Raw genomic sequence first — 110,678 nt, forward strand, 5'->3', positions numbered from 1 at the left:
TTATGTTTGTTACTGCTGCATTTTTTCACTGGAGGGAACTTCATTCTTTTTGCACTGTAAGTTCATGCAAAAGCTGTGCTGAAGCTTGTTTATGTCAGTAGCAAAGAAACACTGCTTGTAAGAACATTCACAGACCACCGTGTTGAGAGTTAACAAGCATTGCATAACAAGAAGAATCTTCTATATGAGAAAAGGCTTAATCAGGCTGTCATTCAGTTCTGAAGTGGTTAGGGCTCTGGGTTTGTAACAGGAAGGTTGTGGGTTCAGATTCTAGGTGGGGTTATGCTACTGTTGTGCCCTTGAACTTCACTCAGATTACAGATTACATTTTACAGCTGTATACATACCCACAAAGATAACTTGCTTTGCATAAAACAAATCAACAATGTTTTCAAAAAATCGAATCAGGATTCAATCAATATTCCTTCCATCCATTACAGGATTGTGGGGGAGCTGAAGCCTCACCCGACAAGCACAAAGCAGGATACACCTGAATGGGATGCCAGTCAACTGCAGGACAAAATCCATCAATATTATTCAGATAATAATAACATATTCCACTGGCTTCTGGCAAAATTGGCCCCGGTGTCAGTTTGTGGTAAAAAAAACCCCAACATTTTACAAAAATGTATCTGTCTGCCTAAAGATCACTAATGACAAGATCATCTAGTGAGAAATATCCATCTATCTTCTAACTGCTACATCCAATTCAGGGTTGCAGGAGAGCTGGAGCCTAGTTTCAAGCAATGGGTGCGAGGCAGGATACTGTACATCCTGGATGGGATGCCAGTCCATCATAGCGCACACACAGAAACAGACACACACACTCTCTCACCTGGGGCCAGTTTTCATAGAAGCCTATTAACCCACCAGTATACTGTATCTTTGGACAATGTGAGGAAAGCAGAGCACCTGGAGGAAACCCACGTTTTCTAGGGAGGAGAACATGCAAACTCCAAGCAGACAGCATTCCAGGGCCCCAGCGCTGTGAGGCAGTAATGCCAACCACTGTGCTGTCCTTATGACAGAGACTAATTAACTCATATTGGATTTTATACTGTATATATTTTATATAATGGATTTTTATATCAAGAATATCTGGGTTCATTTTTCATCCTGCACTCTTTCAAAGCACACGAGCACAGCACAGGACATTCAGCCAGGCATGACAAGTTTGTTCTGCAGTGCATTGCAGTGATTCCCTTGCTTAACGTGAACTGGGGCTGCAGGAGTACATGGCAAAGCTGGACGAGTGAGAGAGGTGCCTCGCAGATCAGTTTCTGAGCTGCAATTCACCTAGACAAGCCTGGCTCCAGCCTTGGATAGTAAATTGACTTTCACGTAATTTTTGTCTGCAGGGCTAATGCAAGACTACAACGGGAAATGGAAAAGCCCAGGTCACACAGGTAGGCACAGATCAATCAATAAAAACCCTGGGTCCTTCCTTTAAAAGTGAACAATGCTGTATTAGCACTAAAGCAATGCTGTGTAGATAAAAGGTTTTGTTACTGGTCTTAAAAGCCCTGCATTAGAACAATTAGATTTGAAATAACAATGAAAGGCTACAGTAGCCTGTGTGTAGGAGGTGAGGAGTAGTGAGAACAACAGTTAGGTTGGATTTATGAACTGAGAAAAAGATCACAGCTGCAAACACTTATTAAAGCAAAGGAAAAGCTGCAAACAACAGGAGACCATCCGGAATGCCATGCACATCCCACTGTTATAAACCTGTTGGCTCCTAGAACTTATCAAACTGTGTCTCAAAAGACGCAAGTGAGTCATCTCAAGACTGTGGCTCAAAAGATAGTTTGATTCACAAGGGGCCAAGATTAACGGTAAACTTCAAAAGGCCAGCAGAGCTCAGTCCACTGAATTTGCCTTGACCGGAAATGCAGTGGTTCTGAAAAGACTTGGGCTTAGAGTTATGTGAACCAATCTTAGTAGGAGCAGTACACATGACTGATGAAGGAATTTATCTGAATCTTCCTGCATAGTGCAAGTAAAGTTTTATTTTTTTCCATTCAATCAAGAGAGAATGATCTCTTCCTTTAAATTGACAAACAAAACACATGTTTAGAAACACCGTCCATCCATCCATTTTCTAACCAGTTATTCCAATTCAGGGTTGCAGGGTAGCTAGAGCCTATTCTGAGAAGCAGCAGGTTCAAGACAAGGTACACTCTGGACTGGACACCAGTTCATCACAAGGTAGGCACACTCACACCAGGGCCGAATTTCCCAGAAGCCGATTAAACCCAAAAGCATGTCTCAGGACTATGGAAGGAAACTAAAGCACCCAGAAGAAACCAACATGAACACAGGGAGAACATACAAACTCCAAGCAGACAGCATCTCAGGTCTGGAACTGAACCCAGGGCCCGAGCTCTGCAACGCAGCAATGTGAAGTACTGTACTACACCACTGTGTTGCCCAAAACAAGAACCACACATTTGAAAATGCGGGTATAATGAAACCATTACCTCTCTTGCAGAGTCAATCAGAACCTTTCATTTCTTCCTGCAAGGAGCTCAAATACAAAAATTCTGTCAGAATCTGGATATGTTCCATTTCCATTTCTACGTGCACTAGGATCTCTGGTCCAATTATTCTTAGTATAGAAACTAGTGTCTGTCTAAGGCATTTCCTTTCTAGAGAGCTAGTTTGCTTTTCATTGCCTAATGTTTTACTGTTTAAATGAAAGAAATATTCATGTCTTGCCAGAAAACAATAATTTAATTATCTCCAGAAATGATTACGGTTCCTACAACACAAATTTTCTGAACATCCCATTAAGAATGGAAGCAGTGTGGTAATGTTTTTAAGACAGACACAAAGAAAAGTAATAACTTAGAGCCTATTTCACTTTAAGTCATTCTAAAGCTTTTTATACGCCTTTGCTATGTCTCACAGTGATTTCTGTAATCAACTGTTTGATAGCCTGCCAATATCTTCAATCTCAAAATTGTAATTTAGGCTTGCACACTGAGTACATGTACAACAATTCTATGCTTAAACATCTGCAATCGTCTTGAAATTTCATAGTGAGTTTAAGGTTCTTTTTTAGTATATAAAGCACTGACCACCCACTCCAATCCCAATCCCAATCCTGGGCCTGGTGACGAACACACCTGTTAGTTTTCATTCCATCCCACCTTAATTAGATAACTGAAGCCTTAATTGATCTAAGAAGTTAAAGCTCCATCAGGTTTAAAAGCTGAGAACGAATAGTTCAAGCTACTCTTCATAATATTTAGTCAATTATATTATAATCAACTCGACTGGAACGAAAAACAGAAAACACCCAGGACTGGGACTGGGCACCACTGACCTAGCTCAAAAACATTGTGGTAACTTCATAAAAATCTGCAGCTTTGTACAGAAACGCCGTGACAATGCAAGTACCTCACTCAAGGGTCCAACAGCAGGGTCTGAAGCTTTGAACCCGCAACCGGGCAGCTGTGTCACTTAACCTGTAAGGTGTCCCCCATCCTGGTCCTGCAGAGCCATTGTGTCTGCAAGTTTCCAGTGATTTTCTAAAGCTGCAGCACCTGAAGAGCTGGAAGCAGCTGTTCACTGGTCCAGCTGGATTCAGGATGTTACAAACACAGCTGAACACACTGCTGGCTCTCCAGGACTAGGAATGGGGACCCCTTGGACTACATGGAAAACAGAACACATGAATAAACCCTAAATTCTTCTGGGTAATAACGGCATTAAGAAACAGCTGCTGCAGTCATTTACAATAAGACCAAAGGTTTACCACAAAAGCCCAAATTACTAGAGCCAGGAGACCTGTGGATGAAGAGGTTTTCAATGAACGCTTTTTTAACTCTAACCTCAGGTGTTCCAGCACATTTAATTTAAGATGGCAGGGAATCCCAGCTGAATGCGTTTGTAGGACAACATATTTCAGGCGCATGTTGACATAGTCTTTAAAACCCTTTATCAAGGTGCACTTTTCATATGTCAGCAACTCCTCGAAACGGAAATACACGGTAGCCAAAACCCCAGTCCACAGGAACTGACCCTCGGCGGCTGTGAATGTTGGCTGTCCGGAGGAGCAAAAGGCTGACTTCCTTCACCTTCCCCGGTTGGAGCAATCCTGGTGATCTTAGTTCTGCAGGGAAGTGGTTGAAGCCCTAGAAAGGGAAGAGCCACTGGCCTAATCACAGCATCTCCTGAAGGTGATGAGACTGGGTCACAGGAACTTCAAGATGTGGATTGTGAACTACATGCTTTTTCGGCTGTTCTTCACTTCCTACTCACAGAGGCCCTGGCACCTCTGTAATAAAGTAGGTGGGGGTCCTAACTATTTTGGTCGATGATTGTGTAACTAATGGTTGTGCAAAGATTGTGTGCACACAAAAATGTGGTTAAAAAGAATGGCGAGCCCATACTGTATATTTAATTTTGAATTAGATAGGAACAGCAGTCTTCATGGGGAATTACGGGAAAACAAAACACAGCTGCTGTATGATGCTTGGTACATATGAATGCTTCTTTCTGAGTAGGAGCACTTATTAAAATACTTCTGCTCCCGACGCCCTGGAGTTCAAGCGAACGAGAGAAGGAAACAAAGACAGGAGAAGATGGACAATGTAAAGCGAGAGAGATGAGACAGGAGCTACAGAGACAAAGGAAGAGAGCTGGCTAGCTGCAGGGAGACTGGGGCACTGACTGACAAGGACAGAGAGAGAGAGAAAAAGAGATAGAGGGTGAGCTAGCGTTTTTCCAGGAATTCACATTAGTTTCATCTTCAGAACACACACACACAAATAAAATACTAACAAGCTGGGGTTTCGTGACACCCGGGAGATGGTGCATCACTCGTCTTTAGAAGCACAGGCACTGCTGCAAGCCAGAACCGTTCACAGTTACATAACAATTACCCCAGCCAGGCAGCCAGTGACAAATTTAACTTATCATTATCAACAGGACAGTGAGCTTGACAGCTGCAATCAGGAAATTAAGTCTGGGATCAACATATATACTGAAATGTATTAAAAATATAAATGCCTTCAGTACACACTGTTCTAGTGCCTATGGCCTGAGATTGAAAGTGCAGTGAATTTAAAGTTACTTAGTCAACTCTGTATACTGTTGCAAACACTGCACTGTATGTACTCTATGCCTCTAGCTACTTGGTTTAGGTTGACGTTGCTGTACTTGTATGCAGTACACTGTTTCTAAAGGAAAAAACTGCCTGTAAGCTGACTGCTTCGAGCAAGATGTGGGAGGACACCTATAAATACGTGACAGTCTTTACTGCAGCCGGTGCGATATTGTGCAAGGGTGGAGATGAGCCCTCATTATTGATCTGCTTAAAAATCTCCCTTTTTAATCTCGTTATGTCCTTTAGCCCTCCGGCAATGGCCACTGGTTTTGTGAAGGCCAAAGCAAATTAACGTTAACTTTTCAATGTGGTCTTTTCTTTCAGGGCTTCAAACAAAGCGCCTTCAATTGATCCTGGATGGGCACATTGTTACACTCTCATGCACTGAACTGCAGACCAGAAAAAAAAGAAAAGGGTTACAATCTCTTCCATCTTAAAATGTCACACACTTTCCAATGTCTCCTTCTTAAAAAGACAGAACCTCCCCCCAAGGTTAACTGAAGGTCTTGGAGTGGAGACCCAAAACACTGAGACCAGCTTAAAGAAATAATCATGTGTGGTCATTGCATTTGATCCAACCTGTCTGGGGAATTAAAAAGATCAAAGTGTGAAATTAATGAAATAAAATTAGTCATTACTTGCGCATGTTCTGGGTGGCACAATTTTGCATGGGTTATCTTTGCCGCCTTGCAGTGCTGAGGTCCTGGGTTCAATTCCTGGAGTGCTATCTATGTGGAGTTTGTATGGTCTCCCCAGGTTTGCATGGGGTTCCTCCCACTGCCCAAGGACATGCTGGTAGGTTACCGGGCCCTGGTGTGAGTGTGTGCCCTGCAATGGACTGGTATCCTGCTCAGAATACCCTGCCTTGTGCCTGTTGTTGCTGGGATAGGCTCCAGCTCCTCTGTGACCATGCCCTGGATAAAGTGGCAAGTAAATGGTTGCAGATACATGTTTTCCTGGTTTATTTGCATTGATCGGCTGAGCCCTGTATTCGTGTTGCACAGCAAACTTGTTTGTTGTTTCAATGCTTTGTAAACTGTAGCAGTGGTGGTAACATAGAGAGAGGTGCTACAATGTGTGACAATGACACAAACATCACTAGTCCCTCTGCTTTACCAAATTATCGCCCATGAGGGTGAGTGCACTGCACAGATATGAACCTGTAAATGAAGATCACATCAGGGGGAAAAATCAGGTGCACTATACAATTTTAACTATACACCCCTTGATTTCCACACTTTTGAAATGACATCCTAAATTTGTTTGCCTTTTTAATTCTACCCTATACTGTCTCGTATCAATATAGTGAATGTATCAATTTAAACAAAGTGTCTCATAAGTAGCCTCTGCTAGCTCAGTATTTCCCATTTTGTAGTTACAGTTTATGTTTTCATGACCTACATACGAAATCCTGCACTTATCTACATTAGGCTGCCACGCATTTGTCCAGTCTTGAATTTTATTTCAGTATTTTATTATTTAATATGCTTATTCATCAATGTTTGATATTATCTACAAGCTTAACTACAGTATATCAGAATCTAGACCATTGATATAAATTAAGAAAAGCTGTGCTCCTAGTACAGATTCCTGAGGTACTCCACTAACTACATCATCCCAAATCTCTTATCTCTACTGTTTTATGAGGACCTTTCTGAAAACCTTAATATATTTGCTGTGTGTGTCCACTACCGTCGTAGCTTGTTCAAAGAACTGGTTCCTTAGACAAGACGGACTTTTCTGAACTCATATTGACTATTGCCTAGATTATTTTGACTTTGATGATCCTCTGTTTCAAATATCTTTTTCGATAACTTTCCCCGTGTTAGATGTTAGGATGTATTAGTCATAGAATTTCTCGAGTCTGTTTTACCACCATGCTTGTGGATACTACTCCAGAGAAACCACTCAAGACAGTGTCGCAGGCTGCTCGAACTCTAATCTATCATACCCGTCGTGAGATACAGCTTCTACATTTAAAGAGAAATGGCCTTTGGATATATTATACACTTCAGATTTGTAAGGATGCAACAGCTCTCTTGATACTTTTTCTTATAAACATCTTTTAACCTTTAAACTGGAGATTCAGACATAATCATTATGGAACATGTTTTAAATAGTAGTACTGTGTTAGCTGGATTACAGTGAGAAACAGCATGATATAAAGCCAAAGTTCAAGGACGAGAGTGCCCAGAGGGTGTCCAAGGATGGGGAAAAAGTTTTCACTCCATATTTGTGAAATTTGTGAAAAAGAAGTGCACAGAGTTCACACTTTGTGCTGCTCAAAACAAGTAAATAAGGCCAGCTAGTTTGGAAATGAAAAACAAGATTAATGCCTCACTTCTATTACCAATATGCCGATTTAAAGAGAGAGAAGGGGAAAAGTTACAAAATTATTTCAAATAAAAAAAGTACACAACATAAATGAATCAGTAACAAGTAATTGTTGATGTAAATGAAGAAAAAGCTTTAAATGATCATGTGGTAACCAACATTGAAACATGCGTTAGTTAGTAACATTCTATAGCACTGTACAACACCTGACTTGACAATTAATAGAATATCTAATTAATTAGAATATCTGGACACTCCACTCAAAGCGCTTTATATGTAATGGGGACTCCCCTCCATCCCCAGTGTGCAGCCCCACCTGGATGATGCGACGGCAGCCATAGTGCGCCAGAACGCTCACCACACATCAGCTATCAGTGAGGAGGAGAGCAGAGAGTAATTAAGCCAATTCATAGATGGGGATTATTAGGAGGCAATGATTGGTAAGGGCCAATGGGAAATTTGGCCAGGATGCCGGGGTTACACCCCTACTCTTTTCGAGAAACGCCCTGGGATTTTTAATGACCACAGAGAGTCAGGACCTCGGTCTTACGTCTCATCTGAAGGACGGCGCCTGTTTACAGTATAGTCCCTGTCACTATACTGGGGCATTAGGACCCACATACACCGCAGGGTGAGCGCCCCCTGCTGGCCCCACTGCTGGCCCCACTAACACCTCTTTCAGCAGCAACCTTAGCTTTTCTCAGGAGGTCTCCCATCCAGGTACTGACCAGGCTCACACCTGCTTAGCTTCAGTGGGTTGCCAGTTGTGAGTTGCAGGGTGATATGGCAGGGGCAGTTATAAAAATGAAACATTTTTATAACTTAATCTAAATCATTATCAAAGCCTCTGTGTAAAAGACCTCTTTTAATGGCAAAGCCAACTGCATTCTAACCTATATTTTAATTTTTTCTCTTTCGAGTCATGCCTATCTTTAATGTCTCTGAAATACACAATCCTATAGCATATCCTTAAAACGACATGGAAGACTTCTGATCTACATTCAGGATCTGTGAATTTAGATGGGCATAAAATCTCCTTCTCCCCTTCAAGTGTTCAGTTTTCCGAGTGTTTCAAAGGCTTAGGTTTGAGGCACCATTCATAAATCGGCATGAGAACAATAGTTGGAGGGAGCAAACATAAAGGTAGTACAGCATCGATCTCAGTGAACTGAAGCTGTTTTTTGGAAGCTTTTCTCCAAACTGAATTAGGAGATCAATAAACATTTACTTTAACCTACATTAGGAGGAAGGCGGAGTGGCATTAAAAGAAATGGGTGATTCTATATATTGACTGGTGTTAGCAAGACAAGGACCAGATAGCGTAGCAGTTAAAGTACAGTGAAAGAAGAAAATGTTTGTATATGAAGAATAAAATTGTGTGTTGGGTTTACATAGAATTGCATTTTTTTATAATGGACTGGTTAGTCATGCATAAGGTTGGGAACAAGCAGATGTGCAAAATCACAGGCATTCAGGTTTACAAGCCACAGCTGCTCTGGTAGTTAAGCAAAGAATTCACGTAACATCAGCAGCATTTAAACAATTTATGATGTATCATTCTTGCATAACAATTGTACAAAGATTACGCTTGTCTTGCAATTAATGCATAACCTGCTCCTATTGTGAATATAGATGGATCCATTCCAACAAACACAGTATACTGAGAAACCCTTAAATTACAGTCCCACTTCATAGAATGGAAATAATTTAAGGCTTAATTATCTGAAAGCTCTATTATAAATTGCACAGACTGAACAAATAAAAAAGTATTTAGTATGACATTGACTTCAAATGCCCCACAATGAACATTTACTAAAATAAAGGTAATGAAACAAATATAGCCAGCACTATTCTGGCTCAGGCTGTACCTGCAGTGGAGGTCTTATCTTCCTTCTACACATTTTGTTAGAAACGTGCAGCTTCATGACGTCGATGTTTCATTTTGTTGAACCATGCACACATACATACCATGTGCGCATACCAGACACACAACGCGTCAATAACAAAAAACAACCAAACAATTCAAAGACAAATTAAACCCTTCTAAAACCTCACCTATTTAGAAGGGGCTGCACTACAAGCTCATTTCTTTAGTTTTTATACCAAAACCTACGGGAGAAGATTATAACTCTGTTAATAGAAGTCTTTCTGCAAGATCAACAGGCACAGTTGATTAAAATTTTTATTACATTAACAAAAATAAAATAAGGAACTAGCAATCATCTTAATCCACAAAAGAAGGGTTCCACTTAAACAAAAGGACTGAACAGGAGGCATTAGGAGCTAATGCAAGGGTAATGATGTGAGCAGCACAGCTCTGCAATCCAATCCATGCACTCTTGTGGACAAAATAAGTATTGCAGGTATAGCCTTCAACTTCTTTCACCTGAAGATAAACTAGAACAAGTCTGGCCTCACTGGCAAACTCCACCACCTCGTCCATCGCCAGACTAGAAGTCCCTTTTCCTCCTTCGTGTTATTTTACTTCTTCAAGTTGCATCTCCGAGCTCCAGCACAATGCGAACCCTTGGAAACACTCAAAAGTCCAAACGGGATTTCTCACAGATGTTCAAACCGCTATGTTCAGACAAACCTGGACTTCAGTGTTTCTGTTGCACAATCTAAACAAAAGAAAAAAAGAAAAGAAATCTTCATTACACTGAAATCGTGCTTTGTTAAGCACTTGTGACTCCACAAGGGTATGGCATGGAAAAAGAACGATCCCGGTTCAACTGCCTTAAAAAAAAACACACAGTCCCTCGTACAAAGGTTGGCTGGTGAGAAGTACCTTGATTTTCCCTTCAATAATTAAATCCCAAAGAACCTTCCAAGGACTTGGAAAAGAGGGCTGAGACCTCACTCAAGCCCAAGACCAAAAAAAAACCAAGGTAAAACCTCACATCAAAAGCTGTCTCAAACCCTTCCGGTGGTAGTGTGGAACAGCGGTCTGGGCTCTTGACGCCCATCTGGAGGGTTGCAGGTTAAAATCCCAGGCACGGACACTACTGAGTGACCCGCTGAGGATATGGTGCTTCAGCCAGGTTGTCCCAGCTGCATAAACTGGTGCTTCAATTGACATGTGGCCAGTAAAAAGGATAATTGTCATTTATTTATATTACAATTTGGATAAACGCATCGAGCAAATAAAATAAGACAAACAACAGTGAGGAGGTTTGAAGGCTTAGGCATTCCAAATAAAATCAAATTAAACTGCTCATTGTTTTAAATGAGTTTAGAATGAAAAAAAAGTGTTTGAACTTCAGTGTTCCCTCCATTGATGATGACAAAGTGCACCTCTCCACCATGGTCAAGGTCAAGATTCCTCTCACAGCCTTGCAGAGTTCCAATACATTCTGTGCTCGCAGTGCTAGCTGAACTACAGCATGCAACACCTCCTTCTAGCAAAGTACGTTTCCACTCATAGAGATGGTTTTAGCTGCTTCAGATCGGGCCTTTATTGATAATAATGTTTCTTTATTAGCCCTATACAATTTCTTGCATTAGGAATTCATCTTTTCGCATACCCCAGCTTTTTTCTCCAAGGAGACACAGACACACAGACAGGGAGAAAAGCTTGGGGTCAGAGCACAGGGTCTGCCATTGTACGGCGCCCCTGGAGCAGTTGGGGTTAAGGGCCTTGCTCAGGGGTCCAACGAAGTTGGATTCCTCTGCTGGCTGCGGGATTTGAACCTGCAACCTTCCAGTCACAGGCGCAGATCCTTAGCCACAGAGCCACCGCTCCGCCAATTTATTTATTTAATAAAATATGAGATTTATTAAAGTGGAAATTAAAACCGATTGATTGGGTAATCACAGTGGTTAGCACTGTTGCCTCGCAGCCCTTGGTTCAATTCTTCATGGAGTTTGTATGTTCTCCTCCTGTTAGCGTGGGTTTCCTCCCACAATCCAAAGACATGCTGGTTAATTAGGCTAACTGGCTTCTGGGAAAACTGAACCAGGTGGGAGAGTATGCATGTCCATGTCTGAGTCTGTTCTGCGATGGACTGGCCACCAGGGTGTACCCTGCCTTGTGCCCATTGCTTGCTGGGATAGGCTCCAGCTGCCCCCAGACCATGAACTGGAAAAATCGGACAGAAAAAAGATGGATGGATGACAGGATGGGGCAACAGCACTTCAGTGTAACTCAGAGGTTCCAGAAAGCTCTCCACTATCATCCCCTCACCAGCAGGCCCTCAGCCCGGCACAAACACAAACGCCTCTCATCTCTCTCTTTTTTTTTTACAGTTTTATAGAACAATGAAGAAAGGAGATTGTAAAAATACATAATGTTGTCCTAGATAACGCTCGAGTCGCGTGGAAACTCTGGGGAGTTATTCCATTCCCTCGACCGTCCGTGACTGCAACTCCAAAAAAGAAAAAAAAAAAGTAGGCCAGCGAGTTTGGGAGTTGATTAATGTCGTTCCGTTGTTCAGTCCCTCCCAAAAAGGGGAGGAAAGCACAGTGAAGACACCAAACCGTTCACAAAGCTGTGCTGCCAGGTGAAAGACTTGGGCATGTGGTTGAAGGAGAAAGGCTCAGAACCAGGAGGGTCCCAGGTCAAACCCTGCATTACCCTGAGAACGTTACTTAACCACCTTCTGCTCCCTTAGATGGGCCATTAAGTAGGGGGAGGGATATCTGTGACAGCACACAGTGGACAATTCCTGCCACAGGCAAGGTCAGAGTGTTAAGAAGATGACTCCCACTTCACACAGGTGTGCAATACAAGCAGCAATGGCTAACTAACTGGTCTAGAACCCAGAAGCCTTGCAAGTTCAGATCTTTACTTGCAAACTGCACAACATCCTCAATTTCTTCTTGAACAAAGCCCTTCATCAGGGGAAACCCCACAGTGGCTCCAAGCCGAAGCAAACGCTTACATTAGGAGGAAAGTGTAAATTAAAGGGATAATGTGTTTGTTTTTTTTTTTTTATCTTTAGCACTGCCGTCACCATGTTTGATAATGGAACGTCACCACCCTTGTGTTACTTGGTGCTCTGAACCATGATGCCATGATGTAATGGTGTACAAAACGTCCACATTCTGTACACTGATGGAAGTATTAGGATTTTTTTCTTTAATTCCATACAGCAACCAACCAGCACTGACTTGCTTACCTAGCGTTACAATACATATACCGGCTGCACTGGAGAGGAAAACATATTACTAACCTGTGTATGTGTCTGCCTTGGGATGGACTGTCGCCCCACCTCGTGCCCTACACATTAAAACTAGTCGGTGGATTGCCACTATACAGCTTTTGTATAATAGATCGATAATTGGAAAATGTGCATTTAATTTTAATTTTGGAATTCTTATTTTATAGAGCACTTGTGAAATGTAGGTTATCTCACATGTTTGCAAGCTGACACCATCTAATAAAAATCTTGAAGGCATGTGCATTTTCACTGCTTATAAACATGCAACTACAATCGAATACCAAAAAAATATCTTATTTTATGTGTGTTTTTATCAGAAAACTAGAGCATTTCGTGAATGAGCAAGAGAAGTTCGGGTGGTGTCTTACCTATGAATGCAGGCAGGGTCCAGTTTTATTGTCATGTCACTGTTCAGTCTCTCTCAGGTACATTTGGCTTCCAAGTCATAAAGTTGCAAAAGTTCACTGATAATGTCGTCAATGATGGGTTTCGTAATATCATCGCTTAAGACCTGGACAAGACAAAACAATTTTGGATTGGAAACCGTAACATGGGGGGAAAAGCATAACAAGGACAACACACAGTTCATAGCACAATGTAAGTATATAGAAGAGAATCACAAATAACTTCTTTTTATCAGTAATTGGTAGAATTGTCTATTTTTTGTGACCTGGGTAATGGTTAAGGTTCTGGACTCTATATAGTCCAGGTATATAGCTCTTCACTTCAGGAAAATTAAATAAAAAGAGTCAGTAAAAGAGAAGCTGCAAGCTGAGACATGACAAACACACTATCGGCTATTCCAAATCAAGTGGCGGGAGATACAAAAAATCTGTATTTAAAAAATAAAGTATCATCTAATGCATCAATCTTCAGTTTTTATTAACAATTCCAATTAAACAGCTCATATCAATAATAATACTTGCACATAGCTAGATTAATTAGAATGATTAACTTTCAGTGTTGAAGTGAGGATGTCCACATGCAGGTATCAGACAATCCAGAAAAGAAAAAAAAAAGAACTAGAACCCATTATGAACTGGATTAGAGAATCACAATATCACTGGATCAGAAGGAAAAGGACCCATCCAGTCCAGGTAGAAAAACTATGCAAACTATGCACAGCTTTCTGAAGAGGAGAAGAGGTGTTCAACTGTTCTACAAGGGTGTAAAAACATTAGGAACAAAGCACACTCTGTCAAAATCAAGGAGGCATGTGTCATGAAAAGCTCCTGCAGTCCATTTTATTTTTAGCATTTACTTGCAGAATCACAGACTTTTTTCCTGTTTATATCCCATTCTCCTTCCAATCACCTCCAGGCACTATTAATATAGTATAGGTCTAGTAGGTCCACAAACGTTGTTTATCATTAGTCAGCACACAAAGGCTGCATTGGGAAAGCTGCTTTCTTAAAGCAAACGGCATGACTGCCATTAAAAACAGTATTGCCAGCTCAGAGACTTAGGTGTAAAACAAAATCAAGAAATCTTCCAATCAGATCTTCTGAAGTGTTTTTTTTTCCTATTAAATCCTAAAATGGAGAGCTGTATGTAGGTCCCACGCAAGTCCTGGAGAACAGGCAGGACTGCAGCTCTCTCTTAACCACTGGTCACTGAAGATCTGGGTGAAGCTGCTTATTTGGTCAAGTCAAGTCACTAAGCAATGGTTTAGCTTATTATGAACTGAAGTGGAATTAAAATCTGTAGACACACTCTCCTATTCTCCTTCCAGGACCAGGACTGTACACCCTGCCCTAAAAACAGACGTAAGTATGGATAACGGAAGCAAAATTAGGATTCACAGTAAACCTGAGCGGTAGAATGAGACAACGCAGTGCAACACAAGCTCGGTATCTGCATATATATCCCACTTTAAAACTGTTTTGTCAGATACCGCTTACAAAAGGGAACAATCTGCCAAGACATGTTAATTGCGAAATTATGTATCCTGTCTGTACCTTCATTTTCAATCAGTGGGGAAATATTTCAGCTTCCAGTGATGACTGGGATTACTTGCTCATTCATACCTCATGGAAAAACACAAACTGCTTTCTAGCAGCTGGACTTTACTTATCATAAACAGGAGTTTCAGTATTTCTGACACAAACTAGAGCCTAACGCTGGGCTTGTGCCTGAAAACGTGAAGTCTAGTGAAAGAATGTTTGAAATTTTCTATCTAACATTATGTGAATCGTCGTAAAAATCTCCACTCCATTAAAATAAACAATCAGGCATAAAGATAAGCTTTAACTTATGAACAGTTTCAAATGAGAGGATGCCTTTTAGCCTATTTAGCAGTCAGTAGCTAATAGTAGCAAACAGTGGCTATAGTAGCCAACCTACTATAGGTTCTTATCTAGCTGTTTACTGAAAAAACCCAGGATATCAGCTTCAACAGCATGGTTGGGAAGTGTGTTCCCCACTCCCACAGCTCTCTGTGTAAAGTGACCTATTCCCATTAAACAAATAAAATTCACTGGTTTCTCTAGCTTTAGTTTTCCTCAAGGCTCATTCACTTCCACGCCGCCCAGCAGGCTGCCAGCTAGCGCACCCGGGCTCAGGGCAGCAGGGACAGGGCCACTGACCTGCCACCAGTGTTTCTCGGCCTCCGCGTCCCCCGGCACCTCCATGCCGTAGGTCTCCAGGGCCAGGCAGAGCACGGCCACAGCGATGTGCTGGGGGTGGTGGCGCAGACACAGCGTGCCGTGGTAGCTGTCCCGCAGCAGGGCCCACGCCGTCGCGCTGATCGGCGTGCGGCTCCAGGCGTGCCTGTTCACCAGGTTCTTCAGAGACACCAGGTAGTGCAGGAGGTACTGCAGGGAGTGCAAGGATAAAGAAAGCGTGCTTTTAGACTGCGACAGGAAGGTGCAGGGGTCTGCGCGCCCACAGGTTTCTGATGAAGCTGAAATGTCACCTCCGGTCTCAATGTGGAAAAACAAGGCACCCACCAAGTTTGCGAGAGGCCTTCGAGGCATCCTGGAAGATCAGAATGCGAACTTTCAAATTCCAGCATTTAGAAAACAACAATGTGTTAAAATTGTGACTTATTTCCTATTTAGTTCCAATAGGAAACACTCCCCAGCTTGCCAAAAATGTTTAAACAGCTACGCAAATGTTTTTCACTGCAAAAGCATCACGGCTGCAGGCAGGGTGGTAAGCAGTAAAGGGTGTAATTTTACCATGCATCTTAGTGCACGCACAAAACATTCCACTGCTTGCAAACAGGAGATCACAGTTACACACCCATTGACGCCACCTTCCACCTTGTTTATTAACAACAGCATTTCTGCACTGATGTAACAGTACTTGCTCGGGGTGAGCCTGTTGAAATGACTGCACCCTCTGGAGCTTGAAAACCATAGGAAATCCACTGGGATACATGACCACCTTTGGGGGTCAGTGGATCTGCTTGCCCATCTGCACACTGTGCTGTGTTTTGCTGCTGGGAGATTGAACATCATTCTGGCAAGTGACGCCACTGTGGTAGCTCTAGACTGTGAAGAAGGAATTTGGAGGGGAGAACCCAACAGGGCTCATTCAGCAAAAGCTTACAGTAGTGTGACCCTTTGGTTCTTGCAAAACTGCAGAGTCACTAGACTGGGCTTTTGGGTCACTGGATTGGTCTGCTTGTTAAATAATAGTACGACAGTGTGTTGGGGAACAGATCTAACAAGTAAACTGAAACATTAACTACATATGCAACAAATATATGGTGTGGATTCTCTTTCAATGAACATGCCAATGGTTAAAAAATGGCCTAAAGCAAAATGATAAGAATCTGTTCCACGATGATGCAGGAATCAATATAATGTCAAACGTCATCACTGAAAAGTAGGCAAGTCCTTTTAAGTTTTTAAAGTCAGTGAATTTTTTGCATTTGTTTTTATATATATTCAATTTATCACAAACAGAATTCCTCCGTCTGCATTCACAAAACTGCCTCCCGGAGGCATTTGCAGTGAGTCTCACTCAACTGCAAAATACATCACTTGGCAAAATAAATATTGGCTCACGTATATAAACCAGAAAAGTACAGCATGTAATGATTATAGTTCAGGTGGGTAGCTGCGTCAGCATGCGTAAGCTGCAAAGGAACAAGTAATAGGTTTATTCCATGCTGAAAAAAAGAAGAAAGAGAACACAACATTTCGGCCGTGGAGCCTTCTTCAGGTGTGAGGAAGACCTGAAGACCTCACACCTGAAGAAGGCTCCACGGCCGAAACTTTGTGTTCTCTTTCTTCTTTTTTTCTGCATGGAATAAACCTATTACTTGTTCCTATGTAATGATTATACCGGTTAACACCTTGCCATTTTACCACTGCAGTCCCAACCCCTTAGGTACCCAGTCTCACACTGTGAAGGTCTGTAGTAAGTTAGGTTAATCTTTTATTCTTTCAGAAAGAAGAAGGACTTACTGCCCCCATAATATATATAAATATTTGTATGGGCTTATTTTTTTATTTTAAGTATATACTACTTGAATTAAATCTTGCAGAAATCACTACTCATCCCGGGCTCCTGACCTTGTGGGGATGCTGGAATGACACCTGGAAGCCGAGGACCCTGAGCACGAGCAGTTCACACTGGACCACGCTGTCCCTCAAGTCCCAGAACCGGCTGTCCAGCTCCAGGGGCTCACTCCGGGGGTTCAGGTACCTCCAAGACAACAGCACAGCACAAGGCGGCGCTCAGCACCGGCGAAGGACCAGAAATCACATGAGCAATGACCCTCCCCACTGTGGAGACCAAAATATCTGACCAATCGGATGGCACCATGGTCAAGGAAGAAAACAGGAGCTGTGAGGAGGGACGCAGTCTGCAAGTACTGTATAGCCATACTTTCTCCTGGACACATTAAGGAGGCACTAGCCATTTATAGATGTAAAAAGGAGGAATCCCTATTGCTGGAAGGAGAGGAGTCTCTGAGTGATTCACAAGTGTAATAGTAGTACTACTGGACACACTGCAACATGGCTCCCAGATCAGAATGTCAAATAGTATGAAAAGGATAAGACTGCATTGAACTTTAGGGTTTTGAAGGCCACCAAATGGTGGGCAAGTGCGTTTGTGGTTGATGCAAACTCACGGGATATATTCCCACTCTGGTGCTTTCATGACGTCTTTGCCCAGCAGACATCCTAACACAGCCCTGAACTCAACTCTCCAATGGGTTGTGCAAGCAGTTTTAAACACAAGGGAAGAGTTCCTCCTTGTATGGTATCATGCTTTTACACCAGCTTCGTCAGCTCTCTATGGAGCCTGAGGGTTCAAAATCTCTTGTGAGCATCCCTATTCTCACCCAGCAACTCAGACTCATCACAGCTCTTACCTATGCGATTTAAAATTCACTAGTCTGCTAACTAATTAACTAGCACTAGCTGTAAATAAGTAACTAGTTTGCAGTGTGCTTATCAAAGTTTAGGGTGGGGTGGGCAACCCTAACACTGGAAGGCTGGTATCTGTCAAGGTTTTCATTCGAGTTCAGTTCTTAAGTTAAACTAGCTAGTTACTGGCTTAACCTGACAATTTAACAGTTTCCTCCAGTTCGGGCAGGTACAGCTGACGACACAATAACCCTCGCTTGGTTCATAGTGGCGAACACAGGTGGAAATCAGGCATTTGTCAACTCCAAATTGGGTGGATACATGATATTTTAAATGACAAGTTTTCACATTTCTTCTTTAATTACTTGTAAAACAGTAATCAGATTGAGTAGCTCTCAATTGCACGACCTTACTCAAGTGAACATCGGTAAATAACGCCAGTTACCAATGAAGGCGTGAAGTTTCACTGGGAAACAGGTCCCACACCTTAAACCCTAAACTGAATCTGTTTTATTATAAGATCACTTTATTAGCCAAATACAATTTCTTGCATTAGGAATTCATCTTTTCGCATATCCCAGCTTGCTCTCCATGAGACACACAGACAGGGAGAGAAGCTTGGGGTCAGAGCACAGGGGCAGCTATTGTACAGCGCCCCTGGAGCAGTTGGAGTTAAGGGCCTTGCTCAGGGGCCCAATGAAGTAGGATTCCTCTGCCGGCCGTGGAATTTTTACCAGCAACCTTCCAGCCACAGGCGCAGATCCTGAGCCACAGAGCCACCACTCCGCTCCGGCTGCTGAAAAAGTGTGCTCACCAGCCGAGACAGGCATGCACTGGTGGGAAAGGTGTGCACCTGCTAGGGCCCAGTACCTGTGGCACACGTTGATGATGTCCCTGGTCCGCAGGTGCTGCTCCTCCACTTTGCCCGCAAGGTAGATGGCAGACATGGCCACGAGATGAGGCTCATATACCTGCAGGCTGGCAGTCTGGAAGAAGCGGTGGTACACCGTGCACGCCGTGGCAATGGGCACCGAGTGCATGCCGAGCTTCACCCCTGCCGATACACAAAGAGGGAGATACAGCAATGAAGGAAACAGCAGTCCGCTACGGTTGAGAATAGAACTGCACGTCTGGGGCTGCGCTCCTCAAAGTGGCTGTGGGTCACCCTCCACAGTCCAGCTTAAGAACACAGCAGGTCTGTAACCTTTTTTTTTACACGCAAGAGGCCATTCAGCCCATCTAACCAGTTTGGTAGCTAGTAGTCAACTGAGCTGAGGATCTCATCGAGCTTTTTCTCGAAAGAAGCCATCAGCTACCACCTTTACTGCAGCCTGCATCCCTTTGGTTCTGAAAAGATGTTCTCACGCCCCTGATCAAAATCACTGAAGCAGTTTGTCTTTTCCATTTCTGTTTGATTTACCTTTAAAAAAAAAAATCTGGCACACCTCAGAAAGGTCATCTTGCACCCCAGGGTAGGAATCACTGAGCTACAACACCATGGCAAGGCAGCCTGCTCCACACTCCCACAACCCTTTGGGTAAAGCTGTGGCTCCTGTTCTCAGTTTGAAATGCACTTCCATGTAATAACTATAATAATTGCTTACACTTATATAGCACTTTTCAGGACACTCCACTCAAAGCGCTTTACAGGTAATGGGGACTCCCCTCCACCACCACCAATGTGCAGCATCCACCTGGATGATGCGACGGCAGCCATAGTGCGCCAGAACGCTCACCACACATCAGCTCTCAGTGGGGAGGAGAGAAGAGTAATGTAGCCGATTCATGGAGGGGGATTATTGGGAGGCCATGATTGGCAAGGGCCAATGGGAAGTTTGGCCAGGACGCCGGGGTTACACCCCTACTCTTTTTGAGAAACACCCTCGGATTTTTAATGATCACAGAGAGTCAGGACGGCGCCTGTTTACAGTATAGTGTCCCTGTCACTATACTGGGGCATTAGGACCCACATGGACCTCAGGGTGAGCGCCCCCTGCTGGCCCCACTAACACCTCTTCCAGCAGCAACCTTAGTTTTTCCCAGGAGGTCTCCCATCCAGGTACTGACCCGGCTCACACCCGCTTTCACTGTTCATCCCAGCAGATTTCTTTATAATGACTGTGTTAGTGGTTTCAGATCTAGCAGACACCTTGACATACAGGTGCTACAGCAAAATACTTGATCGCTGGTGAGGCCAAAATAACTAGAATGGTAATGGGACTCAAGGCTCAGGTCGCAGAATAAGAGTGTTTTAGAGAATATTTAAATTTTTACTTATAATAATAATAAAAATAATAATAATAAACTTTATATTATATAGCACCTTTAAAGGTGGCTTCTCAAAGTGCCTAACAGAATGAGAGCAACAATAAATAAAAATAATACACAAGATAAAACACAATTACAATACACAGAGGAGACAGTGGATGGTGGTACTTAGTATAGTATAGTATAGTAGGAGCAGAGGGATAAAGAATGGAACCAGTTAAGTAAAGACTCTTCTGAAGAAGAAAATTAAATTTAAAGAAGAATATTAAATTTGCATTATTTCCTTTCTTTTCTGAGAGTGACATTTTGTTTCATGCAAATCTTGCAGCGAGAGTCCCTTGAAGCTATTGTGAAATAAAGAACTTTAGTTAATGTGGCAAACAGAATGGAGGGAAGAGCTATACCGTCATACAGTTTAATTTGGTGCTTGATTGGAGATTGAGATGTGCCTTACCAGTCTCCATAATGAAGCGACACACTTTGAAGTGGGTTTTTATGTCCGAGTTGGCATCCATCTCACTGGGACACCGGCCACTGTCTGCCTCTTCACAAACCTCCATTGGGGAACTGTTCGGGTCTGCACTGAAATATAAATTCAGCAATGGAAACCAGCGCAGCGCACAGTGCAAAAAAACGCTAAGCTAACACAGACAGCTCTAGCTAAAGTTAAATCATTGTAACCATTGTGGCCAAATGCTTCCCACAACCCAATGCAGCAGGCCACCGACCGGATTCTCAATAATGCAAAGGCTATACTGACATCGCCCACAAAAGTTTAGAAAAACAACCCCAAGTCCGTTGAAGTGTGGTTCAACAGTTCCCGAAACATTTTTCATCATTTAAAACTCGAAAATGTAAAATCTCCGCTTTCTTTTTTGTACCTATGTATCGCAGGTCGACATGCTCTGAAAACTATATTTGTATATGCACTACGTTCAGTCCATACGTTAAGGTATAATAAACCACGATAAATTAACCACGACACTTGCAATCTCTTTTTTTATTTATGTTTTATGGGGCCTTTTATTTTCTACTAATAGAAATACACAGAACAATTCCGTACATAAGCATCAATTAAAATTTCAATTACCAGACATGCAAAATCTTGCAAATACACTTAACCATCAAAGAAAGTGTGGAAAAGGTTTTATCAACTGAAGTATAAACACACACCCCGAATTAAATATCTGAATCCAAGAAAGAAAAATAAGTAAGAAGAGGCAATGTGCTTTTAACTGCTAATGTCTTAGACTTAAAAGATTAACTTACGTTACTCAAGAAACGAATGGCCGAGACTTCCGAATAAATCAAATATTTTAAGACATCCACAGAAATTTTAAATGCGAAACTCTCCAATATTATATATCAACAAAAAATACGTTTTCTTAGACAACATACAACTACTCCAACGCATACTTCCATCATGCACTGTAATACCATAGAGTACACATATAAACAACGCTCTAACCACATCGGGAAGTGCGAATAAAATAGTACGCCACCTGTTGAACGGGAGTCGCCAAAATAAATAATATTGACATCACCACAGGCTCTCGAGAACAGGTCAGCGTAGGCAAAAACAGAACAGTACATAGGTTTTGTTATATTTTCCTGGTTGAAAAACGCGTCTGCTTATTTTAATCAGTGATTCGGTCAACCAGTGTTTATAATTTAAATCCAGTAAGGCCTTTACTGCTCAGGTATACAATCAACGTGCATGATAGCGAAGCAATTATATTTACTTGGATAAGATATATATATATAGGTATAGACTTAGCATTTACATCTTTACTGCGTAACACAATTCATAATGAAATAAAAAAGTTTAATTATTTTAATAACATTTTGTAAAGTAATATGAACTTCTAATACACATCACACCACCACAATTAAGGCATATATCCATAAAAAGACACGAGGAATTGTGAAAGAACTAAAAATTGAACCTTTAAAAATGAACTGTTTCGCTTTGGGTTAGCTTCCACTGAACGTTAGGAAGTTCCTTTAACTCTCCAGTGTCCTCTCCGGTTCTATTCTTGGCCGGGGACGGTTCTGAATGTCGGCTGTTTGTGGTCGCCTTTGAAGCGGGATCATCAAAGGGAGTTTCAAAGCACCTGGTCAGTGCACACAGGTTAGCCTGCGCGGTGAGGTACACGGTCTAAGGCTTTTGCTTCTAAATGCCGCTAACGATTTTCTGATAAATCAAAGATTTATGTGTGTGTATATATATATACCAGAGCTAATTTTGCTAAACTGAGAGTTGCTGTCTTTTGCCAAACCAATACCATTTACCAATATTTGGGGTATAGTTCAGCATCAAACGGATACTCTCAGAAATGTTACAAATGTCGATAAGACGCTGCTATATTAAGATACTCACACAAAACGGCTTTCTAAGCAATAGAACATGAGCTTCTCTAGACAGCTAATAGAATTCAATAGTTCTTTCTTTCATCTGTAGAAGAACGCAGACCTTGCATTATGTAGTGGTAACAGGTTTCATAAAATCGGTTCCTGTTGGGTGTATTTTGTTTGTGTCTTAGATGCTTTTCTTTTGGTCGATAAAAAAAGCTCGTTGTGGATAAAAGTAGTGCTTTCACAGCTTTTATTACCAAATTAAATAAGAACTGTGCCGCCCCCTTCACTGGAATTTTCCTAAGAAAAAATAGCGGCCCTTTCTATCCTGGCTCACTGTTGGTGGAATGCGTTTGAGGCTGCCGGACTACAGATCTCGCAGTCGGCTGTTAGCAAACACGAGCCAGCCCACACTGCCAGATGCCTTCTCCGTGCTTCAAGCTCAAGGTTCAAGTTCAGAACGAACTGTGCAGAATATCGTGTACCTGCTGGAGGTGTTAATAAGGTTGGGGAGGGAGAGCGGGGTGCTGGAGAGATTATATAAACACCAGTAGTTTGGCGCAAAGATGATTCGATGTGTTACTTGTCCCGTGTGCTTCTGCCATTTCCCTCGCTGACTAACTAACCACCTACGTGTTGAATCAGAAATTAGCTGCAGAAAAATCTTTCTGGCAATCAGGTTGTGTAAGTTTTCATTTTTAGTCTATTTTGTTCGTTAGCTGTTGAAAAAATGAAACGAGAAACTCACGCAGAGTGCAAACAACAAAACCATTTTTGTTTGCTATACCGACTGTCCCAGTCCAGACGGCTATTGAGAAGAGTTCTCAAGGATTCTATTGTTCAGGGCAGACAAATAAATGTGTTGGCTCTCTTAGATAAAAGTCTAACTGAAATGCACGTCTAAATAGGTCAGTATATACAGTATGATATTATTCATCACATTTAATTTTTTCTTGCAGACGTGTGAATATTTCTGTATTTAACTGGATGTATTTTTCTATTTCATGTCATTTCGGGGGAAAAAAAACTATCTAATGTGGTCATTAGCTTTTCACATGGAACGCACTGTCACATAGACATATGTTAACCAATGTGTCCCCACCACTCTAATGAAAGTATTCTTCCCAGCATCACACAATAAATGAATGGCTGACTTGAGGTTTCAGGAGAGAGCAGAGAAAGACATCTGGGGCCATATACTCTGTATCTTCATTCCATCATAGTTTGGCTTTGTTTCTCATACACCCTGTACATACAGTACTACACACTGCAGTGACCACATTGTGTGAGGAATACTCAGTGCACACTTAATGATGAGCACTGTACACTGACCAACCTGACTTTGAAGTGCCATCACCAGATTGGCTTGTGTAACACTATTCTGATTCGCCTGCACTATCCCAGGCAAACTGGGTTGAGGAAATTTGTCAGGAGCTGTTTTTGTCCAGAAAGCGCAATGGCAAATAATAACTGAGGAGAAACAATGTCAGAGCATCACAGAATATTACACATCAGAGGATACACCGCCAGCAAGGAATGAAAAAGGAAGATGCAGGTGGGGGCAATCAGCTCCTTAGACAGGGACGTTTTAAAGCTTCAGGGGATGGAAATTATGGGAAGAGCGAAAATGGATCGCCTGTTCTCTCCCCCCGAAGGAAGGAAAGAAATCAGAGGCTCGTTCCTCGAATAATGTCAGGAAGCCAGCCGGCTCTGGCAGCAACAAAACAAGAATGTGAAATGACGTCAACATCTTTTTTGCACAAAAGAGGTGCAGACAGATTGTTTCCCCAAGCGCTGCTCTGGGATCGGTTTGTCTCAAACTACCTCCCTGACCTGTTGCTATCTATGGAAGACTGCAGCCCGTAGCTACAACTGGCAGGGGGAGGCTAACGTGACACACACGCTGGCAAAAAATCCAGAACATATTCAAGTCCAATAGAACGGGCTTGTAAATGACCCAAACTTGTTCTGAGCACAGGCATATTCCTGGTTTGAACCTGGTCCGTGTCTTTAGCCAGCTGTGACTAACATTTCCCAAGAAGCAGCATAATTGCAGTCATGGCTTGAGGTGACAAGGGTATCCTCAGCTTACAAAGCAACAGTAGCCCTATTGTCTTGCTAGTTATTTGTTTGCAGTGTTATCAATGAATGTTAGTGTACTTGCAGTATTGTCAATGAGAGTAAGTGTGCTTGGAATATTGTCAATGAGAGTTATTTTGCTTGCAGTGTTGTCAGTGAATGTTAGTTGGCTTTCAGTGTTGTCAGTGAGTCTATGTTTGCTTGCAGTATTGTTATTAAAAACTTTTCATTGTTAATGAAAGTTAGTTTGGTTGCAGTGTCATCAATGAGAGTTGGCTTGCAGGATTGTCAATAAGAGTTAGTTTACTTGCAGTGTTGTCAGTGAATGCAGCATCATCCAGCTGATGCTATCCTGAATGGCACTGTGGAACTTGGCCTGATTAAGATGAAAGTAATGACTCTCATAGGTGTGAAGTTCACTGGAAATATATTTATCATAATTCAGAGAACAGAATGCTTACAGATTCCTCCAAGCAGCAGAAGCAGAGGAACTCTTCCCTGTCCCTGCAAAAATTGTTCTCTATGAGCTTTTCCGGGGATCTGCAAGAAATCAGCTATTTGCAAGGCTCTCCAACAAGTCCAGGCCCAAAATCATTCAGAATCCTGCCTGTATCTTAGTCCTTTTAGTGTATGCCACCTTCTACAGTACAGCACCGTTTCCAATGTTAACTTAAAGGGATGATGGTTGGGTGGAGAAAGAAGAGACCCAACTCCTGGGCACCTGATCATACTGGCAATCAGGAAGCACATTAGTCTTCCCTTACGACGTCTCTTTCTGAGAGTAGCTGTTTGATCTCCCTGTTTGTGCTTAGTCCTTTGTCTTCCTAAAACAGTTTAACTGGTGTCTCTTAATTGTCAATGTGCTGGTGTGTGTGTGCCCTGCCTTGAAGATTTTACTGGCTATTATTAAATTGTACCTTTGCCCAAGACCTTGTGATAGGGGATGAGCTGTGGTTTGCTCTTGGTCCCGCTTTGCGCACTATGTTTCACGGATAAGCTCCCAAGACGGAGGATCAAGAGGCTTTCTGGTAGTGGACTCAAGAAAGGATGTGTGCTACTCAAGAATTAACCAGGCCCAGGTTGGCTTAGTTTCTGAGGAGATCAGGTTTCAGGGTTGTATCGCTGTTAGATATGAACTAAGGTGACAATAAAGACCTACACTTCACAGCCATTTTAGAAACGGGGCCGCAGGTGTAAAGCAAAAGGCGATGGGGAATTATCCAGTTCAACGGATAGTAACAATTAATTCTTTTCTAAATGGTGCCATACCATTGTCATTGTTGCTGTACGTCTTCATCCAATCGTCTGAAAAGATAGGCTCACATTCCGTGTGACTAGAACGACAATTCCCAAATGCGGCAAAAAGAAATTAGAAGTCGCGAGAATGCCTTCAATTCGCACCAGTGACAGTCTCTGCTCGGGAAGTGAGCGCTGTGCTTGACTGAGTGACTAACGAAAATGAGCATCGCGGGAGCAGGGATGAGGTCATCTCTGTTACTAAGACTTCCCGTATGAAATATCGATCAGAGAACTGCTGTAACCTTTTAGTTTCTGTGCTTATAGAGTGTTAAAGGATTGCTCTTACAGCGTGCGTTACAAAAAGGAACAGTCATATTTGAGTGTTGAAAATGGAAAGAGAAATAAAGTAATATATGAAGGCATCTAAAAAAATCATAGATACTTTATTGATCGCGTGAGGGAAATTGCAGTGCAACAGCAGCTTAACACAGACAACACAGCCACAGTGTAACGAATGATACAATAATAATAATAATAATAATAATAATAATAATAATACAATACAATCAGTACAGTGAGGAGTGCACTAAAAGAGTTACAGTACTCACAGTCCAGAACACACAAAGAACAAACTGGGACAGAACAGTACGCAGAAAAATTGTATTGCACATATGAATATCCTGTAAATATAGATATAAATATAAATATAAATGTATTGCACGGGTCCCTGGCATATATTGCACACAAAAAAAAAACGGTTGTAAACGGGAAAAGAAAAAGAACAGATGTGTCAGTTTACTGTTCAGTCCAGAAACAGGTCACTGTCAATGTTACCTCTGCCCGGACGCAAGGTGGATGCGTTGTACAGTCTTATAGCAGAAGGCAAGAAGAATTAAAAATTTCCCAGGATTACCGAAAACTGCAGAGGCAGGGAAGGAGCGGTGTCTCCATTCTAACATTACAGTTTTCATTAACAATAACTGGACCGGAAAGTTAAAAATACTTCTACACGCTACAGATAATATCTGACTAGTAACCAAGGGAACATCACCAGATATGTAGACACATTTATCAGCATTATAACCTCATTTACTGTACATCGAAAGCCAATCAGCTTTGTAAGTTCAAGCAAAAGTCACAGAATTCCCCTAAGTTGCATTCGTAAAGGAGACATTGATATTGACTAACCGCAGCCAAACGTAGGCTTTGGAAACAATTAAAAATACGCATAACTTCAGAGTAGGCTTTTATTTCCTCAGACAATTTGCAGACTGGGGAATTAACTGACAGGATTGCCGATAAAGCCTGCTTTCCTACGAGATATAAAATACTCGACATATTGTCTTCCTTGGCATAGACCTGCTGTATCAGTTATGTAATGCACGGTGGCGTGCTTAGCAAGTCTCCTGCAGCACGAAGACTCTTGGTTACATAATTTATTGCCTGCACTTGACCCTATCTTTTCCTGCATTCGAATGCCTTTCGATTCGATTCACATAATGAGTGTGCATTTTGATCTCGGTTATGGCACAAGACAGAAGCTAAACACACATAACCTCGAGTGGACGGGCAAAGTATTTCCAAAATCACGGAACGTTACACCTGCGTTTTAATTGCTGTGCCAGTTCTCGTTTGCCTTAACTCCCCCTACCTCTCAGTGTTACGAAACACGCGAGGCCTGATTTAGGATCCACTTTTATTTTCGTGGCAAGCAGCAAGGGACTGAAGTACAGTACATGATTTGTTTCCCCCTTAATTCTGCCCGTCTGCCTTCTCTCCTGACATTGCATCTTTATACAATTCCTTAGTTCAAAAAGCACTTCACGGATCCGAAACGGTTACAGAATATGGATTTTAAGCGGCTACTGAATTGCATTTTAACTTGGAGGGTACGGCATAAAAAAGTACGCCTAATGTACGCTTTCCTGCATCTTTTGGGCGGCAGGACATCAAGTACTCCACCGCCCACCGTGGTACTATGAAAGCCAAACGATTATGTTTCACCACGAAAACGCATTTGATACGCATCTGTACAAAAGCAGCACCTACATTTGCGCGCTCAAATAACTCGGTTTCCTACTGTATTGTTTTGTTTATTTTGCAAGAGATCCGGACATCCTTAATACTGTGAATCGAAAGGGGAAAAGGATGTGTATGTAGACCACACGCCTTCAGCGGTTTTCATCTGCCGGGCGAAGAGTCTGACAGCATTTTTCTGAGACCATTGATATGAGCTTTAAACTGCCGGAGATACGCGAGAAACCGCCTGTCAAATCCGAGTCGTCCCGTATCGGCGCTACAATACCTGGATTAATTTCGGTGTTTAAAAGCTTGACTCGGTGGCTTTTTGTAGAAGCAGAAGAAGCGTCTTATTTTGTCATTAAAGCGCTTTCTTGTTATACCGCCATGGCCGCTGCACTTAATTTTTAGTCTCTTGAAGATTCTAAAGAATTAGGCAACTGACAGTCGCCTTTTCTGTCTACGCCAGAGAATGACCCGTGTGCGCAGCGGAAAGTTAAAATACAAATATAAATACAAAACCGAATGCGTTGTTTCTCCTTCTGTCTTATGCCTGCAATTTAAAAAGCCGCATTATTACATCCCACATTGAATACTAACGGGCCAACTGGTGTGGGGCAAGACGACTGAAACTCCACAGTGAAAAATAACGCACCTTCGCACTTTCATGCCAGTAAATCGTAGGATTCGAGAGTCGAAATCCCATTTTAAGTATTCTGAAACAAAACCTTCATTTTTCGGTTAGGGGGGTTCCAAGGAAAGCAATCTCTCGCTTTCATTTCGTTTTTCTTTGGTGAATGACTGCAAGTCGGTATACCCCGCCTGCTCTTTTATCAGTCACCACAGCGCTGAATCACTTTTTTTTAAATACATACTGAATATGGTACAGCAGCCTGTCTTCAGTTGCGATCGAAGATGATTATTGCATGATTATCAACGTCTTCCCATTAGTGCAGCTGGACTGCAAAAGAAGGACAACAAAACAAATCATCAGAAAGGGTAAGTTAATATACTTCTTACTGCAGTGCTGGTGTTCTGTTACAGTTATTTTAGTGCGACATTCTGCATGTGCTCTCTATCCAGCTTAGACAACCCTAAGCGAGACATGTGCCATGTCTTCACTACAGAGCAACAAGCCTAGGGGGAGTATCGCTAGTTTCAGTCATTGACCTCAAAAGATTAAAATGAGACAAAAATCTGTTAGCCGCCGACACCTCTATAAGTGTTTTCAAGATCTGAAACCACTATAATGTGTTTTTTTTTCGTCGATAAGAAACACACATGGTTTTAGCCTAGCAAAAACATAACGGCACAAAGCACTTTCTCTGACGATGATAATGTTGTACTGTAAATCAGCACCGTCCTTAATTCTTTAGACCCGTTAACGTCACCTTGTAACTGCAAGTACACATGTAAATACGTGCGAGTCATCGTCATGGAAGTTATTAAGTTATGATATAAAGTTTCTTTGTTTTTAAGGTCAACACAAACAACATTTTATCTGCTCTTGTAACCCACTCAAAGGCAGCGTTTATGATGCAGCAGTTGCATAAAGAGCGTGGTTCATCACGAACTTCCCAATTTAACTTTGCTGCAATTAGAACAACTCAAGTGTGAAACTGCTATTGCTTTTGTTTGTAGTCATATAGTGTATCACTTGTGCAGTTCCCTCATAAATGGCAAATCTCGCTGGTGGCTTTGTTCTACACTTTCTCAATGGTTATTTATACCAAAGTTGATTTGCTCGCCGTATTTTGAAGTGCGCAACAGATCGCTTAATTTCCCAAATGTGCGTGGATCGCTGCAGTCACGCGCGGTCACTAAGTGGTCGTTTTTTTTTGTTGCCAATATCTTTTGGATGGGCTCAGGCGCCGTGAACAAGTTGTCGGGGTTAATTAAAATTGAGCATTTGTGCGCTACGCTTTTGTTGCTGCTCAATGACATTTGTAGAAAAGGGATTGTGTTCTCTGCAATCATTTTTGAGTTTGAACTTGAATCTTGAACAAGAAAAAGGAAAATGACGGAAACCGCTACTACCAACCCAATTATAGCAAATACAATTAATAATAACAAGTTTGAATGGTTATACTTTTGAATAGTAATAATTCTGAGTCATATTCTGGTGGTGGCTTCTTATTTTATGATGTTGTCCTTTTTCATAATTTTCTTCTTAAATCAGTTCTTCATGTTTTATGTTTTTTTTTGCAGCTTTGCAGCTGAGAGGTAAAGGAATCCACTCAGTGCAATCCAGTGCAGTGCAGAAGCAGGGGCACGCAGGTGGTTTTTCTGTGGAGTAAAGACATCTGGGGAAGAGAGCTTTGAGGGAATCCTGATCCACTGAACCACATCCCACAGAAACAAGCAGGGTGCATCTACAATGCCCAGACGGCATTACAGGATGGATCCAGAATGAGCATATGTGAGAATTCCTCGCATTGTCAGAAAACCAATGGTAATGAAAATCCAAAGACTTTTTCTATAATTGAGGACTGACCTGACACATACTTGACGCGTTTTGGATATCTTAAAATACATATTTTCGTAAACAAATTTAGTGTACAAATGAGTTAAATATTTCAGACTGCATAAACTATTCTTTTAAAGACCAACGCGGCATATTTTGTATGAGATTCCCTTGAAGCCAGCAAGTGGCCACCTTAGTAATAAAAGTGCCTGCAAGCTTTGGGCTGAATCTTTTCCAATGTTCAAGTCATTTGGATGTCTTGACTCAGTCTAAGTGGCATGGTGGAGTGAACCATTCCAACCACACTTTAAACTGGTGAGATGTAAATTTTTAGAGAGCTCCCTGCCTCTTCATGAGCAGCTCCTGGTGTGTCCCTCTAGCATCAGGTGAATCAGAGGTCATTCTGCCTGAGTTGGTTTAAGTGGACATCAGAGAGCATGACTGTGATCTCAAGGACAGTTTAGTTCCAGCCAAATACTGGGTAACACTTTGCAGGCCACCTTCTCTCATTTCAACAGGCTCGCCACCCGTGCTGGATGCCAAAACAATAAACACATGCTTGAGAAAGGCCAAAAACACCACCAGTGTCGATCCATTCTTTCCCATTTGCCAGCAGGTTTTTTGAACCCTCTTTCACTTCAGAACAACCTCGTCTGATCTTCTTCACGTGTCTTCAACAGACAGTCCCCTGGGGTGACATTTCCGCGACTCTGTGAGGGCAGGGAAGAGGAACAAGGCTCTGTGTGTGTGATCTAGCCGCTGGGTTGTAGCGGAGCGCAACTGGATGGATTTCTTTGCACGACGCCCCAGCCTTCACTCCCATCAGGCCAGCTGCACTCCCATGATCCTCTGCTGCTGAAACTCTTTTTTATGTTGTGGTGATTTCAGCCTGTGCCTTCAGAGGATTTCAAATTGATGCCCAGCCCCAGAATACGCCCAGGGTCCCCCATCGGCAAAGCTGTGAATGCCCTTCTGGCCCTGCCACGGTAGAGGGGTGAAGGCCGCAGGTATGGAGGCACTGGCCCGTTCGCCGTCCTGGCTGTGCGGCGAGCTGGACCTGAGCCCGGAACCTGGGGTCCTGGTGCTGGACTGCCGCCCGCGGGAGATGTACGAGGCTCTGCGGGTGGTGGGCGCCATCAGCGTGGCCATACCGTCCATCCTGCTGAGGAGGCTGAGGCGTGGGCAGCTCACGGTGCCCTCGCTCATCCGCTGCCCCGAGGAGAGGGAGGGCTTCGCCAGCCGCTGCGCCACTCACGCCGTGCTGCTGTACGACGAGGGCCGCGAGGCGGGTCCCAGCGGGGGCCCCACCGCCCTGGAGGAGGAGGAGGACTCAGTGATGGCGGTCATGCTCCACACTCTCAGGAAAGACGGCTGTCAGGTGTACTACCTGAAAGGTGAGTCCAGTTACTGGCACCCAGTACTGGGCACTCCAACTCCACTGTTTCTGGACCCAAAGTCCTACCATCCTCTCCGTTTCCTGTTTTCTTTCTGTAAGGAAGGTGTTTTGATGAAGGCTGCCTGAGTATTATATGACAATGCTGTGGAGTATGTATAGAAACGCTCCATGATCTGTGGGCCATAGTTTGATTGCATACTGAAGGAAACTAGGGTGGCATGGTGGTACAGTGATTAGCATCGCTAGCTCATAGCACTGCAGTCTTTGGTTCTATTGTGGACCTGGGGTGTTGTCTGTGTGGAGTTTGCATGTTCTCCCTGTGTTCACATGGGTTTCCTTTGGGCGCTCTGGTTTCCTCCCACAATCCAAAGACATCCTGGTGGGTTAATTGGCTTCTGGAAAAATTGGCTACTTGCGTCTTGCCCTGTAATGGACTGGCATCCTATCCAGGGTGTATCCTGCCTTGTGCCCGTGGCTTGTCGGGATAGGCTCTGGCTCCCCTGCGATCCTGTGCTGGATGAAGTGGTTGGAAAGTGGATGGAACACAGCAATATTTTTACCGTTCCAACAACAATATTTTTTGCTTTTTCAATGTGTAAAAAGCAGAAACTAAGGCTAGTAGCACCTACATCTGGGAAATATGGACCCCCTTGAAAAGGAGATGATGCATCTCAAAAGGTTTTATTATATTAAATGTAAATTAAATGAAATGTGTGGGGCTATTGGGATGATTCAGGTTGTATAAGCCCCCTCAGCTCTAATCTGGCCTATACAAAGTGAGCAGGACTTGTAGATCATGTCCTCTTTTTAAAGTAAAAAATACTCACTTGCTGTTATGTGCTTCATTGTTTTAGTGATTGACAGCTCACTTACTGTACTGTACACGTGAGACAGATTCTAGGCCCCTCCTAACAATGCAATTTTTTTTCTGCTTTCTGATGTTCCCTAACAAAGGGAACATTAAAAATAAATTGTTTCACCATTAGGCCTAGAATAGAAAGCCTTCAGCAACAGGGTGGCAATTAAAAGCATTTGGCATGTGTTTTTCGAAAGGTAATCTAATGCACGATTCCTCCTCTGTTAGAACAATCAGAGAGCGTAAGAGGCTTTAAAACGCGAGGCTTTAAAAAAGCACTTGAAATGTAAATAGGAACTGCAGGAGCCAAAAGAATATGACTAACACAATTGCCTGTGCTCTACCGGGAACAGCAGTGCAGATTTAAAAGTTTTGCAATCCTGTTTATATGCTAGAAAGCCCCAACAGCATGCGGTTAATGTCATCTACTTTGTCGTCCCATTTCAGTTCTGTTTTGCGGGACATCCTTTTTTGTTGTTTGTTGGGCCTTCTTTCTCTGTCTTTACTTCCACTTTGGCAACTTTAATATTCTCGCTGGTTATTCCAGGAAATGTGGTGAACCATCTGCAGTGAGCTCTCAAAGTGCCTTTTTTCACAAAACTCATTTCAGACTGTACTGCGCCACACTCACAGCTTCATTGCCTTTGTCTTTATTTCTGTAGTGGTCGGTGATCTGGGATCATTCCTGTCTTTGAGGGTTGCTCTGTGAAAAAAACGATTGTATAGCGTTGCACTGTAAAGACACCTATTACGTTTTAAATTAACTAAGAAAGAGAAATAAAAAGTGTAGTATTCTTCAGTCTGGAATGAAGATGGTACTGTACATACAGTACATAAATATGCTGTAGGCCAGTAATATTCATTCCAGATCCTGCGAGCTGCTGTCCACAAGGTTTTATAGGTAACTCATAATTTTCAGTGAGTAAAGACTTGGAAACATTAATAACAGAGACAGATCTATTAAGTGAACAATTGATTCAAAAATGTAGTTCATGGTCCAGGGAAGAAGGCAAACCAGAAGATACTGCGATTGTTCAGGACTAGGAGTGAATATCAGTGCTATAGGCTATCAATTATAACAGTTCACTGCACAAGAGCATCAGCGATGCATATCATAAAACTGAGAGGAAAAAGAGTTTTCAACTTCCCTCACTTAGAATGGCATAATACATTAGGGAGAAGAGAAGCCATAATAAGATGGGTTTCAATGTTAACAACTGTCATCTGAAAAAAAATAATTGTGGGCACTTCTTATACAGTGTCATTCCCACCTGTGTCTGTTCATCATCACCCAATCAACCAGTAAGAGCAGATAAGTTAGAAATCGTGGCAAACAAGTTGAGGAGAGTCTGTGTACAGTGGAGTATGCTGAAGTTGTTGGACATAGCCCCCCTGAAGTACGTTATGTTACAAGAATACAATGTGCCAAAATAGTGTTAATTTTAAACACTTTGCTCAGTCACCACATGTCAAAAATAGATACTGATGCTGGAAAGAGTTTGAAGTAGAGTGGCCTGAGTAATGACTGGTCTTAAGACCAGTGAAAATTACTGTAAAGGAATTGATCTCCAAGGTCATTTTTAAAACATGAAAACAAAGGGTGTTCAACAACAAGCGAGGAGCATGGCATCTCAGCTGGAAATGAAGAGGTGATTCTTTTGCGGCTGAAAACAGGATTTCTTTGCACAGAGTGTTTGCGGGTCTTTTAATTGAACTGCCCACGGAAGTTCTTAAAGCTGGTCCTTCCATGAATAAACCAGATTAGATTTTGGGTGCAATTAGGAATTGAATGAGCAAGACGAGTCGTGCCATTTGAAACCTTTTATGTGTTTTTAAGCAGACCCAGAAGGTGTTTATAGGGTTTTCTTATAATTATTTACAAGGTTTAGAATAACTACAAAGCAATGCATGTAGCATGATATAAATTACTGATTATCAGTGACAAAGTGTTTCCAGTGTTAATTATACTGTAATACTTTAGTCACTGTAGAAATGACTAAGGGACAGGTCAGCTTTAGGTTGTCTGAAATAAGGGAGAGCTTTTCAGAATGTTGATTACGTTCTGGACAAAGATGGATGTCAATAGCTTTCGTTACATGCTGAAATATTTTTGCAACATTCTTTTAAGAAAAAATCTTGCTAAAGTACATGTGTAGTTAATTTAATTAACTTGAAGATACTATGCATGTTCAGGGTTAGAAAAATAAGGGCTAGAGTTAGGGGGTTAAAAAAGATAAAAGAAATTTGGATGACTGGTAAAACTTTGGCAACTGTACAAAAGGCACAAATGCCTTTTTGAAACCTAAGGTGCCCTTTTTATATGCATCATCATTAACAATTAACCTCAGTTCTGATGGCAAATTTTCTAAATTTAGTAAAAGATCAACAATGCGTGAAAACTGAAAGTAAAGGCCCTTAGCCACAGTTGTGTTTGGGTGTGGGCTGTGTTTTAGGTGCAGGCACTAAAAGAAAGATTTAAAATGGCTCAGTGGCTCTGTTAGGCTCTGATCTCTCTGCGTTTCCTCTTTCAGGTGGTTTTCAGATGTTCCACAGATTGTACCCACAGCACTGTGAGAGTGGTACCAGTGTATCTGCCCGTTGGCTTGCCCCCCCTGCCTCAGTGCTGGGTCTCGGGGGGCTCCGCTTGGGTTCCCTGGGCTCTGATGGGGACTCAGACCCAGACCGAGACCCGCTGAGTGGGACAGGCCCGGAATCAGACAACCCCAGCCCCAGCTCCCAGCCTCCATTCCCTGTGCAGATCCTGCCTAACCTCTACCTGGGCTGCGCTAAACACTCCGCTGATCGAGACACGCTGTCCAAACTGGGAATCCGTTACATCCTCAACGTCACCCCTAATCTGCCCAACATTTTCGAGAAGAATGGAGATTTCCGATACAAGCAGATCCCCATTTCTGACCACTGGAGTCAGAACCTGTCGCAGTTTTTCCCAGAGGCTATCCAGTTCATCGGTGAGTGAACATGATAGCGCAAGGTATTTCTGCAGAGAATGATCACCCTGTTACACATTAAAAGGGGAGATGTGTTATATAATTTGTTAGCTATTACATTTCTTAATTGCTTACTTGTGCTGCTTTACTATACGTATTAACCTTTTTTGGTCCCTTGATATAGAATTCTGTCCAACACATTAAAGACTTTTAAAATCCCCTCCCCCCCCCAAAAAAAATATCTAAATTATCACAAGTCCAGGTTTCCTTGATTGTTTTATATGTCACACTGTGTGAATCTGTGTGTGTTCAAATGACATTTTGTATGCTTTATATATAGGCAAGGGACTGTCACTCCATATGTCCCTTGGAACATCTTACAAAGCAGTGAGGACTGGCCACTGACAGCACAACCTGTTTGTGATCGTGCTGCACGCAGAGGAGGGGAGTGACGAAACAGCTTGGCTTTTGTCTGCTTTGTGAGATGTGTTGCTAGGAACATTTGGAGGTGGACTCACTTGCTATTTGTTTTTAAATTCATTCAGGATTGTGTCACACATCTCATGGGTGAATAAACAGGGAAACTCAGATATTAAGGGAAAATATTGGACTTTCATTTTTGGTTGAGTAGTTTTATGGCCTTTGACTAAAAAAAGTCACACCCTACACAAATACGGTAACAGGTTCAATCAAGGATTTCAGAGCAGTGTGCAATGGCAGTATTCTTCCCTCTTACTCTCTCTGGTCATCCAGCGTTTTCAGCATTAATACAGGTACTTGGCCTGGCTGATACAATCAATGCAGAATCAACAACAGAAACTCATATTAAAAGTAGCAGGGCTCCATAAAGAAATTATTATTTCTGAACTATTAATGGAGAGTACAGTACCATTTCATTTACTGTTTGGTAAAAATGATTAGTCAGAACATCAAAGCTTACTTTGAGAAGGAGGCTGATCAGGCATTTTACTTCAAGTGCTGTGCACTCTCTTTTTCTGAAGACGTGATGTAATGTGGAAAAGAAAAATCTGATTATAAGTCTTGATTCACTTTTTTCCAGTACCTACTCTGATTCTGCTCATTTGCAGATAAACTGACCTTAATGCATGAAGAACTGGAAATAAATAGAGACAAACAGTGATTTCTGTTTCCTTGACTTTCACAATGACAGAAAGATGTGTTTTCCTGCAGAGAGAAATTGCTGTCTTTTTACAAGTGACGCCAGAGGTTACATCAAGACTCTTTGACCTCCTGCCTTGATTTAATCTGTTGCCTAAGTCTGACTTGGCAGACGACTGGGAGTCTTAGACTCTTTATTCCCTGTGTCCTTCCCAGCTTCCATTAAACAATGGACCAATTTAGAGATCTCTTTAGCCATTCTTACCAGCAAGCTGTGTCTTACTCTGCAAGGGCTTACTGTAAATTAGGTCATGGTCAAAAATAGCAGCAGTCTTCTCGAAAAACTGCAGTGAGACGAGTTCAGATCCTTAACCCTTTCAGACCAGCAGCCTGGGGCAAAAGAGTTGATACAGTACATCAGCTGATTTCTTCACCACTTCTGGTTTATGGTTCTACTGTTCGTATTGACCAGCTTGTGCACCACATAACCCCGTCTGTTTCCCAATAGATGATTACAGCAGCCCCTCTGGGGGGAAGCACGATGCTGTGATAGACTTATCACATGCCTTCACACACACCAGCCTTTTCTGTCCTGCTGAGTTGTTATATATGATGACATTGCTTCATTGGCAGTCTAATCATACGGCGCAGAAGAGAATTACTCAGAAGTCTGAATGTGCATAACAGAGGAGGAAGGAAGTAAGAGCAATAGCAGATAAGGTCTTAAATGCTCCAGTTACTTTTTTTTAGCTGTTCATTTGACCCAGTTGAATTCATTAATGAGAAGCTCCAAAAAGTAGGCAGTGCTATTAAAGAGTTTGGAAGATTAGAATTGCTAAGTAGCTGTTTCCAAATGGATGTTATGCAGGTCCATTAGGATCAGATTGAGAGAATGGCCACTCAGCAGACCTTCAAGTTATTAATCTGATGAAGAGAAAGACGTAGATGTAGATACTGATAAAAACGTGACTGCAAAGAGAGGTTCTTGCCGGAGAAGGACTGATATTGCAATCGAAAACAGTAACAAAGGGGAAGACATTGTGATGGCACGATTTTTGTTAACTTGCTTAACAAATGGCACTATCTGGAACCTACTCCCGGACCTGGTACACTTCCCAGCCAGGTGCTGAGTACCAGACTTTTTAGGCACATATAAGAATAAGCAGGACACAATTTTAGTTTGACTTAGCTAGCATACTACCAAATGAGCAAGATGGGATGAATGGACTCCACTTGTTTGCATCCTTTGTTCTGTTGCTGGGGTTGAAATGACAGCTCTGGTAGTTTTAGGCATATTTTTCTTTTGCGAGCTAGGGTATCGAAAGTGCAAGCTTTTGCTAAAGTTGCCAAGATTCTGCAAAACTCAGTCCTTCTGAAATCTAGTTCACCACAGCTATGCTTTTGTTCCACATACGTAGTATCCAAGCAGTTGTTGCCAAAACTGGTGTATTCATTATTTTTTGGGGTGTCCCTTCCCTCTTTCTTCTCAGACGAAGCCCTGTCCCAGAGGAGCGGGGTGCTGGTGCACTGTCTGGCTGGGGTCAGCCGCTCAGTCACGGTCACCGTGGCGTACCTCATGCAGCGGTTGGGCCTCTCGCTGAACGACGCCTATGACTTTGTGAAGCGCCGCAAGTCCAACATCTCGCCCAACTTCAACTTCATGGGTCAGCTGCTGGATTTCGAAAAGACCCTGCGCAGCCCCTGTGACCAGCTGGCCAATGAGGAGCAGGCCTTCTTCACCCCTCCAGCCAATCAGCATCAAGACCCACCCCCGTCCCCTTGAGGTGGGCATGCCCAAACGGTTAATGCTGAATATAATAAACGCACTTGTTAATCCAAGGCTGAGCCATGGTTGATAAAGGATTGTCCATCTGGCCATGACAAAACTGTCCACTGGTGGCCTGATGATTACTCTGCAATGCATTGGAATGTGAGGATAGTGCAGTCAGAAGCGTTTGATTGTGCAACATAAATCTGATTATATACAGAGCCAAGACAACACACAAGCACAAAGCTTTTCTTCCGCACTCACATAATCCAAATGTAAGCCAAATGACAATCGACTGTTACATCTAAGATTTCAACACAGATTTCAACTGAATGTACATAATCCTGCTACTGTCTTGAGATTAAACAAAAGACAAAATGAAAAGCTTTTAATATTATATAAAGGAATTGCTTTTGTATAGCAATTTGTTGCTGGGCACATCTTGCTACTGTTTTTTTATCTATTTTTTACATTACGTGGTTGGTTTTATATACTTGCTTATATGGTGATTTTATTTCATTTCTCCTTGTTTGTAATTTTGATTTTTGTAATTGCTTTCAACCAACTCGACTGTCAATAAAAGCCAATCTTAAAATTCTGTTCCTTTCAGGTGGTCTCTTTCTGGAGTTTTTAGTTCCTGCAGCACTTTATGATTCAAAGTAATACATTCCGTCTTCTGGTTACAGTCCAGAAGAACTGGTCCCATCATTGTATTTTCATTCACAAGCTGATTTTGCAGTCTCAAACCCCAATCTGCAGCCTTTTAAAATTTCAAAGTTGTCTCAAGTTCAAATGGTTATAGCCCCAGAAGTGAAAGCTCGATGGATCCAACTAACATCTCAGTGGAGTTGCTCGTGCAGCTACAGAATTACTGTTAATCTAGCTGCGCAGGCTTCCTCTTATCTTTTGAAGGTGAAAACGCAGTAACCATAAAGAATCCAGCTATATTTACATCAGAACCCTACACTGAACAGATCAATAAGAATCAGTCTTCCTAGTACGAATGGAACTGTCCTAGGTCCTGAACGGTTAGTTCTTAAAGGTGACAAGAATGGTGAACATATGTTATAACTCTAATGCAGATTACTTCGGAAAATAGCTCATAAGTAGTCTTTTTTCTTGTATCCAGTCATCTCCTAGACATAGGAACCTTAAAAGACATTGACATTATTGCATCCTTGCAGCTAATAAAATATTCAAACACATGCAGACTTGTGCATCGTAAGAAACAAATTCCTGAAAACTCATTCTTCTTGCAGTTTGGAATAGTCACATTCCTTTTTGCACCAGATTTTCTGGACATTTGCTCCTTGAGTCAATGGTTCACTATATTTCAATTACCTGCATGGGCAGAGGAGACAAAAACATTCAAACTTCTGCAACATGTGCCACTGGGCCTTGTGATTCTTCTCTAAGTGCAGATCTCACAACCCGACTGAAGACAGTGCACTCAAGACAAATGGTGATAATGGTGAAATTGCTAATTCCAATCAAAGGTATCTCAATTACTGGGTTAGGTGAAGCATCCCCACTTGACTTCTAATGCACCCATGCCTTCATCAGGTTTGCCAACTGTGCCAATTACCTATTTATATAATGTAGAGCAGGTCTGGATGACAGTTTCCTGTCTTGGCTTTCAATTAGACCTTTGCCAAATGAGCCAATTTGGCCCCACAGCATAGTTTGAAACTGCCCAGACACTCCGGCCTGGTTTCAAAGACCAAGATTAGCAATAGGTTCAGACTTGTCAACCTCAAAAAGCAGTCCATCCAAGGTTAATGCTAATCAAAGTCTGTGAAACCAATAGTACAAGTAGGGTCTGCTCCTTGGCGTGACAGCCACCAAATCTCCACAGGAAATGTATTCATTAGTCACATTTGAATGCAAACAATGTTAAAAGCTTTTCTGAAATGGTTTTGATGTGACTTGCCATTAGCTCGCCCTGCAAAGGAACAGCAAGTTCGGGTTGCTGGTTGGACTTTACAGTCCAGAAAGGAGTGATTCAGACGAGGGCTGCACCTTGCACGCAGTGCCGTGCATGTGCAGGGCTGTTGCTCCTTTTTGCCCATGCAGGAAACGTGTGTCACTTCCCACAGGAAGCAGGCTACAGGATGCGGCCCTTTTCTGCAGGAAGTGGGCGGCTGTGAGAAAGGAAACGGAGGGAACAGAGTGTGGCCTGTTTTGCTGCGCGGGGGAACTGGATAGTTCGTTTCAAACCGGGCGACCTTTTTGTCTTTTGTGAAAGAGAAGGGCAGCTCTAGAATGTCACTTCCATAAGAGATCCATTCAGTGACTACAGTGTTGCTGTTGTTGTTTTTTGCTTATTGTTGCACTTTTCTCCAAAAGCAATATTAATTTGATGACAGGAAGAAAGTAAAACTGAACAGCAGAGGTTATGGTGTCCCACAACCAGTAAATTGTACTTGTTATCTTTATTTTACAAATGGAATTTAACATTACAGAAATAGCAATTTGATTCGTGCATAGATCAAGGCCATTAAATTGTGCTATACCTTAAGCAATAAAATGGACTTACTTTTTGCATTTATATTAAACACATTTAAAAACCTTTTGTAAAATGAACTAGTCATAACTGCATAAATCTCATGCCCCGTGTCATGGCAGCCTATGCTGGTTTCTTGATTAGTGTTCTTGTTGAAAGTCAGTATTTGAAGGAGTGACACAGGACAGCCTCTACAGGAACAGCAGTACCGAGTGCACCCAACCAGGTCAAGGGATGAAAAATAAAATGAAGTAAATATTTGGATGCTGGCATATCAACAATATCTGGTGGCCAAGAAAAACCTTAAAATCCCACTTCATCAGAAATCCCTCTGCCCAATCATAAATATAAAATGAGGAATTTGAACTGCATGGAGGATTCACCCATAATGAAATAACTGCAATCTATTTGTAAAGCTCTGTCGTCCCCCAGATGGGGCCTGTTTAATTCAATGCACTGCACCTTCAGTAAACCAGAAGTGTCTTGCTGGCCTTGACTCACCCTGCTTTCTATAATGGAACAGAGGGCTGACAGGAGGGGATTTCCAAGCTCTGCTTTCAGACAACACTGCCACCCATCAAGGACACCTCTTCCTCTGCCCTGGCCACAGGCTCTTAAAGGCGAAGCAAACTTCATCGACCCTTTCCTGTCTCTCCACCGACCTCACTGCGCCTCTGGCCTTGCAGGTTCTCTGTGTGCAGAACTTGTGTGCAGGGTGCTTTCTCCGTGTCCTTGGGCTGTGCGTGTGTATTTAAACCATTCGAGATGGAGGCGAAGCAAAAACAGCTTTTATAAAAAAAGATATACAGTAAAATACAGTCTTCGCCACTGCTGCCACATGATGAGACTGGCCACTAGGTGGGGTCTTTATCCATTTTTGTCCTTTCAAGGGGTTGTCAATTCATCAACTATGGCAATTATAAGTTATAAAGCATCACATTTTTGTGGAGAAGTGCAATGAGCATTCATCACCAGAAAAATAAATAAATAACAGTTAGAAACAGATGTGCCAAAACACCTCATTTGCAAAAGGACAATTCATAAGTTCAGTTTCCTGTAATGTTGTGATTGGACAAAGAGATAATTAATATTCATTCCCATAAAAGTACAAATTACAAATACTGCTCTTGGGTGGCACCTTAGCCTAGAGTTGTCTTCTTTCTAATGGTGTCGCATACCTTGAGTGGTGCCATAACCGGACCTTTAAATAGGTTGGTCTAGGCAAAACAGATACCAGCTCAGCTACAAAGTAAAATAAAAGCAGTGCTCTTTATTTTACAGTGCAGGGATACATACTTAAACACAAACAAAAACCAAACTCTTCTTCTAAGTTCTAACTGCATGTTTTCACTTCCTTTCTTAAGTAACTGGGCAGCTATGTTGTTTACAAACTCCAAAACTCTTCTCAAACACAATCTTTTTTCAGCTAAAGTGTAGAAAAAATCATTTTTCAAGTCCATAGGCTCATGGCTGGGAGCTTCTTGGTTCCATTCTCCTTTGGTACAGCCTAAAATGAGAGCCTCAGCTTCCTAGTTTTAAATGTCACCTGATCAATTATATTTGTCCAGTTGGTCAGGTGAAGGGGCTTGGCAGGTTATCCCCCTTGTTTTCTGGGAAATGTGGTTTAGATGAGAATCTCCATCTTGTCTGAACTGATGACCCTTTTGCAAAAGATTAAACACACTGAAAGCAGTACAGTCGACATCAATTCACAATCGACGCCCAAAGACAATATTTATATATGGAAAAATATTTTGAAACTGGACTGGTTGGCTTTGTTGGACAGATGTGAATTTGGTGTTGCTGGATATTTGTTGCTGGATTATTAACCAGTAGGTGGTCTGAGGGCATCTCAAAATTGCAGGGCCAGTGTAACTCCAACAAAAAACAGTTCTTCACAATAGCTGCCCCAGTGCACTCAAAACTGCCCAGTCTCCTTTCAGTTTCGATCTGGGCAGTTCCTTTTGCCCTGCAGTTTTTCTCTCTGCAGGTGTGTACGCTGTGTATATGTGTGACTCAGGCAGATCTCTATTGCTGCAGGGCTCTAGATTTCCCACACACTCAAACCGTACAAGCAAAGATTACATCATATTGGGCGGCGCTCTGCCCTCAGACATTTATGACAATTAGGAAAGAACTGAGTGCTTTCTCGTATTCGATTAGAGGGATATCACTGTAATTCCTCGGAGAGCTGGTAATGGGGAGCATTACATTATCAGGAGCGAGTCTGGCGAAAATGGAAGGTGACATCATCAGTGCAAGTGCATTCCATCTCTTTGCACAGTGCATTAGGAGCCGGCCCGCATTGAATAATAAAGACAACAATAGGACTGTTCTGATAGTGGTGGGTGGAAGACATAAGGTCTGGTGCTCTGTGCAGTATTAACAAAGAATAAAAATAAAATGAAAAGCTTTTATGGCATTTATTGCTCCTTCCGAAAATGAGACCTGTCGTGTACACTACCGAGTAAACATTTGTGAACTCCCGCAGTAATTATGGGAATCACACTTTCTTAGCACGATGCCCTCGGTGAATTGAAATGGTTCTTTTCTTAAATAGTCATAAGGGTCAATATTTACTCATTCAATGTTTTTTGAGATGCAAAGGTCTAAGGAGTACAGTAGGAGAAAATTAGTTATTAAGATTCGGTCAGTATACTGTACGTGAAATAGTAAGTGAACCTTTGTTTTCTTATTACAATTAAACAAGTAAACAAAGACTGTTTGAGTTTGAGTTTGGGTTTGGGCAGCCCAGTCCTCTGTTAAAAGTGAGATACTTTGTGAATTAGATATTTACCATACAGGTTAGAGAAAACACATCAAAAGAGATTTCAGAGGACCTCAGAAAAAAATAAGTTGATGCTCATCAGTCTGGAGATGATTGGAAAACTATGTCTAAACATCTGGGGATGCACTGCAAGACAGGCTACAAAGGGATAATAATCAAGACCTCAGCAACTAGACCCAGGACCCATTATCCTACCAAATCTCCCCAAGAGCAACAAAGAACATCATCCAGGTAGTCACAAACATCTCCGGGGCAACACCCAGGCATCTGCCGGCCTCTCTCACCTCCGCTAATGTCAGTATTCAGGACTCTGCCCCCAGGAAGAGACTGACCAGGAGTGGTTTTATGTGGGAGGACGGCCCAGAACACCTACAAAACATCCAGAGAAATCTCCAGACAGGGTAAATTGTCTTTGGTTTTGCTATTCTCTTCTGCAGGAATACTATTGGAATTTCATTGTGTTAACTGGGCAATAAGGAGTTGACAAGGCAGTATCCCATTTTAGAGAGTTCACTATATTATTTGGTGCAATTTGGTTCATTTTATTATATATGGCTAAATAAATACTATTGATAACAAAAAGTGATATTTAACTTTATCTTAGAATTATTAAGTAAATAGCTTTTTAAGGCAAATTAACAACTGATGTTGAAAGAGAAGCACATAGTGAGGTAAGTGTACCCTCTAGAGGTAGACTGCTGTAATAGCAGTAGAGTATTTTGCATCTTAACAAGAACGTTTGACACGGCAACTTTTATAACTAGGCTCATACCACTAATGGAAGTGATAAACCCACAAGTAGTGATAACCTTGCCACATCACTTTAATGATCCATCTGGTTACTCAACTGGTCAAAACGAGTGTTTTATTACTTTTTTTAACTGTTGCTTATTTAAAGATCCTCCTAAAAGCATCAAGACTCCACAGGACTGGGTTAATCGAACTTATTCTGCGTGTCAGTCAGCTGTGCAAAAACTGAAAAAAAAAAATCACTGTAGAAGAGCATATAACTTGCCCTTGTTTTATTCTTATTGTCACTAATCATCATCATCATCCTACTGCACTGCTAACGCGCAAGATTTCCATCATTTAAATTGTAAAATCCAGCATTACACTAAACCACTCTTCAGTGTAAAGCTCCATGTAATTCATTGACAATTACAAATGTACATCCAAGATGCATAAATGATAATTAAAATAAGAGTAACAAGAATTTTACTTAGTAACTTCTGGTTCAGCAGGGGGTCAGAGTTTAATGTCCTTTTTAAGGTTTTTCTGGCGGCGTCCTTCTTGTACACAATTCTCTGCGGCCAGTTCGAAATGAAGGCGCATTTTATAAGCTTGTAACATGACAAGGGGGTGATGTCACAGACAGCAACTGTGTCAGACTGCTGGGCACATGGGTGATATGATGTGGCACCTCACAATGGTTCTGTGACATCACTGACCTAAAGTATAAATAATCTTCTTAACAGCTGCATTGCCACCAGTTTGTAGTCAGATCTCCAAAGGAAAACAGGTTGCTGTAAGTGGTGTTTGTCTACCAGTAGGTGGCAGACTTCCCTCTGTTCCAGAATTTCCAGACCACAGTGTAACTAGACACATTGTGCTGTATGAGGTGCAGTCCTTTGGATGAAGTCAAGGTCCTGAGTATTTGGTCAGTAAATCAATCCCAAAGCACTGCTTGAAATTTCACTCTCGTCTAAGATAGTCTGACCTTCCAAACAATCCCCCTTAATTCAATTTCTTCACCTAATTTGATGTGCACTGATGTTCCTGCTAGATAAGGCCTGCTGTACGCTATAGAAGAGGATGTGTTTATTTTTAGTGGTAGATAAAGTAGATCTCCTTTATATGTAAAGCAGTGTGATCCTTTGAGGTTAAAAGTTTAATATAAACACAACTATCAATTAATGCAGTCTCAGACTCATTCAACCTAGCAAGTGTCAATTTTAGCAGATTATAATAAATTATACACCCGAAGATGAAAGATGAAACATCCATTTTTCCCATTGTTAGGGAAAGTTACTTTTGTAAGAACAGAAATCCGTTAGATTTACTTGTATAAGGAATTAATTTTTAAAGTTAACTAACATATAGTGTTCTGTATAAGCACTTTACTGCTTATAGTGTTCCCAGTGATTTATGCAGTGTATATACTTAATATGTAAAGTAATAAATTACCTCTTAAAAGCAATTTCCTGCAACTTGTTATTAATTTTAAAAAAGTAATTCATTTGCAAGCCACTTCTGTCTGTAATGGAAGGACTTTTAAAAGCACTTTTCCCTATGCTACATATTCCTGGTAAGAGTCACAATGTCATGAACCTGTCCCATGTGCATAGAGCACAAGGATTGTACACAGGATCCGATGGTGGTCCATTGGAGTACAGAGACACATAGGGACACTTTTTGTTAATTGACCTATCCAGCATGTCCTTGTTGCTGTGCCAGGGTATTGTCTTGCTACATTATGATTTTGTTACCGAGATTTAATAACCAGTCCAAGAAATTGGGACTGTAGTTCCCCTTTAAAGATGGCTGACCTTGTGCATGTATGGTCACATACTGAGGCTACTATGCCAGCAACCATATCACCCTGCAACTCACAGCTGGCAGCCCACTGAAGCTAAGCAGGTGTGAGCCTGGTCAGTACCTGGATGGGAGACCTCCTGGGAAAAACTAAGGTTGCTGCTGGAAGAGGTGTTAGTGGGGCCAGGAGGGGGCACTCACCCTGTGGTCTATGTGGTCCTAGTGCCCCAGTATAGTAACGGGGACACTATACTGTAAAAAGGTGCTGTCCTTCTGATGAAACTGAGGTCCTGACTCTCTGTGGTCATTAAAAATCCCAGGGTGTTTCTCAAAAAGAGTAGGGGTGTAACCTTGGTGTCCTGGCCAAATTTCCCATTGACCCTTACCAATCATGGCCTCCTAATAATCCCCACTGAGAGCTGATGTGTGGTGAGCATTGGTGGCACACTATGGCTGCCGTCGCATCATCCAGGTGGGGGCTGCACATTGGTGGTGGAGGGGAGTCCCCATTACCTGTAAAGTGCTTTGAGTGGAGTGTCCAGAAAAGTGCTATATAAGTGTAAGCAATTATTATTATTATTATGATGATGATTATTATTATTATTATTACTAATGCATGCTGGAGTGGTCATGGGAGACCATTTGTTTCAAGTGCCCTGGGTTGCTGGGCCAAGGTATGGTCTTGCTACATAATTGCACCAGACTATATACACTGATATAGCCTCATGATGAAGTGGATCATGATGTTACAGTGCTTAAATAAGTGGGTAATAATATTTACTATGTTTTTCTTTTAACATATTAAAAAATTAGATGAGAGTTCATGACAAACATAAAGTGAATGTTTTCATTGCCTTGACCCATATTTTGGATGAGGACACACTCTGTGCAGCCATCCATTTTCTAGTGCTTCATCCAATTCAGTGTCGTGGGAGAGCCAGAGCCTATCACAACAAGCCACAGGCACAAGGCAGGATACACCCTGGACAGGAGGCCAGTTGATTGCGGGGCACGGACTGTACACAAACTAATTCCTTATCAAACTGCAATAATACATGAGTCACAGGATGCTTTCCGGTTTAATCAAGGCTCACAAGGTTTACCTGCTGTTGAATCCTGCCTTTGAAAACCTTGGCCTTTTATTTTATTGAACTACAGTATATAAAGAAATATAAACCTTACTTTTAATTTAGCACCTCACTATTTCAGCCTGATTGTAGCCAGTTTCCTCATTTCATATATTAAATTCATTAGTTGTATACAGACAGTACTACTAGATTGTCCAATGAAGGAAAAATGTGATTATTTGCCCCACACCCACACACACAAGCACACAGTCCACGCTCCACACACATTCTTAATATGAAACACAAAGATAAGAAAAATAAAAATGTGGATGGTTTTGGAGGGGTGGGCAGAGTAATAAATGAAAAACCTTTTTGGAGTTAGGTGTCCATTCAATATAGTTAAAAATGACCCGTGTTGATATCATTTTGAAACATGACAAAACATTTAGTAACATTTCTGTTGCTTCTGGTAATAGCAGTGCGAATCAAAGAATCCAGAAGTTTTATGTGAAAAAAAAACAAAACAGGCTGGACAGGATTACCCATCTACCTTTGGCTTCTGCCTTTGGAAATCTTGACGTGCTACATTCCAGTATCACTCACTCCCATAAGCCGTTTCAGTTTTGATTCAAGACAATAGAATTATTGTTCTAACACAGAATTTCATTAAGGCACTGTAGTTTACAGCACAACATCGTTATACTTGTTTCGTATAATGATTTTATTTTTTTTGAATGATTTCATGGAACAGTCCTAATGAAGAGCTGTGGCTGTGATCAGCACGTACAGTACCATTCCTCCAGTGAGCCACTTTACAAACATCTGTGCAGAATTTATATAAAGGGTTCGGGGCACACACATAAATACAGTATGTACCCTGCAAAACTTTGCATTTGAGCTGTCCAAATTACATTTTATTATTCATTATATTATATTAGGTGATAAGGGTGTGCAGAATCCCACACAGAGTGCAGAAAGTATATTTGAGCTTTTGAACTTGTTTTCATTGTTAAATATATTTAAGGCACAAACCACTCCCATTTAAAAAGCCAATTACACCACACCTTCATTTTTGGTTTTGTAAGATACCTGTACAAGTTATTCAAGTAATAACTTGTCATGCAAAGAGATGGAAAGAAGAAGAAGTAAAATCTAGATCTAGAGCAGTTTCATTATTACATTTCATTATTATTATTTGATTCTTATTCCTGATGAAGTTGCTCAAATTATCATTAACCTGAGAGAATTGCTTTTCTTTAATAAGGTAAGATATACTACTGGATGCTTACACTGTTTACTGTGTCACTGTTACAGTGAAAAAAAAATATTTTAGGGGAAAAATAAGATTTGATTTCCTATTATTTCTAATTTTTTAAAAGTTAATGGATGTTCTTATTTACATTAAATATATCATTGATAATGGATTAACAATTCTTCAGTAACACTGTATTAATATAGCATTAATTCAAAAGTGGGTGGTGGGAATAAATTCAGACAGTTTTCAGACATATATTAATAAATTCAGACAGATTCATCAAATGTTTCTATGTCTTTTTTAAAAATGAGTCCCTTACAGTTTTGTAGATAGAAGGGAAAATAAAGGCTGTCTTATTTAAAGATCTCCATTATTCTAAATGCTCTGCGAGGACACAAAATACACACAATGATAATGAAAAAGCAATTGTCTCACTTTTATTTTAATAACTCATTTAGCAGATCATCTTATTTATGTTTTAAATAGGGAACAATTATGTTCTTTGAGTGTTACTATTCCTTGCTATAATAAGATACAGAACTCTTGTCATGTGATTTCATGAAAATGCCAGGTACTCAGTGTTTGACATTTTATTCCAAATTGATCAAATTAAATTGAAATTTAAAAAGATCTGTTTAGAATCAACACAAGAAGAACAAACGTTATGACCATGATCATTACCAGGGGGTAATAAAGACTGCTGGATAGTTTCAGGATAACCAATGGCGGTTATCTGTTGTGTTAATCACCTGACTCATCTAGAGAAGCCAGAACACTGGCTCTGTGAGGGACAGCCCATGTGCTGGAATGCTAAAGGTTACCTTATCTGTTAGCTGCATCCGTGTAACCATTTTTTGACGGGAGCAGAAGAAATTCCAGGACTAAGTACCCCCACACAATTAGGAGCATGAAAATGAATACTCCAAAGCCTTGAAACAGTAGTATGTTAATTCATGGGAGGTAAAATCCCTATCTTCTGTGGGACAGAGATCATCTAAGGTGGTGGCGGAGTGTGTAGGAGTGATGAACGACATTATACCCTTTACAAATTAGATAAATGAGTAATGGGTATGGAAAAATCATGGTGAGTCATAGAAGAATTAATGGGAATCGAGCAATTTCCTTTAACTCTAGAACCTTTAACTCTTGGTTTTACAAAAACTTACCACAGTTTAGGTTTAAGCAGTTGAAGGCCCATGGAGACTTTAAAAATACAAGAGCCTGCACAAAGCCTGACCTCTACAACAATGATTTAGGTTGTCAATGGAAAAAGAATGTGAATTGGGTTGGTATATAATAAAGCTTTATTCTACCTTCGATTCTATCAACAGTTTACATCTGATGCTTTCAGAAATTAATGTAATTATTCAGTATTGAGAATTAGTGCAATTAAAAATTAACAGAACTTACACACCTGAATACAAATTGCTACAGGCTGCTTAATATAATTAGCTGTTCATCAAACGCATTTGCATTTTAGACAAATACCTATAAAAGGTCAGCAGACCGCAATGGTGAAAAATCAGGACACCACCAAGGGTATTGCTAAATTCTGGCCTATGGAAACATGTAAAAGAAGGTCATAAACAGTTATTTCTTGAGCATTTAAAAAAAAAGAAAAACAAATATTGTTCTCAGTGTACATTTTTCCTAAATATTGAAATAATTTCCAACAAAATTTGAAATTAATTGATCTGTCTACGGTGTATGAAGAAAAAAAAATGTTGCTCTGAGTTAATGTGATGAAGAAAATCCTCAATGAAATTGCGTCACAGATGGATTGCAGTCCATTGGTGGTTTTGACATGAATGTTACTATGATTTTGAATTCAGAACTGAGGTCGCTTCTCATTAACTATCATCAATTTCTATGCTAATATAAAAATATAAAATATTCTTAAGCAGATGGAAGAGGGTGTATTAAACTGCTTATAAAATGATGAGTAAAGAATCTGCATTTATAAATGCAGTCTGCAAATGACCCACTCTGAGGTAGAGTTTTCCCAATGTTATGGACACACAGAACCACCAACACAGTCAAGTCCAGTAGCTTTTATTACACTTAAAATACAACACATAGCTTGAACCTCAATCATCTGGGCTGTCATTGGGAAAAGATTATGAATTAGGTTGGTGTATCATAAAGCTTTATTTGAGATTTTTCAAAGATTTTTCATTTTTCAGAATGTGCGCAAACACCATTCACTAAAAATAAAATCAATTAACAAATTATCACCCAGTGTATCTTTATCACAAGGATCTGGTCTCCTCTAGTGGCTGATTGGCATTAATTGCAGGTCACGTTTTAGGCTGGCATGTAGATAAAGATACATTTTTCTTAAAGAGATTTGTCATTAAAGATAAAAGAAATGGTTTTCTTAACACAGGATCTCCCAGCTGAGATGAAATGAGCCTTTCAGCTGACTTGCCTGAAAAGATTGAAGACTGGACCAAAGATCATGTTTATAAGTGGCTGATCAGCAGCCTCGGAGTTTCCAAAGTATATGCTGATCAGCTATACCATGAAGATGTCTCAGGATCAGATCTGGTGTTTTTTGAAATAGAAGATTTGACGAAATTGGGCATTAAGTATGGTCCAGCTGTTAAAATTGTAAAAAATGTGAGACAACTCAAAGAGTCACCAGGAAGAATATTGAAATTCCAAACAGAGGAAGATCAAGATGCTTCCAAAACAATTCAAACAAGTATGCAGACTGCATCACCACACATGTTTCAACAATGTTCTATCTCTAATGAAGAGAAAGTGGTTAAAACAAACATATCACTTGCTTCTGAATCTGATAAGAGTCCAGCAGATGCAATGTGTTTGAAAAACGTGGATATCTCTTTAGGCACAGACATAAAAACAGAATTATTACCCAGCAGAGAAAAAACATACCCAGAAAGTACCATTTTTAAAGAACCTGAACTTGAAGAGAAAGCTCGGTCACAAACAGCCGATGACAACCAACTAGAGACAGAAAAATCTTTTAAGATAATCCAAGATATACCCAAAGCTGCCCTTCCAACATCCAAATTCAGAAGTGAGGAGACACAGGCCAACACCACGGAAGTTAGGAGAGATACAAAAGTGGACGATGAGGAGCCAAAACATTCAAGCAATGTTCAGCCAGGAAAAGCTGAGAACACACTGAAGGGAGTCATTGCTCACAATCAAATTGAAACATGTGGGAAACAAGAGTCACCAACAACATTAAAACCCGCAAAGCGCAGGCGTTTACCTTACCCCTTTGACAAAAGTCACGAACCCTACACATACTCTCAACATGACATCCTTCCTGCCGAGAAGGGTCCTAGCAATCTCATTGAGCCAGTCCACGAGTACAAGCTGTTAGGAAACACAGAGCATGCAAGTGAAGCTGAAGTCCTGAAGAAGTTCAGCAATGAGGTTTTCCGGTTTGCAGCAGCCTGTATGAACTCTCGCACAAATGGGACCATTCATTTTGGTGTCGGAGATGAGCCTCACTTTACCCATGGCGAAGTCATTGGAATTTCAGTGCCATCACCCAATAAATTTGTGGATCATTTTAATAAGAGTTTGAAAGATTACTTCACAGAGCACACTAACATTGCCAAAAACTGTATTAGACAGCCACGGTTTGTTCAGGTTTTGAGCCTTGATACCACAATGTCAAACAGATATGTTATAGAGGTTGATGTGGTTCCTAGCTTTTCTTTAACTCAGGGGGAGGTGTTCAACATCACAATGATTACGTGTGACAAACAAGGGAAAAAACATAAAGAGGACTTTCTTTTTGTGCGGGATGGTGCAAGCAGCAAAAATATTCTTGCAAATAAAAATATTCGAGAAGTGCTGAGTCAGCTGAGTGAAATCAAGGAAAACATGAAATCCCTGGTGTCAAGAAGAGAAGCTAGCGAGTTGGAAGGCCCCAAGGAGCCAGGACAAAACAATCAAGGCCAGAGGCTAAAACAATTGATTGGCTTTGGAAAAGACACCCTCGAAAACTCACTTTACAGCACATATGTCGTTGTTACAAACAAATGCCACCCGAGCGAATTGGAATTCCTGCAGTTCTTAAGAGAGATGAAGTTGTTTGCAGTGTTAGAATTTGATCCGGAGTCGGCACTAAATGGAGTCTGCAACTTCTTCCGCAAGGACCGGATAGCAAACCTCCACTACCCCAGGAATTACAACACCGGTGAGGCTGTATCAGTTATCATTGGAAAGCTGAACTTGTTCAGGCAAACCAGTTGGGTATTTTGTAATGGAAGAACAAACGGTGACAGTGAAGCAGATCAGCCGTTTACTCCCAGCGAGTGGCTGAAGAAACGTGCAGGGGAAGTCAAAGATGTGATTCATTTTCTTTGCAATCCTGATGTCTTGCCAACAGGAAAGAGCCTTGTCATGTTTCTGCTACATTCAGATGTTACTGAGATATCAGACCCAGTCCTAGAGACATTCTGTACATTCTACCAGAAGCTCGAAGGGGCAGATAACATGCTCTGCATTTGCAAAAATGCATCGATTTTCTCATACTGGAAAGATTTAGTTGACAACCGATGCAAAATGGATATTACTAGCAAGTGCATTTATGATTTGAACCTAAATGAGATCAATGGCACAATTTTGAAATTAAAACAACCACATACACAGTCTTCTAGTCGATTTTTGCCATCTTCTGGTTCCAGCTCTGTACTTCTGGTAAAAAAGGATGAAGACCTTATGACGGCCCTTGACATTGTGTGTGAAAATGAATGCGAAAACACCGAAATTGAGAAAAATGCTTGTTTTGATGATTTTAAAAACATAAAGGAGGAAGATTTCTATAGAGGGGGGAAAGTCACCTGGTGGAACTTCTACTTTTCTGAAACTCCTGGATCTCTGCCATTTATTAAAAGGGACAAATACGAGGAGCTATACAATCTGATCACACCTGATGGAGGGTTTGCAACTCCATGTGTAATACTAAATTTGTTTCATCATCCAGGCTGTGGAGGAACCACACTGGCAATGCATGTTTTGTGGAACCTGAGGAAAAAATTTAGATGTGCTGTCTTAAAAAATAATACAACTCAGAATACAGAAATAGCTGTGCAAGTGATACACTTACTGACTTGCGGAAAAGGAGAGCAGTCAACCTATACCCCTGTTCTTCTTTTAGTAGATAACTGGGAAGAAATGGAAAGTATTAGAGACTTGCATCGTTGCATTCTTAATGCAGCACCCGTGAAGCAAAAACAAGAAACTTTGATGGTTGTAATTCTGAATTGCATGAGGTCTCAATTCCCAGCTGAAAGTTCCAAAAACAGTCTGATCGATAGTGTGTACATCACTAACAAACTCTCTCAGAAAGAACAAGGTTTCTTTGAAGCCAAACTGAATGAACTTAGAGTCCATCATGAAAAACCAGAAACGTTCTATGCTTTTATGATCATGAAAAGCAATTTCAATGAAACTTACATTAAAAATGTGGTCCATAACACTCTAAAAGACTTGAATGTGTCCACTAAGGAAGCACAATTAGTTTCCTTTTTAGCTTTGTTGAATTCTTACGTGAATGGCTCCTCTATGTCAGTCTCCCTCTGTGAAGAATTTGTAGGGATCAAAAATGCCCTGTGGGGAAGAGAAACACTGGAAGAGAAAATGAATCCTTACTCTACGCTCCTGATTCGCTTTAATGTTGAAGAATACGGCACTTATCAGGGCGTTCGATTTCTTCATCAAATGATTGCTAACCACTGCCTCCAAGTGTTGACAAAAAAACACAATCTAAAATTAAGTGAAATGACAACAAATTTACTTCATTGTGATATGTTGTATAAATCTGGCATGGGCAAAGATATCCTTATTCAAAACATCCAGAGTATGTTGATCACAAGGCAGCGCAGAGAATATGGAGATGACAAAGACACGCTTTTTTCTCCTTTGATCGAACAGATGCAGCAGGAAGAAGGTGCTACCCAGATCAAAGATGTCTTGGTTGAAGCCACAAAGAGGTTTGACAAGAATGCAACTATTCCTCAAGCACTGGCGAGACATTTCTACCTGAGAGAGAAGGACTTTGAGTCTGCGCTAAAATGGGCACAGGATGCAAAACACAAAAAATATAATTCCTACATTGCAGACACTTTAGGACAGGTCTTTAAAAGTAAACTGAAACATGAAATTGAATGTGCCGAGGCTAAATGTAAAATCCTCACACCAGAGGACTTGGAAAAATACTTGCAGTTAGCACAGAAGGCCACAAAAGCTTTTAAGGATTCACAAGAATTGGCAAAGAGTGATGATTCCACTGATACCCCTGAATATCGCAAGAAAAAGCATAGCACTTACAATACTTCTGGGCATATTGGTGAAATGGATGTAGCTATGATAATCTTTGATGTTGTCAGGGAGGTCCCCTTCTTCAAATCTGATGAACTGAACCGCATAAAAATGATGAATTTTCTCAAAAACAAGATGCCAATCAGCAGTCTTCATGAAGACGATAGTGAGGTGAACTCTCAATTCATTTCAGTACTGCAGAATCACGAGAAGTTTCTTGTCACGTTAAAGCCTCAAGTCAAAGAGACATTTGTTTTCTTTGAGAACTACTTCACCTATCTGAAACCAAGGTCTATAGAGAAACAAACGACAGAAGACAGAAACAAAAGAAAGGTTTCAGACCACTTCAAAAAGTACATCAAACTTTTTTGCAGCTCTGAAACCGAAAGGCAATCAGAAAGGGTCAACCAACCAAAACTCAGTTTACAACAAAACATTGAGGACCAAAGGAGGTTTTTAGAAGAAGAAAGAGCAGATACCTTTTCTGGACTGCTCCAATGTCTAAACGAGAAGAAAGGGTTTGACATGCAAAAAATCCTAAATAGCTGGTCGTTCATTTATAAAAATTCAACGAAGAAAAGTTTGAAAGATACAACAAACATTATCTTGGCCAACATTGTTCTGTACTGTATTAATCGGAAGTCAGCCTCACTCATGGATTACACAACGCTGACAGCCCTTCTCAACGAAGCCTTGCAGGAAGGAGGAACCCATTCGAATTGTACAGAACTCTATTACTTGGCCATGTTACTTCTGTGGCCTGGGAGTAATGTTTTGCCGGAAAATGCATTTAAAAACATTTGTACCTACGTGACATCGATTAGGAGATCCTTTCATCGTCGCTTTGCCCATGTTTGTCGTACAAAATCTGCCATAGCACACTTCTACCTCGGCAAATCCACCCAACTGAGAAGAATAGTGCACAAGGCAAAGCTTGATAACAGTTTAGGGCCTGAAAAGAATTCCAAAAACAGTCTCTGGCAAAGTGGAGCCATATGGAAGGAGAAAACAGTGCAAAACCTTTTGCTTCGTGTAAAAGGCACAACCGAGAACGGTGATGTTTATGTCCATTATGATGGAAATCTAAAAATTCCAGTTCGTCCAGTTTATCTTGGTGGTGTAAGGAGCGGATACAGCATTGAAGAGGTTTCTTTTTACCTTGGTTTCTCCATGGAGGGACCAGTGGCTTACAACATAGAATACATCAATGACTCATAAACTAATTGTGTCATTTTCCTCCGTTTTGAAAACAACGAGGGAACATGTTTTAAAAACATGCACAACATTATCCTGATGAAAGAAAAAAATGGTTCTAATTCATATTTCACATATGAGGTCGGGCAAACATTTTTGCTACACCAAAAATGCATGATGCATAAAAACAAACAAAAAAAAAACAACTGTTTCTCCTTGAAACAGTTCCTTCTCCGTACCATTGGCTTACTGACATTCCTGTGGTCAGACAGGTCTGCACATCACAAATATAGGATAAAGAAGGAATCCATCTTAGTCTATTCTAATAATTCTAACACATTATTAGTGTGATAATGTCTCACAGCTGGATTGCACTTGGAAGAAGGTTTACACATTTATCTTCACGGCTGCAGAAATGGTTTAATAGTTTCCAGCCATTGCCTTTTGATGCGAGGTTGCTGAAGCCCATTTAAGGAATACTATATGTATTTGGGATTATAATGGGTAGATTAGACTACAATTGTGCTTTGGTTAGTCCAAAATGTCTAAAAGCAAATATGAAAAATGTAAACCAACTATTTAACATAATGGAAAGGGTTAAGGTTACCATATGCAAATATCTATGCAATCTCAGGTGTCTGAAACTCATTACATGTAAATGTTACTTAACAATCTTGAATAAAATTATCTTTAGCCTGATGAAGACTTTAAATGCATATTAATGCTAGCTACTGTAAATTAACTGTTTCTTGTTCTGTTACTTTGTGTTAATTCTGAAACTTTGATTGTTAATACTAATGAAGTATGTCCTCATTGTAAAATACATATTATAAAAAGAGACCAGCGAAAAATTGCTGAGGTTCATGATCTGAAATAATTTCTATTGCAATTGCTGCAGTTGTTCTGTATTTTAACTGTTTTACTGAACTCTATTGGATTAAAAAAAAAAACTGTAATAACCACATCTAAAGAACATGCAAGTCTCAGGCAAGGACCAGAATCAAAACTCTTATCCTAAACTCTATAATTGTTAATTGTTGAAATTTTTCTTTGTTTTACGAATGTTTGGGATTAACCTGCTTGGTTATCAATGGCCATAGGATAAGGAGGCTTGTCCTTCATTCAGAAAGAGGAGTTTAGCAAGGAGCAGCTGCAAAGAATTTGCAATTTGGGGTGGAGGTGGGATGAATGTGAAAAAGTGAGAGATGTGTGCAAGAGTTATATATAGCAAAAGTCTGTAATGATTTGGATCTAAAACAGCTGGGTGAGTTTAACTTGTCTCTCGCTATCCCTCCTGAAGTTTAGTTAAGAACATCCATTTGTTGATGCCTAAAACTTGGTATTCTACATTGGTGCATGTGGGGCTCACTGTGGCCAATCATCAAATATCACTATCATCCAATCAAAAACTATTCTGCTGCTTTTGCTTCTAAATTTGAGTTTGTCTGTTACTTCTGAATTTATACACTACTTGAAGTGACAGACACTCTGTGTACACTTTGCTATTAATCTATTACTTCTGTTTTATGCCTGTTTATACACTGGTGGAATGTAAAGAGTGGTTAAGTTCACTTTTTGCTCCAGAGTAAGATATGCTTTTAGTTTTCTGAGTGCAACTGTCAATGTCTAGACCTGCAAAGCAAAGATTTGTCAGTTTGGATAACAGAAAAATAAGTGGAAAGTTTTTCTTACTGTACATCAATGTTTTTTTCTGATTTTTTTTTTGGAAGTACAAGTAAAACTACAGCAAAGGTTGTTCTACAGCAAATATCTGTCAAATCTGGTTCTAGCAATGTATTATTCTTAACACGTATCCTTTTGTCTTTGCTATTGTACTATCTATGCAATATTTTCATTTTGTGTAATTAAAAATAATCATATGAATAACCGGTACTGTATGTATACTTCTTTTTTGGATAAAAGGACACTTAAAGTATATAGTGGTTTGCTGTTGGGCAAACAGAATTATCCTTAGTTAAAATGCCATTTTCCTTATATATGGAAGTAGACAAAAATGTGAGCTTCAGAGAGTGTGTGTATTGCATGATGTCAGCATCTTAAGTTAATTATTACAGACTACAGAAAATGTAATCAATCTGGCATATATTACACCTGAGTTTAACATTGAGATCTCTAGAACTAATAACAGAGGATACTGTAACTCTAACATATCAACATGACTCAACAAATGACTCTTTCATTTCTCACTTCTCTTCCCTTGAACAAGGCCTCTCTGACCACTTAGCTATTCTCTTCAATCTGGAATTACCTGTTTCTAACACTTCCCCCTCGCGCTCTGTCAATTTCTGCAACTGCACATCAATCCATTTTCTAACCACTTCATCCACTTCAGGGTCGCAGGGAAGCCAGAACCTGCAACAGGTGCAAGGCAGGGTACACCCTGGATGGGACGCCAGTCCATCACAAGGAACAAACCCCCAGAGCTAATTTTTCCGGGAGCCAATTCCAAACCAGTATGTGTTTTGGACTGTAGGAGGACACTGGCACACCCAGAGAAAACCCAGATGAACACAGGGAGAACTTTCAAACTCCTCACAGACAGCGCACTCTCACGACTATAGTCCCTCCTCCTTAAGGGTGCTCCAGCCCTTTCACTTCAGACTTGATTAAGTGCACCTGACCCCTGTTCCCAGTCCACCTTAAAAGCCAGGCGCTGACGTTCATCCGGGCTCTGCATCTGATTTCCGTATCGTGTGAGTAGGGGACCTGGAAGCGCCTCGTCCCGTTAAGGTTTTAATCTCTGTTCAATCACCTGGCTATGGACTTATTCTTTGTTTTTGGATTACCCTCTGGATTACTTTTGGATTGTTTGCCTTGGCCACACCTCCCCCGTGCACCAGCACACTTTGGACACGCCCCCCTGTTTTTATCCCCATATTCCTGCATGATCTTTTTCCTAATGTTTCCTCACAATTCTGGATTGTGTCATTCGCATAGGGTCCATAAAGAACTGATCGTTACACGCACCAGGAACTGAACCCAGGGTCCCAGTACTGCGAGGCAGCTGTCCTAACCATTGCAAGACCATAAATAAATAAACCTTAAATAAATGACCCCAGCGTACATAAACATTGTTGAAATGTTAAAGATGGCTGTTGAAAGTGTGCATGTTTGTTCTCACCAAAAAGAGATCAATAATTGCAAATGTTCAGTCACTGCACAGATTTGGATAACCTCGTTTTAAAGTTCCTGCACGGCAGAAAGAGGGAAAATGGTCCTGGGGGTGTAGTAGCATATTAACCTGAATATTATTTTACAAGACTTCCATCATTTTGGGTATTACACAGTTGATGCAGACAGACACATGTACAGGTATAATGATAATGTTTTTCTTCTGAGGAATTTCTTTCCAACAATTGAACATACATATTTGAAATGTGAGGATTCCACAAATTCTGCCTGGAGACCTTAAACAGTATGAGCCAGGGCTTTGGGGAATTTCAGAACAGAGAGCTCTTGGTACAGCTAATCCTCTTTGCTGCTGCAGAATAAAGGAAGTGGTAGAAAAAAGGGTGAAAGTTCATTTACAACATTTACTGTGCTCAGCTTAAAGTGCTCCACTCTTTGTCAACTGCTTGATTTAGATTAGAAAATATTCCTCAAATTGGAGCAGGGTGTTCTGTGATGACTGTGTTTCTCAAGAATAAGTCCCTTTTGCACCAAGGAACTACCGAAACCAGGTACAGTGCTGTTTCCGTTATTTTTTCAAACTGCTTTTTAAACTTTTTAAATTGATTATAAGTAGAAAAAAGTATGGTTTTGGTATTTGTATTGTATTTTGGTATTTTGGTATTTTATTGTAACAATAATTAAATATCAATGCTATGTTAATCATAATAATGTCACAATTATATGGAAAACATTTTTTGTGATTTTGTATGCAATGTTAGACTGATTTAGTTAAACATTCAGTAAAGCCTGAAAGCCATGTACAGTATTCTTACAGAACAAAACAAAAATACAACAATTACATTCAGACCAGTTACATTTTAGTGTTTTTTAAGTGTTTTTTTTATTTTATGTATTTCAAGAACAAAACCCATTTAAATAGAATGTGAATGGTTGCAGCTGAAATTGATTTTACACAGATTTGAAAGCATAATACTTCACCAACATGCAATGAAAAACTTTTAATTGTTAACTATGACAGTCAGTTCAAATCTCAAAGTCCACAGACCTCTATGTTTTCCAATTGTTTTTAATGACTTGGTTTTGAAGTATATTGGAAGAAAAACAGAGCATTAATTGAATAGGTAGTTTATAAAATTGGGTACTTGGGTAAAACAAATCTGTGCTATGCCCCACATACGGCTTAGGTCAGACTTATGTTTTCGTAAAAAACATTTGAGTGTTTTTCTTCCGTGACAGTTCAGTGATATGTAATAACTGAATAATATCATTTGAATAGAATGGCAGTTAGCTCCTGTCTGGAAGGGCCACACCATTTTTTTGTTTTAATCTCATTTGCGTTTTTAAATTCCTCTTTATACTACCATATTAATCAGCTGCTTTGATAATCTTTAACAAATGAAGAGTTAAAAATATCCCCGTCTTATTTATTTTAGACTACAATGCTGCTATCTCCAGCTGTCACCTTCACCCTTCTCACTCTGTTTGTGCCAGGCTGTTTAAGTGGTAGGATTCTGGTGTTCCCTGTGGATGGCAGCCATTGGGTTAACATGAATATCCTCCTCTTGGGCCTATATGAACGTGGCCATAACCTGACTGTGATACGGTCCTCCACAAGCTGGTACATTTCAGAGAAGGCACCCCACTACACTTCCATCACTGTCCCACTAAATGAAGTCTTGAACTTGGAAAGTCACGACTACATGTCTTCGTTTCTACGGAGGAACATTGAGATTCGCCGAGGAGAAGGTTCTCCTCTTGCTTTCATTGCCCTGCAAAGAGAAATCATTTCTTTGCTCAACGATGCACACAGGATGACCGCACAAATGGTCCTCACCATGTTTGAAGACAAACACCTTATGAAGCGACTCGAGCAAGCTCAGTTTGACCTAGTCTTGACTGATCCTGGTTTTGGTGGAGGAGTCCTTGTGAGTTACTTTCTACGGTTGCCTTTGGTCCTTAATGTCCGCTGGATCACAAATGGGGACGGTCACTTTGCAATTGCCCCATCCCCTCTGTCCTATGTTCCTACAATTGGCTCCCGAATGTCAGATAAAATGGGCATCATCCAAAGAGCCAAGAACATTCTCCACTATGGCATAGGCCTCTACATTGATCATTTCGTGACCCGGCCTCATTACCAGGTTGTATGTGATCGCTACTTTGGCCAAGATGTTAACATCTACTCACTCATCCAGGGGGCAGACCTATGGCTAATGAGAGTGGACTTTGTCTTTGAGTTCCCGCGTCCCACCATGCCCAATGTCATTTACATGGGAGGCTTCCAATGCCAGCCCTCTAAACCCCTGCCCCCAGATCTGAATGATTTTGTTGAGAACTCAGGAGAACATGGAGTGATTATAATGTCACTGGGAACACTGGTCAATGGCCTTTCAGCTGAGCTGACTGAGAAAATAGCTTCTGCCTTCGCCCAGCTTCCTCAGAAAGTCATCTGGAGACACCTGGGGGAGAGACCTTCTACCCTTGGTAATAACACCTTACTGGTCAAATGGATGCCGCAGAATGACCTCTTAGGGCACCCTAAAACCAGAGTCTTTGTAGCTCATGGGGGCACCAATGGTATATATGAGGCCATCTACCATGGGGTGCCAATAGTTGGCATCCCTCTGATTTTTGACCAGTTTGATAACATGGTTCGTCTGGAGGCCAGAGGGGTGGCAAAGGTTTTGGAAGTCACAACCCTGGAGACTGCTGACATGCTTCAGGCTCTTCAGGAAGTCTTGGAGGACCCTTCCTACCAGCTGAACATGCAGAGGATGTCCAGCCTTCATCGGGACCAGCCCATGAAGCCTTTAGATCAAGCGTTCTTCTGGATTGAATACATCATGAGGAACAAGGGGGCAGGACACCTGCGCACAGAGTCCTATAAGATGCCTTGGTATTCTTACCATTGCCTGGATGTGGCTGTGGTCTCGCTGACTTTTCTGTTTGCCATCCTGGGCACCATGATAGCTTTTTGCAGATGTCTTTGCTGTGGGAAATGCAAGAAACAAAAATTCAAGAGGGACTGACTTTAAACATTAGACAGGAGCTATCTTATCACTACTGTATACAGTACACAGTAGCATGCCTCACAGTGCCCTTATTTGATTTATGTTTGTATTTAACCTTGAGAAACAACTGTAACCGTAGAAGCATAGATTACATTACTTCAGTGCTGTAGACATTGTTTTGCTTCTCACTGAAGCCGATTATGAATATGCCAACAGGTTAATTGTGAAATCCCAAAACCTGAATGAAACATATAATATGTTTTCAAATGGATAAATGTTATGTATATTTTTAAAATTAAATCCTCAATTTGAATTTTGACTACTTTTGTATACTTTTTATGCAGAAAAGTTGTTTTTTTTGTGCAGAAATGCAAAGTATTGTCAGTTTGCAATCAATAGCTTCCAATATGGGTGCTGTACTGTATGTGCAAAGTTCTGGCTAATTGGCAAACATTTTTCTTACCTTGGTGGCAGCATGGCACCTCCATACATTAAGTAAGAGAGCAAAACAAATATGCATGGTTTGTTACATACAAAATATTTTTATTTGCTATTAAGAAGACAGATGAAAGTTAAGTCTTCACTTACCAAAATCAGAGAGTTTATTTTAAATATTTAAGCTTCTTAAAGTTAAAATCTCAAAAAGACTACTTTAAACCTCATTCTGTCCCTAGTAGTGTAAGTATTTGTGGAATCCAGTGTAGTTTCCCGAGTTGCAGCATACAACCAACCACATTTAGCTTGACATGATTTATTATATTTTATACACTGTACAGAGAAAATGTCAATTTCATGCTCTAAAGCAGTTTAAAATACATAAAAATACATACTTGTGCAAATGATTTTTTTTATTTTAATATTTTTGAGTTTTTTAACCTGGATATTGGCATTTAAAAAAAATGGAATACAAAATTCAATATCCATGTACTGTACTTACGCTACACAGGCTGTGAAAAGCGGTTGCCAAGAAACGCTTGTAAACAAAAACGGAGGCATAAAGATGGCGTCGAGCTTCACAGCTAACCAGGTAAGAATACTCAGAATCTATATTTTATGCAAGCTTTAATTCATGATTTAATTACCCTGTCTGTTGCCGTCACATTTGGTGTAACCTTGACAGCCAAACGCATTGTTACGTTTCCAGAAAAAAAGGGGAACTCGAAGGGGAGGCGCGTCTTTTTTAATAGTAAAGTTACACTATGAAATGCATACTGAAGAGTAATCAACGAAGTTATTAATAAGTAACCTTCTCAACACATTGTAAAGTGATAAGATGTAATTTCTTGTAACATTTACAGCAATAGAGACAGTCTTCAGACATTATTAAACGAAAGGATAGATCTATAGGAGTAGGAGCTTATTCTTTTAAAGTTTGAGGTTTAACATTTTTTTAAACTTGAAAATCATATATTACCATTGATAGTAACAATATGAGGTTAGTAATGGAATAATGAAAGAGAGAAAGAAAAAAAACAAAGTTTCTTTCAGTAGTGAAGAAAATATATACTGGCAGTGGCAGATTTACTAGTTTTAAAATGACGACATGCACTATCTTTGATTTTCTAGTACGAAGACGCTTTCAAATCCCAAAAGCTTCAGAGTTGGACCATACCAAAACAGTTCAAAGAGGTATGAGATTATAGTGTGTCGTAATGTATTGTTTAGCCACATGTTTCTTTTGTAGCTACATTGAGCCTTTATGGTTTTAAGATTTTACTGCAGGCTGTTCTACCCAAAATAGGCCAATATCGGCTATATCGTAATAAACCTAAATTGCTTTTAGGTTTTCATGTCTGTTCACTCCTTAAGAAATTTTACAATGGTGAATCTCCCTGGTTATTTTGTACTTTTGCTCTGCATGATGTACTATTCTACCAAGCTTTTGGAGCTATGATGATTCCATGATTTTGTGTACTAAACTTCTAGCACTGGAGCTCTTGGACAACTTTATTGAGGTATACAGGGTCTTAAACACAAACTGTATATCGCTCTCAGGTCTTAAGCAAGTGATTGTTTTAAGTCAGTTGCAATCAATTTTAGGGCTGCGTATCTCAAGGTTTTTTTTATTTTTAACAAGAAAACATGTTATTCAGCACAAGGCTTTTATACTGTACATCATTTTAACATCATTTATGCAATCCTAAAAATGTTACATTAGTCATCTTCAATTTCTGAACCTATACTGTTGGTGCAATCAGGATTCTACCCTCTTTATGGCAGTTTCTGTAAGTTACATTAAAAGTCAATTCCAAAATTTTGTCTTTTGCAAACCCTTCCCAGCAATATTATATACAGTATGTCAATAGGCCCCAGGCTAACGGAACAGTTAGCTTTCCTATCAAATTTAACATCCTTAAATACAGGTTTTGCAACTTTTTTACATCTCTCTTTAGAAGGATGTCAATGCCACTTTAGTCCTATATTCCTGTTTGAACCTATATTGCAGGTTAAGTTAGTATTATACATTTCAATATCTGTGTTTCAGTTTACATTGATAGTACCAATTTCAAATCCAACCTGACTTAACCCTGAAATATTCTGTTTAAACTGTTTAAAGAATCATTAATAACCCCGAACACACAAAATATTTATGTTAATGTTATTATTTAGCCTTGAACAAACCCCAAACTGTAAAAAATATAAGTTGATCTAAAATGTGAATCACAAGCATTGTGGAAAAGTACACCTACATAGTAGTAAAATTTAACATTCTACATTGTAACGTAGGCATAACCAGAGCAGGTCACAATAGAAATCAGATCACAAAGATCAATACCTCCATTGTCATTGTCCATTGTACCTGTGACAAAAAGTGAGTGACTGAAAATAGGGACTAAATCACCTCTTTTAAGACGGAGAGGTAAAGTCAAGATAGGTACTGTAACAAATGTGTGCGCTCTATTTCCCTCTGTGTTATGGCTTCTGCAGAGGCCCTCTAGATTGGATGGACACACTCAATTCATCGTCAATGACCGCGGTCACCTCCTGCCCGGATTAAAATCCAAGGTCGGGTCTTCTTCCTTCACTTCCAACCTGGCCTTTGTTCAAATAAAAGTATTGGACTGTTTTTGGTTTTCTTTGACCCCTTTCCCAGTTTGAGAATAAAATCAAGCAAAGAAAACATTTCTTTGAATATCTTATCTAGTACATACTATCTTTTTTGTTCATTGTGTTCTGGGAAGAAGCTATGATGTATTACATTTTTACACCAACTAAAAGCTATAAATACAGTAACAATGAATATACATTATGGCAAATCACAGTTAAATTATCATTATTCTTCTAGTGCAAACATCTCTGATTTATGACTTATGTTTCTAGTGATTGGTATTAAAAATGTATTGACAGGTATTAAAATGTAAGTTATGAGTATTGGGAAGAGTTATATTTCAGAGTCTCACAGTTCTGCTCCTATACTTCTTTGGTGAAAGCATTTCCACTCATTGTTTAAATGCTGATCTCTATGATACAAATCTGATAAAGATGCTGGAGTTATATTTGTGAAAGCCTCTGATATTTTTTCTGTACAGAAGCAGACAGCATGGGGCTCATATGTGGGAACTTGGGATTTGCCTCGCCGCATCTCTCCAGGTTACATCAATTACACTGCCAGGTCAGAAGAGGGTGTTGCAAAACTTAGAACCTGGGTAGAAAGGAATTCTTTCAGCATCAACAGCCGAGCCGAGAAAGAAAAAATGAACAAAGACCCGGTAAGAGCATTTAATCCCTCTGCACCAATACACAGAGCTACAATAAACAATTGCTTGGATTTCACAAGCATTTAAGGCAACGTTTTCTGAACCTGGTTTGGGGAGTCATCGAGAATCCAAGCGTTTGAAAACTCATGGTGTGTAAAGAAACCCCACAATCAAATTCAGGTCTCAGAACTTTCTTTTGTACACTTCATCCTTCCCCCGTTAGAATCACTAGTTTTTCAGCTGCTGATTAACTTGACTTGAGTGTTTTCACTCTTGTATGGGCATGAAGGGGATAAAGATCTTGTATGGTTAACTCAGAAACCTGCACTATTGCAGCACTAAATGGATGATGTGTAGGCAAGGGAAGTTGAGGATAGCCTGGTTCACTCACTTCAGCCAACAGTGCGTGAGTGCTTTGGGAATCCTATCCATAGCTGATTGTGTCAAAGTACATTTTCTGCAGTGCTGAATGAGTTTCTTAACTACAAGCCAATTCTGACTTTGTTTAAACACATTATAAAGTGGTGTTAATTTCAAATAAAACTTTGATGGTTGGAACAAATGGAGTTAGGAAACAACTAGTTGAAACAATAGTTCCCAGCCATTTTCTTGATGCACTGAACTTGTTTTACTCTGTTTTTCTGCTTGTGTTATATCATTATATTTATATTTGCCTTGCTAACAATTCTACCCAAAGTAGCTTCTAGAAAGACACTTTCAGGCAAGGCATGTCCACTGTAAAGCAGCCTGCAGCAGTAAATTCCGAGAGGTATTAAAAACACAACAAAGGAATATTGGATCCAGTATTGCCTCAAAATATAATTTCAAGTACAAGTCTTTTTCTGATCCACAAAGCCTTTTCAGAATACATTCTTTTCAAGTAATAAGTAGAATGAAGTATAATATAAACCAGAGATAGTTAACTACTGAACCAGATGAGCCACCGTGTCCACTGGTTTTTATGCTACTCTCAATGACTTGCTTTGAATCAATTCCCAGTTGATTCATTGTTGTTTTAAGAACAAGCAACTTCTAGGAGTTATGAGCATAAACAAGTTTTTAACAATACTGAAATCAGAACCATCTGAAAATTCCACTTTGTGAAAAGTCAATAATTCTACAGAAAATATGTACTGTAGCTCATATGCAGCTGATGAGCCAGAAAAATTGCACCTTTTAAAGTGAGCCCAACTGCAGACAGTTCAAATGCTTTGCAGAGAAAATAATTTTTAATTATTTATGTAAACTTCAACACAGAAAAATTGAATTTAAAATAGCTTTACAGCTGATTATGACCAATGTCCGAAGACCCAATCCAGCTTTATTAATTGTAAGTTACTGGGTGTTATCTCCGTTTAGCAAACTCCAATTAACCAAGAAGAAATACAGCAGCCTGAAGCCTCGCCGAGACCTCCGAGTCTCGAAGGAGCACCTGCCACATCCCGACCTGCAACCCAGGAGAAGACGGACTCTCCTCAACAGGAGGCTTCACTTCTGCCACCAACTGCAGAGAAGCCCACATCTGAAGCAAACTGAGCAAGGGGTGGGGGGACTTCTAAGACTTCATCAAGTAATCACTTGTGCATCATAAAGTAATCAACCACGTCTGCTGCATTTTGTGATATTTTGGAGTTCAAAATTCACAAAAACTTAAAAAGGTTAAGTAAAAGTGTACTTCTACTCAAGGTCTGTTGTGCTCATGTTTTATAATATGAAAGTGAGGTAAACCAAATTCTATAGTTTGCTCAAGGAAGAAAATTGTAAAGGTGAGCTACTAAAAACAATAACAATATACTGTACATATTTTTTAGCTTAGCAAAACCTAGTTTCTCTGCATGTAGTATTACTGTATGCTGATGTCTTTCAAAGGTCAATAATTGTATTTTCATTCACTGTTTATATTGTTTTAGATGGACATCCATAATTTACATAATTATTACAGCAATTCCAAGGATTCACATGGTATAAACTGCTTACAGGAACCATATATGCCAGTTCAAATGATCAATTTTTCCTTGTAACACTTTTGAAAGCACTGATTGCTTGCATTCCTGATCTAGTGTCTCTTATTCAGTTTAGCTGCTGTTCCCAATGAATGAAATAATCTACTGTAACTCAAAGTGAAGATAGAGAGCATGTATTATATGGATTATGGATATATGGATGTATAATGACCAATGTTGAGTAATCTGCTCACCTACTGTAAGTGCAAAATTCTCCTGAGCTGAACTCAGTTTTGAGTAGGAAGTGTTTCAGATTCCACAGCAAAATGGCTTTCAGTAGTAATTAATGCCAAAAGGGGAAAGCTCCCTGAAAAGCTGAAATAAAATTAAAATAAAATTCTGATCCATAATCCATACAGTAAAAGTGAAAAATGGAAAAACCACACAACTAGTAATTCAGCAGAGGATGAAAAAACTACCAATGCCAGTTAGTGGCCACAGTTGTGAGTACATACACAAATTTAGCATGTGATTCCATTATGTTTGTTATATTTTCTAGAAGGACTGTTGCAACTTCTTTTAACGCATTTAAGACTTTAAAAAAAAAATACAGATCCCCCTTGAAGAAAAATGTTTTACATGTTCATTTTAATTTGTGTATCCTTCCTCATTTGTAGCTGAACCAAAACAAGCATAGACTTCTGGGCTATTTTTATTTTGCGATTTTATTATATCACAAGCTATACATAAAGGAAAGCAGGGTGCTCTGGCTCACTGGCCAGGGGGTTGACAGTTTGATGAGGTTTTCTCATTGGCGTTTTAACCTAGAGGATATATCAAACATCAAGTCTTTTTTTCTTTACATCTTAGGATAACTGCTGCAACCAGACAGAAGGAGCCTTCACACCATTTTCAGTATAATTTTGTAAAATTCTCAACTCCAATCATACAAAGTCTTTAAAGAGAAGTGTCCCAGGCATACATTACAACAAAATGGATCGCGGTCTGTCCCTGTACGTTCTTTCATGTCACTGCAATGCTTTGCTATTCAATTACAGATCAGACTGAGGACAGTCTTTTGACTTCAGGTTCTTTCAAGGCAGCATTACATGGTAAAAAGATGGTTTAAAGTTAAATGTACCAGGTATCATATTTATATTACTTTTGCAGGTCTTTGAAACTATTAAGCAAAGAGGTTGGACTTTCAATTCATGAAAGCAAGGACTGTAGATAACAGAAGCAGAACATTTTAATGATTTTGTCCAAAAAGAATTTTGCTTTAAAATATCCTATTTCAACAGCTGGCCCAGGTATTCAACTCCACACTCTTAAAGTAAAAATACTATAGGTCCATTTTCCTAGTTCAGGCCATTCAAGGTTCTCCATTAATGTCTACATCAAAATGTGTGACAGGAGCAATCCATCACATTTAAACAAACTTAAAACGCCTTATTCAAGACATATTAATATAACAGTCTGTAAATAAGATTGGCTGGACAACTCCCTCTTGTAATAACAAAAGTTAAGAGAATTCATAAAAATTAAAAAGCTCCCTACTAGCTTTTGAATTTCCTCTGGAGGCTTTACACAATTGTGGATAAAGGTATACACCTCCATACACACGCTTTGTAAATATAGGTGCCCACTGTTAATACATTGTAGTTTTTATTGTCCTTACTGGTTTATTTAGTAGGATTAGAATTTGCCAGTGATACTGGCATTCTGTAGTGTGCAAACATCTGTCCACGGCTACAGTGTCAAGATATTACAGAGTTCTTCATGTGCTGAAACCAGGTTCTACAATATCAATGTACAGTGAGCACCACCATCTCTATCCCACATAGCTGAGTCTTTGAAAAAAGATAAAAAATGCAACTCATAGTGAATCGGCATGAACTGCTCAATACAAGCCTTACCTAACCTAAGGTCTAGGAAATAGAATGCTGTGACGATATACTGTACTGAAAGGTGTTACAAATGCAACAAGAGAATACTGGAACCAATAGCCTTTGTGTTTTTAATGCCTTAGTATACGGTGTATATATACACACACATAAAATGTTAATTCTTTGTGTTGAGAAGACATGTTTCTCAATTTGGTCGTTACACATATCAGATAGTTCCATTTAAAGGAAATGAGTTTTGAAACACGAAGTTAAAAGCATAATGCTCTTCGTAATCATCCAATATGCAAGTTGCGTTACTGGACTCCCACTTTTGCTCTTTGTTCATGCTCTGATCACAGAGATTCTGCACGATGTGTGGCATTCATTTGAAATGAATGACCCATTGATCAAGTTAGAAACCATAGCTCATTTCTAAAGGGGACTTTATGACACTATTCTGCAAAACTACTGAAATAAGGCACAGTCTGACCATAGCTCTGATGTTTAAAAATATCCACAACTAGAATTACATGGGGTGCAGCTGTTCTTTGAAAGGATTTAGCACTAATAAAAAAGCATATTTAACAATTTCAAGATATAACACTATACAGTTCTTTTTACAGGCATTAATACATGCTCTTTCTACCTGATTCACATGTAATAAAAAATAATGTTTACTTATGTTGGAAGTTTCACCTTATTAAAATAAAGTAAGTACCATCTTTAGTAGTGACCTAAACTTTAAAATGGACAAAACAGAGCTGCTGTACACTCATGAACTCTATTTCACAAATTACAACAAAGCTTCTTTTGAAGTCAAACCAAAACATTCTATAATTTAAAACCATACAAAAACGTTTTCAGTGCAGAAATTAAATAAAAATTCCAATGAAGCACAAAGGCCAAAATCTTCATCTGCACCACCGTTAACTACCCCAGTCAAAATGTATGCAAATTATAACAGTGCACATGGGTAGCACAATGCCTAGGGGGTCCATTTAAACAACAACTGCAGAGATGAATGTCACCGACTCAATCACCATAAGCAAGAAGCAGTTTTCTCAAGACTACAAGCTATTGAGAACAAGACAGTGTACAGTTATTCCTCATACACATCGAGCTATGTGCTTTAATACAAACACCTATTCTATTTGAAAAGGGATAAAAGAACATGTGCAAAAGAAACATTGATCTCTGGAGTGCAATGAAGCACACAGGACAGGACTCACCAGAATCTACTAAAGGATGCCTCTGGCCAGCTACATTCAAGCAAATTGGAGAAACCTTCAAGTTCTCCAAGAGGTTGTCAGCCATCATTCAGATTAAGGATGCAAAACCTTACCATCTTCATGTGTATAATGTAATTGATAAAGAAAAAAAGAAAATCTGATTCCTTGTTAACCGACGTAACCAGTTAATGCATGTACTCATGAACAGCATAAAGAGAATATAAAAGGACACCTCTGAATATGATTCTGCTCTATTTCCTTATTTTGACTGACATTCTCTGCTTTACAACCAATCAGCTGTACAAACAGGACTAAACTGAACAATCTTTAATAAAGCTGAGAAAGATTTCAACAAACAGGAGGGGGATTTGCCTTCTTTAGAAGGAACTCACAATGATACTATCATATACAAATTTGCTGTATGATCCGATACTTTCACTACAAGCTCAGATAGTAACAGCTCCATGAAACACCCCAATACTGTCAAACAACTGTACATGGGACACAAACTCATCTTTAAAGGCTTACAAACAAGAGGTAACTTTCCAACAACTTCACTTTTCAAATGACATTTAAAATCTGTCAAAAATAACCCACAAATTAGATTATATAAGGTTAATGCTACAAATAATAAGATTAATTCAAGGAAAGCACTTAGGCTGTAGCAAAGATGACCTTATTTAACTTTTTCTAGAGAACCTCCATATCCCTAGATTATGGAATAGCATAGGAATCTGTGTGTTTTCTGGCTTGTCTTGGAATTTGTTGTTATAAATGAATACTTTCACCACTTCTTACTTATGCTAGAATATCAATACCATGTTTCCTTTATTAAACTATTCATTTACAAAGTATTACCATGTAGCATTGAGTTATGGTGGGTTGGATGACCATACAGAAAAACGTTTACTTGTAACAACGGATTGGCCATACTACAATAGCTTGCCTGAGTTCAAAGGTGTAATTTTCAGGTTCTGCAGACCAATGCATACAATTTAAGATTTTTTGCAATTAATTATTCACAATCCAAAAACAAGAGCAAAAGGCTTACTTTATTCTAAAGCAGTAACATCCATTCCTGCTTCTGAAGGACTTGTGAATTTCTTGGGACCTGAGCTCTACATGACCAGACTGAATCATAGCCCAAGTTGGGTCCAGATATTTTTTCCATCTTGGATTTTACGATGCCTAGCAAACATGCAAGGCTGTGGTTACTCAAGACATGTGCGTATTACTGTTATAAACTTTAAAGGAGGTCAACTGAGTTTGAGGTATGTGGGGAAACAAAAGGTAAGCACAGGTTATATGCCCCACCCTGCATGTATTTCATGCATCAGACTAATGTATAGCTTTACAAGATTTACACAGTTGGAAAAGTGTATTTAGATCCTACTGAAAGGACTTCTAAAGTTCATAGACATGAGAGCTCAGTCTTCATTAATATTCTAGTTCGATTCACACCACTGCAAAATGTATTGTTCCATTTAATTCCTTGTAAATGCCTTACATGTTGTCTGAACACCTTAAATAAAAGTATGTTGAAAGTTACCTCCCGTTACGTCAAAATCCCTCTCAAAGAACTCCAGTCTGTCTTGGTCATCCACCAACTCTCACACACACTCGCGCGCACTCACACACACACAGAGCGGTTCTGTAAATGTTATTTATATATGTACACCCAAGGGAACTCCGGTTGACTGTCTCCTAGGAGGCTTCTCTTGCTCCAGTGCCCCCTATGATCAGGTTGCGTAGTAGTTTCCGTCGGCCTGCTTGGTAGTCCTCCTCGTCTACATTGACAAGCAGTTTGATGGCTTCATGGCCTACAGCCTGCTTCAGGGAGTCGGTGATGAAGACGCCCTTGAGGGCCTCCAGCAGTGAGCCATTGATGTAATCCCTCCAGAAGGCATCCAGGTACGTTAGTTCCGAGAACTTGATGTCGCAGATGATGGAGCCCAAGTCCCGGGACTTGAGGATTGTATTGGCCTGGTTGAACCTCTCAAACTGGCGCTCCAGGGCCTCCTGCTTGTTGGAAAAGACATTGCCCTGGAGGGCTGACTCATGCTGGCAGTACTCGGCACGCACTCGCAGTCTGATGTCTGGAAGAAGTTAGAAGTGAGAGATAATTTACACTTCTTAAACCTTTAAAGAATTCCCATTAAACAGAAAAGTGGAGCTGAACCATCCTCTCTGCTTATAATTCCATTATATTCCATTTTGGAAAGTTACAATTTATCAATTTCCTGAAATTTCTGTTAAAATGAAATGCATGCTTTTGTGGAGGATTAAATCTTACCATGACAAAGATTTTACTGAAAATGACAGTGTGGAAATGGGTTTTCACCCATGCTGATATACCACCACACAAAACCACTCCCAGCTAAGCCCAATAAATGATATACAGGCAGTGCATTTCACATATATGGACATTTAAGTGATGAGATTTGCCATATAAACTTTCTAGGTAGAAAGTTTCCATTGCCCAAAACTTCCAATGCCACATTAAAATAGAATACATTTTGATAGTGCTCTATTTAAATTATTTTAATTTGCTAGGTTCATCTTAGAGTGTTCACAAGTTCACAAGCAAATATAGATCAGCAATATATCCAGCGAAAAAGCATTAGGTAGGACACACATCAAGTGTACAAAACAGGCTTAACATGCCAATAGCTGTCAGAAAATCTGAAACTATGGCATCTAGTTTATTAGCTGTATTGAAGGAATGGTAGAAGTGGTAGCATTGCAATATGATGGTTTAGATTGTGTCTGATGAACAGCACTGCAATAGCAGAAAAGTGAGTAGTTAGCCAAGAATTATGCTGATCAATTTAAAATAAATACAGATAAAAAATGTGTTCCATGCTTCAGTCAAGCACAAAAAAGTTAACATGGCCTGTTGGTATTCTTTGATGCAGGCAGTTGGTCCAATGAATGCATTTAAGATATGTCATTAACCAGATGTTATCAGGACTCACTGAGTAGTGCTAGATAACTGGGTGAGCACGGTCAAAGTTGACTTCAGTATCCAGGGTGTCTGGTTTGCCTTTTTGCTCAGAATTCCCTGCAGTTACTTAGGCACCTGTGACTTAGCATGATATTGGTGATAACTGCATCTGTTATCCCTGTGAATGTCTTGTTCCGCAATTCATGTTCATTGCATGCAATATGACTGACAAAAATAAATGATGTTGTATTAGATTTTATTCCTATCCTGGAAAACAGCAAGATATCCTAGTTTTCCTTATATCTAAATCATCTTACTGATTTAGTTAATCCAATATGTATGCAATTGGTCGAGCTGACTAAAATCACATAAAGACCTTACTAAATGGCAGTACCAGACACATTAGATCATTCCACAATAATCGTATGGAGAACTTTCTGGTGATATGTTTTAAACTTAAAGTTCATGCTAACCTGACGTAATTAGGTCACACTCCTGATTCAATTAAGCCACTGAGAGCAACAGTGAAAAATAATCCAGAGGACGCACTAGCTGTAAAGGACCAGAAACGAGTATCACTAGGTTCTAAGCTCCCGATTCTTACCACAGGTCTGCTTTTCCCTACAATCTGTGGCACTGTGAGCTCTCTTCCTCTTCCTGCTGGGGGCACTAGAGGTGGGTTTCCCTCTGCCTGAGCACACCTGAGGGCCTGTTGGGGAGCAGCAGATGAGTGGTTGCGTGCCTAAAAAACCCAAAAAGGTAACATGGGATTTATTTTACTTTGAGCTGCTGTTCTTTAGGTCTGCAAAGGAACAAGTAAAGGTTTATTCCATCCTGAAAAGAGAAGAAAGGAAATGCAACGTTTCGGCGGTGGAGCCTTCTTCTGGTGTTCTTTAAGTCTGTCTCCCTAAAATGTTGCGTCATTTCATAATGAGGAACTTATGAGCCATTTAAATCCAAGAATCAGTGCTATACATACACCTAAAGAACACCATTCAGAGGCTAATAGATAGATAATACTTTATTAATCCCGTAGGGAAATTAATGTCACTCTTTGTAATATGGATAGTAATATAAAAAAGCACAGACAACATTTGTTAGCATTTTCTTTATAACAAGGCTTTATCATGATGTGAAGTAATATTTATAAGGATAGAAATACCCAATATGGGGATCAAGCAAAGTCTCTTAAGTTATCAATTGAAAAGTTCAGCTTGAAACTGAAATAAAGGTTTATAAGCAACATATAAAGGCTGATCGCTGTGAAAAGCTTCAGTAAGGTCTCACCTGAGATCCACTGCTACACAAGACACACAAAAACACAGATGTTTTTGATTATGAAAAAAAATTCTCAATATGGAATAAGTAATTGTAGAAAGAAGTAACCCTTAGCAGACATGCAAATAAACTAGTAACCAACATTTATTTTCACAACAGACTTTTGATGATATTCACCATGTCTGGAAACTTTTCATTTATGAGAGGAACTGGCCCTTTTATAATACTTGCAGCAACCACAATGGTAAGTATAAAAATGTTGGTTCTTCGGATTTTGTGGTAGGCAAACATTTCCCTTTACAAAATACACAGGATAAACATATCAGATTTTCATTGCATATCAGAAAAATGGCATCCAAGTAAAGAATTCATCTTCGTGGTTTTGGGTGGTCTGATATTTACTCACGGTTTTACTGTGGTGGATCACTCCTAACAAGAATCTCTGGAAGTTTTTAGGTGCTGCTTACCCGTCCTTCGCTGAGATGGAGCCCCCCTGTTCTCTCCAGCACTTCTGGGTGAAACATAGCGTACCGACGTCTCCTCCAGGTACTTATCCACTGGATCGGGACACACTGCAAACATTCAGAAACGCACAGAAAATTCAGGCCAAATAAGAGCTGCAGCATGTGAACAGTGTGCTACTGTATAAGCTAAACAATGGCATCTCATGCAGATTTAAGAAGAAAAGTGCAAATTTATATTTCACAACCACAGGGAATTCTATTAGTTATTAAAACAAAAAACAATTCTTCCTATACATCTCATAAGGGAAAATAATTCTTTGTAAATCATTTTTAAGAGACATACTAAAATGGTTGGGTTTAGAGAGTTAAGGTACACCTAAGTTATCTGAACTCTCTGATACACTCTTTCTGTTTTGTAAAAGATAGATGTAAATCTTGGAACATTAACAATGTTAAAACAACGGAATTTATTTCCCTTTTGCGAATTAACCACAGTAAATCCATTTGCAGAGCTACATTTGATTTGCTGCTTACACAAAATATGGAATACACTTCCATGCCAATAAGATTCTTGGCTTGGGAATCAGCTAACAGGAGAATACACACTGCTGGAAAACATTTAATATTCTTAAAGTCAAAACACAGAACAAAATAAACACCAAAAACAATACAATTACACAAAATTGTAATAGAAGCCATGTAAAGACACCTTCCATCTATATGTACAATCAATTGTACCAGCGTCATTGACGTATAGTGTCCAGTGACATAATGAAAGGTTTGTGTGGAAACCATACCACTGGGCTCTGAACAACAACACATGCCAAAAACACTACTGGCATTAAATAAGTATGTATAAGATGCACCCATCATTTGATTTACAAGCATCCGGTTTAAACATTTTCACCATCACAGTTGTCTGTGAGTCTCATGAAGAGATTTTCACAAAATTAACAAAGGTGTGTCCTTTGTAGCCAAACAAAAGACACCATCCTTATACTGTGTCCTCCTACAACAGTTTCTCACTGCGTCTGCCATCTTAAAACTCTTCAGATATTTTCAACTTGTCTGTTTATATTGATAATTATTGTACCAGCATAAATAGGGTAATTATCACAAGCAATAGTGTTCTTAATTTGATGAGTCTGTGCTCTGTTAGGTTAAAATATGTATTATTGGGGGATTGTCTAGAAAGAAGGAATGAATGGGAAGGTTTTACATGTCAAGTAATGAGAAATGTATTTCACATTTACTGTATGGACTTTCACAAATACAAGCGAATTACAAGAAATAAATTAATTTTGTAAAACAAGAGTTGGGCATATATAAACTAGAACAAGTAAAATAGATGAAAAAAAATAACTTTACCATCATATTCTATGATTTTTGGTGGGGGCTCAGAAATACACATATCAGAACAATGTAAATTTTGTGAAAGTTTATTTTAGAGCACAATTACAAGTGGATCTGTACCACGTATGGCAAGTAGGAATAATCTTACATCATGGAATATTTCAGTTTAAATTTTAACTCTTCAGTGCTTATGCAAATCTTTAAAATTATGCACACTTCATACAAGTATTAAGACTTACTGCTGGGTAACAGGATTCGTAATAAAAACAGCTACAAAAGATCACTATCAAGCAATGCAAAATCTCATCACTGGTTCAAGATGTTTTCCAGAAATGTTTAACTTTCAAAGCTGTATCCCACCCAATGGGGTCGTTCACAAGAGCGTATAGAAAGACACAGACTCACCGGTCTGTCTTTTCCTTAGCGTGACGTAGGGAAGCAGGTCATGCCTGGTAATGATCCTCAGGAGCTGCAGAACATGTCTGAAATTAGTCTCGTCGCACCTCCCCTGCCGCTCCAGAGCTAGGAAGAAGTCTCGACCGTTGCGAATGCCTCCGCGCTCGTATTCGTCAATTACATCCACAAAGAGGAAGGACAGTACTCGGACATCGCGGTGTGTGAGCTGGGCTCCCACAATATCGAACATCCTATGCAGAGAGTACAGACCATAGGCACTGTCCACTGCCTCCTCAGGCCAGGGTTCAAACCTGCCAGTCTGTGCTCTCCGAGATGATGGGCCGCGTCCACTGCCAGGTGTGGAGGTTGACGCCACACCCCCCATGGCAGAAACTCTGGAGCTGGAGCTATAGGACGTGTGAGAGTCTGATGGACCGCGGGTGTGGCTGTGAGATCTGCCTGGGTTGGTGGTGAGGTTCCTGGTGATCAGCAAGTGCGGAGAATGGTTAGTGTTGTGCTGGTTTTGATTGTTGGGCGGTTGAGAGGTCATCACTTTGGGTGGAGCTGGACGCCGTAAGAGCGTGTTTCCTTTAAGCATGCAGAGTGGCCTAATCGATCACTGCTGGCAGCCACTCAGATTTCTTCATTTACTCTCCTTCCTCGTTCTTCTGGTTTCCAATGGGGTCTCTGAAAGACAGGACAAGGGAATTTTTAATGTCTTCCAATTAATGACTATACAGCAATTCTTCTCTCCTAAAGAAAGGTCATTTGAAATCCAGAGAAATGTAAGTGGGTCTGACTGCTTTTTCTTTAAGGGAACAAAGTGTACATTTTCAGGCCTATACGTTAAGATATATGCCTTGTATTTATTTTGGGGAAATTGAGAAAGGAAATCGCATGAAGGAAATGTGACCCGTGTCACTCTTTTTCAACACCATGTTGAAAGCATTCCCAGAAATTATGTGACTAGTAGTCCACAGGAGGATTCATGGCATTTAAGATAGGACAGCCAAGGCTTTCCATAGCCATGCTCTTTACTGCATTTTACAGCCCCTTTCTCACTGGCAATCCAAACCCAGACTGTGGTGACCCGGGTTAAAATGACTGCCGTATGGAAGCATTATCTGGGCCAGAGCAGGGGTGATCCTTGTCCCATGTGCAGGTGTATCTGCCTAATGTGACAGGGTCCAGCAAGACAAGAAGCTGACTGTTTCTTGTGAGCCGAGAAGATGAAAACCCCTAGTACAAATTTTTACATAGCTCAAAATTGTCAACAGGAAAACTGCATTTTCACTTTTGAGGGTAACAATTTTATTCCCAATGTATCCTTTAAAGGATTTGATACCAGGTGTGTGAATTAAAATAGAAAATGCAACATGAAAAAACAATCCATGCCACCTTTAACATTTTAATTTCATGTACTTTTTTCAACATAAAAACATATAAAACAAATCAAAACATTAGACATCAAAATCAAATATAAAACTATTGTTACAGCCTTAGGTGATGGAGAAGTTTCTCTTTGATTTTAGATCACGTTTGTGACACGTGGAAGAGTAAACACTTCTAACTTCAAAGCAGAGAGGATGTTTGCTGAGGTCTGGAGGGTCCCTGGAGCAGAAACAATTGTTAAATTTACTTTAGTATACCTTGGTAAGTTGTAGGTTAATGATTGTCAAGGAGCAGTACAGAAACACACAATATTAGATCACATTAACAGCACATAGAAAAACACAAGCAGAGAAGAGAGAGGAGTTCGGGCTTGGAGTTTGCGCCAGGTGAGAGCCCCTACTTCAGGATCATCCAAACCAAATCTGACTTGAGCTCGGTAATTGAACCTGGTTAGAGAGAGCGTGCTATTCTGTGTTTTTAGGGAACTTGGGTTACCTGGGTAAGACACCTCAGTTAGAAACGTCTTTCCTGTTTAGGGTGCATTTTTGATAGATAGGAATATTGGCTCCCATTTATTCTGTGGCATCAGGGGTGCAGAGAGAGAGATTTAAATGCAGGTTGCATTGTATTTAGTTAGAAGGCAGCTGATCTCTTATGTGGCCTCTGTAGGCATTAAGAGTTCAATGCTTAGTAGCAGTCCGGGGTTTTCTGAATGTTAAGACTTCTGAAACACCTTGTTTGTAAATACTGTACATAGAGTAACTTGTGTGTTGCATGTTTTGTTGTGTGTAGTGTAGTTTGTGTATTGTCATTGTAATAAATATTTGTTTAACCAAGTGTGCCTGAATTATTACTCCTCTCAAATAAACTGTGCCAGAGAACAAAAAATTATGTGCCTCTAATTATACCAACTGCTCAGGTATATTGCTGGAAATCACTTACAAGTTGGGGGTAATTAATAATTATTTTACTTATTGACTAAACCGCTCGGTCAATTCCTGATTTAAACCATTTTTGTAACCCCCCATTTGTAACAATATTTATTCGTTCAGGGCTGAAGTATTAAAATACCTTATATAGCCCAGTATTTCCATTTTGAAATTAAACTGTCACATATTTTTTAAGATAAAACACAATCAGTAATTTTGTTGGAAAGATTTCATACAAGACTGGCTAACCATCTCATACAGCAGAAAGAAATCAAAATCTCTTGCATGCTATCTTAATTTCCAAAGTAAATTAAACATTGTGAAAGAAATGTTTAGAAAATGCATAGCACTTCTGATGTAACTAACATGTACAGAGGCCATTCAGTAGAAAGATCTGGTCATAATCTTTATGACAAACTGTTTTCAAAGGTGTAGAATAAGCACATTGATCATACTTGTATGAAATGTAATGTGAGATTACGCACCACAACCTAGGCAGACTTGTATATAGGTATAGCATGCTAATGTAAACATCTTAAAACAGAGAGCAACTCCCACTAAACAGGAACAGAGCTGCATCACAGCCTCATAACAGTTAAATAAATTGATTCCATGCAAACAGTCAAGAAACAAGACAGACTCATACAAATGTTTCCTTTCCAGTCACAATGCAGCAGGAGACAGTGTGATGTGCCATGTAACAGTGAGAATTTTGTTCTCTTCAAAGATGAATCACAGGTCGACCAGGTATGGAGATCAACTGTGACTGTAATAATTTCCAACTGAAAAAAACACACTGACGAAATAAGGTGGAACTGATCTATCATACAGAAGTGACACTGGCCATCTACTCCTTTACATAAGGAACAGGCAAAGGTTTATTCCGTGCTGAAAGGTTAAAAAAAAGAAATTTCAACTTTAGAGCCTTCTTTTGGTGTGAGGGAGAGAGGGAAAGCAGCAAATAAATAAGGCAAAGGAGAACAAAACACAGTATGCAAGAGGGGGTGGGCATAAAGCAGGCGAGAAAGAGGGTCCAAACTCAGGGAGAACAGGAGAGGTGTGGAAAGCCACAATTTTCAAATGAATTGAGAGAATTAGAAGGAGATTAGTCTGCCTTTGAGAGAAGAGGGAAGCCAAGATTCAAGTTGTAGGATAATTATGGTTTTGGATGTCTTTCTGCAATAGAAGGTCTGAAACCCCTCATTGAGGACTCAAACGGAGAGATTGGCGCGCGTGGTCATTAAAGGTGAAATGGGGAACTATCATTTCGGAGAGATTTTTGATCCTCACAGCTCTCACATGTTTCCTGAACTGGGCTGTCAGTCTTCTTCCAGTCTCACCAATTTAAATGGCTATACACACTTACTTAAACGTATCTATTTACATAAGGTACCACAACTGCTAAACAGGTAACATCCATCCAAGCAATTTCTAACTGCTTTATCCATATTGAATTGCGAGGGAGCAGGAAACTATACTGGCAAGACAACAGGTGCGAGGCAGGAGTGGAGTAGAGGAGTTTATTGCCATAGGTACTAGTACACAGGAATTCTTATTCATTCTGGATATGAATTATGTCTCTCGGTACATACATGGTACAACAGACAACACCACACAATGCAGACAGTACGTTAAAAACATAATAATAATAACAATATGAAAAATGAAGGTTTCGGGACAATAAATATGTAGTAGTGAAAAAAAAACCTGGCAGACCATGCAAAACATGCATAGTGTAGACAATGGAAACACAATGGAAAGTATGCTGGTCCATCACAGGGCAGACACAGACTCGCAATGTCTCTGGACAGAGGGTGGAAACCAGAGAACCTGGCAAGAACCTCAGGTCTGGAATTGAACCCAGGGCCAATCACTGCTTTTTTTGTGTGTCCAAACCCAGCCTGTATTTATCTCATTCTTCGGGACAGAGGAATTGCCATGAGTTATAGGCCTGAATTGTGAAATTAGCATCACACTATCCTAGAAGCATTTCACAGCTGGCTGCTGCCTGGTGACGAGCATGAATCCTACAGATCCTACAGAACGACCCAGCTCCTCTTCTCAGACTAGGAAGATGCATGACATACTGATGCTTCTGGTGGAGTACAAAACAGTGGCAACCAAGACAGGCTCCATTTGTTATTCCCTTTTTAGATTTGATTATAATTAGAAAATTAAAATTCACACCGTGTACGATGACACAGAGTCAAGCACTGTAATTATCTTCCTCTGTCAAGCGGACGATTTATTTCGTTATTCGTGCTTATACTTTGCATCCTACTCGTGTATACAGTAACATTAGCTGCATTACCACGTCTTAATTCTGTGTAAGGCAACAGTATACGCAAAACAGTACAGTATTAACAGTCCAGTTTACGCATAAATGACGGCACTACATGTATGTTTAATATACGCCATGATGTTTAGATTCTTACTGCATGCGTTTCCTATGACGACAAATCCGAACACGGCACTTCGTTAAACGGCATAAACCCCGACCTGCCCAAATGCTCAACCACCTCACTTCCCTGGAGAAGATGTACTAGCTGACTCTTTTAACGTATGACCCGAGGAACAGGTCGGGTCTCCCCCGTTCAGTCGTGATGCAAGAGTCGTGTGCACATTACAGTCCAGGATAATTCTACCCCCATTACCAAATCAAGCTCATGAGAGACCTTACCCCCTGATCTGTCGAAATATCCGACTTCCATTCTCAGCCACTGACAACCAAACAATCGAATGTAAATGATTCTAAGAAAAGTCGCTGTAATGCACATACTGCGAAAGGGGTAGATGCTAAAGCTTTTGAACACCTAACGACATTCCACTGTACACAACACACTGTATGGCTCGTTATAGCCCTTCAATCTATAAAACCTGACACGAAAGCCATGACAACTACAACAGAATAAGAAATACACATTTAAATATAAACTTACCTGTACATTTATTTGACGTGGAGGTATATTTGAACCTAGAATATCTCAAAGACACGAATGTAGAATAATTCTGGGCGTTTGAAACGATACACCTTTCTTCAGTCGTTAATTGAAACTTACATGTCGCAAAAAGCCAAACAAAAACAAAAATATAATCATATTTACTGCCCAGATTGACCTGTATTTGCTGAGCCAAGTCGAAAACAAAACAGCTAAAGAAACGTTCTGTTTACTTTTAAAATATTTCTCCGCGTTGTTTTTATGTTGTGCTGGGTTATTCCGATAGAAAAAAATCACAGTCCTGTCTCAGTTTCACGTATTTCCTTCATTTACAATTATAACTTGCGTTTTCTCCTTACTTATTAAACGATTTGATCCTTTTCTGAAAAGCTTTTTAAATATTTTACAGTTTTTTCAGTGTTATTTTCTTCCTCCTCCAACTAAAACCCAAAAGAGACAGCCATCTTTGCTCCACGGCTAAAATGAAGGAACATCCGGGACATCATCCAATTGAGGGCAACATCCGGGGAACGTTGTCAGCTACAAAACCTCAAGACAGCCCGTCGTCATCTTAGCTGCTGGTGTGTGGAGTATGTGGATGGAAGGTCCGGGAACGTTTTGTTTAATTTGAATTTTAAGATGAGAATTTCGAAGTAATTGTTTTTAAAGCACCTTTAGAAGTATTCCTGAACATCTTAGCGATTGTATTAATAATAATATGAATTCTAGAAATACTTGATTATTAACGTTTTTTTAATTAAAAATATTCTGGAAAATAATGCTTCATAGAATATATGTATGCAATGTTTGCTTTTTTGTCAAAAACATTAAATAATACTCAATATTTTATCAGAAAAACTTAAAATTTAATCTAGTAAAGTAAAAAGCAAAGCTTTTGTGAAACAAAGCCTGCGATAAAATAACATAACGGAACACGATACCACCGGGTATTTTATCGGACCAATTAGGGTGAAGTACACTATTCAAGAATACGGCACCTCGTTTCCTCTGGGATTTTCACCCATGCTTTTCCTTACCAGAGTCCAGAGCCTTGACGGCCGCTCCACATTGCTTCTCTCCTGATGTGTGCTGCATTCACAAATTTATTAGGCCACTCTGCTTATAAAAGCACTGTTTAGCTTGAGTTATTTCTGAATTTAGAATGTTCCATTGTATGTTTTGAATTTGTATTATATATATATATTTCCCGAGTAATATCAATCTGCAAAATAAAAACATTAGCAAACGACACAACTGACATTTACATTCCTCTTCTTAGAAATGTCTCATTGTGGTTGCACTTTCTAGAATACAGGACCTTACCTTTTCCTCTGGTGCTTCTTCTGTTTTAGTTTCCTTACTTATTCTCCTTTCTAGAGGATCTGGTATGGTAAGAAGATGGGAGATTACACCAGGTGTGAAGCCCACTGAAGCCCTGGAAAGTGATATCTGTGCAATGCTGAAATACTTGTCCCCCTAAAATGACATGCGATCTTGGATATTCAGGAACTATTTAGGTCATCTTATGTGAGAGGAAGCACTTCCTACAGCTTAAGGACATGCAAGAGACATTGGTTTTGAAATTCTGCTTCAGGGTCTGTGTGTGTCTTTAACCACCTCCCCCAGCAACAACATAATTTTCCCATGATACCCTTTTCACATCACAGACAACCCCAGTACACCTGAGGTGGCATGAACTTACCTAGAGCCAGAGAGAAAATAAATGCGACTTTGTTTAATGATAATTTACCAATGATTAACATACATAATCATTTACATGCTTTACATACTTACTGTGTTAATTCATTTTAATATACTTAATTCATCCCAGAGGGGCAATTTAATAAGGTAAATAAGAAGGTTTACACGGTTATATGTCTAAGTTATTTTATTAAAATTGTGTATCATTTAATTTCATGTTGAAGATGAGCAATTCAGGTTCTTGAAAGGGATTTCTTAAACTAGTCATACAAAATATAACTTCTATTCAAGTGAGAAACAGGGTAATCTGGGGAAAATACCAGCAGCTGTACATGCTTTTGTCTGCTTTAGATCATTTCACCGGTTGGATTATGGTAGCCACCTTGTTAGCTACTTTTAGTACATTTATCAAAATCAGGACAAAAGAAAACAGGGTTTCAAGATTCTTCTTTATTAATTACCAAACTGTAACAGAATTAACAGATTTTACCTCAAAAAAGTAAAGCAGTCACACGAACCCCCAAGAAGTATTGGATAATGGCACCTGGATGTTGTTTTTCTTATACAGTAGATCTTCAGATTATACTAGATGTTATGGTGTGGTTTCTGCTTATTTGCCATAATAAATAAATATCGTAGTAATGATAGATTTGGAAAAGTCTTAGAGGAAGAGATGAAGAAGCAAATCAGTGCAGACAGCTGATGTAAAAAATAGTTTTCTCACATTGGTTTTGGTGGCCCTTAGAGGTCACATGAAATGCTGCAGGCTCCCAGCCTACACTACCCAGGCTGCACCTGGGCAACTGTGCACGGCCACTACAACTCACACTGTCACAGCAGGCTAATGACATACACCAGTGATTGCCAGCCGTGGTCCTGGAAGAGCCAAAACCAACGTCTTCTGGTTTCTGCTCCAGTTGAATTCTTAATCACAGGCCAATTGGTTTTAGTTTTCTATCTGGGGCATGCTTGTAAATCTGCTTTCAGCTCTCAAGAGTCAAACGGGATTTATAATTGGTATCAGCTCTGTACCAGTTTCTGAGATTCCGCCATCAGTTAGCACTGGAAATTAGAGCTCAGCCAGAATGAAAACTGACCGAGTGTCCCTTCAGGGCCCGCTTGGAAAACTGCAGTGCTGCATGGACTATAGGGTTCAATTTGCGTTTTAAATAAGGAACGTAAATGGTTGATTTATTATATCTAAAGCTTCAGACTGGCTATTTACATTCAACATCTGCTGCACTCTCTAAATTGACCTGGGCCAAATTAAGTAAGACCCACACTTGTAACTTCTAAGGTATAAGTTTGTGAAGCCGACCACTCACTTCACACCACTGTCTGAAAATGGAACTTTAATCAGCAGCACGAAATAGGTTTCTGAAAAAAAAATACACTAAACATCAAAAGAAACATAACTCCATGAAGGTCAAGTAGGTAGCTATGACAGCATGCGTAGGCTGCAAAAAAACAGGTAAAGGTTAATTCCACCCTGAAAGGTAAATAACAATATTTCATCTGTGAAGCCTTTTTTAAGAAGCATGAAACATTGCATCGCTTTGCTTTTCCTTTCAACATGGAATAAGCCTTTACCTGTATCACCCCGTGCATGTGTTCATGTACAGAAAAATGACAGAACACCTGTGATTAGGTGATTTAACCTGGGGATACAGAAAACAAAACTCAAAAAGGAGCTAACATCCCTCACATAACAAGAGAATAACACCAATGCCTGCCAATGGCCTGTTTTAAGCAGGGCTCAGTCACCACACTGTTGCCTGATGTCTACACAGCCACAGGTAGGCTGTGCACACAGCCTGCAAATTCTAACCTGACAAGATGTTGCAGCCTAAAATATCTGGGAGAACACGAGCCACAATACCTCACCAAAATCAATGGAGAGGTCCAAGTGTGATGGTCTAGGCAGGAGTGGCTCACCTCTACAGAACCTGGAGTGCTTGTTGGCAACCTGACAGCACAACACTACACTACATGTCCGGGGATCTCACTCTTGCTGCCCTCCTCGTGGGCCCCTCTTGATATGAGTGACTGCAGTCCAGGAGGACAGCACATGTCCTCATGCTGCTGGTACACCAGTCTCGAGCCCCTTTGAACACGTAGCATCCAGGTCTCAAAGACCTCTTAGAAGGCACAAGCTTGTCTGGGCTGTGAGAGGACTGGGACAGAGTCCAACAAGACAGCATCTGCAATCTGTCACGAAACACGCAGATGTACAGCTTGAATTGAAGGCCAGGCATTCTACTAGCCTGTGGCTCCCACAGTAAACCCCGTTATTGACTTTACCAAGGGCATGTCTATCCCATATATTGTTAGTGCACCTGCAGCAAAAATGATCTTGATCTTGAGAGTAACTTTGAATTTGTTGCATGTGTAAGGGACAGGCTTTTTTAATGCTATACTAAATATAGTTTTACTTCTCCATCCATTACTACAACTGTTTAACATACTTTTTGTCTTTGTCTAGGTTATCCTAGACTAAAAACCTTAGTGAAAAATGACTTCTGTAAATGTAGCATGGCCTAATCTACTAGGTATCCCAACGTAGAAGATGTCTTTTAAATCAGAAGTGGTTTGACTTTTCTGTTGAAAAAGGCAGCGGTCATAGTCCTAATAATAAAGCCATGTCTTGTTGTGACTACTTTTAGGAGTTTCACAAGATTGGTTGCTTTGCCTTTTTTAGAGGTCTATGCACCAACACATTTGAAGGGACTGAGACCGATAACGACTTTCAACACAACACTAATTACCTGCCACACACCCTGAACTAAAACCACAGTGCATGCAAGCAAATATCAAACATTGAGTGAGATAAACTCCGAACAAAAGTCAAGATGTTTGCAGTGCAAAAAGAATGACATGTTGTTTCTTACTAGATCAGCTTTAGAGACAGTAGGAATGTAGGAACCCCAGAATGTGTGGTTTAAATTGAATTTGGAGGATAGACACGGCAGTAAAGAGTGATGCATGGCTCTGTGGGTACATAGCAGGCGTGTCTGCTGTGTGGTCCTGGATTATCACACCTAATCTCAATCACATAAGAGGGGGACGTGGATGTGATTTAGTCTGGATTGCAACAAGCAATCCTGTGAATCCTGTGAAAGGACATACAGTATCCTTCACTCCACATGAACACCTCTGCTGGATGAGTTCCATTGCTTGGTTCATTTCAAAAGAAAATGCACTTTGTTTTCATTCCAGGTTTCAGATCCACAGAGTGACAATAGTGTAATATTAAAAAAAACAATATTAAAAGTATTAGAATAGGTAGCTGAAAGGAGAGCAGCATGCATGTTTGATGGTTTTTTAGCTCTGGCAGCTCATTATAAGGATGTTCCAGTTCAAGCAGCCAAACAGCCAAGTCTGGTTCCATAATCATAGACAGTAGAGTGATGGCCGGTCATTTCCTCCACGTGGATTTTGTACATTTTAGTTAATTAAATCCGCTCATTTCTACGTCCGATGTGTTCAATTCATGCAAGTTACAATTCGTAACATGCATAGAGTGAATCGTCTTCCAGGTCCACAGTCCATCCGGACAGGACACCAGTGAGGCACGCCAGTAGAGGCAGTGTGGGGACAATGATCATGTGTGTGACCATGACGGGGCAGGTCGAAGAAGTGAGAGAGATCTTCAGATACGGAAGGAAAATTCCTGCAGAGTCCCAGCTGTTCTGAGAATGAAACTGCAAGTCTGCCCCAACAGTCCTTCATCTGCTGGCTTCACAACTGCTCTGTTCCTCAGACACATCCCTGTCTTCCAGCTCAGAGACCCATAGAGAAATGGATTTGCAGGGTACGGATGGATCAAGGTTTGGCCTTAAATATTTCAGGAAATGTGCAACTTCAAGGCTAAAACACTAGTGAAAAGCACACGTGTGTGACGGGCTGAAGGCGATTCCCTAGTCTCTCTCATGTCCTTGAGGATCTTTAACAGGTAACGGTAACTTCCCTGCGCTAGAGAAAAGGAGTTTATAAAGTTAACCAACACATTACTTTCTGTTCACTTGCCAACTCCCGGGGATTGCAATATTTTATTCCTCCCAGAGGGTGTATCTGGGGGTTGGCCCAACGCAAGCTCCCAGAGGGCAGGCTCTCATTCGTGAACCCCTACTCGGGCACCCAGGGGCAGGGGAGGCTTGGCATGCACAAGACGGTGCCTCTTGAGGTGCTGGAACTGGCGGAAGCTTTTCCCACACTGGGCGCAGGGGTAGGGAGTTTCCCCGGAGTGGATCCGCATGTGGACCCGCAGGTTCTGGACTTCGCTGAACCTCTTCCCGCACTCGGCACAGACGTGGGGCCGTTCCCCCGTGTGGATCCTCTGGTGGGCCTTCAGGGACTCCAGGAGGTGGAAGTCCTTGCCACATTCCCCGCAGTGATAGGGCCTCTCCCCAGTGTGGGTCTTCCAGTGGCGCTGTAGGCTACGGTAGTGACCGAACCCTCTCCCGCATTCAGTACAGCGGTACGCCGGCTTCTGGGCATTCCCGTGCTCATCCAGGTCCTCAGCGGAGAGGTCCCGCCGCCTCCCGTCGCCAGCATGGAGCCTCTGGTGGGCTTTGAGGTTGCCCAAGAGGTTAAAGGTCCTCCCGCACTCAGTGCAGAGATAGGCCTCTCCCGACGCCCCCGCAACGCCGGGCGTCCAGGGCTTGTTGCAGTGCTGTGACGGATTCAAGTCCTGGCGCCAGAAGCTCTCGCCAGCGTACACGTGCTGGAGGTTTCGCAGCATGCCAGTCGTGCCTGCATTACCGCCACCATCCGCCTGGCACTGTGTGGGCTCCGCGGGCTGCTGCGAGCCTGCCCCCGCTCCGGAGTATTTTCCGGAGGGTAAAATCATGGAGGGGAGCAAGGAAAGGGCAGACACGTTGGGGACGGGCTGGTAGGGCTGGAGACCGTAGTTCCACGGGACGGAGGCAGAGGGGGACGGCTGTCTGGAGAAGGGGGCAGGAACAGGGTGAGGGCTGCTGCCTGTCTCGGGCGGCAGATTCTGTTCATGCTGATCAGACAGTGCTTCTTTGATAGGTACCTCCAGGCAATGCTCCGTTTCCACTTCTGAAACATGACAGACAGGCATGATCTAATAGCAACTCAGTTAAATTACTTTAAACATTATAATTCTTCAACTCTCCTGAGGGCTTCTCTGTAGGTCAAGCCTGGACATTTTCGCTTACCTTCTCTGTAACTGTTCAGACTATTCTGCTCTCATATCTTGTATCCTGAGCTCAGCTCTGAATTTTTATCTAGCCAGCATTAGTGTTGACTTTTACTCAGTGTACGGTATACCCATTCTCACCTTTTTCTGTATTTTTATCACCATGAAATAACCAGAAATGCATAATACACATTAATAACTAGAGATAGTTGTTTTCTTTATTCCACTTTTAATTATATCATCACACTGCCTGCCTACTTTATCTAGTTATTTACTTTCTCAACAAAAATGTGAGTTGCCTACAGAGAAGGACAATGCCTTCTGCATACGGCTGTCAGCTTAAATATCTGCCCAGATGGCCAACAGCTTCCTGATTTCTGTGTAACAGGGCTCAGCGCACTGAGCGAGTTACAGGTGTGATGTCACACCCTCTCAAATCTAGGCAGTACAGGACCTGGTCTTTTACTGTAGAGGAGTTATCTGTTGTCTAGGAAGTGAAGCTCTGTGTGCCCAGAGTCTATGTAGTAGGGGGTGCCGTGACTTGGATTTCTCTGAGCAAAAGCAAAGAGCAAAAGAGGAATTTAGAGGGGAAGAGTAACGGGGCTCAGTGTGCTGAGCCAGTTACAGAAGTGACATCACCTGCTTCAGATATCTAGGCAGAATGTAAAACTCTGCCAGGGCAGTGGACTGATCTTTTGGTTTAACGGAGTTATCCACTCTCTAGTGAAGCTCCGCGTGCTCGGAGTCAGCGAGAGACCGGAATCAAACCCCAGCAGGCGCGGGGGGACACTCATCACGACTGCTTGCGTACTCACTTGCTCCACCATCTGCAGCTGGCAAAGATATAGGACCGCCCTCCTGTGTCATGGGATCCTGGCAGGACAGCTCCCTCACTAGACGCCCCATTTCGTCGCAGCCAGACACACAATCCAGACGGGGGTCCCCCTGGGACACGCCACTGTTTCTGGGGCACCCTGCCGTGGGACTTCCCATCTGCTGCTTCCGTGGAATCATGGCTCCAGCAGCAGTCCCGTTCCCGAGGAAGAAGGCAGAATCCAGTGGAGAAGCATCTCCTTCACACACAGGCTGGGAGACGCCGAGCTCGTCCCCTGATTCCGATCCCGATTCCAGCACTGGGACCTGTATGATGTTCAGATCCATCTCGGCATCTTCTTCCTTTACGCTGCATGGCACTAACTCCTGATCCTCTCCGCACCTCTCCCTGTGTCCTTGGTCCCCGTTTCCTTGGACTCTCGTTATCTGGGGAAACGTGTTGCCTTTGGCAAAAGGTATCCACTTCTTTTCTTGTTTTGGAGCTGCTTCTCTGCTCGTGTCCTCTTGGGCATGCAGACCTGCTAACACACAGAAGCGAAAGTCACAAGACAATGCTGAGGGTTCTGCCTCTGTTGCAGCCTAACAAACAGCTGCTGGTTGTCAGGAAGGCAGGCAGTAGAACGGTACATGTCCAGGATGTACACACAAGCTACAGTAAACGTCATCTGATATCAACTCAAGCCTTCTGCGTGAAAACGGATCACGATCGTTTTCGCTTCCAGGATTTTGCAAGATGTCGTTCATTATGCTAATTTAGACCTGTGATGTTTTTATTACAATTTGGAACTACTGTACTTGTACATTTACACAAAAATGCTCACATGAGATCAGAAAACCGATTTTCTGTGGTCCTCTGTTCGGTAGGTACAGTATGACCCGGCTTGCCATAATATCAAAGCACGTGAAAAGTTACTCCTCAGAAATGAAGACCGATAATTGTATTAATAACAGTATTAAAACGTTTTCCCTAAGTTTTTACCTTCTCCGAGAATATTTCATTCGAACTCCTTTTATGCTTTACGTACAGTATACATCATGAGTTATCTTAATATAATGTGGAAATACTGTAATTCACATCTTATTGTAATTCTTCCATTAGCAGTTTTATTATGTATTAAATCTTGATGACTATAAATCCAAGCCTACCGATATTTATAAAATAGATTCGCGTATAACACACTTGTAAAAATAGGAAACAGTCGTAACTATACTACAAATTATGCACTCACATTATTCGCAGTGTTTTACTAAACCAAATCTGGCTTATCACACTTTCATTTGGATCAGCTGAATGGTAAATATTTTAGGCACTTTTAAATACTGTTTAGAGCGTTTAAGATATTTACTCAGATAGGAGCCACTTTAAAATCTAAAATGCTTTGAAAGGAAGCCCGTAGGAAATTAAATGAAATTTCTCATTAAAAATCTGTGGAGCAATACAGGATTTTTTACATCAGTGATGCTGAATTGAAAACAATCTCACCTTTCTCCGTTTCCAGTCTGGGAGCGGGGATACCCCTGTTCTCGCCGCGGCAGGTCGGTGTGTGATTTTCCCACAGAGCCTCAGTCTGACAGTTTGGGGTTGCCCGCGGAGGACTGTCCCCAGTCTGGGGTGCGGGTGTGGAAGAGGCGACCTTTCCAGCGAGCGACTTCGCCGAGAGCACTCTCCTGGTGCGCAGGTCTCTCTTCGGGCTGCCGACGCGGCTCCTGGAGGATGAGGGCACACGTAGCGCCGCAGCCTTGTCCGCGGAAGTCAAGATGTATCCCCGCAGTGCGCTCAGCTCGCTCTCGGCGATTTCCACCCGGAGCCTCAGGTTCGCCATCTCCTTGCCGTTCTCGTCCATTTTGACTTGGAAAACAGCGAATTTGCTGTCGATAAGCTCCGACATAATGGCTTTGAGAAGCGCGTCGGCCCTGATGACATCTTGATCCTTGTTTTGGACAGGAGAAGGAAAGCTGTCACTCCTCTGCGACGTAATGATCTCGCCCATTTCCGAAGCCGGACAGTTCATTGCGAGTCCGCAGTCCAGTCTAAAATGCGATTTACGAGCTGTTAACGGCTTAGCAGTACTGTTGTAGCAGTACAGTTCTTGTACATCAGGAGCAAGCAGTACTGTAGCTGTAGCAAAGCAAGGCTACAGCAGACAGTGTGTAGGACACACGACGCAGTGAACGGTTTCAGTGAAATGCTCAGACAAAAGAATAACCGTAGCGACAGATCATTAAGGCATTCAGTTTTATCACTTGATTTTGACGCCAGAAAAATGTCAACAGCTCTTCTTTTCCTTGTTGTAATTTCCTCGTCGTTTCATTCTTAAAAAAAAAGAGAAGAGCAAAAATAATCGTCTTACTGCTCTCAACTACAGCGCCCCCTGAGACTTTCCTCCATCCCTGCTTTTTAACAAGTATCTCTAGGCTGTATTGTCTTTCCTATCTTTTTCATGTATTAATTAAACGCCTTGGATGTATGTTTTGATGTCATATGTTGTATATCAAAGTTTGTGTCAGGGTTTCGGGAAGAACAAACTCATGGTCATCACGACATAAAAACCTAGGTTCTTCAGTGGAATAAAATAACTCATAAAAAGTGATGGGTTTCTCCTTTACCTCAAACCAAAACCAACTGTACAGTTAAAATCCTTTAAAATTGCTGTAGAAGTATTTTCTTATATTGACACATAGCATGTGATAACAAACATTTCCCCGAAAATAGTAATGACCAAGCAGTTCTTGGGTGAGATCGGATTACAGCACTGACGAGTGCCAGAGGCAGTGTTACAGTAGTTCACGCCTTGCAGCCGCAGGTCTAAATTGAAAATCCGGTACAGATGCTCTTTTCTCATTTGTTTGTTCATTGTGTTACTCCGTTGTGGCTGTCTGGTGGAGGTGTTAAAAATTGAAAGCGAGAAAGATGCACTATGAAACTGGATTTCTGCTGGTAAGGTCATTTAATTAATATCGATACAACCATTGCTATCTCTACTATTGATCACTGTATGTCGAGGCACATGAGAGGTATCCTTTTGAATACTTTCGTGTCCATGGCATTGTTTTTACAAAATAACAGCTTGGGTCTGTTTTAGGCATACTGTACATAACTGTAATTACTCTGGGCTTTTAAAACCTGACCTTTCCAAAGTTCTGTGAATTCTAAAATATTTATCACTTGATAATTGTGACTTTTTTATGTAGTGGGATTAATCGAGTGGGGGCTGTACTTCAGGTGTGGATGAAGTCGGTCCTATTATTTAATTGATTGATGAAGGTTCTTTGGGATTTCTGTAACACAGAGCGACACATACTGTAGATGTGAAGAAATTATTTCAATACTTATTATACCGGATTCTAAACTGTTACATAACAGTTACCATCGCCTATTTTATATAAAATTCATTTGACTTAATAAACCAGTCCTGATCATTTTAGTTAAAGAATAACAATAGATAAAAACACGGTATGCACTGACTGTTGCGAGCTCAGTTTTAAGGCGAGTTAAGTTTCGATTTCCCGACGGATGCTTTAGAAAAGATGCGCGGGCATGTTTCGTCACTAGAGAGTTTTCCGGAGAAACTGAATGGAGACAAATGACCACTCTTGACTGGACATTGTGATAATGAAGTTGTCTCATTCATTCCTAAAAATTGTAACTCCAATACTGATTCACCTTGCTGCCATTTACACACACAAAAAAAAAAAAAACAATAACTTTGAGATTGGTGCAGAGGTACCTCAATAGAGATTAATATTTTGCATCTCAGTCATATTTTTGTATCCCTATGTTCGGCAGTCTTGAAATTTACAGAAAAAAGAAAACTTTCAATTTCCCATTCGAAATTTCGTTTCTGCTTGTTTTGTACGAGATACACGCTCGCTTGTAAACCTGTCAGACAACTTCTACGTTTTAAACCGACGCACGGAAGTTTACAGAAACTGGACACGTGAACATGAAATATTAGGGATCTGTGCGTGAAATATGTCTTCCGTGTTAAAATAATAATTGATTTAGGTAGTCAGAAACCTGCTGAATCTGAGGAGCGAGAAACTGGTAATGTGGTAACTTTTCATGACCTACCCAATCAGATTCTCAAGATCTGTTCCAATTACACACGATTCCTTTATAAGATACACTTCCCGAAAAACCCAATTCCAGAAATCCGTGTGAATACATCTCATACACCTCTGTTTCATAGATCATGGCTGTCATGTCTAGAAGCTGGGCATGCGTCATTATCTGAATAAACTATACAGATTGAATTTACCTTTGAAGAGTAAGCTTATACTTCAGACATGAAAACTTTCAGTCTTATACTGTATAGCTGGAAAGTAAATTAATGATGTATAAAAACATGAGGGACTGACAGTGAAAAGACACTTTCTAATTTTTCTCTCAGTTTTAATTCATTCATAAATAAATTATACAAATACTCAGTAAGTAGGTGCATTCAATTGTACATATACCACTACTAATCACTGCTAATCATTCATTTATCCGTTTTCTAAACCACTTTACCCAGTACAGTACAGATCTGTGGGGGAAGCCAGACCCTACTCCAGCAGGCAATGGGTGCAAGGCAGGATACACCCTAGATAGGATGCCATTCCATCACAGGCCAGCCAGACACAAACATGCACACTCACACCAGGGCCAACTTTCCCAGAAGCCAGTTACTCTACCAGTATGTCTTTGGACTGGGGGAGGAAACCAGAGCACCCAGAAGAAACCAAAACGGACTGGGGGAGAACATGCAAACTCCACGCAGATAGCGCCCCAGGAATTACTATTAATTACTATCAACCACATTGAAATTTGAAATTCAGTGTTAGGAACCTAATCATGAATGAGTGGACTGTTAAAAAGTGTTTTTGTTAATGTTGAAAGATAAATCTTGAAATCAGGGTAAACTTTACTGACTTCAGGGAGTGTTTTTCAGCTCTGCTCCATCCTGGTATCTGTGCTGGGATCCTCATCATTCCACACTTTCCCCTTCCTGGCTACTTGCTCCAGGGAAGCAGAAGAGAAGTCTTGCACAGATCAGGGGGAGATGGTGAGTGAGGAAAGCACATGGAAGATTTGTTGTGAGAAATTCCAAATACATACTGCACACAGAAAAACAATCTGGTATGCCTTCAGTTAACAGAGTATGTTACAGGAGAGTCCAGCCCTGGTCCAGTTGAGTCACAGACCTGGAAGCCAAAATCTGGAAGCATGTTAACTTCTCCCTTCAAAGGAACAAGTAAAAGGTTTATTCCATGCTGAAAAGAGAAGAAAGAAAACACAACATTTCAGCTGTGGAGCCTTCTAACACCTGAAGTAGGCTCCATAGCCAAAACATTGTGTTTTCTTTCTTCTCTTTTCAGTATGGAATAAACCTATTACTTTTTATTTTGCAGCCTACGCATGCATTGAATTAGTAATCATGGACTGGAAAATAAAATGAATCAATTAAGTTTCTACAAATTTATAGGAGGATTGTGCATCATCGCCATCTTCAAGGTATTTTTGTGAATAGTTTCACACAGAGGCATGTAGAAAAAAAAAGTGACATTTACAATGTGACCTAAAATATCAAGTTTATCTTAAGGTTTGCTAGTGCAAACAGTTTTATAAGCCAACATACTGATTTATAATATCACGACCAAACTGACAAAGGATGACCAACCTACTGACAACCTGAACCTTGTTCACATTATTTCATTCAGGTCCCATAAAATTCTGCTGGACTAGTAACTACTATTACTAGTGGCTTAGGACTGGTTAACCAGGACACAAATGTCTCAACCCATTTTTTAGTTATCTAGTTATGTACGTTTACTGGTGAGTTCTGAGTGTCCCTGATTGGGGTATCTCTCTTTACCTTAGCTGGCAAATGATGACAATACCTTGGAATTAAAGCCTGGGCCAGAGATGGAGAATCCAATGGAGCTCGTGATCAATAGGAATGGGAAGCTCTCTGTCAACCAGGAGGCCTTACAGGTGCTGTCCGAGATTGATAGGCCAGTAGTGGTTGTTGCGGTGGCTGGGCCAGCCCGAACTGGAAAGTCCTACCTACTGAACCGACTAGCTGGCAGGAAGAAAGGTAAGGGACCATTAGATGTTAGGTTTCCATTGGGTGGATGTGTGGCACCTTTCCCACCAGCTAACTAAAGACCAGTGTTTGTGTGACAGTCTGTGATCATTGGAAGTGGGCTCAGGCAATAATTTGGCTTCCATGGTATAACATGGGTCAAAATTCTTACTGAGTTTGAAGTGAATTTTACTCTTAAGAGGCTAAGGCTAATGTGGACACAGTGCATGGGAATTTGATTTGAGGGGTATTCAGAAAGCATTCGTCAAAGTTTGATGTGGCCAAATCTCAGGGGCTAGGCAGGCCTGGGTCCACTCCAGGCTTAGACAACTCAGGTACTGCATCCAAGGAAAATAAGTTGCGTTGTAACATTTCAATAAGAAATTCAAAAGCAATGCCCACAAATGGTAACAGGAGCTTTGCATTACAGACGATGCTGTGTCCTGGGATGGGATGTTTTGTAAGAGCATGGGTGTTTATCCTGAACTCATGATCAAATTGAAACACAGGATGTGCGACGTACTGTAGCCTGCCTACGAATTACACCTACTTTAAGTGGCTTACTGTGTCTTGCCTGCATCAGTGCCACCCAGGGGTAGCTATTTAAAAAAAAAAATAGAGATCTCAATGGACGTTTTTAATAAATAAAGCAGACTTTAGTTGAGAGACTCGTTTCCTTCTAATCCTCTCTATTCATCTGCAGGTTTTGACTTCACCCCTATCTCAACTTCACTCTACCTGACTGCTCACTCTGCTTCTCTCCTGCTCCCGCCTCCTCTCCACTTCTGTCCTTTGTTCTCCCATGATTTATTAGCTGCTGACTTTCCTCTCTTTCTCGCACCTGCAGAAGGCTCCACAGCCGAAACATTGTGTTTCTTTTCTTCTCTTTTCAGCATGGAATAAACCTTTACTTGTTCCTTTGGAGCCTACGCATGCTGACGCCGCTCCCTACTTGTAATATCTCTTTATCTGTATGTGGTATGTTTCATAGAGAAGCATTAGTGGGTTGAAACATTAGAAATTTGTATAGGTATGGGAAAAAACAAGTATACTGTAGGTCACAGTTCATCATCAATATAGGTAATATGATGGAGGGATTGACCTTCCCTATGAAGCTGTAAATCAGGATTAAAAATGGAGCACAGTCAATGAAGCCTGATATATGTAAAATACTATGCAATTAGAGTGAATCCTTCTAGCTTCATCCTGATGTTGTTAGAAGAAAAAAAAACTTTTGAAAAAGTCTATTCATGTTAGATTGCTACCAGCTGGTACACTCCTTCCTGAAGCATTTGGATAGCAACAGTGTGGTCATGAAGGGTACAATAGGTTCTAGGACAGTGAACATGACTCTAGCTGTGTATAATTTGTACTGCGTTCATGTGCCATTATGAGATTCCATCCTTGTCCGAAGTTAGCTGTCTTGCTGTGTTTGTCTGACTCTGTTGTCCATCCTGGTTGTCTACTATAGTTGCATCTCCCATCTGTAATGGGAGTCATGCTGGCTGAGAGACTGTCACTTCCATTAAAAAGCATGTTTGCTGCTCTAATGTCTTTCTGCACTGAAGTCTTCTGCGGAGAGTGATGGTGATGTTATTCCTTGAGTCTTCGTTTTCTGCAAGAACCCTGCTGGTACCTGCTTTTTTGAAAAAGCTCAGATTTTTTTGCCCTTTCTGACCTAGGTTTTCAGTTAGGTTCTACTGTTCAGTCTCACACTAAAGGAATTTGGATGTGGTGTTTGAGACATCCCACAAACCCCGATCACGAACTGGTCCTGCTGGACACAGAGGGCTTTGGAGACCCAGAGAAGGTGGGTTTTCATGTTTTCATCAGAAATAACAAAAGCACAGTTGGGTATGTGTTTCCAACAGCAGTTCTATCCACCTAAGTCAAAGCAGGCAAGCAAATGATCAACAACTCTGGATCTACAGAGCTATTGAAGCAAGAGCATGAGGTGTTGCCAAGGAATTCAATTGCTTAAATATTTTTTTTAATATGAAACTGAAACCTTTGTTATGTGATGCAAAAAATATTTTCCTGATCAATATATTTAAAAGTGGGGTCAGTATATAGTAATGACTGTGGCTCTGGACCCCCTTACCTGTGCCCTTGAGCAAAGTGCATTGCTCTCAGTTACTCCAGTATACCCAGCTGATTAAAGGATCCTGGCAGCTGAATAAACCTGTGATCCTGTTGTGTGCTTATGCTGAAGATAACACCGCTTCTTATAGGATGGTTCCTCTCTTGCAGGGAGATGACGACAATGATCATTCGATCTTTACACTAGGCATTCTTCTCAGTAGTATGTTTGTCTACAACAGCGTGGGAAATATTGACCAGAACTCATTAAAAGATCTACAGTATCCTTGAGTTCATTGTGAGGTACATGATTTAACAGCGGTGTTCAAGTGATGTGTAAGTGATCTGTTCAGGGCTCCTTATTTATTGATTCTTATTATAACTTATACGTTTAGCTGTGTCAGCATGCGTAGGCTATAAAGGATCAAGTAATAGGTTTATTCCATGCTGAAAAAAGGGAAGAAAGGAAACACAACGTTTCGGGTGTGGAGCCTGAAGAAATCACTCTTTAGAAAATATTCTGCAGTCTGACCCTCATCAGAAATTCCAATGTTTTCACAGATTTTGTAAAAGATAAAAAATGAAATCATCCGAACTCTAAGGTTGATTGTGAAGCCAAAGAGAAATGTATGTTTCTTAACACATCTCCCAGCTTTGTTACTAAGCTTGCTCAGTGGATTCAAAAAGACACCCAAACCAATGGCAGCAGCACGAGTGACTTTATAACCTTCTTTCCCGAGTTTGTGTGGATCCTCAGAGACCTAACCTTGGATCTGGTGATTTATGGCAAGCCAGTCACTGCAGACCAGTACCTGGAGCACGTTTTAAGGTTAAAAAAATGTGAGTTTCCATTGCCTAAGGCAATGTTACTGTTTATTTTTTCTTGAGTACCTGTATTTCAGTTTCAATGTGTCATACAACCACCTCAGGAGAGAAGCAAGCCACAGTTCCTCTATCACAAAGCTTAGTCGTATCTTTACTACATCTTTCTGGATTCTTAGCTTCAGTATACCACACTGTATCTCATTCAGTCTCTGGATTGAAAATTGAAATGTACAGCAAGTTCTTGAAAGGAACTGGTAGTCAGGACAGTTCTAGGTTTTAGTTGGCGGATCAGTCAATTTAATTTGCCAGAGAGCTAATCCTGGATTGAAGGCAGAAAATTATTTTCCAAGTTGTCCAAGCAACCAATGAATTCTCATTCTTAAGTATTTATTGGGGGAGAAGAAGTCAGAAAAATTTACATTTTCTTCTGTTTTTCTTAAAACTCACAAGTAGCAAGCTCAATGTAAAATTGCTCAGTGTTATACATTTTTTCTACTTTTTTCTATTTCAGACACTAATGAGAAAGCTAAAAAGTTCAATGACCTACGAAGATGCATTCGTGAATACTTCCCTTCCCGGAACTGCTTTGGACTTGTCACTCCGACAATGGCATCCAATCTGAAGAGACTGGAGGAGCTGCAGGATCACGAGATGGATCCGCTGTTCGTTAAACAGTTTGCAGATTTCTCAAGTTATGTTTATAACACAGCAAAAGCAAAAGATGTGGACGGCACGTATAATGTGACTGGCCGAGGTGAGGTTACACGAAGGCTGCAGAGTGGTCCAATTGCTGTCATCATGATCATTTTCTCTGATCCTGTATATTGTGATTTTGAAATTTTACAAACGGGTGGGGTAATAACTGTTCCTATTTTCCTAAGGAAAAGATTATTCACAGAAAATTATTGCAAGTTTTTAAAAATATATATAATCCTTTTCCCTGCTTATCTTGTCAGTTGTGTCCAGTGTCATACAAAAAGTTTAAAATAAACTTTAGAGACAGGCTTGCATTTGAAGTCTTTTATAGGGCTGGACAATTTAATTTCACTTATATTTACACTGCTGACAGTACATGGAAGAGTAGTTTCGGTTGAATGGTATTGCAGTTATTGTAATTCTTTTTAATCTTAAAATGTAGTGTAACAAGTAAGTTTGTCCTGGTCTGGAAATTCTGTGTAATGCAGTTTTCCTTTGCTTTGACATACCATATCACATTCAGATCTTGAGAAGTATACGTTCTTGGCATCTTGGGTAATGTAGTCTTTCCTTGAATTCACAGTGCTGGGCAATTTAGTGGACACATATGTGCAGGCCCTGAACCATGGTCAGCGCCTGTGCGTGGAGAGTGCTGTGGAGAGGCTGGCTGATATTGAGAACTCTGCGGCTGTGGAGAAAGCTGTGACATATTACACCAGCCACATGAACAGCTCCCCTGTAACCAGCCTGGAGGAGCTGTTTAAACAGAACACTGAGCACTTCAACAAGTCCCTTGAGATCTTCCTGAAGCACTCCATGATGGACAGAAACCACACCTACTACCTGAAACTTTTTGTATGTGATTGAAGCTGTCCTCTTGTAGTAGAAGATAGAAAATTGTCTGTCCGTTCTGGTTAGAGGGGCATTCAGGCCTTCATTTTAGGATTTAGATTGAGATTCAGGCCTAAATCTGGGTGTTATAAATTAATTTTAAGATTTTGTATAATTATTAAATGAACTGACTAAAACAGCAATGGTCTCGTCATACAACAAAAACAACCGCTGCTTAGACAAAAAATACTGAGCTGATTCATAAGAAACCAAAACTGATTATTGTTTTAAAATAACATTCCCAACACCGAATTACCAATTTGAATTCCAGATGTTGTATTTAAAACACAATTATCCTGATTGGACTGAAAATAAGGTTGGCTAAATTCAGGGACATGGGCCTTGTTTATTTACTGCCATATTGTGATATCTAAAAGACCTTGAATTAATTAGACTGTCTATATTGTACTTGAGAATGATAATGAAAAATACAGGAATTAGCTTCCTGTATGTTAAAATATATAACTATGAATTCAATATGATCTATTATTAAGCATAATGTGTATATACAGTATAGCTATGCGTAAATATATGTGAATAACTTAACACTTTATATCCATTATTTTTTTAATTAATCTTTAAAACACCCTATCCACTGTACTTGTGTCATTTATGCTGTCCTAAAATATTTTACTTAAATGATCAGAAATAACACTTGAATTCTTTCTTCGATTGTAAAAGAGTCAAATGCAGACTGTAGCTGGCTTTTTTCTATTTTCTGTTTGTGTTGGATTGGAAACTATCCTATTACCATATGCAGAGTGCCTTGACACCTGTAGCCATTTGTCTTTTTCACTTTCAGAGAGCCTTGAAAGAAAAGTATGAAGATTTACGCCATAATATTGAGACTGAGTCAGAAAAAAGGTGCACATCAGTGCTGAAGGAATTAGAAAGCATTGTGAAAGAACGCCTTACTTCTGGATACTATATCAAACCAGGGGGATATGGAGACTTCACAGCAGACGTAGAAGATACTGTAAAGAAATACAATGCAAGGGTGGAGGGAGAAGTCCTGGTATGGTATTTTACATTTCTGTGTCAACATCAATAAGAAAACTAACAGATGTACAAGAGAAAACTCTTGTGTCTCTTTCATTGTGAGCACAGGAGAATTTTATAAAGAGATTTAAGTTCTAGAAAATTTCATCAAAGATACTGGTGTTGTGAACTCAGGGGAGTAAAATGTTTGAGTGAGGAGCTGAAACAACGACTGTTGACTGCAAAGGCATAAGTACTGTAAAGGTTTAATCCAGAAAATAAAAAGGGGGAAACACATAATTTTGTTAAGCCTTTGCCAGGTGTCCAAAAAGGCTTAAATGAATTAGGCTTAACAACCAAAACTGAAACGTTGGTTACAATTGGAACACAAAACATTCTAAGAATCATTTAAAAACTGAAGCCTACCTAGAGATATACTTAGACTTTCGTTAAGGATCTCTCTTGATTTGAAACTTAAACCATTACCTAAAGTAACACACTCTGGATTAAGCTGAAGGTCTTTCTCTCATCATAGAGAAAACAGAATTCTGAAAATGACAAAAATGTCTCTCTCCCGTTGTCCCTTCATAGACCATAGGGACTGTTTTTCTCTTTTGTCTAGGCAAGCAAAGTTCTGGACATATTCTTGCAGCAGATTAATTCTTACTCTAAGAACATACAGAGAGCAGATACTTTGTTACAACAGGCAGAGGTGAAAGGTAAGAAAGAAGCATTTTTTACATTGTAATATTTTACAACCTTAACATTTGATGTCAAGCAGTGGAACTAATTGTTCATTAAGCTTATTTGCTGCTTAGTTGGCCTCTCTGGTTTTCCATATGATGTGGATCAGCCCAAGAAATGGCCCAGAGATGGTTTCAGTGGGCTGCCGGAAACAAAATGTGAGCTAAAGTTAAAAGACCTGTTTTTATACAAATTAAGATTCAAATTTCTGTTTTATCTCTTAGAGACCTGAGGGAAAGTGAAAAAGGAGCCAACTTTCCCTGTATTACAAACATTTCTGTGACATATAGTTTTGAAACTATAGCTCTCGAGACAGAAACAATTGAAGCTTTTATACATTTTATTCTTTGTGAACTAGACACTGGATTTTAGAAGCTAGCATGTAGGTATTAAGTATCTCTTGGTGCTTTTTTCAGAATTTCACTTTTCGCAGCTCAGTTCAGAATGTTTTGTTAATGTCAAAATCTGTCATGTTTTTCCTGTCAATCACTTTCTGCACTTCTCCATCCTTAAATGTGTAAGTATGGTGTAGGCTTACAGAGACATTGATTAGATTGATACATCTGTATATTTCAAAATCATATCTCCTGCTTAGTTCTGCATTACAACTGAAGTTCCACACCTAACAAGTCACTTGGCAGTGATATTTCTGGGTGAGAATTGTCTTGTGTGTATTCTCTTGCCCTTCCTTCAACCCCTGACAAGAGCGCCTTAAAGAGCAGCAGGAAGAATCAAAGGAAAAGGCGAGGAGAGAAAGAGAGGTGGAAGAGAAGGAGAAAATGAAGCAGAAGGAGGAGGCCATTCGAATGCTGGAGGAGAAAAATGAAGAAATCACTCAGGGGATGACTAAGAGAGCTCAAGACATCATTAACAGGAAGAAGCAAGAACAGGAGGACTATGAGAAAGAAGGGAGTAAAAAAGACTGGGAACGGATGAAATGGGAAATAGAAAACTATGAACATCATCAGGAGGAGCAAAGGAAATCTTATTTTGAAACATTTAAGAAGCTTTTGCAGTGGGTCTTCAGTTGGTTTTACTGAAGCAAGTTAGAGAGTTCAGGACAGCAGTGGGATAGTGGGTTTTTGAAGATGGTCGTATTTAATTGAAGTGTAATGTCATTTTAACTTGCCACCTTTGCTTTCAAAATATTCTGTTCACTGTGGCGATGCAATGTAGAAAAATGAAAACAAAATCCTTGTTGCTCAATTACGTTTTTTTTCCCTTTGATCATCTATTTTTTGTGGTGAATTTGATCTGATGGAATACAGTATGTCCATTTATTATTTCTCACGTACCAGTGGTAAATCTGCTGCTCAGATCTCCTTCTTTCTTCTTTAGTTTTCAAAGGTTTACAAGTTGTTCATGTGCTAATGCAAAATCAGCCTCACACAAAGATGTACTTTTGTTTTTTCGCAGTGCCTGTAAACCCAGTTTAAAGTGCAAATGGGAAAGGGGTTCAGTACTTCACATGTATTCCTTTGTTCAATGAAGGTTTTAAAACATTCATGTTTCTTTGATATTTTTAAGGGGTAGATGGACATAACTTATTTTACTGCATTTTTTCAATCACAATAAGTATCTGCATCTTTATATCCATGATGGATTTCACTTTTTCCTGTCTGAAAGTGTTGCATGTAGTCAATGCCAGACTCCCAGTGTGCTGAGTTACAAAGCATTTCTACTGTACCTTCCTGTTAACCTGCATGTTAAGACACACTTCATTAGCAACTCACTTTTAAGCTATTTATCTTTTCTCACCTACTCAGATTGAAAATTTAATTGATTTATTTTTGAAATGTATTTATTTAATTTTGGGATTATAATGAATCAGCAATGATGAGTGCCACAATGCAACTACCAAGTAAGATAAGATCACTTTATTGACCAAATACAATTTCTTGCATTAGGAATTTGTCTTTTCAATTCAATTCAAGGTGATTTATTACCATGACCGATGGGTACAATCAGTATTGCCAATGTCTTTTCACATAGCCCAACTTGCTCTCCATGAGACACGCAGACAGGGAGAGAAGCTTGGGGTCAGAGCGCAGGGTCAGCCATTTATACGCCACCCCTGGAGCAGTTGGGGTTCAGGGCCTTGCTCAGGGGCCCAATGGAGTAGGATTCTCCTGCAGGCTGTAGGATACAAACCGTCCGCCTTCCAGCCACAGGCACAGATCCTTAGCCCTGAGCCACCGCACCGCACCAAGTAAATAGTAATGTGTACAACCTCCAAAAAGTCAGACACTGAGACATCATTTAAAATATCTAGTTGAGTTTAAAAAGAGAAAAAAGTATAGAGGTTGTGAGGAGACCACATTTCTCATTTGCTCACAGTGACTAGTGAGCAGAAAGAGACAATTTTACGTCTCAATTCACGAGATCAGCGTTTTCAGGTCTGCTAGCGATAACAGGGCGACCATACAGTGCGGTCACAAAGTTCCTGATTTTACACTTAATTAAAAATGTGTAAAAAAAATTGTGATTTGCGATTTCGATTTCAATTAATTTAATACTCAAGGTTTATTGCTTGGTCTGAGAAATTGGGACTGTATATCCTCTCTAAGGGGAATATAAGGAATTTCAAAGTGCTCATATGCTGTCTATGGATTGGGAGAACTCTACAAAATGGCACACATTTCAGGGTGGAAGGCATAACACCAGACACCACACCAGTGAAGTTTTTATCTGTTAAAGTTTGTCTCGAATGATATCATCTCAATATTTTGTTATATTTGATCTAACATGAACTCGTCATCGACTTGCCAATTACGAACCTTTCTGTAAAACACCGGGATGAAACAAAAGACTAAGGCTATTCATTTCAATTGCAGAACAACAGACGTTGTATTACATAGACACTGTTAAAGTACCGTATATTACATCTCCCCACAATATAGAAATAAGCAGGACAAAAACACCAAATACAAAATGAACCAGAAAAAGCAGGATCAGATTTCAGCATGGAATAAACCTTTACTTATTCCATAACAGTTGTATACTATATCCAATCTGTTACTAAACCGCCTTAGTCCAAATCTGAAAACATTTCATATTTATAGTCCAGACAATATTTTCCTATCCTGCCAAGGAACAGGCACAAGGCAGGATATACCCTGGATAGGATGTCAGTCCATTTCAGGGCACACATACTGTAGACACCAGGTTCAGAAGCCAATCAACCTACCACAGTCTTTGGACTGTGAGGAAACCAGACCGACACGCAAACATGGGCGTACACACAACCTCCACACAAATAGCACCCCAGGAATTGAACCCCGCGTGCCAACTCCTCAAGGCTGCAATGATAACCACTGTCCCACCCTGCTACTTAACAATTAGAGTTACTGAATGAATTTTAAAAAATGTGGTCAACAGAATTATATGTTAAAATCGACTGTACAGTATTTGCCGTTTTCGGGAAATAATCCAGACTCTCAAAAAAGCGTTGATTACGAGATAGTACATTCTCGTGTACTTTACTGTACAGTATGTGATAATCACGCGGTAGCACACATGCAATAATTATCTAGAATTATCATTAATTGACTTTCAGTTTCAGTTTTTTTCCAGTTTTACGGTGGAATCGACTGCGTTCCATATATATTTTTTTGTATTCACATTAGGTATAAATGGCAACATTTCGTTATAACTAAACCCCGGGCGAAAATAAGTCCGTCCATACTCTGCGTGTCACGAACACGAACCCCACAGTTCCTGCTGAGCTACCTGTAGTACAGTATGTACTGTAGGTGCGGTGTTGTACCGGGGTAAAGTTAGCTCGAAGTTCGAAAACGATTTTGGCACGCCTGTAGCGCTTTCACGAAACCTCTTAGAGTTGCGAGAATGCTTGTTTTGTGTATAAAATACATTGTGGATGCTTTCTCAGCCTTTACTTTTTCGGTTTTATGACATTTTTTTGACCAAGCACGAATATTCTTTTGTCCATATCTTCGCAATGGAAGCACAGAATGCCGTCAAACCAAATGTATTTTAAAGACCACGACTTGTGGATATTTCCACAGCCTTTACATCAAACTATCAGTGAGCTAATTATCTTTTTTTAAACCTCCGGTTTTTCATCGATGCGTAATTACGCACGAACTGGAACCTGGGGGACCGCTGTGTGCACACGTTCACAACACGAGAAATACTGTTCAATACGGCTTCGTGCGAAAAACCCGTATATGACCATAGGAAGCAGAACAGCGCAGTCTCCCATTACCCAGACTGTAAGCACGGGAATAAAGCTTTGTTTGATTTCTGAAACCCTTCCTTTACATCCTGTTTTCATTCAGGTAAGGGTCAACTATATTCACAATACTGCTGACAGCAGGAAGATTAAAATATTCTTTACTCAGCAGCTTATTAAAAACAGCTCCCATGATGTTCAAACCGATTTGTTACACAGAACACTGACACAGCTTTGCATTCTGAATCTCTTTTTCTCATGCTTTTATTTAATATGGCACAATGCACTGGGATAGGGGTATTCTGTTCACAAACCAATAGCATTTAAACCACAGCACCCACAATGCTGCAAGTGTTTTGAACACTTAGCAGGTCCTCTGACTTTTCCCAGCTTTGTTTTGGGTTGTGGAACCTTTCTTTATATTTTTTAGGATTTTCTGAAGATAACACTACAGGTAATACACTGGGATAGGTGGGTCATCTTCATGGCTCAATAGCATTTCAAATACAGCACCCACACTGCTGAAACCAAGTGTTTTACACACCAGACAGGCCCCCTAACTTTATATAACCTTGCTGTGGCTGTGGCCCCTTTCTTTAATTTTTTATGATTTTCTGAAGATAACACTACAGGTAATACACTGGGATAGGTGGGTCGTCTTCATGGCTAAATAGCATTTCAAATACAGCACCCACACTGCTGAAACCAAGTGTTTTACACACCAGACAGGCCCCCTAACTTTATATAACCTTGCTGTGGCTGTGGCCCCTTTCTTTAATTTTTTAGGATTTTTTGAAGATAACACTACAGGTAATACACTGGGATAGGTGGGTAGTCTTCATGGCTCAATAGCATTTCAAATACAACAACCACACTGCTGAAACCAAGTGTTTTACACACCACACAGGTCCCCTAACCTTATACAACCTTTCTGTGGTTGTGGCCCCTTTATTTATTTTTTTAATAAGAATTTTAAATATTTTCAATATGGCACCATTAGACAGGCGGTACATGGGGATTGGGGGGTGCTATTCATGAGTCAATAGCTCTTCAAGCACAACAGCCACAGTGCTGCAACCAGGTGTTTTACACCAGACATTTCACCTAACCTTATACAACCTTGCTTTGAGTTGTGGAACATTTCTTTATTTTTTAATGTTTTTTTTGACTGTAATCAAGTGATGTGCTCACTAGGCAGGCCTCCTGACCTTTCACAGTCATGCTTTGTTGTGTGCAACTTTAATGATCTTTTTAGGATTTTTTGAACATGGCAACTTCCACCGAGATGGGTGGGGGGTGTGGGGGTGCTCTTCAATAGCTTTTTCATCTATACACACAAACGGATGTAACCAAGACACTCAGAACCTGTCACGCAGGGGCTGACTGCTGAGGATAGGGATCCAATGCGGTGCCCTTGGTAGGGTTGGCACGAGACACAGGCGTAGTCGGAGTAAACAGGCAGGGGCCCGAGTCCGGGAAGGCGTAGTACAGGCGTAGGCGTAGTCGAGGGACTGGCAGGGGTCGGAGTCCGGGAAGGCGTAGAAGTTGCGTCGGTAGGCAGAGGCGTAAACGAAGAGACAGGCTGGGGTCAGGATCCGCGAAAGCATAAAACGGGCGAAGGTACAAAATCGAGTGGCTAAAGCGGTTGTCGGAAAAGCGGGGTCGTGGTCCAGGGGAGAAGTCATAGTAAGGCAAAGGCGTAGTTAGTAGGTAAGCTCCGGGAGAGAATCTCAATCGTGAGCAATGACCGGGGGCAGATGAGGGTTTAAGTAGAGGACTGATTGACATGTGCACGTTTGGTATGGGGAGAGCTCGAGGGAATGCGGGAGCGCTTGCCTGCGTGAGGGAGATTCATGACAGAACCAACAGAATCAACCTGAACTCATAGAAAAACAAGAATGCCCCCGAGACACCTGAATCCCCCTCCTGGACTACTCTGGTATCAACACCCCCAAACCCATCCATACCAGCTAACAAGACTCAGAATCGGTGCAACCCTCCAACCTGGACCAAGAGCAGGATGGGACAAGAACCTGCACCACACTACGTACACAGGTTTGTATTTTTGGCTGAAGATGAAAATGTCTAACATAGATTGTTTTGGTTCTAGCAAACAATAAAAATAGTTGTTAAAATCCAAACACACATAATGAGATCACTCTCTGTCAGTATGTGTAACATTCTGGGTCTGGGCTCCTCTGTATTTGGGCTAAAGAGAGTTCAACAACATTTACAGTATTAAATGCACTGACATCATAATCTGACAAGATCCATTGTTTAGGGGAGACTTGACCACCCACTGTCCCCCTGGTATCGTGAAGCTCATTGTCCTTTAGCTTTCCAAAACCAGAATCACTTGGGACTCCGGGGGGATCGGTGTATGCAAAATATGAATTCCTTATGCAAGAAATTGTATATGGTCAATATAGCGATCATATCTTATCAGCAGATGGTAATCTCCAAGGAACAAGTAATAGGTTTATTCCACGCTGAAAAATGATCAAATGATTGATGAACCCAAGTGATTTGAAAGAAATGTTAAACAACTCAAAGCGAGGTTGTATAAGGTTAGGGGAAATGTCTGGTGTAAAACACCTGGTTGCAGCACTGTGGCTGTTGTGCTTGAACAGCTAGTGACTCGTGAAGAGCACGATGTACTATCCCCATGTACCGCCTGTCTAATGGTGCCATATTGAAAAACTCATAAAAAAATAAAGAAAGGGGCCACAACCACAGCAAGGTTGTATAAGGTTCTGGGGGCTGTCTGGTGTGTAAAACACTTGGTTTCAGCAGTATGGTTGTTGTATTTGAAATGCTATTGAGCCATGAAGATGACCCACCTGTCCCAGTGTATTACCTGTAGTGTTATCTTCAGAAAATCATAAAAAAATAAAGAAAGGGGCCACAGCCAAAGCAAGGTTGTACGAGGTTCGGGGGCCTGTCTAGTGTGTAAAACACTTGGGTACAGCAGTGTGGGTGCTGTATTTGAAATGCTATTGAGCCATGAAGACGATCCACCTATCCCAGTGTATTACCTGTAGTGTTATCTTCAAAAAATCATAAAAAATTAAAGAAAGGGGCCACAGCCACAGCAAGGTTATATAAAGTTAGGGGGCCTGTCTGGTGTGTAAAACACTTGGTTTCAGCAGTGTGGGTGCTGTATTTGAAATGCTATTGAGCCATGAAGATGACCCACCTATCCCAGTGTATTACCTGTAGTGTTATCTTCAGAAAATCCTAAAAAATATAAAGAAAGGTTCCACAACCCAAAACAAAGCTGGGAAAAGTCAGAGGACCTGCTTAGTGTGCAAAACACTTGCAGCATTGTGGGTGCTGTGGTTTAAATGCTATTGGTTTGTGAACAGAATACCCCTATCCCAGTGCATTGTGCCATATTAAATAAAAGCACGAGAAAAAGAGATTCAGAACACAAAGCTGTGTCAGTGTTCTGTGTAAAACGTCGGTTTGAACATCATGGGAGCTGTTTTTAATAAGCTGGTGAGAAAAGAATATTTTAATCTTCCTGCTGTCAGTAGTATTGTGAATATAGTTGACCCTTACCTGAATGAAAACAGGATGTAAAGGAAGGGTTTCAGAAATCAAACAAAGCTTTATTCCCGTGCTTACAGTCTGGGTAATGGGAGACTGCGCTGTTCTGCTTCCTATGGTCATATACGGGTTTTTCGCACGAAGCTGTATTGAACAGTATTTCTCGCGTTGTGAACGTGTGCACACAGCGGTCCCCCGGGTTCCAGTTCGTGCGTAATTACGCATCGATGAAAAACCGGAGGTTTAAAAAAAGATAATT

At 40.5% G+C, this 110,678-nt stretch overlaps 7 protein-coding genes across 19 annotated transcripts; 4 read left to right on the top strand and 3 right to left on the bottom strand.

The window, feature by feature from the left end:
* Positions 1–8,977: 8,977 nt before the first annotated feature.
* ccnq (cyclin Q) lies at positions 8,978–22,218 on the bottom strand. Of its 3 annotated transcripts, none has more exons than XM_015342953.2 (7): positions 22,145–22,218; positions 20,653–20,780; positions 18,801–18,984; positions 17,130–17,262; positions 15,192–15,419; positions 12,975–13,117; positions 8,978–10,068 (listed from the first exon to the last, which is right to left on the bottom strand). In XM_015342953.2, exons 2-6 carry the CDS (start codon positions 20,756–20,758, stop codon positions 13,028–13,030), a joined length of 741 nt encoding a protein of 246 aa, XP_015198439.1. In that variant the 5' UTR covers positions 20,759–20,780; positions 22,145–22,218; the 3' UTR covers positions 8,978–10,068; positions 12,975–13,027. The 3 variants fall into 3 exon arrangements, with proteins under 3 accessions (XP_015198439.1, XP_006625684.1, XP_015198428.1); XM_006625621.3 differs by lacking the exon at positions 22,145–22,218 and adding an exon at positions 21,468–21,626 and having other exon boundaries at positions 8,978–9,973; XM_015342942.2 differs by lacking the exon at positions 22,145–22,218 and adding an exon at positions 21,468–21,626.
* Positions 22,219–27,753: 5,535 nt separating this feature from the next.
* On the top strand, positions 27,754–39,039 carry LOC102687608 (dual specificity protein phosphatase 7). 5 transcript variants are annotated; one of them, XM_015342923.2, is made up of 5 exons: positions 27,754–28,889; positions 30,099–30,342; positions 31,035–31,748; positions 35,138–35,575; positions 35,895–36,150. In XM_015342923.2, the coding sequence occupies exons 3-5, from the start codon at positions 31,319–31,321 to the stop codon at positions 35,957–35,959; spliced, it is 933 nt and encodes a 310-aa protein (XP_015198409.1). In that variant the 5' UTR covers positions 27,754–28,889; positions 30,099–30,342; positions 31,035–31,318; the 3' UTR covers positions 35,960–36,150. The 5 variants fall into 5 exon arrangements, with proteins under 5 accessions (XP_015198409.1, XP_015198387.1, XP_015198396.1 ...); XM_015342901.2 differs by lacking the exon at positions 35,895–36,150 and adding an exon at positions 38,164–39,039 and having other exon boundaries at positions 27,764–28,889; positions 30,968–31,748; XM_015342910.2 differs by lacking the exon at positions 35,895–36,150 and adding an exon at positions 38,164–39,039 and having other exon boundaries at positions 27,764–28,889; positions 30,971–31,748.
* Positions 39,040–44,024: 4,985 nt separating this feature from the next.
* cfap126 (cilia and flagella associated protein 126) lies at positions 44,025–67,633 on the top strand. Of its 4 annotated transcripts, none has more exons than XM_015342708.2 (6): positions 44,033–44,133; positions 63,197–63,277; positions 63,817–63,879; positions 65,179–65,256; positions 65,781–65,960; positions 67,308–67,633. In XM_015342708.2, the coding sequence occupies exons 2-6, from the start codon at positions 63,251–63,253 to the stop codon at positions 67,482–67,484; spliced, it is 525 nt and encodes a 174-aa protein (XP_015198194.2). In that variant the 5' UTR covers positions 44,033–44,133; positions 63,197–63,250; the 3' UTR covers positions 67,485–67,633. The 4 variants fall into 4 exon arrangements, 3 of the variants coding, with proteins under 3 accessions (XP_015198175.2, XP_015198194.2, XP_015198183.2); XM_015342697.2 differs by lacking the exon at positions 44,033–44,133 and adding an exon at positions 59,364–59,787; XM_015342689.2 differs by lacking the exons at positions 63,197–63,277; positions 63,817–63,879; positions 65,179–65,256; positions 65,781–65,960; positions 67,308–67,633 and adding exons at positions 59,692–59,787; positions 60,673–62,551 and having other exon boundaries at positions 44,025–44,133.
* LOC102687402 (sterile alpha motif domain-containing protein 9-like) lies at positions 48,459–57,973 on the top strand. Its single transcript, XM_069181223.1, has 2 exons — positions 48,459–48,595; positions 50,973–57,973. Exon 2 carries the CDS (start codon positions 50,993–50,995, stop codon positions 56,108–56,110), a length of 5,118 nt encoding a protein of 1,705 aa, XP_069037324.1. The 5' UTR covers positions 48,459–48,595; positions 50,973–50,992; the 3' UTR covers positions 56,111–57,973.
* Positions 67,634–68,598: 965 nt separating the features above from the next.
* On the bottom strand, positions 68,599–83,192 carry dedd (death effector domain containing). 2 transcript variants are annotated; one of them, XM_006625616.3, is made up of 5 exons: positions 82,702–83,192; positions 77,451–78,128; positions 75,696–75,800; positions 74,555–74,692; positions 68,599–73,102 (listed from the first exon to the last, which is right to left on the bottom strand). In XM_006625616.3, the coding sequence occupies exons 2-5, from the start codon at positions 78,037–78,039 to the stop codon at positions 72,711–72,713; spliced, it is 1,224 nt and encodes a 407-aa protein (XP_006625679.3). In that variant the 5' UTR covers positions 78,040–78,128; positions 82,702–83,192; the 3' UTR covers positions 68,599–72,710. The 2 variants fall into 2 exon arrangements, with proteins under 2 accessions (XP_006625679.3, XP_015198223.2); XM_015342737.2 differs by lacking the exon at positions 82,702–83,192 and adding an exon at positions 78,937–79,055.
* A 1,645-nt stretch (positions 83,193–84,837) lies between these two features.
* LOC102686593 (uncharacterized) lies at positions 84,838–92,847 on the bottom strand. Of its 2 annotated transcripts, none has more exons than XM_006625615.3 (3): positions 91,884–92,847; positions 90,382–90,918; positions 84,838–89,466 (listed from the first exon to the last, which is right to left on the bottom strand). In XM_006625615.3, the coding sequence occupies exons 1-3, from the start codon at positions 92,410–92,412 to the stop codon at positions 88,514–88,516; spliced, it is 2,019 nt and encodes a 672-aa protein (XP_006625678.2). In that variant the 5' UTR covers positions 92,413–92,847; the 3' UTR covers positions 84,838–88,513. The 2 variants fall into 2 exon arrangements, with proteins under 2 accessions (XP_006625678.2, XP_015198740.2); XM_015343254.2 differs by having other exon boundaries at positions 90,382–90,921.
* A 329-nt stretch (positions 92,848–93,176) lies between these two features.
* On the top strand, positions 93,177–104,182 carry LOC102686393 (guanylate-binding protein 1-like). Of its 2 annotated transcripts, none has more exons than XM_015341777.2 (11): positions 93,177–93,338; positions 95,332–95,445; positions 96,261–96,477; positions 98,148–98,275; positions 98,716–98,825; positions 99,197–99,384; positions 99,881–100,123; positions 100,649–100,920; positions 101,759–101,971; positions 102,557–102,653; positions 102,903–103,374. In XM_015341777.2, exons 1-11 carry the CDS (start codon positions 93,312–93,314, stop codon positions 102,908–102,910), a joined length of 1,617 nt encoding a protein of 538 aa, XP_015197263.2. In that variant the 5' UTR covers positions 93,177–93,311; the 3' UTR covers positions 102,911–103,374. The 2 variants fall into 2 exon arrangements, with proteins under 2 accessions (XP_015197263.2, XP_015197259.2); XM_015341773.2 differs by lacking the exon at positions 102,903–103,374 and adding an exon at positions 103,384–104,182 and having other exon boundaries at positions 93,178–93,338.
* Positions 104,183–110,678: the final 6,496 nt, after the last annotated feature.

The sequence above is a fragment of the Lepisosteus oculatus genome, chromosome 2 (assembly GCF_040954835.1).
Source record: "Lepisosteus oculatus isolate fLepOcu1 chromosome 2, fLepOcu1.hap2, whole genome shotgun sequence".
Taxonomy (NCBI): domain Eukaryota; kingdom Metazoa; phylum Chordata; class Actinopteri; order Semionotiformes; family Lepisosteidae; genus Lepisosteus; species Lepisosteus oculatus.

Bases quoted from the DNA above. Each gene is read 5' to 3' on its own strand.
- LOC102687608 (XM_015342901.2), top strand. From the start codon at position 31,319: ATGCCCTTCTGGCCCTGCCACGGTAGAGGGGTGAAGGCCGCAGGTATG. The intron at 31,749-35,137 runs GTGAGTCCAGTT...TTCCTCTTTCAG, and splicing joins TCAGGTGTACTACCTGAAAG to GTGGTTTTCAGATGTTCCAC. The intron at 35,576-38,163 runs GTGAGTGAACAT...CTTTCTTCTCAG, and splicing joins AGAGGCTATCCAGTTCATCG to ACGAAGCCCTGTCCCAGAGG.
- ccnq (XM_015342953.2), bottom strand. From the start codon at position 20,758: ATGGAGGTTTGTGAAGAGGCAGACAGTGGCCGGTGTCCCAGTGAGATG. The intron at 18,985-20,652 runs GTAAGGCACATC...GTGTATCGGCAG, and splicing joins TCGCTTCATTATGGAGACTG to GGGTGAAGCTCGGCATGCAC. The intron at 15,420-17,129 runs GTCAGGAGCCCG...CACTCCCTGCAG, and splicing joins CATTCCAGCATCCCCACAAG to TACCTCCTGCACTACCTGGT.
- LOC102686393 (XM_015341773.2), top strand. From the start codon at position 93,312: ATGCACTATGAAACTGGATTTCTGCTG. The intron at 96,478-98,147 runs GTAAGGGACCAT...TTTCTGACCTAG, and splicing joins ACTAGCTGGCAGGAAGAAAG to GTTTTCAGTTAGGTTCTACT. The intron at 100,921-101,758 runs GTATGTGATTGA...TTTCACTTTCAG, and splicing joins CCTACTACCTGAAACTTTTT to AGAGCCTTGAAAGAAAAGTA.
- LOC102687402 (XM_069181223.1), top strand. From the start codon at position 50,993: ATGAGCCTTTCAGCTGACTTGCCTGAAAAGATTGAAGACTGGACCAAA.
- LOC102686593 (XM_015343254.2), bottom strand. From the start codon at position 92,412: ATGAACTGTCCGGCTTCGGAAATGGGCGAGATCATTACGTCGCAGAGG. The intron at 90,922-91,883 runs GTGAGATTGTTT...TCTGTGTGTTAG, and splicing joins CAGACTGGAAACGGAGAAAG to CAGGTCTGCATGCCCAAGAG. The intron at 89,467-90,381 runs GTGAGTACGCAA...GTCATGTTTCAG, and splicing joins AGCTGCAGATGGTGGAGCAA to AAGTGGAAACGGAGCATTGC.
- cfap126 (XM_015342689.2), top strand. From the start codon at position 60,679: ATGCTGCTATCTCCAGCTGTCACCTTCACCCTTCTCACTCTGTTTGTG.
- dedd (XM_006625616.3), bottom strand. From the start codon at position 78,039: ATGCTTAAAGGAAACACGCTCTTACGGCGTCCAGCTCCACCCAAAGTG. The intron at 74,693-75,695 runs GTAAGCAGCACC...TGGGTTTTTTAG, and splicing joins TCCATCTCAGCGAAGGACGG to GCACGCAACCACTCATCTGC. The intron at 73,103-74,554 runs GTAAGAATCGGG...AACTTCTTCCAG, and splicing joins TAGGGAAAAGCAGACCTGTG to ACATCAGACTGCGAGTGCGT.